The sequence below is a fragment of the Chiroxiphia lanceolata genome, chromosome 19, assembly GCF_009829145.1.
Source record: "Chiroxiphia lanceolata isolate bChiLan1 chromosome 19, bChiLan1.pri, whole genome shotgun sequence".
Classification (NCBI taxonomy): Eukaryota; Metazoa; Chordata; class Aves; order Passeriformes; family Pipridae; genus Chiroxiphia; species Chiroxiphia lanceolata.
Window position 1 is genome coordinate 784028 of NC_045655.1, and position 141296 is coordinate 925323.

At 49.7% G+C, this 141296-nt stretch overlaps 2 protein-coding genes and 1 long non-coding RNA gene across 4 annotated transcripts; 2 read left to right on the plus strand and 1 right to left on the minus strand.

Annotated features, from left to right (window-relative positions):
* The first annotated feature begins 13666 nt into the window (after positions 1 to 13666).
* Positions 13667 to 73947, plus strand: MAP2K4 (mitogen-activated protein kinase kinase 4). Of its 2 annotated transcripts, XM_032706345.1 has the most exons (11): positions 25742 to 25773; positions 26093 to 26188; positions 31763 to 31937; positions 40924 to 41043; positions 52388 to 52507; positions 53757 to 53808; positions 54197 to 54324; positions 67819 to 67896; positions 68892 to 69040; positions 72350 to 72395; positions 72998 to 73947. In XM_032706345.1, the coding sequence occupies exons 1-11, from the start codon at positions 25757 to 25759 to the stop codon at positions 73109 to 73111; spliced, it is 1095 nt and encodes a 364-aa protein (XP_032562236.1). In that variant the 5' UTR covers positions 25742 to 25756; the 3' UTR covers positions 73112 to 73947. The 2 variants fall into 2 exon arrangements, with proteins under 2 accessions (XP_032562237.1, XP_032562236.1); XM_032706346.1 differs by lacking the exons at positions 25742 to 25773; positions 26093 to 26188 and adding an exon at positions 13667 to 13769.
* Positions 42410 to 43275, plus strand: LOC116796083. Its single transcript, XR_004360255.1, has 2 exons — positions 42410 to 42463; positions 43106 to 43275. It is a non-coding gene; the product is annotated as an uncharacterized LOC116796083 (long non-coding RNA).
* An 11332-nt stretch (positions 73948 to 85279) lies between the features above and the next one.
* MYOCD (myocardin) lies at positions 85280 to 120331 on the minus strand. The gene is made up of 12 exons (XM_032706347.1): positions 119979 to 120331; positions 109610 to 109675; positions 105339 to 105394; positions 100879 to 100954; positions 98551 to 98712; positions 94446 to 94601; positions 93612 to 93760; positions 92864 to 93120; positions 92363 to 92516; positions 90315 to 91265; positions 86577 to 86634; positions 85280 to 85928 (listed from the first exon to the last, which is right to left on the minus strand). Exons 1-12 carry the CDS (start codon positions 120031 to 120033, stop codon positions 85366 to 85368), a joined length of 2703 nt encoding a protein of 900 aa, XP_032562238.1. The 5' UTR covers positions 120034 to 120331; the 3' UTR covers positions 85280 to 85365.
* Positions 120332 to 141296: the final 20965 nt, after the last annotated feature.

Consider the following 141296-nt stretch of genomic DNA (forward strand, 5'->3'; position numbering starts at 1 on the left):
TCTGGCGGGGTATGACAGAGTGAGGAGAGCACTCCACGCCCCATGGCATTCGGGGGAGGAAGGGACAGCCAGAGTTGGGTATGTGCCACCCACCCCTGGCATCGAGCCTAATGACAGGGCACACCCCAAATGTGTTCCCACCTTAAGGTGAGGAGTGTGATTAAATCCTGATGGGGATGAGTGTGTACCTGTCTAGCACCTGTGAGCTGGGGTGCTGTTGATGGATGGAGGTGAGTCCCTTAATGACTACTAGATCTTCTAGGCAGCTCCTAATGGCTGTGAAAGGATGGCACTGGAAACTGGGAATACTGTATGACATACTAAACTCTGCTTTCTGGTAGCAAACATAAACTTTTGCTCAGTTCTTAAATGATTTTAAAATTTTTAACCTAAACACAAAGTAATGAAGTCTGTGACTTCAGTTCAATAGGGAACTTCAGTGCAATTATTGTATTCCACACTGAGATTAAACTTACTCTTTATTGTCATTCATTTATGTATTGGGATCTTTTAGTTAAATAGCTTCTTTCTCTTAATCTTCGAAAGTGTCAACAGTAACTAGGACTATATTTTTTAGGAAAAATGGCATTTTTCAATATGACATGTCTTGTTTGTGGATGTGACAGGAGCTGAAGCTGACCAGCCTCCGCTGGATGTCTCAGGGCAAAGGGACCACCTGAAAGACAGAAACACTTCATTGCAGATGTGTCTCAGGGTTTCTCAAGCAGCATCAGAATAAAACTGATGTGATTCTTACCAGCTTTTGTTCACAAATTAGAAATTTGAATTATTTGCTGTGATTTATACCTCTTGTTCAGACTCTGTTTCCTTGTCCAAAAGCCTTGGAAGCAAACAGTTTCAGTAGAGGGAGGATGCCCAGAAGTGGCTGGGACTTGCACAGGTAAATGTTACTTCTGACAGGCACTGACTGCTTCTTGTGAGATGTTCAAAAGAAAGGAATAAAAATTAGAATGGATTGGCATTTCCAGATAGATTTTATGCTCCTCCTCCTCCCAGGCAGTTTGATTCTGCATGGAGTCATTCACACACGTGGGACTTGTAGGTAAATACAAATTCAGAAACAGCGTGTGGCCATGGCTTGCACCACCACTGGCCCACTGGAGATTCATAAAATTCCTAGCAAGTTTTGCTCTGCACAGCAGGATCTCCAGTCCCTTCACACCCAGGGTACCCCACAATCAGCAGCCCTGCCTTCCCACACAGATGCTCAACCCTACCCTTTTCCCCTGTTTAGTTTTAACCCAGACTGCTGCCCTGAGCACCCTCCTGCCAGCTGCTTTCACAAGAGCGAGCACAGGAGATCCTGCTGTGCTTGTCTCTGTGATGGCAGGGCTCCCTTCAGCGTGACATTACAGTGAGACTCCAGTCCTCAAGTCAGGGCCTGCAAATAGTGCTGCAGGATAAATATGTATTAAAAAGCACTTTTTTCAGTATAAAAAGTGTAGCAATAAAAAGGTAACGTGTTGTCATTGGAGTTCCTGTACTGGGGAGGGAATGAGTTTGTGTGTCCTTTGGGCGAGCAGAATGCTTTGAGCTGGGTGGTGGAAGGAGACCAGAGCTCTCCACAGAAGTTTCACCTCCTGACTGTGATCCATGTGCTGGAGCCAAGCTCTACAGAGGCTTGGGTTTGTCCTGGCTGGGAACACTGGGGTTTTACTTATCGGGAACCACAAAGAAAAGGAAAACCACAAAACCCTCAGCTTCCTGCTCTGCAGGTAACATGATTGCAGCTGCTTATTTCTCTATACTCTCACTTTTTGCACCGTGTTTGCTTGCATTAGGAATGGCTGTATTAGGATCTTTAGGTATAATTTTTTTATGTCATCTTAGATCTATTCTCCCTGCACTGACAGGATACAAATTTTTTGTTTAGAGTTGCAACAGCTGATGTACCAAAGCCACAATCTGTTGTTCATTGCTGCAGATCCCTTGTCTGTTGGTTTGGAGTCAGTGTGTCCATTTCTTTAAGGAAGAAATGTAGATGTTGTAACACTTCAATCTGTATTCTCTTTGCTAACAAGAACCTGAAGATTTCTGCCATGTGGGTAAATATCCACAGCAATGATGAGGTCAGTCAGCTGTTGGCTGTTGGAGGCAGTTTCAGCACTCTGACAAGCTCCTGACAGCAGCAGTGCTGTGCCCAAGTCCCTGGTTGACTCCACCCTTCAGCTGGCGTGGTACCTGCTGCCATCAGTCTTTCCAGCACAGCAGCAGAGCAGCGGCTCATTCCTGGCATTCCAGGTGTTTTGTCAGTTGAATGACAATGTTGGGCAAGAGTGCCATCACCATGTGTCTTTCTGAAGAGGGTTTGATGCTGCCAGGCTATTAAAACTGCAAATTCTGTTGAAAACACCAGTCATTACACAATGCCTGACATGTCTTGGTATTGGAATCGTGAGCTCCTTCTGATGCTCATCCCGCTACAGCATATTGCTAATTCATATTGAATGCTTCACAAGACACTGCAAAGTCAGAATTTTTATGAGTGCACAAGACTTTTTTTTTTTTTGTAAAAAAATCATCAGTCCAAAAGCTGGTGTTCACAGAGCTGTGGTGTGATGTTCAGCAAAGCCTCTGAGTGCTTATTAAATGTGTTATTTTGGTGCTGAGAAATAACTGAACTTAGAGATGCCTTTGGCTGTTTCTGCTGGATTTCAGCACAAGAGGAGGTTTGAACAAAGCAATGGAAATAAACGAATAGCTGTTACTTTTGGAATTAGAACATCTTTTTCTGAAATCCATATTGGAGAAGTACAAAAATACATCCTTGCCTTTCTAGAGATAACACTTTTTAAGCTTAGCATAAAATTGCTTTAGATTTAGTGTCTAGAAGTTCTCTGAAGGACTTAAAAAAGTACAGTACTTTCTTGCCTAGCAACTGTACACACCTCCGTTATAATTCAGCAGAACTAAGCAAAAATGCTTGTTGGGACCACACGTTTCTAGGTGTTCTTAAGATCCAAATCAAAATCTTTCCCAGTGTAACAGTGCAGAAAGAACCTAGCAGCTGAGACCAGATTTTTAGAAGGGCTTAGCTCCTCTCTAGGTCGGTGAAGGCAGTGATCAAATGTTTGGGAGAACAGCACACCTGGGTGCTCACAAGCAACAAACCAGCTTATGTGAAGCAGATCCTAACTTGAAAAATTGGTTTGGTGTATTTTTAACTACACACAGATGTCAGGTTGGTAGTATTTGGAAAAAAAAGCATATAGTGCAAAGTTTTGGGTCCAGCCATGAAGATCTGCTGTGCTTGCATTGTGCAGAGGATTATGTCTTGTGGGAAGAGTGGTTGGGTGAGAAGCAGCCCAGTGCTGGGGTCAGAGTGTCGCCCCTGCCCAGAGGAGTCTGGGGCCTGTTAAAAGCTTGCTCAAGTACAAGTCTCCTCACTGTAGCACAAGTTGATTCCAAAATTGGACATTGTGCAACTTGGACATTGTCACACATACTTTCTCTGCTTAATCTTTCTAGTTATTCCCCTCACTCTGAAGGGTTTCTGAGATGTTCCCCTCTGCCTTCCCCTGCCCACTTGGACTGGTTGTTGTTTTTAAATAATACGATCCCTTTCCCTAAATATGCATGTGTGCTGCATGTGGCTTAACAGTAAAATGAGGCGGCAACATTGGGGTGGTGGCACCTGTGTGTGCTCCATGCACTGCTCTCGTGGCTTCAAGGTGGAGCAAGGAGCACTGCAGTGGTGTCATCCTGACGTGATCCTGAGGCTGAGTCCTGGCTGGGCATGTGGTGCTGGTGTTGCCTTGTTGGCTTGTCCTGTGCAGGTGGATGTGGCACCTGGGGACGTGGGTTAGTGGTGCGCTAGGCAGTGCTGGGGGAAGGATTGGACTCCATGATCTTGGAGGTCCTTTTCAACCTAAACAATTCTGTAATTCTCTGATTTTGGGTTTCCGGGGCCTCCGCTCGTGAGCAAGGTTCTGTCCTGTCCTGCCTGCGGTGCTGTCCGAGCTCCATCCAAGCAGCTGACCTGTCTTTGCCCTCCGGGGGCACTTTGGTACCTGCACAGGTCACACGGAGGCTGCAAGCTCTTTCGGGACTGGTGTTACCTAACTGATCCTGTGCCCAAACCACTCACAGAAAAGCAACACTTTGTGGGCAGTGTCCTCCACGTAGGTGATAGCAGGCTCCAAAAATGCCCACTAGATTTAACAAACCTAATGGGGGGAGACAAAAACGAAACTTCCCATGTCATGGGGATGTGGAGCAAAATGTTCTGCAGTGATGGGAAGCAGCAGCAGGACAGGGAGGGTACTGGGAGGGGGAAGGCAGGGACAGAGAGATCGAAGTCCCTTTCACATCTTGTTTTTTCCTGAGGGGCAGCAAATGACAACCTGGTGAGCCAAGGGCTGGACACCTCCCCTGTGATGTGTGCAGGAGGAGGAGTCAGATGCTCCCCACATTTCTGTTGGCATTTTGAGGAACATTTTGCTTAAATGACTCCAGGTTTGCTCTGCTAATCCCATCTGAGATATCAGTGAGTCCCTGCCCTGTGGACCTCTTTTCTGTGCACTTGGGAAATCCCAAACTGCTGTGTCAGGAGATGCCTCCTGGCTTGGTGGCAAAGGGCTTTCCTTGACCTTCCCTATGGACATCTGGACAGCAATTCCTAACTCCCAGTGCTGTTTCTTGCTTTCAGGAGGGTTTACTTGTAGCCTCTTTTGTCTTCAGAATTAAAGAACTTGATATGCTACTGCTAAGGTGAAGAGAATTGGTTGCTTCCCCCAAAGTTATTGAATCTCAAAATGGAAAAAGCCACCCCCAGCTCCTCTAGTTCCTGTTCTTCCCAATCCATGAAGCTGTGAAAGGGGAGGGTCCGGTTGGATCTTAGAAAAAGGCTCTTCCCCCAGAGGCTGGTTGGGCACTGCCCAGGCTCCCCAGGGCAGTGGGCACAGCCCCAAGGCTGCCAGAGCTGCAGGAGGGTTTGGACAACGCTCTCGGGGACAGAGTGGGATTGTTGGGGTGTCTGTGCAGGGCCAGGAGTTGGATTTGATGGTCCTGATGGGTCCCTTCCAACTGAGGATATTCTGTGATTCTGTGACTGTAGGACTCCTGGTGGCTGGATAAAAGGTGTTTATGAGAGCTGGTGGGATACAGGCTGTGATTGATATTGCCACACATCTGGCCTAAGGTATCTAGAGGGATGATGGAAACATACTTGTTGCTTTATCCAAAGAAACTAAATCCTTTCCATTGACCTTAAGCAAAGACCTCACAGGCAGACTTTTTTTCTTGTTTTTAGACCAAGTACAGGCTCCTAAAAATTAAAAAGTAAAAAATAAAATCAACCAACCCCCTCCTCAGCCCTCCTCCCTACGTTGTATTTTATAATTGTTCCTGTGTTGTTTCATAATGAAAAAGTACCTGGCACGGCCCTTTGCATAATTTATTATTGTTGTCCATCAGGAGGGGCTCCAGGTGCCTTGCAATAAATTTCCCAGGGCAGTGTCACCCTTTCTTTCTGGCAGCTGCTCTATGACAGGCTCCACAGAGTTATGCCATGGCTGCCTCAAACACAGGTCTGAGGAATATTTTGTGAGTGAAGTGCTACTGTGAGAGCAGATACAGTCACCTCCTGCCTGGACAGTCAGACCCTCCAGGTTCTCTCCAGCAGTGTTTCACCGCTCTTGGCTTTGGGCTGCGGCTGGGAGTGATGTGTTAAATGCTGCTCTCCAGCTAGAAATGAGCTGAACCCCAGTTTGGAGTGGAAGCTGCTATCTGACCTGAGTGCTGTGCTCCCCTCTGGGCAGGGAACTGCCCCCACAGCCTGGCACAAGCGTGGCTCTGCCCTGTGTGCATGGGCTGGGACATTCCCAGGCAGCCCTTGCCCAGGCGTAGATTGAAGCTCTTTTACCACAGTTGATCTGCTCCCAAGACTTGAGTAGTTTTAACGCTATTCCTACAAATGGTGTTTCTGTGCAGGGTGGCATCAGGGATAATAAATATTAAAGGTAATTGTGGATTTTGGAGGGCATAGAGACTTCATTCTAGGTTTTGCTGCTGGGAGTTTCTGGTCTGAGGGAACTAATCTTAATCAGACCTGCAATTTCTTGCACTCTAAGCTAACCACTTTAGGCCAGCATCCTGGTGTTGGTATTTATAGATCTGCTGCAAGTGCGTTGGATGTAGCACTAATCCTGCATTCCAAGTTGCAGAGGTGTGTGTTTGCTAGTGCAGCTGTAAGCCACCTCCTGGCCTACATCACCCAGAGTCTGCTAAAATCTTGTCTAGTACAAATATTTTGCTGTGGAGTGGTTTCCTGAAAGGCAGGCCAGTAACCCTTCCAGAGTCCTGGCTGCTCTGGTGTTTGTACTCCAAGTGGAAGCACACTTGGGGCTGTAGGGGAATTATGGATAAATCCTCTTCCTAATGAGGTGATTCCTAAAAATGAGCTCATTCCTGCAGTGCAGAATTGTCATCTCAGATTTGAAGGCTGACTCTTGGATTATACTAGATTGAAGGATAATAAATTGAAGGACAATAAATATCAGTAACAGACATACACAATGAAAATACTGGAAAGGAAAGGAAATATAACTGCAGGATGGTAGGTGGGGAGGGTCCGTGGGCAGGCAGAGAGCTGTGCTAGCAGGAGTAGGGAGAACCAGCTGGGAATCCTGGGAGCGTTCAGGGCATCAGCAGCTGTGGGGCTGCAGCTCTGAACACCAAGTGAATGTTCTCTGCTGCTCTCTACATCAAAACAGGCATTTTGTTAGCAGACAAGGTACGACCAGTTTGATTATTTAAAGCTCTTGGAAGAGCAAGATCTGTGTCACTGGGGTTTTTTTTCTGTTGCAGGTGAGAGTTGGCACTCGCTTTCTTGGAGTTGCCCTGAAGAAATCAGACCCGATAGTTTTCTCATAAGAAAATACCTCAAGCATCCAGCTCTGTTTCCAAATGCAAGCAATCATCCCTTCCTCCCTGTTTTCTCTGTCTTTTGTGTTGATGCGTTTTAATTTACAAGGGAGAGATAAAAAGGTTTCACACTTAATTGCAAATCTACTGATTGTCCTTCCTCTGTTTGCTGTCACAACCGTGGTCCTGTGGCTGTATCTCTGTTTTTTCCTGGTTATACTAGAGTAAAGAAGTTAGAGTGCAGAGTTGATTCCTGAATATCACTTCAGAAAGGGAGAGTGACTTCAGCATCTGACCAGAGAGAATATTCCCTGTGCCCTGTGACAGGTGCACTCAGGCTGTGACAGCAAGAGGTTGATACATCAGAGTTGAACTAGGTGGAAGGTGTTTTGGCGGTATTGGTTTGTATCCTGCAAGACAGAAACCTTGGAAAAAAATCCATTAAACTACTACTGTTTGAAAATCTTGGAAAGGGAGCATTTTGCTCTGTGTAACGTGAACGTAGTCAGCAGTGCTATATTGAGGGTATGGCAGGCAGGAACAGGAGTGAGGAAATTCTAGGAGAAATTAAGATTGCTTTCTCCAGTAAGTATCCAGCAGGACAGGAGTGACCATCCCCTGTGCTGGGCACTGCTGAGGCACCTCCAGTCCTGGGGACAGTTCTGGGCCCCTCAGGCAAGAAAACATTTGAGGGGTTGGAGCGTGTCCAGAGAACAGAGCTGAGGAAAGGTCTGGAGCACCAGGAGCAGCTGGGAGGCTCAGCCTCGAGGAAAGGAAGCTCAGGAGGAACCTTCCGCTCTCTACAACCCCCCTGACAGGAGGGTGGAGCTGGGGGGGGAGGTTGGGCTCTGCTCCCAGGGAACAAGGGACAGGACAAGAGGAAATGGCCTCAAATTGTGCCAGGGGAGGTTTAGATTGGATATTAGGAAAAAATTCTTTATGAAGGGGTTATCAGGCATTGGAAGGGGCTGCCCAGGGAGGTGGTGGAGTCCTCATCCCTGAAGTGTTCAAGAAACGTGTGGATGTGGCACTTGAGGACATGGTTTAGTGGTGAATTCAGTGGTGGTGCTGCAGTGATCATTGGACTTGTGATCTTAGAGGCCTTTCTAACCTTGATGATTTTCTGATTCTGTAATCATAGGTGTCCTAGGTGAAGTAAAATAGTGGTACCCAATCTAATTCTGGAAGAATACTTTTGGCCTGCACGTGACCTGCTAGGCAGCTGTTCCTGGTTGTGTGAAGACTGGTTGGCTGTGGTGGTGGTGAAGGGGCCTCAGAAGAGGTGATGAAACTTAACTGCAGAGCCAAGTGCTTGGATTAGTTCTGGTGATGGGTAGCAGCACATAATAATTCTGTGCTTGGCATAGCACCCATTCACCAGTGCAGCAAGGACAAGTGCTGCTATGAGGCTGGAGTTCTTCTGAGGCTGTTGTGCAGGTGGGTTTCCAGTGCTCCCAGATGCTTTTCCTGGTGTCTGTTTGTCTGTGGTTAATGGAATGCCAAGGGATGTGCATTTGGGGAGTATCAGGACACAAGGCATCACTCCCTTACCATTGTTCCACACACAAACCTGGTACTAGAATGACAACATCCTTTTAAAAATGGTTTAGAGGACACCACCACTACCACCACCACTTTAAGGCTGTGATGATTTGAAATAAGCATTGTTGTCCTTATGGATAGAACATTTAACTTACTTGCAGTCAGAAAGCTATTCTTGTCTGTCTTTGTTCTTCTCAGAGAGCAGCATAATTTAGGATGCAAGCCTGGTTAGATTCACTCAAAGTCAGTGCTTCCCTTGCCACTTCAGCTCAGCCAAAGCCCAGACCATCGTGCTTTCATATCTGGACTTGGTATAACTGTTAGCACGCAGCTGACCAAACCCATGAGTCACAGCTGGGAAGACCATAAGTCAAGGAATTTCATGGTTTCACGTATGGTGTTGAGGATTAACCTTATTTGTGAAAAAGTGATCTATTCTAAAGTTATTTTTGGTTTCTTTCAAATCATTGCTTCTCACATAATCTTTACAGTAAAAGTTCTCAGAGAAGTAGGTGTGATAGTGGTTGATGGTTAGAATTATGTATAAAGTTAGCAGAACCTTTAAAAGACATTTAATCTATGTAAGGTGAATATTTCTGCTGCACATTTTCAGACAGTTTTGGTCACACAGCCTTGGTGGTGACGGGCATTAGTGAATTCCAGGAGCACCATTAGCCCCAGGCCTCTTTGTTGTAGTTGGACAGGGTGGGACTGTATTGAATTTGCGCATAGCAAAATCACAGCAAAACTCTTGTGTCTAAAGAGGCTCTTTTGCCTCCAGTTAGAATGAGTGTCTGCAAGGAATAAGGACATGGAGTTGTCAAAAGTCTTTTTTAGTGTGAAACTCAAGATTCCTGAGTCTATAGCTGAAGCACTCGGGTTTTGGAAGACTGCTGGGGAACACAGCTTCCTTGGCTCTCCTCAGACTTCTGGTCCATTTGAGTGTGTTGTTTCACTTCCAGTAAGTGTTTCCATGTGATCTGTGCTAGATGGAAATTCCTGGCATTTCTCAGGATGTTCATTTCTCCCTGGTCAAGTTCCATGTTCATCAGCTGAACAAAAGCAAATCATCCTGTTTGCTTCCCAGGGGCAGCATGTGCTTCTGTATTCTTTGGATTTGTAGAAAATCCAGCTCCAGATGGTGGATTGACATAACTGAAACTATCCTTAGAAACCTACTAAGATAGAAATCAATAGACCAGTGTTTAACTGTGATAAAAAACATTCTGTCCCAATGTGAAAACAGGAGGAAACTTGGTGTATAAAGTTTGCAAGTAGCAAGAATAGGAACAGGCTGTGGGAAGAGATTTTTCTGATCAGAATTTGTAGTTAATTGTGCCAATTTTGATGTTGGGCCACTTCAAGTCTAGCGTTCCTGAGCTGTATAAGCGTTGGTGTGAGAAAGGGAAAATCTTTTGACATGACATTGTTGCCCTTGACAGAGGCCTGGGGTTTGGGTGGGTGAATGAAACATACTGAAAGAATGATGCAAGAAATCCCTGGACCTGGTCTGAGAGCAGGTTTGTGGTGCCATAACAGGAGCAGCGAGCGAGGGGCTGTGTGGCCCTTCCCTGCAGGTCCCTGCCCAGCACCACCCCTATGCCTGCGCAGACGAGGGTGCAGGGATAAGCGTCAGCATCCTCCAGAGCCTTGGCACTCTGAACTCCATCTGGTTTTTCTGTGTGTGAGAAGGGAGGTGCCCTCAGGGAAGTAGTCAGAAGAGGTGCGGGAGGTCGGTCAGGCGATGGTGGGGTGTTGTGACAGGTCTTGCACTCTCAGTGGGTCCTGCCAGGAGCCCTCTGGTTCCTCGTCATTGCTGCAGACCTACCCTCAGCTGTGTACTTGGCTCGGGGGACAGCCATGAGGCACAGAGTGCGCTGCTGGCTGACAACGGACTGAGCGTCAGCTGGGAAGGGATCCTTACAATGACAGTGGTGAGACACTGGCACAGATTGCCCAGGGAAGGTGTGGATGCCCCGTCATTCAGAGTTAGCTTGGACAGGGCTTTGATCAACCTGAAATGGAAGGTGTCCCTGCCCATGGCAGAAGTTGGAATGAGTTGATCTTTAAGGTCCTTTTCAACCCAAACCACTCCATGATTCTGTGATTCTTTGAAGTGAGAGTGAAGTGTTACTGTCACCTGGCACTCTTGGAACCAGCATGTTGTTGCTCCATCAGTGCCTGCCTCTCACTGTCCTTGGCTTCCACATTGCACTGCCTACTCCAGGAGATTTTGGAGTGGCCAAGTCCAAGCAGGAGAGAAGACTTGCTTATCCTCCTGACAGTACTGTGTGTATAGATGCAGTCATCTGGTACAAAATGAGGACTTGCTTTGTGTGCATGTAAGTAACATAAATAAGATATTCCTCATGCTACATGGCTCAGTGGAGGCAGGGATGGAGGTCAGGCAGAACTTAGCGATACCAGGCCTTTTCTCTGAGCTGGGGAGAGGGACCCTGCGGCCCCAACTAGGTGTTTTTCAGAAGAATAAGTTATGTGTAATAAACATGTGGAAAGAATCATCTTTATTTGGAAAAGATTAAAGAAAGCTTTGAAAATGCATTGTTGAAAGGTGGAACCTCATGCTGGGAAGTCAGTTTGGCAAGCAAGATGGTTAATGGGTATTTTGGGCATTATTGCATTTGCTAAACTACATTATTTCTTTCATTATTTTTTTTCCCACACAACAAAGCAAAATAAGAGGGTGCTACTGGAGGGGAAGTACCCCAAAGTAGACCAGCTTGCAGCACCAGCAGGGGCCTTTTTCCTTATTCTGGCTGTTCACTTAAGAGTTGGACTTGATGATCCTTGTGGCTCCCTTCCAACTCAGAATATTCTGTGATTCTGAAACCGTGTCAAATCAGAGATCAGTACTTTTAACGGGAGCAAGCCAATCATGGTTACCTTGTTGCAGTGTGCTCAGGATTTTTAGCAACTAGTATTTTATCCTCTCCTTGTAGTGCTGCAGCCTAGTCCATGCTGTGCCATCTCTTTTTGGGTACCACGCTCAGGAAGGGCCCATCGCAGTGTTGAGCTCTGTGCTGAGCCCCCCTCACCCAGGTCAGGCATCCTTGCCTTTGCTCTTCCCCACCATCCTTAGTGATGAGAGGCTCAGAATCACTGATGGAACCTTATGGAAATCTGCTGGTAAATCATCACCAGAAAATGGGGATGTGTTTTTTAAGTGGTTCATGCAAAGCATTGGATAATTCATTTCCCGCTGTTGGATTTTTTGCAAGTTCCTTGTGTGGTGTTTATGTCTAACAGATTTGGTGATTTTTAGCAAATGCAACATGTGTGCAGGTATTTCTGGATTATTGTATTGCAGCAGGATTAAAACTGAAGTTATCTACCAGTGATTTAAAAGGTTGATAGAGGAAACAGGGGTCATCTCTCTGTGGAAATCAAAGGAGGAGTGACTGGAGCTGTACCATGGGCTTCATGTGCTGAGCTCGGGTAGTGCCAGCAGCACCTGGCTCCTGCAGTGACACCTCAGGGCAGAACTTCACCCCAATAAGCTGAGCTGTCACTCGGTCCCAGCTGAGCTGGTGTGGGGTGGCAAGTGTTGAGAAGCCTTGACTGGGTGTGAGTGGGTGCTGGCCACAAACTTTCCTGGCCTGCCAGGCTACAGGGTGGGTGTATTTCTTTTGAGGGAGTGCTTAATTTTGAGGTGTGTTGGGTTTATTAGGCTGGTTTTAGATGTATATTGCCATGGTGATCTTTAAGGTCCTTTCCATCCTCAAAGGTTCTGTGATTCTATTAGCAAGGTGGGTCTCTCCTTCCAAGTAACAAGCAATAGGAGAGGAGGAAACATCCTCAAGTTGTGCCAGGGGAGGTGTAGATTAAATATTAGGAAAGATTCCTTCACCCAAAGGGTTGTTGGGTCCTGGCACAGGCTGCCCAGGGCAATGGAGTCACCATCCCTGGAGTGATTTAAAAGATATGTGGATGTGGCACTTGGGGACACAGCTTAGTGGTGGGTTTGGCAGTGCTGGGGGAATGATTGGTCCTTTTCAACCTCAATGATTCTGTGGTTCTCTGATCCTTGTAATATCTCGTGCCCTGAAATTGCTCTAAGTGCTTTGACTTGTTTTTTTCTTCTTTTTTTTATGGTCTTGGAGTTACCCAAAACACCTCTTTGTGCAAGGTACAGGAATGCTGGAGAGCAGAATGGTGCCTTTTGTTTTTTCCCAGGAGGGTTGTGGGATGGTGAGGAATATGACACCTGCTCTAGGTGCAGGTGAAAGAACTTGTTGGAGAAGTCCAGGTGTTGTGCCAGCTTAGGGTGGCCAGTGCCTCCTGGGATGAGCAGCAGTGACTGGTTAAGGCATCACCCAGGCAGTGGGAAGCCAGGGGGGTTCAGTTCCAGGTCCTGGGAAGGTGGGCTGGAAGAGGCCCCGTCTTAGGTGTTTTGGTGGGGAGGAATGCAGGTTTCCTGTGGGCAAATGGGGACAACACGGGGTCTTCTGCTCCCCAGTGGGAGTGCTGGGAAAGGACAGCTGCCTTTGTAGCCCCTGATCCTGCTATTGCTTGAGCAGGTCATCTCAACTTCAATGGCAAGTACAGAACCAGTGGCTGGTCCAGTGATCAGGACCCCTCCCACAGTCCTGTTTGTTTATTTTGTTTCCCCACACTTCCTCAGTTGGCTGCAGAGCAAAGCTTTCCCTCACCTGGTTACCCTTCGGATGGGCTGAATTTTTCTCTCTGCTTGGCAGCCCACCTTGCAGAAGGAGCTCACAGGCCTCCCTCAAGCCTGGCTATCTCCAGGTCAGGACGCCCATCAGCCATCCTTGGTTGGGGTGTTACATAGAAGGTGTCCTTTCCCTCTGCAGTGCCATCCCCTGGGTCTGGTGGTGTGCCCAGGCCGTGCCGGGCAGGTCAGGCCCCTTTGCCCCCTTGGACGTGCGTGGAGGATGGTCAGGGCCATGGTGAGGAGGTGCCCTGTGGCTGCTGGAACCCTGGAAGGTGATGCAGGTGCTCCACCTGTCCCAGGAGGTGCTCTGGACACCTCTCTTTGGTGACTGCCTTGGAATGAGCCAGGGAAGACCTTGGAGTGTGAGCTGACTCACCTTGGGGTGTGTCTCCATCCCCATATCCCTGACATGAGCTGTGATTTGCTAATGTTGTTCTGAAATGCATTTTCCTTTTCTTACAATATGTCATTTTTTTCCTGTTTATTTCCAGATGCTCTCAATATTTTGTTGCTGACAAAAGTTTACTTATGTTCGTTGTCTCCCAGGTAAACGCAAAGCGCTGAAGTTAAATTTTGCAAATCCACCTTTCAAGTCCACAGCAAGATTTACTCTAAATACTTCTGGAGTTCCTTTCCAAAATCCACACATGTGAGTATAAAGCCAATGGCACAACTAGTGGAACAACTTTGAAATTATTTAGCCAACACCCAGTGTTAGTTAAATGCAGTTTGATTACTCCAGTTATTTGTAGGTTGTTTGAATCTCTCAGTTTGAGTCACTGTAGAAGATTTTTCTTTCCGGAATTAAAAAAAGAAATTAAATTGGGATTTAATTTAGCTCCTGTTTTACACTGGAGCTAATGCCTTCCAGAACTGAGATATTGTAGCTGATAATGCCTGTAATTAATTTCCAGACTGATTCACTGTCATTTTCCTATCTCTTTATTCAGCTTATTACTTTTGTTAGAAGTTCTTGTTTCTGTGTTACTTGTGAAAGCCATAACTGTGATAGAATTGTTTGCAGCACTAAAATAGACAAAAGTTGAGGATTATCATTTTACCAACAGGGATATGTTTGGGAGTTACACAGAGATCAGGTCTCGAGGACTTTTCTAGCCAGCTTAGCTCCAGGATATCCCTATCCGAAGTCAGAGTGCAAGAGTGGCACAGAGCTGTTCCTGGCAGTAGTACATACCAGTGTACACCAGCATGGAAAAGATCAGCTTTGTATCCTCAGATCCACCAACCCAGCTGGATGATGCCTCACCGCAGCCGCTCCGTGGGGCAGATGTAGCAGGCACAGAAAGATGCCCCACATTTTTCTTTTTTAAGGTCTCAGGAGTTCTGTCAGTGTCAAGGCTCAGAAACTGCACCTGCAGCCTCTCTGCTGCCTGGGCTCTCCAAGGTGTCCCTGTCACAGACTGCTCCTGCTTGGCTCTGCATGTTGCTGCCTCTCTCCTGAAGCTCATTGCCTTCTGCTTCCTCAGGACTTACCCACTGGGCTCTGTTCCTGGGAGCTTCTTTGTGCTGGGGATTTTCAAGCAAGCTATTATTGAGTTAAAAGTATGTTTCTGATGAGTTATTGATGGTAATTACAACATCAAGAAATTTTGTAGAGTACTTTAGATGATTCTTTTTAAAACCCTGAGTGACCTTTCCAGCAAGTCCTCCTCTTTCCTTCTCTTTTCCTCTCTGAACTAGAGTATTTTTGCTGGTTGTAGAGTTCACATTTAGATATTTACTTTTTGGGTCTCATCACATCGTCAAACCCTCGTAAGGATTTTCTGCAAAACCACATCTGGGGCTCTTTCCTCTCTCTGACATCCCTAGTCCATTAAATAAAGGACTTAGCTAGTGAGTTCCCACCATCAACCATCTATAGGGATTTGACTTTTCTGTGTTTATCTGTGTGGATTTCTGTCTTGGATTCACTGGAAGTCACAGTGGCTCCTGTCTAGCACGGAAGAGCTTTCAGTGTTAGTCGACGACATGTTAAGTTTCATGTTTGTGCAAGTGACTGTCAACACCGTCCAGGAAGAAGGTGATGCTTTCTCTCTGTGGGAGACGCAGTTGTTGGCAGGGGTTGGATTCTGGGCTGGTTAATGGTGCTATTGGTTCTGAGGGCTTGGAAGTGTTTGGGTTGGATATGATAGTTTTCGAGTGGCCAAAATTGATGGTGATGTGTCTGTGCCAAAGCTTTCTTGGGATGTTCTGAGCTGTAGTGGCCATTTCTGTTTGAAAGAGCTGGATGCTGTTTGTTGGATCGCTTTCTCGGTGGTGAGGCTGGCTGAGTTTGGATACAGCTAATTGTCCTCATGTCCTTTGTGTGTCTGTAGTGGATGCTGTTCCTCAAAAGCAGTGTTGACATCTTCTGGTTGCACTCTTCTGTCAAGTGTTTGTCTCGCAGCTGGTGCATCTCCATCTCCTTCCTTCTTCTCAGAGATGCTGGAATGTTTTTTTCCTCAGTTTCTAGACTTTGGATTTGAACTGGGTATTCCAGACCTCCTTGCCCAGATGTGTTCCCAGTGCAAAGTGTGTTTCTGTTTGCCAAGTCACTTCTCCTCAGGTGAAGTGGGGTGGCCTGGGCACCCTCCCGAAATGAGCGCTGGCTCCCCACTGCTGGCGTTTGCCCTGGGCAGACCCTCTCGGTCCAGATGGGTGGATCTGAAGATACAGAGAGGTCAGTTTCTCTCATGAAATTTGGGGTTCTGTGGGTTCTATGACTTGGATCCACTGATCCGGAGGTGTCCTGTTGCTCCTGCCTCCAGGAGGGCAGAGAGTCCTGTTGCCTATGCTGAGCTCTGGCTGGGGCATGAGAGGAGGCAGCCAGAGGTGACCTGCAGCTGCCAGGAGATGGGAATCGCCTATTAGCTGTATTTCATTTGATTAGCAGATTTTGGTTGGGAAACTGCTCAGGGTGGATTGGTGGATGTTCAGGTGAGAGTGTGGTTTCTTACTATATAGACAGTAAAGGGGCAAATGGGGCTCCTTGTGCCAGTGTGTAGATCAGGAGGGAGGAAACCTCTGTGGAAACTGGAGCAGAGACATGGCTGTGAAGGAGGGGAGGCACATCATGCCACAGGTGGCCTTCCAAATTTCAGGCTATAGGGTGTAGCTGTGCTCTTTCTCAGTGCCGAGGCTCCATACCTGGATAAAATGGGTATGGACCCCACATACCCTCCCAAGGTGTGAGTTCAGCTTTCTTTTGACCATTTGTTTGTGGATCTGGGAGATATTCAGGGGTTTTGGAAAAACAGTTTGGAAGTGTGATGGAAAAAATTTTGGGAATTGCTGTAAACCGGGGGTGGAGTTTAGCTCCAGTGAGCAGGGGGGAGGCACATACAGGCTGGAGGGGACTCGATGGGGTTTCCACAGGGAGGCTTCCCAGGTGATTTGTGTGGGATTTCTGACTCCGTTCATTCATACTAGTTCCTTGGTTTTCATGGCACGTTACCTGGAGGAATGATTTCAAGGCCATGGAATCTCAATTGCAAAACATGGCATTATTAGCACTCTGTTCAATGCTTCCCAAATGCCTTGTCTCCCATGGCACGGAGACCCTCTACTCCCACTGTGCTTCTGCCTGGAGACTGTTCTCAGAGCTTCATTGCTGTCATGGGTAGAGGCTTTCAGCTGATACATAGGCTGTGCCCTGGAATACTGTGTCCAGGAGGAGACAGTATAGGTTACACAACTGGATGTAGAAGGTTGAGACATGGGTTCCCAAATCTTTTGCCTGCCCCTCGTTGTCTTTTCCTTCCCACCTGTGGAGGTTTTGAGCCAGGTGTTATGGTTTGGGTCCAGGTTGGGGCTTTATCCCTCCAGGCTTGTATGAGTGTGCAGCTGTGGGAGAACAGGAGGTGGGAGCCAGGGCAGGATTCAGAGCAGCATGGAAAAATTGAGACCATATGCAGGAACAGGAGGAGCTGGGGAGCGATCAGGACCTCTGAGCTTTGCTGGACCATCTCCATGGGGGCTTTGGAGCTGAGAGCTGGTGAAGGCTGCAGTGGGTGGCTTGGCCTCACTGCTCCTGTCCCATCCCCATCCAGCCCATGTCACCCCGAGCCTCTGCCCAGGACACCTTCCTTCTTCATTGTTCCCAGGACATCCACCACCAGCTGTGTCAGGATGTCTTGAAGGAGGTCACCTTTGTCACAGATGACCAAGAAATCAAGGAAGGAGGAGATGAGCAAGGCTGCAGCTGCTCAGCCTGGAGCCAGGGACAGGAGCCCTCACATCTCCAGTGCTGCAAGGGGTTTGCCCTGAGTACTTTCTGAATTAGAATGTGTTATAATCGGGCTTTTTGAAGTGACCTTTAAATATGAGGCTGACTCTGTGTGACTTTGAGTGAGATTAGAAACTGGAAGTACCTTTCTAGTTCTAGAATTTGGGCTGTGGCTCGCTGAAATCTCCCTTCCTGGTGATGTTGAGGGCTGAGACATCCCTTATTCCAGCTAAAAGATGCTGTGAGTTGCTTTCCTGTACAGATCCTATGGGGTAGGTGAGCAAAGCCCCAGGAAGATGTGGGGAGCAGCAGGAATCGAGGAAGGGAAGTCCATTCCTGTTCTGTGACTGCATGTGATGAAGATTGTGTCTCATTTGATTCAGCTGGGACTGCTGCCACCAACTCCTCTCTAGAAGTGCAAAGAGGTTTTGTCTAGGTATGACATGGACCCTGCCAGTGCATACAGTGTCTGGTACAGTTTTAAACAGAATTTTACATGTACAGAGTAAGGCAGAGTAGAGCCTGAATTACAGAGAGTAGTTGAGGAATATAATTCCTACTTGAAAGTATGCAGTCTAGAGAAGATGTAAGTGTTCTACTGATGGCTGATGTCCCAGTGCCTGGTCAGAGTCAGCGAGTGATTGCCATGCTGGGCAGGCTGAGGAGCAGTCGAGGCTGTGGAGACCTGCCAGGTGAGCCCATGGCTCTCATGAGTTCAGGCTGAATTTCTGACTTAGACCAGATTAACAATTACTAACTTTGGTTTCCCTGCAGCAGAAGTTGCAGAGGCTGGAGGACACAAGCCATGGTTAGGGTGAGCTCTTCGAATTCAAATCCATTATACTGACTGGAAAGTATCACACCTTTTATCTCATCTGTGCTGTGTCCAAGTAGGATTTAGGTCACAAACAAAATTAGATTACTCTGTTATCTCTGTGGAAGCTTTACAGAGCTGCTTACAGCTGGTGGCCTTTGCTGAAAGAAGGTTCAGATCACACTGACAGAGGAGTGATGTGGGAAGTGTGACTGTGGCAGGCACAGCAGGGTGCCTGGCTGGGCTGTGCTGCCCATCACTCTGGAAGCAAGTTGTTCAGTTGGCTGTAGATGAGTTTTTTTGGTTTTCTAGGAAGTGTGTTTTTCTTTTGGTGCAGTGATGGCTGGATGTTGACTTAGAGGATTTAGACCCACCTGCTAAGAAATGACCACGCACAAAGAAGTTGTTTGGCATCTGGTTCACAGCATGTTGCTACTGGAGTGTCTGTGTGCTGCCTGGGAAGTCTCTTGACTGTCAGAGGTACCACCTCTCAAAATCTGATCACCAAAGTGTTGACCCTGGAAGGTGACAAAATGAAATAACCTCTCCTAATGTTCAGACTTGGTGTTTGAAGTGTCCGGTGTCCAGTTGAACTCCACAGCCTCCCTATACCATGTGAGTGTCTTCATGGATTCACTAGGACCAAAGCTTCCAGAGGTGCCCTGTGTGGACCTTCTCCTTGTGACACCTGGGAGAGTGACACACACTCTCCAGGGAGCTGCTTTAGGAATGTGTTGGACGTTTTAGTGAATCGTCAGGGCTGGGTTCCTCAAAAGCCAGTGGGGTCTAATTGCACATCAGACTCTGCTGCTTCCTTTTTTCTAGATAGTTCAAGGACTGTTGTTAATCCTGGAAAGGTTTTTTTTCTGGCTGTACCAAAGCCTCTCTGATGTGTTTATTGCTCTGCCTGCAGCTGGCAGAGTTCTTTAGAAAGTAACCTGAGAGAGTTTCTACCATTTTTGTAAATGAATGCTAAACCTCAAAGTGGAATATCCTAAATTGGCATGTTCACAATTACTAGTGTGAATTTTCCTGTAAATATTTCCTGTCTCTTCCCCATTTCTATCACTGTCATTTCACATCTTTGTTGTCACTGATTTCTGTTACCTCTCTACCACGTGCTGCCTTCCCATGGCAGAGGGTGCTGACTGGAAGCCTTGGAGGCAGGATTCAGGGTCAAAAGTACCAAGAATTTGATTTTTTTCTGTGACTGATCTGTCACATTTCCTGAAAGTTGCAGTCTCTGAATGTAATCAGCTGTATTTTCAAGTCAGCACAAGTAGAATGGAACCTCCAAGGGCTTAGCAAAGACATTTCAGTGTTTGAAGGAGCCTGTGGTAACCAGGCTTTCATTTTTCATACAAGCATCATGTTGGTTCAGTGCTGGAACAATGTTTCTTCTGCGTTTTTTTCAGGAGCATTTTTGACAATTTATGAACTTTTCCTTGTATTTACCTTTTTTTTTTTTTTCCCCCCAAAGTTTACAAATTTGTTTGGCCTTAATCTCTGAGGCCTAGAGGACAAAGAGGTGATGTGGCCTGTAAAATACCCAAATTCCATATCTCAGGCTTCCAGGAGATCACCTCATCAGAGAAGGTGCTGCCAGAGTCAGTGTGAGATTTCAATGTGCTGCATTAAGGTCTTTTTTTTTTTTTTTTTCTTTAAACTTTTGTAAGTTTCGGTGTTTCTTAGGTGCATATCCTCTCTGCAGAGGAGCTTTTTGCTGTCTGCTGCTTCCAAAATAAATTTCTCTATCAGTTTCCACATCCTTTAGAGCTTCACTGCCCTGGTAGGACTGTTCTTTTCTTTTGTGAGGGTTTGATATCTCGGTGCTCTGCTTCTGGCTTTAGGCCTTCCATATCTGGAACCAAAATTTGGACCTCATGTGTCTCCATTCAGCTAATTCACATGGATTTTTCAAGGGTGCTGAGCACCTACCTTCCTGCCACACTGCTGGGACCTGGGCTCCCCAGAACTTCTGGAATCTAATCACGTACCCTTGGGTGTCTAAATCAAATCCAGCCTGATGTTATGTATGACCTGACTCCCATGGGTTCCGAGTGCTTCACCCATGCTGAATGATTTAGCTTTGTAATCCTAAATGGTTGCACAAATCTCTGTTCCCCGTTCTGCAGCTGGGAAGCTGGGACATGCTGTCATTTGGAAGAGGTGAAGGTTAGGCCAGCAGTTTGTGACAGGGCAGGGAGTTAACAGGGATGCCTGGTGGTCTGTGTGACCTGTCCCACCGCTGGCACGTTGAGAGCTGCTGTCGTGGTTCTCACTGCACACACAGCCATGGGCAGAGCTGCTTGTTTGGGAGCTGCATTGGGACCTCTCAGCCTTGACCCTCCCTTCAGTCACCTTCCAGTCAGTCACCTTCCAAAGCGCTGAGACCTGACCTGTCCTGCCCAGGCAGGGACAGCAGCTGGGAGCTGTGGTGGCAGGGGGGTTATCCAGGGTGGGATAGGCTGGAGGCTTCTGCACCTGTCCAGAGCCACCTGGGGCCCCCCGTCCCTGTGGGCCAAGCTGTCCTTGGCCGCTGCACTGGCACATGGGTGTGTGACACACCAAGCACGGCCCTGCTGCACCTCCCTATTCAGGGGCTGGTGACTTGGTCTTGGTGCTGCTTCCTCGGGGCACGTTGTGGCAAGGGAATGTGGCTGGGGAGTGGCAGAGCTGTGTTACCTGTGAAGGTATATTTTTAGCAGTGTTGTCTCCAGTCTTCCAGAGACACTAAGGTGGTGTCTGGGGTGAGTCCCTGAAGAGCAGTGATTTTGAGTTGACTACTAGATTTTTCTACTGAGTTGAATGATGTGAAGGGAGGTGAAGCATTCTGGATTGGTGAAAATGGGAAGCGTAGAGCAATGAGGTGGAAATGTTAATTTTCAAACTGAAATTGACTTCATTCACCATGAAGTCTGCATCAGTGTGGCTACCTGATGGGACAGAGAGGCTGGACAGAAGAGCAAAGCTGGGGATGTCTCCCTTGGTTAGAAGTGTCCTATAAACTTTCCTTGCCATGCCTGGCTTTTGGTGAGCTGTGTTGCCTCCTCTTTATCTGGTAATGTGGCTCCATGGGTGACCCGTGGTTGGCCAGATCCTTCCCTGAGACACATAAGAGGAACCATCCTTGACTCCATCCATGCTCCTGGCAAAAGCCTGGTGTCTGCAGCCTGTGCAGGACTAAGTTGCTGCTTTGGGGATACCTGTCATGCTCCAGAACCTGGAGGAGAGCCAGGGGTTGACCATTTTTCTTGGTTAGTCAGTTTGGTTCCAAAAGCCCAGGTTTATAAACCTGAACGTGAGGTCAGTGCTTTGATAATACATTCTGTGCTCTGCTGAGGAAGATGATTTAGGAAAGTCTGTCATCCTGACCCTGGAGAGTTGGAACTTCCCCCAGTGGCCTTGCTGTGTCTGAGATGGGGGATGATGCTGCCTTTGTTTGAAAGCAGTTCAGGGGTTTGGGCTGCAGAGGGTTTGGTGTGGTTTAAGAATTTTGAGTTTATGTAATTCCATGGGTTGTGTCCTGACGGTTCCAGGGGAGCTCTGGATGTGGCAGGAGCAGAGCTGTCCTGGTCCTGTGAGCAGACCCCGGGCACTCCTGAGCTGCAGCTCCTCCTCACACACTGGAGGACGTGCCTGGGCCTGGTATAGCTGTATCACTCCCCCCATGGTGTAACTGCTGCAGTGCTTGTCTGGGACCAGGGAAAGTAGGTCGAATAGTTTCAGAGCTGGTATCAGCTCTTCCCTTCATACTGTTGTGTAACAGAAGCAAAATTTTCTCTCTTTCCTTTCTTTTCTTTTGAGGTGCTGCATCCTCTAGCAAGGACAGCTATGTACATGCTCAGATGCAAACTGGTTGTAAGTCTTGGTCTGGGGGGACTTTCAAGGCATTCAGGACACCAAAATACCCCAGGCTTCTCTGGAAGGTTGGTGAGAAAGTGGAAGACCACAGCTCCATTCATTTTGACTTTTCAATAACGTCTGAATCTGTTGATGTATTTTCAGAGTATTGTAAGACCCATTTATCTGTCCTTTACCATTTTATTTGGTAAATTCTGTAAGCTATTCTAAAACTTGCATTTCGTACTTCGTGGAGAAGGTGAGATATGTTGCCATCTCTGAGCCTTCAAATGGTCTGATTGTCTACATTCACCAGTAAGTTTTCATGATTAAGTACAGGTGAGAATCCAGAATTCCATTTGGCAACTGGAAGTTGCCAAAATTTCTCCCTTCCTCCCTCCTACCATGAGCTTTTGGGACTTGAGCTTTTTGATCAAAATGATCTCATGGCACCTCCTGTGTTTCCTCCTGCATCCCTGGGTGCCCCAGGGATCCTTTGAGCTGTCCTGCCTAAGAGGGAACACTGAGCATCCCTGTCTCTGAGCTTACCAGTTCGTAAGCCAAGCTCTGAAAACCCATCAGACAGAACTGATTGCCACTAAAATGTATCCAGGAAGCAGAGATGCTGTTGCTCATCTTTATAAGCCATCTGAGAGCATGGACTGCCCTCTTGCTGGTCTGTAGTTTTTCTTCTTCTACCCCATAAATCTGCTTTCTGAGCTTTTTTTTCAATCCAAGATCAATGGAGCAATAGATGTCCTACCCTCCCATCCTGTGTGTCTTAGGGACTGGTGTCCTGGGACATGGATGAAGCCCTGAGGCTGAAGAGAGCCCATATCCCAGTGTTTCCTCCTCCTCCTTGGGCAAATTCAGGAACTGCTGACTTCATACGCAAAACCTGCTGGTGTTTGGAGAAGAAAATGGGATGAAGCAGATAATTATATTTAACATCTCTGAATATATGTGTATAAATATATCTGTATGCACACAGAGGTTTGGTCTCTACCCTTTTTTTGGATAAATGTATTGTTCAGTAATTACTTATAAGTAGCAAAGTAGGACATGGCTTAAGCGTGGGGCTGAGCTTGGTGCCTGTGTGTCTCTGCTGTGTTGTGCAGGTGGTGGAGCTGGGTTCTGACCCTGAAGGGCTGTCACTGTGACTGTTGGACTCCAGTTAATCTGTGTCAGGCACAGACTTTTTTTTTTTGATTATGTGGCATACAGAATATCAGAAAGGATTTTATGTATGGACCACCACAATTCGTATCTGTGATTGGACTCGAACCCTCTGGGTCCAGATGTGAACCTTGCAAACCACATTCCTGCAGGAAACCTCAACAAACGGCTGCCATTGCCAGCTCTAGGAATAAACTGCCCATTGCTACTCTGTACTTGTATTTGGGACCTCACTGTGTTTCATCAGAGCAGAAGCACTTCCTTTATCTCTTTGGACTTTAATCACCAACTCATAGTAAAATATCTTGTGTTTTCCCTGGCTTTGGAGAAGTGAGCCACCTCTTCTGCTTTGTGGGTTCAAACTGAAGGAATCAGTCACTGCTTTTGTCTTCTGTACACAGTGAGGAATGGAAAATAAAGAGAGGATAGTCTACAGACTCAGAGACTGCTTTGACCCCACAGGTCATTGTTGACAACTTCTGTTCTCATCCTTTGCACAAATGAGCGACTTTCAGCGTGTGCTATGGAGGACATCTGGCCTGAGTGGACAGGATGCACCCAGGAAAATCAGCTGCTCTACAGAGGGCTCATGGAAAGGACATTGTGGTGACCTGGATGGAATGTGATGGACACAGGACTTGGCCTGCAAGGCTGAATTGTTTTTGCTATTCTGCTTGTTTGAGGAACAGACTTCTGAAAAGGACTTAAATTATCTGGGTTTGTGGTGTATTCTGTCTGTGAAAACCATAGACATCATCCTTGAGATTCTTGGAGAGGCCTTCATGATATGAGGCAAGAACATCCATTTTGGGAGACCTCAGTAAAGAAAGAGCTGAGAATCATAGAATATACAGAGTTGGAAGGGACCTATCAGGATCATCCAGTCCCACTCCTGGCTCTGCACAGGGCACCCCAACAATCCCACCATGTCCCTGATAGTGTTGTCCAAACACTCCTGGAGCTCTGTCAGCCTTGGTGCTGTGCCCACTGCCCTGGGGAGCCTGTTCAGTGCCCAAGAACCCTCTGGGGGAAGAGGGTAATTTTCCAATTATCTAACCTAAACCTAAATGGCCAAGCCGGTCTGCATTGGATTATGATGACCTTGAACAGTCTTCTTTGGTGAGCTTGTTTTAATTCCCTCCTTTCTAAGATAAGCTTGGAATAAATACAGAGGAGCAATTGGTCCTTCGTGCTCGGCACAACTGATGCCTTTGCAGAGACAAGTGTGGATCAGTTGGAATTGGTTGTTCCTGGTATCTCTTGCTCCAGCAGTGTAAAGATGGTTCTCCTCTCTGAGGAGCCACGGGGGCTTCGCTATAATGGAGCTTGGGTTGTTTTCTCTCTAATGTTCTTTCACACCAGTGAAAGATGAGAAAGAAGCTTCCGTGAGAACATTGGCCTAACTCCTCTCAGCACCCTTAGTTTTCTGTAAACATCCTCACAGAGCTTACAGCAAAGCACCTCTCGCTCTGGAGGGTCGATGGAGAGCACTGTGTCCCACCCAGCTATCTCAGAGGAGACCAACATGGAAAATCTCACCACGCTACTGGAGCCTGGGACCCTTCCCTAGATAACTGCTTTCTCTGGCCTGCATGAGTCTTATGTCTTAGAGAAGGGACACTTTAAAAATACAACTCAAATTTGGTCTACTTGGTCTTTTCATGAGCTCTCTTTCGGTCACCATGTTGAAGATGGCAGTGTCTCTGAAAAAGTGATCTCCGTCTTGCAGTCGGGTGGTTTCTGTGTCTCCCATCTGTCCTTGTCTGCCACAGAAAGAAATACGTGGCCAGGTCCATTCTTGGCTCTGAATTTCAGGTTATTTTGGGCTGTGATGCAACCCAAAGTTTGTGGGATTTTGTTGGGCTGTGTTTTTTTTTAAATTCCAAGTAGAAAATAAATCCCAAAGGAAATGTTGGATTTTCCCTGACTAGGATTGGAATTTTGTGACCTATGGAAGTTTATATTAGAAAAATCACTTGTTAAGAGGATTTGAAGCCAAACTATTTCTTGTAGTTGAATTAGCAGTGCTTGGAATCTGCCCCCCTCTCAGGTGGTTCCCACCAGGAACTGGGTGTAGCCCCTGGTTTCCTGTGACTGACTGTCCACAGCTGCAGTGGTCAGTGGTCATTGGTACAAATGCTCCAGGGCTTGCTCTGCACACAGGGCTTAGCAGAAACCCATCTCTCCTGAGCTCCTTGAAGTGCTCTGAGGTAACAGGTCCTCATGTTGGGAAAGATTTCCAGAACTTGAGGGACTAAGAGATCCAGAACCCAGTTATTGTTCCTAGAGAAGTCCCATAGTGCAGAATGGTGATTAACCTTGTCAGTTGTTGGGCTCCGGGGGGAATAAGTAAGGATGTAGTTGTTCAAGTCATCCAGACTTATTTGGGAGAGGGGATCTGATGAATGGCAAGCCCTCCTGGGAGAGACCACCAGTCCTAGATTGGTGGATTCAGGATGGAAGCTCGATTTCCCTCCCCCCCCTTTTTTTTTTAAGAAAAATAATTGTTAACAAGTTCTGCTTTAGAGAGTTCAAGAAATGCAGAGCAGAGGTGGTCAATGTGCCTCGAGGAAGCAGCATGTCACTAACATACAGGTATTTGGCTAATAAGCTAATGCATGTTTCTAATCACAGTAATAATACAATTGGAAACGATAATTGCCATTCCTGTAAAGAAACAAATTGCTTATGACTTAAAATGTTAAAATGAATTCAAATCATCAGGTGCTGCTTTGCTCCGTAGAAGGGGAGGTTGCTTAGGTGAGCATTGGAAGAAAAATGGTACAGCTCATTATTTTGTGATGCCAAGTGCTCAGAGGGCAGTGGCAAGCTGAGTATTGTGTTGTATGTTATTGTGTCGTGTGATAACAGCACCATGTTTTCCTGTCATTTCCACAACTTTTCCTGGCTGAAGTGACACACAAGCAACCCTGGGTAGTAATCACATTGTCCCGTTCAGTTTCAAAAGGAGAGAAGCGGACCTCATCCAGAAACTGTCCAGCAGGCTACAGTAAGCTTCCCTGTCTGTTAGCCATTGTCAAATCTTTCCATCCTGCAAAAATGGCATCTCCTAAAGTCATGGAATTGTCTCAGAAATAGTGTCATTCTGTTAGGTGATTGCTGTGTAATAATAATGATTTTGCATCTCAGTATCATTTTGCAAACTGTTTATAGTGTGTTCGAGTCCTTTTGTTGGTTCTTATGGCTGTGCTCATGCTTTTGTTTGTTGTTCTCTCTCAAGGAGCTGCCCATGGCCCAGGAGAGGGAATGGTTCAGAAAGAGAGTCAGCGTTTCAGAAGGGTTGTTTAATTAATTAGCTCAGGATTTTCCAGTATTATCCTGAAATTCTCGAATGCAGCGTAAGCCTTGAGCTCCCGGCCGTGGCACAGTGACTGTGCTGCCTCGCCCATGAGCCAGCACTGCAGAGTGAGTTTAAGATCAATGTGCCCAGTGAAATTCAGCGCAGGGTCCACCACGATGAGAGGAAAGGTCTCCTCCGTGTCAAGAGCAGAGTTATTCAAAATTCTTTGTAACTCAGTACTTTATTAGGGGAGCTTAATACAAAATGTTGACATTTTAAAAGCCTCAGCCAAGCTCTGTTGAAGTCAGGGAGATTCTTTGCAGCCTTGAACATGTGCTGGGCTGAGACATGGGGGCTGTGGAAGGGCTGTGCAACTCCACATCTTGTTATTATCTTATTTTAAAGTTTTGGAGAAGCATAAAAAGCAAGGGCAGTGCTAGGGAGAATTTCAACCTCTTGGTCACAAGGAAAGGGAGCAAGTTTGCTTTGCTTTAGTCTGAGTAAGTCAGAGGTGGAAAACTATTTTCTTCCTTTGCCACATTTTCTGTATCTCTTCTTTATGTCTAAGAATCTGCTGTTGAATATAGCAAAACCTCAGGATAGCTTACATGGATCAAAGCAAACCCAAATTGGTTCTATCCCTCTTGCAAGGATGCTCTTTGCTTATCAGAAGCAAAAATTTCTTTTCTTGAGAATCTAAGAGATTTGTGAGAGCACCAACATTTCCAGCCCTCAGAAAAAAAAAAGAAAAACATTTCTTCTGGAGACTTTCTCCAGTGAAAGTTAAACTAGGGTTGATACTGTGTTAGCAACAGCCTGCAGGATCTGAAAACTGTGTTAGAAGTGACACAGGCATTGAGATAGAAGCATCACAGTTCTCCAGGACTTCTCCAGGCTGTTGGAAAGTCTTGGTAGGGACTGTCAGCCCCAGTCCTAAGGCATGTTTGTAGTCTGAAGTTATGGACAGTGCGCAGTATCGTTCACACCCTGGGGTTTGCCTGGAAGCTTTTTTGTTAGGATTTACACTTCAGCTTTGGCTGATGGACCATAAGTCTGTTTTTAAATGCCATGTGTTGAGCAGCTTTTTTACCAAACTTGTAGAGAAGTAGAATATATTCTCATTAACTGTAGTGTAAGTAAGAGCTTTAAGAGAGACTTCTGAGCAGAATCCAGCAGCAGGCTGGCTTGGGAGGCACAACGGTTTGCTTGGATCTTTTTGCCTCTGCAGATTTTATTCATGTCAGCTGTAACATTGAATATGTCAACTTTTGGGCTGCTTTGAGTCCTGCAGAGCTCTCAACAAGCTGAAGAAAAGTGGATATATGTAGCTACGTACAGCAGCTTTCTGACCTTGCTTCATGTCTGATGACTTCCAGTTTAGTTTGAAACAACCCACCAACTTTTCTCTGCTTCTCCCAATGGTCCTTCTTTTTCATGCTCAAGGAAGTGCTTGTTTTTAAAAGTTTTGGCCTCCCTGCAGTTGGGTGTTAACAGCAGGGCTCAGGGTACTAACACAGCCTGTCTGGGAGCTTCTCAAGGTGTCTGTGGTGTCCCCAGGAGGTTGTGGGGGTCTCTAGCCCTGGTGGGTCTTCCTGTGCAGGTTCAGCTCTCAGCTCTCAGCCTGGTACCCCGTCCCAGCCCGGCAGCCGTGTCTGGTGCCAGAGCCTGTCTCCTGCCAGGCTGGGCCCACAGAGTCAGCTCTGACAAAGGGCAACTGTTTGGAGGAGTTGTTATCCTGCTTGGTGCTCCTAATCCCTGGAGTAACTGCTGTGACAAGCATAGTAACTATCTGCAGTGAGACTGACACATTGGTGCCTTTCAAGTGCAGGGAGCACAACCACCTCCTCAGCCCCTTTTTTTTCTTCTTGCCTTTTAAAAATTTTTAAAACCAAGACGAGGAGTCCTGGACAAGTCGTCAGGAGCTGTAGTCACTAAGATGCGTTTGGAAATGCTACTTTTAACTGTTTGAGGAGTATCTAGCCCACTTTAGCTATTTATATTATTTTTTAAAATCATATATGAAGCCCCACAAGTTCATCTTGCACGTCCTGAGCATTTAGAGAATGTATATCCAATTTTGCTCAGCATTCCCAGCCTTAGAGAAGAGAGAAGGTCGGATTGCACAGCTGAAAAATGAAATGGTAAGAGGAAGCACATGTCTGCTCCCATCTGTGCAAACTCTGATGTGCACTTAATCACAGACTGGCACTAACTACTTTTTGCCTTCACTAGACACTGTGTGGTTGCCCTGCTATTCTCTGAAGCAGGCTGCTGTAGTATCCAGAGCACCAGAATGTAGTGCAGGGCTTAGGCAGCTTTTCTGTGTTTGGAGGCATGTCCACTCTGTGGATTTATGTCCTCATCCATCTGCAGCAGTGCAAACTTAGGAATAGATGTTCTACACTGGTGATTTAGTTGTTTTTATTGCCTCAGATTTACATCATAAAACTCCCAATTTAGATCAATGCAGAGTCTGTGTTCTAGATTTGCATTTTTGAGCTGCTTTCTTGGCATGGAAATCCATTTGGATTTTGATTTACACTGAAAAATTCTTGATATCAAGTGTAGTTTTTTGACATTAAAGGCAATCATTGCATTCCATTTATGATTCCTGCTTACATGTGGTAAATGAGCAAAATCTCTATTCAAGTGTCTGTCACTGTCAAACTTGTCATTTGCTTATTTGACCATTTCCCTAGGTATTTGAGAAAAGCTTAGCAGGAGCTGTGGTTGCGAGACAGGGCAGATGGCATCATAAATACGTAATGGAAATGAAGCCAAACTCCGAGATGGGAGGGTTTGGGGGTGGATGGTGACGGTACAGCTGGATCCAAACCTCTGGAGAGCTGCAGAGCCCTTGGTGCAGCCCCAGCAGGGGGTTATTTCCAGCTCCCACCTTCTTCCCGGCAGCTTGAGCCACATCCCTCAGCTGCCCAACAATGACACAGCTTGGCTTTCACACACAGCTGGGGAAACACAGGCTGCTTGTGTGATGGAATTAATGAATTCCAAATTGCTTTCTCTTCTGATGGAGCATCAGAAAAACAAAGTTTCCTGGGCAGAAAAACAGAGGGAAGAATGGAGAAGGATTTAATTGCTTTATTTGAATAAACTACATCAATGTTTAAATTTCTTAACTCCGTGAGAGCTTTGGTATGAAGTGTTTTCAAAGAAGATCTGGAAAGGGTTTGCTCAGAAAATCAAAACTCAACTCTATTAAATGTCACCTCTCTGCTGTTTTTCCTCTTTTTGAAGAGGGCTTAGCTCTCGGTGGTTGTGCTCCTTCGTGCCCACCAGCTGGTTGGAGGTGAGGCAGGAAATGCCCGTTCGCCAGTGCCTCTTCGACTGGTGCTTCTCACCTCCCTTCCTCCCTCAAAACAAAAACTATTTTTATGGCACTGACAAAACAGGATGGTGGAGCAGTTAGACAGTAACCTGTTCAGAAGCTGCCTGTGAGACACTTGGCACGTGTGGAGGTCGTGTTTCTTTTCATTTTTTTTCTTTTCTTTTTTCCTCTGTTCTTTTTGACATTTTGCTGCCTTATTTTCATTCCTTGCTTTCTAGTAAGCAACTTCCATGGAGAACCCCATTCAGTGCAGTGTTTATTATGCACAGGAGCTCTGAGATAGGTGTGTTCATCCCCCCTGTGCTGTGTTGTAGCACTCTTAGGAGGTTTCCTGAATTTTTCCTAAGTACAGTGTAGGGACACTGTAGAGAGCAGCAGATTGAAAATCTCGAGCTGGGCAGGTTAGAGAGCAAGAAACAGCAGGGCAGACACAGCCCAGAAGTGGGGAGAGGAGCTGCTCCCCAAGGCTTGTCAATGTGTCAAGGGTTCTGGAAATGCAGCTGCTTCAGACCCGGGCAGCGCTAACCCAGAGCAGCACAGGAAAGGCTGGAGGGCAGCACATGAAGCCATTTGAACCAATCAGTTGGCCTTTTGCCCTTGCAAAGCCCAGCATCCAAACCAAACCCAGTGGAGGTCACTGGGGTTCCCCATGGCACCCAGCTGGGTGGTGTTTGCAGCTGCTGGTGGCCAACATGGGATTTGTGGAATCAGCCATGACCTGGTTATTCCTTGGCTGATAAACTCGATAAGCTCCATATGTTTGGTTGGATCCATCATGTGTATTCTGCTTGTGGGGCTGGACCCTGGCCAGGCAAGGGGCTGGATCAAATGCCCAAGAGAAGTGATCAGAGTCTGAGAGATGAGTTTGACAGATCTGCCCTGTACACAGGGCAGGCACAAGTACCCGTATGCTTTACAGTCCCTGTGAGATCCGTGTGCCCTGCAGTGGGAACTCTCTGCAATGCTCTTGATGCATCTTGAAAGTGGGAAACGTGGGGCTTTGGCTTACTTTATGACCCAAGAAATGTGACTCAGCTAATTAATTAATGAAAACCTGAAATTTTGCATAGCATTTTAAGATGAAAAGTGTTGCAAACGCTTGTGCATTTCCTCCTAATTCAGTGATAGCATTGATGCATTTAAACAAGCCACTAGGAGCACCTTCAAACGATCTCTGACCTCCTGTGTTCACACATTTTGCACATTGGTCTGCTCCTTACCTAGGCAAATTCTGGTGGCTTCAGTACGAGCAGGGTTTGCCTGAGAAAGTTAATTTAGGTGTTTGGTAAAGACACACTTGAACAGGTAGTTTTTGTTTTCATATGTCACAAAGAACTTGTCTTGCTTTTTATAAATTATTGGCTCTCTATTTGGTTTTGAATAAATTAAATGATTACCTGAATGTATTGGGTTTGGAGGTTTTTTGAGTTATCTTTTTTAATTGCCATTTTGCATTAAGGGCAAACTTTTTCTGAAGTCTCCCTGGGTCACCCAGAAGAACTTTGCCTGTGTTTGATAGAATCCCAGCTGGAAGGGAGGCAGGTGCCGGGATGTGGTGGTAGAGCAGCAGGAGCTTTGGGGAGATGGGGCTGAGATTGCTCTTCAGGCTCTTGGTGCTGCATGTTCCCAGATCCTGCTCTCAGCCTGATGCATTTTGTGTAAATGAGTGCTTAGAATGACTCTATGAGACACATTGAATTTTATGGCACAGCTGGAGAAACTTATCCTTAATTGAAGCTGTGGGCAAGTGTATGTCATTTTTGATTTAACATTTTCCCCTCACCCCCGTACCCCTCACCCCGACCAAAATCCTTTGTGGAGTCAGATTGTTGCTGTAGCTTTGTGAACCCCTCTTCTAATGTTTAAACAAGTGCTGAAAAGAGACATTTACGGAATATTTAAAATGTGGAAAAATTGCTTCCCAATATTTTTGACAGAGAGAGACTGAGAACACACAGCATTGAATCATCAGGAAAATTGAAGATTTCCCCTGAACAACATTGGGATTTTACAGCAGAGGACTTGAAAGACCTTGGAGAAATTGGACGAGGCGCTTATGGTTCTGTCAACAAAATGGTCCACAAACCAAGTGGGCAAATTATGGCAGTTAAAGTAGGTGATGCCCATCCTTACATTTGTACTTTAGTCCGTTGGGATGCTGTGTGATGGAGAATTAGGGTTCTTCCATCTAGCACCCGTCTACTGCTCTGTTCTATTTATTTCTGGTGTAAAGGCTACTGTTTGCTTAAAATACAGTGTATAATGGGCATGTTTTCAAGTGATTTGTGATGTTCTCATAATTGCTGTGCCCTTTTGAAAATGTCTATCAGGAACCTGCTGTTCTGAGGGGATCACATCTCTGGAGACTGATGATGGGGCACGGGCCTTTCACCTCTGGGTCACTGGTTCAGGTACAGCCTAGGCTGGTGGGAGACACACCTTGACATCTCACAGCTTCTTGGTGTCTTCTGTGAACTAAAGTAGAGACTTAAAATTAGCTCTTTAAGTCAGCATGTGCCATGGTGTGGCCTCACCAAGAGGAACTGGAATGGAGTGGATGTCTTCTAGGGAGTGTTGCGCTCTTGCTGATGTATGTCTGCTTTGTGCTTAACCAGTTCTGGAGATGGAAAGTGTAGCAGTTTTCTGGACTGTCTATTTTCTACTTTATGCTACCCAGAAACTCACCTTAAACCCAGAAACAATACTCAGCCTCCTCTCCCAGCTGGACAGTACAGAGTATTCTATCTTGCCACAGCGGGGCTGCTCAATGGGCATCTTTGAGGATCTGCTTGTCCATGGAGGAGGGCAGCGCCCGTTCTCTCTCTCTCCGGTCCTTTCCCTTGCTCACTGCAGGTGGCAGATGACATTCATCTTTAACTCTGTCAGTAAGATCAACTATAAGTGCACTCATGGCTCCCAGGAAAGAGCAGAAGTGAGCTATGTAGGAGTCTCTGTTGCTGTCTTTTCCAACTCTCTCTGTCTTCTTTGGAATACTGCCTGATCTGATCTGGAGACATTCGCCCCTGCTGGTCTCACAGAGCCAGGCAGATTTATCTCAGCCCCAGCTCCAGCTGCTGTGAATATCGAAACCTGTCTCTAGTGTGTCAGGTTACTGAAGTAACCCTCATCCTTTGATCTTCTCCAATAAATACTGACTTTGTCACAGCAGTGGGATCACTGGTTAGGTCTCTGAGTGTTTTGGATCACCATGCAGTGGTGTTTCAACCTGGATTTGAATCCCTAAAAGTCTCCAGTGGAGCTAGAGGTTACCTGTAGCTAAAGGCTCTTTTCTTTCAGTTGCCTTTGGTAGAGCTCATGGGTGTAGGTTGCAGATGATGGGTTGAAAACCATTTGTGTAATGAAGTAATGCCTGGGCACCTCCAGCTTCTTAAACCTAGGGTGTGTGAGCTGGGTACCTGTAGTTTTGCTACTTTACCCCTGGTAGCCATGGGTATGAGGAAGGCACATGTCCATAGCTGAGTGGCTGCTGTCTGGAGCCTGCAGTGGGTACAGCCATGCGGAGAAGGGCACTTTGATGGATTAGCTCGTGTCATGGAGGAGAAATGTCTGCTGGCACAGGGATTCTCTTGTTCCAGACTGTTTGCGTGAGGACTTGTCAGCATCGTAGGTGAATGTTGTCAGTGTCAAGGGCCTGTGCTGAGGTACAGCTCCCATCTGGGAGGCAGAAGGCACCAGGGCTGTGTCCCTGAGGCACAGGGCTGGAGATGACGTGGCACAGCATGTTGAGCTGCCTTCCCAGAGAAGGAGAGGTGTTCTGAGCCTCAGGAGGGTACTGGGCTTGGAGAATCACTTTAAAAGAAGTAAAACCCGATTGTTTTACAATGACTAAATTGTGAACTGTTCCAAGTTGTGGGCTGAGCTGGTGCCACCTTCTTTTCTCTGACCCCACTTCTCTTGGGCAAGGGTGGCTAGACCTGCTGGGGAAGGAAGGTAGGAGGGTCTGGGCAACAGTATAATTTCTAAAATGGTAGAGGTAAGAGACTGTTCTCTTCGTCCCAGTGGGGATAAGACATGAAACTGGGCAAAGGAACACCTGTGGGTGAAACAGTCAGTGAGGTCTCCAAGGCAGCAACAGCAATTCACCAGCGTGGATGGTGCAGGTCTTTGAGATGAGGTTTCAAGATGGGGCTGAGCTTGGTAGTGACTCATTCATCCCACACTCCTCAGACTTTTCTTTCTCAGATTGCTGCTTTTGGGGCAGCCAAGATTGTGCAATAATCTCCCTGCTCTGCTCTATCTCAGTCTGCCCTACAGGCCATCTGTGTTTGAGGCTGTTCCCCTCCTGCTCTCTCTGTTTCTCTCAAGCCTCTGGTCTCTTGACAGCAGAACTGTTGCCTTCAGCTGTGTGTTCTCCTTCAGCATAATGCTCTTCTATAAGAGAAAGCTGAGAAGGGAAATGATGTTTTGTAAAAACGTGTCAGTTTAGTGATTTGAGGTCTTGGCTGTGATCTCAGTGACACCTCTGTGGTGTGGCACTGTGCTGGGACAGGCATTGGGAATGCTGCCCTTCACAGCTGGATTGTGAAGCCAGTGTCTGATTATTTGGCTGGGCTGCTGTCCCTCCTGTGCTTCCCGAAGAGCAGCACAAGTGCAGCAGGCCAAGCATCCTTGGAAGGACATTCAGCAGGAGGAAACAGCTTTATGGAAGCTGCAAGTCAAAAGTTGGCTGTTCTGTACTGCTAATTAGATGCAGAGAAAATCAGTGCATGGACCTGTCCCAGTTGCTCCTCCATCCCTCCCCACCACTCCCCAGTTTTCCACTACCATTGCTGCAAATTCTCAGCTCAGTCAGGAAATTCCTGCCGCACTTCTGGAAGGGCCAAGTCCTGTTTGCACCTACATTGACCAGGCTTGTCACCCCCTCCTACCACACACAGATTCAAATCCTCTTTGTTCTACAGGTCTCAAACATTGCTCGTTCTCTCATGCTGGAGGCTTCCTCTGGCTGATGGCAGCTCAGGCTTAGCCAGGCCAACCAGGCACCTCTGGGCACTCATCCTGTTCCCCTCAGCCTTCGCAGGTGTGGCTGCCACTGTGTGCCTTCAAATCCTGTTCCCAGCTCCTTCCTCTGGCTTTTTGTAGCCTATCATGCCTTTGCACAAGGAACAATTCCTTGAAGCTTTCCTCCTGCTTGATGTGTGTGGCACCAGTGCTGGGCATGGCTTCCATGCCCCAGGACTCCCCCCAGCACGGCCTTTTTTGCTGCACTTCCTGGCAGTATTTCTTACCACTGCAGGAAAATCATTCCTGAGTGCTGAAATATCACCAAAATAACTTGAGATCTGCAGGCAGAGGCACCGTTTTCTTCCATTTTTCTTCTTTATGCATTTTGCTCTCATCAGCCCCTGGGTCCTGGCAGATGCAGTCCTGACACCTTCAATGTGAGTGTCTCGCTGCTGGCATGAGCAGGGCTGCCAGGCCCTGGATGAGTCAGGCAGCTTTCATCTGTGCTCCAGAGTCAGTGGCAAAGAAAATGAGCCTAAAATGAGCCTTGTTGTGTTGCTGGCTGAAACCACTACAGCAAAGCTTCAGCTGCTGGAGCATGGCTGGGCTGATGAGCTCTTGTCCCCAGTCCTGCTTGTCCCTCTCCTTCAGCCTTTGTCATTCTGTCCCTCTGTGAATACCTTTTTCAATGACAAAAAGACATTATGTACCTCTTTGGCAACAGGCTGGAGGCTGGAGTGGGCTGCAGGAGCAGGGATCTGGTGCTCCTGAGGCTGCCACCTGCAATTGCTTGTGCATCCCTTACCCTTTCAGCCATAGAGAGCCTCTTCCTAGGGTCATCAAGAAGAGAGGGAGAGAATGAGGAAAGAAGAATCCAGCTCAACAGGTTTTGTGTTCAAACCTTTCTCATTTTTGCCCCTGGAAAGTGCTTTACTATAATGTTTTTCAAATCTTCCAAATTTTTATTTCCAAATAAAAATCAATGCTCTCATTCATTAGGTCACTTCCTCTCAGATCTCCCTGGAGATGCACAGTCCCTGTTTCCTCTGGATCAGCTGCCATCTCAGAGGCACCAGCTCTCTGTGATGTTGCATGGTTACACTTCCAGTTTCACCCAGAATTCTTTAATTTTTCTTCTGGTTTCTTGTTTTCATGTTAGCTTTTCCCAGTCTGGGGCAGTTTGTAAGTGACTTGTCACTAATGTCCTGGACTTCTCCACTCTAGAGCCCTGGTCCATTCTCAGGACCTGCTCCAATGCTGTCACTCTGGTTTTGTCCCAGTGGCTTCATGGTCAGTGCAGTTCTTCAACCCCTTTTGCATTTGCCCTCCAGCAACACCACGTGGTGTGGTCCCAGCTGCTCCAGGGACTGTGCATCTTGTTCCACAAGGGTACCACAAATCTGAGGCACGTTGGAGGAACCATAGAGAAGCTGCATTTTATTTGAATGAAATGGTTTTCTTGGGAAGCTCACCCACCGCTGGGAGGTTTATTTCTGTCCTGAGGTTTCCTACTGGCCCTGGTGATAGTGCACACGAAAGAAGGTGCTTTAAAAGATCCTTGGAATATGGATATAAAAAAAAAAAGACAAAACCAGAATGAAAGCTGGGGAGCATTCTCCCAGTTGGAGCAGGATGCTCTGCTTTGCACTGAAATACTGCACATGGTGTGGGTTTTGTTAGCCAGGGTACTTCACAAGACCTCTAGAAGGTTGGGAAAACTGCTTGTTTGAAGAGTTCCTAAAATAAATCAACAAATATTTAGAATAGCCAGGCTTTGCTGTGTTGGATGGCTCCTGTGCAGGTCAGGAGCCCTAGCACAGCAGTGTCCTGAGCCTCAGGCTCAGGGAGGAGCTCTTCACCACCTGCTCTTCCCCCTCAGTCCTCTCAGCCCTTTCTGCCCTGCAGCAGGGAATGCCTGGGACATCTGGGGTTCACTACCAGCAGCTTCTGCCAGTTTCTTTTCAACCAGTTCAGCTATCTGAGAAATACATCACCAGGAGACGAGTAGCATGATGTGTGCTTTGGTTGACCTTCAAGTTTCTTATCACGACCCCATGGAAACATCTTGCCCCTTTCTCTAGTTGAATTATGTTTCTGTCAGACATGGTTACAACTGGGAAGAGGGCATTTTGTCCACAGTGTTCAGTTTTTCCCCACTCCAAAAGAAAGTGATTTTCAGCTCTATGCCAGAATTTTCATTATCTCCCAATATCTGTTTTATAAACCAACCCAGCTGATTTAGTCCCACTCTGCAGTATTGTCTAGTCCAGCCTGCAGTTCCAGTCGGTGTCCTTAGCCATTGTTGCTGGTTTAGTCTAGCAATAGTTTTTACCTGCTCTGCTTCTGCTCTAAACTTGCCCTAAGAAAATGAAAAGCATTTTCAAGATCAGTAGAGTAATCAGAGATGTCAGACCCATGGGTTGTCCCTGGTCTTCCTGGAGGAGCCAGGAAGCCACGGAGTCATTTCTTGTTAGGAGCACAGTGTCTTCGGGCTTTATTGCAAACCATCATTGTCATTCTTTGCAAAACTGGGTGCCCTCTCCCAAACTGACACCTTCAGAATTTTCTGTTTGTCATCTCTTTGGGTCTGCTGACTGAGAGTCAGGGAAACTAGTGCTCCCAGCCCTGCTGGTGAGGGAGGAGGTCAATGAGTAAGGGTTGAAAAGGAAATGGTAGAGAGAGTGAGAACCTCGTCACAGGAGATGGGAAACTAGTTGTGATCTACTTCAGTATGCACTAAATGTGTTTCAGATGGGTAGATAGATATTCTCATCCTAAGCAGTGGCTGGGCAAACTCCCTTTTTCCTGCTGGTTTAGTGTCCCCAATCCTTGCCATCCCCTGGGAGCACTACTTCTCCAGTGGCACTGCCAGGCACTGCTGTGCTGAGCTTTCTGCTGAGGACACAGATGAGCTCCATGCTCAGGACAGTACTGGGTTGTCTCACAGCTCGAGTTGGGTTTCAATCTGGTGTTTATAGCTTTTTTTCTTTTCTTTTTTTTTTTTAACTGGTCACTTTCCATTGCACCTGAAACTTTCTGTGTGAGAATTGGGCTGGATGGTGTCTCTTCTGTTTTGGGTTTGGTTTCTGGGATCTGGTTTTAGATTCCAGAGTGGCACAACCCACAGCACAGATTATCCTTTTGCTGCTGATGCTGCTCAGAGCTCTTGTTCTTGGTGTGAGAAGGCTTTGTCCTAACCTGTGTTTGTATTAAAAGCGCTGGAGAATTTTCTCCTGGAAGATTTGATCCAGTTTAAATTTGAGGTCAACAAGGAATCGTTAAAAAAGAGACTTTCCATAAGCCTCTACTACAAACCCCTCTTTTCCATCCGTGCCTTGTTTGGCCCTGAAGTCACTTGTCAGTGAGTTGTCAGTGAGTGCCCACAGGAGTGACCATGCTGAGCGGTGCAAGGCCTGAGTCAGACCCTGCCCATCCCTGTCTCAAATGCTGCCTTCGAGGAGCTGCCTCACCTTGTATCTTCCTTCCATGCTGTGTCCCACATTCCCGGGGGAGTCTGTCTGTGGGAGATGCTGCAGTGCCTTGCACTATTCCTTGGATTTTGGTAGCACGTTGATTCGTGGCTCATGTGGCTCATGTTTGGCCAGTGACTGCTGTTGACTTCACTCACCGTTGGCTGTTCCTTCCCTGTTCTGCTGGTGAATGCTGGTTCCTTATGGTGGACTGGGAGTGCTGGGCTGCAGCAGGCTCCCTGGCACACTCCAGCTAAACAAAGCCATTTTTCCAGCTTGGGCTGACCCCAGCTCAGCACTGTGCTGCTCCTCAGAGTCCTCCCCTTTGAGTTTGCCAGTCTCCAGCACTCTTGTATGAGACCTCCCAATCTTGTACATGTCATTCCCTTCACTCCCTGAAACAATGTTTGTTGGAGTGTTCATGTTGGCTTCTCAAGGTGTCCTTTGGCTCCTGTGTCTGCCTGGAGCTCTGCCATATAGCTGACCCACTGTCTGTGCTCTGGATCCTCTGCCTGCCATTCCTCCCTGGGGAGATTGTGTTCGGGAAGAGGCGTGTTTGGGTTCAGTGTTGTTCTGGAGTGCCATTAAAATTTCCTCCGCCATCCAGTATATATTTCACATGGTTTCCAGAGCTGGAAAAGTAACAACAGAGAAGGAATGTCAGAGGTGGGAGAAGATGCTGTCAGGGGAAGTTGTGGTGTTTGAGAAGGACACTGTGGGGGTGGCTGTGACAGGATTGTGCAGGTGCAGGGGGAATGCAGAGCAGGGCTGGAGATACTCCCAGATGACCAGGAAAGAGGCTTTTTGGAGATAGATATGGAGTGGGCACAGAATGGGGGGTGTGAGTTACAATATGGAGAAAAGCTCCTTTTGGTGTTGTTCCTCATCAAAAAGGTGACCTTTGCAGTGTGGGCCACATCTCGGTGAGAGACTGAACTATTCCTCATAGGTCTCACCACAGTAGCTTTGGCATCCATCGTCTTCTGTGGAGGTCAGAGCAGTGGCGTTTTCATTTCACACAGTGCTGATGGTTTGTCAGCTGGAGAGGGACGTTCAGTCTGTTCGGCCTCCCGAGCGTGGGGTGTCCCAGAGCTTTGTGTGCTGAGGGCACACGGCAAGGAAACAGTCAGATTGTTCTGGCTTTCCTCAGTGACGTCTGAACTCGTGTGAACCACACCTGAACCAGTGACCTAGAGGTGAAGCTTTTCAGTTCCATTCCTGGCCCGTTGCTCCTGTTCTTACTCTCTTGGTGACCACAGAGTCCCACCCACCCACGGCACTGTGGGGTGTGGATGTGATGGACTGTGTGTCCTGGGCAGGTATCCTGACAGCTTCCCCAAGAACTTTAGAATTAATGGGGTGGGAAAAGGGCAATCTGAACATAGCAATTACTGGTCTAGGCCAAACTAGAACTACTAGAATGTTAAGAACGAGTGCTAAAATACCAAAATATCACGAAACACCAAAGGTAAGGAAAATTAGTGTTAATACTGTCCTCATTTTGTGTGGGCCATCACGAAATAGTCCTAAAGTACATAATCATGCACTGTTTCATGAATGAATGGTTCTATATGATTGGTCAACCTTGAAAGTACCTTCATACACCTGGCCTTGTGCTGGCTGTGTGTGGTCCTGATGCCACCAGCGGTTGCCCATGGGGCCATAGTATCAGTGAAATGGGTGCTGGTGTCTTGCAGATTTTTTCCACGACCTTGCATAATTTTTCTTTCTTGGATATCCACGTAGTTTTTGTCCTCGAGAAGGGTCCAGGCTACTTCTCTTGCTTTGAACTTGTCGCCAAGTGTTTTTTTTTAATGGTCTTTCAACATGAGTCACAGCTTCAGGATCACGATTTCCTCACCTGTGATTCAGAGAATACATAAATTAGTGCAAGATGTTAAATATATCTTTAAAATCACATGAAAAACTGTGAATGGTCTTCTCCATTCTTCATTTAACCAGCTTCATGTTTGAACATGTACAGTTTTCTATTTTCAAATGTGCATTGTTCTTTCAAGCCCAAATGAGACTTCTCTTTATAGATAGTGTGTATATACACACACACACATATATATACACATATTAAGTATCTTTTATGTAGTGTTAATGTTCCCTAGGCCAGTACTAGGTAAAGAATTGTTAGTTTGATGAGAAGAGCTTCCAGGACTGCTGCCCCCCATTAGCATTACCAGAGCAGTGTGTTCCTTGGGTTACATGACAGTCCCTTCTCTCTGTGCCAGCCATGGTGGAGGCTGTGGAAGGAGCCTTTTTGGCTTCTGTACTTAGAAATTTTAAACATAGTGTTCCTTGGTTAAATTTCAAACCAGCCTTCAAGGCCCATCCAACGTAGCTAAGAACTGTGTGGGAATTCGTTTTGGAATGAAAACCTGGCTGTGGTGTTTTGCTGAAATCTCAGCTCTAATTTCCTTCTGACATTTCATCTGAAAATGTTGATGCTCATGCAAGGACTGAGGGGTTATAGTCTGATTAAACAGCATTATTCACCCGCTATTTGAGGACACAGCTTAATTCTCTGGAGTGTGTTTGAGCATGCCTGGGGAATTGCCTGCTCCGCTTGGGGCTGGAGTCCCTGGCACGTGTCTCCATCAGCAGAGCTGAGGACACATTAAGTGATAAAGTCTCTGCCACTCTTCCTCTTTCAGAGAATTCGGTCGACAGTGGATGAAAAAGAACAGAAGCAGCTACTGATGGACCTTGATGTAGTGATGCGAAGCAGTGACTGCCCGTATATTGTTCAGTTTTATGGCGCGCTCTTCAGAGAGGTGGGCACCCCTAAACTTGCTTTGTTTGTAGCACAGTTTGGGTTTTACCTTTTTCTTTTTTTTTTCCTTTGCAGTTTCCAACCTGTGCTAAGGAGGAGAAAGTTGATTTGTATTAGGTGTCTTGGCTGTCCACTTTTACTCAAGGGTATTTACCCAGGAGACCCAGATGTCTGGGTGCTGCAGAGCACCCAGTTCCCACATGTTGTTTTGTGTCTCTACGTATTCCAGTCTCTCCTTTCCTGCTTTTCTTCTCTCTGGATGACTCCAGGTCTGTGGCTCCCCTGTGCAGTGTGTGCTGCTGGGTTGGGCTCTGGGGCACAGCACTTGGACACAGCTGTGGTTTGTGTTGGTGGCTGTGAGATGTGACCATGGGGAGGCCCTGCACCCCTGTTGATGTTGTGGTTGCTGTGATGGTACTCACAGCCCCTGTTCCCTGACGGATGTTTGTACATGTCCAGGCTGTGTCAGACACTCCCAGTGGACACACAGCTGCCTGGAAGCCTTTTGTACCTACAGACTTGTAAGGAAACAAGGGCAGGTGTGCTGGGTCAAACCAAAATCCTGGTTGAGTGTTCTGTCTCTGGCAGTGGCCCACAGGACTTGCATGCAGAAGCTGGTATGATACTTCACCTCAGCCTCCAGTCATATGCAGCTGAGTGTCTCTTTGATCAACATGTGCCATCTGTGTGCTTAGTGACTCTTACTGGATTTCTTTTCTATGAAAGTGTTCAGTTTCCCCTTGAATACATGTACATTTTGGATCCGTGGTTCTGCCTCAGAGTCACTTCCCTTGTTTATCTACCCCTTATTTGACTGTCCATCACCTCAGTTAGAATTGTGAAATTGTTTAGGTTGGAATAAAACCTCTAATATCACAGAGTCCGATCAGTAAACCTAACACTGCCATGTCCTCAAGTGTTACATCTACATATCTTTTAAATGCCTCCAGGGATGGTGGCTCTACCACTGCCCTGGGCAGCCCATTGCAATGCTTGATAACGCTTTTGGTGAAGAAATTTTCCCTGATATTCAATCTGACCTGCTGTGGCACACCTTGAGGCTGTTTCCTCTCATCCTGTTACTTATTCCCTGGGAGCAGAGTCCGACCCCCACCTGGCTCCACCCTCCTGTCAGGGAGCTGGAGAGAGCAAGAAGGTCCCCCCTGAGCCTCCTTTTCTCCAGGCTGAGCCCCCTCAGCTCCTTCAGCTGCTCCTGGTGCTCCAGACCCTTCTCCAGCTCCGTTCCCTTCTCTGGACACCCTCTAGCCCCTCAATGTCTCTGACAAAGCTGCTCACAAAACAGCAGGTCCGGTGGGGCACTCCCTGGTTGGCTCCCTCACCAGGGAAGTTCTCTACCACACACTGCAGGAACTTCCTGGACTGTCTCCTCTCTGCTGTGTTGTTGTACCAGTGGACATCTGGTAAGTTGAAGTCCCCCAGTGAGAGCAAGGGCTTCTCCCAGCTGCTTATGGAATATTTTGTCTATCTCTTCATCCTGGTTGGGTGATCTATGACAGACTCCCACCAGGATAATCTGCCTTGTTGGCCTTCCCCCTGTTCCTTACTCACACACACTCAACCCTGTCGTGACCACCATTCTGCTCCAGGCTCCTCATATAAGGGGCCACCCCAGCACCTCTCCTTCCCTGCCTGTCCCTTGTGAAGAGTTTGCAGCCATTCATTGCAGCACTCCAACTGTGCCAGTCATCCCACCATGCCTCCATGAGGGCAATTATGTCATAGTTTTCTTGCTGTGCAATGGCTTCCAGCTCCTTCTCTTTGTTGAATGGTTTTGAATTTTCATCCTGCTGTTTTGAGTGCTCCCATTGCTATTGAGCTTTGAATGACCAGTAAAAGCAGTTGGAAAGCTGGTCTTTTCCATGCAGCCTGGCCAGTGTCATGCTGTGGTTGGAGGTCAGACATCAGGCTAAGCCGAGTCTGTTCAGTCCATTTAGGAGAAGAGCCATTGATCGCTGCTGAGCAGTTTGGTCCCTTTGCAAGAACAGGAGTTTTGGAGAAGATTAGTGTCCAAACCTGACTGCTGCCTCTCCTTCCTCCTGCAGCTCTCCTGCGGGCTTGGATTATCCCTATTCCTGTGATTGCTCCAGTGTTGAAGCTGTGACAGTATAGGAGGGTGGACATGGCACTCTTACCTGTTTTCCACCACTTCAGCACAAACCCAATACCTGTGCTCAAGGGAAGAAGGAAAATAAAGACATAATGGTTGCTGGTAGTCTTTGGGGGTTATCAGGCATAGCAGCCTGTGTGGAGTCTTGTGGGGCTTTACTGGGGAACTGTTAGAGAGAAGGTCAGTGTTGTAGCTAAAGCCCAAAACTGGGGCTGAATATTCAGTTCCCACTTCTAGAGAGTCTGCCTCTGTAATTGTGCCAGGTCACTCCTCTGGCTTTAAATCTCAGTCCCTAAAATAAGGATGATAATCCTTCCTTTTCCCATGCTCTGCTTTTTCTGATCTGTTTGAACACTGAGCCCAAGAGACAAAGGCATACACCTGCCTCCAAAGGTGTAACCAAACTGACTCTTGCATGCTGGAACATCAGAACCATGCTTAATTCTGCGAACAGTGGTCGCCCTGAGCGTCCGTCTGCCCTAATCGCTCACGAACTATCATGTCTCAACATCGACATTGCTGCTCTCAGCAAAGTTCGCCTTCACGAGGAAGGCAGCCTCAGAGAACATGGTGCCGGTTACACACTCTTTTGGTCAGGTAAGCCCAGAACCGAAAGGCATCTCTCAGGAGTTGGCTTCATGATCAAAAACTCTATTGTTCCTAAACTCGAAAATCTGCCAACAGGTCATTCTGACCAAATTATCTCCCTATGCCTTCCACTACACAACAAGCAACATGTTGTCCTCTTCAGTATATATGCCCCAACTCTCCAAGCTGACCCTGCTGAAAAAGATAAATTCTACACCAACCTGCGCCGCCTTACCGAGAAGGTTCCTGCAGATGATAAGATCATTATCCTTGGTGATTTCAACGCCAGAGTAGGTAAGAACCTTGAAGCCTGGAAAGGAGTATTAGGCAAGCATGGTGTTGGAAGCTGCAACGATAATGGTCGCCTTCTGCTAGAATTCTGTGCAGAGCAACAGCTCACCATCACTAACACTATCTTTCAGCAGAAAGATAGTCTGAAGACAACCTGGATGCATCCTAGATCTAAGCATTGGCATCTCACTGATTATGTCTTGGTGTGTTGGAGGGATGTCCACGATGTCCACCATACCCGTGTGATGCCCAGTGCAGAATGCCAAACAGACCATCGGCTGGTGTGCTGCAAACTTAACTTCAATCTTAAGTTCAAACCAAAAAGGAGCAGTATCCCAAGAGGAGACTCCAGTTAACAATCTCCAATCAGCACAGTGAGAGACAGATTCCGGGCAAATCTTCAAACTAGGCTTGAAAATCATTCTATAGATTCTTTAGATCCCTCTCCTGAAACACTCTGGCACCATATTAAAAACAGCATCCTACAATCCTCTGAAGAATTTTAGGGTTCTCCTTCAAGAAGAACAAGGACTGGTTTGATGAAAACAATCAAGAGATCCAAGATTTGTTGAGGAAGAATAGAACCGCCCACAAGCACACCTTGCACTGCCATCGTGGCACGTAAGAAAAGCAGCCTTTTGCCTTGCATGCAGCAGGCTCCAATAGAAACTCTGTGACATCCAGAACAAGTGGTGGATCAGTCTTGCTGAAAAAACACAATTATGCGCAGACACGGGTGATCACAGAGGATTCTATGAAGCCCTGAAAACAGCATACGGGCCTACATACCAGGTACAAAGCCCTCTACTCAGCGCTGATGGTCAAACACTTCTGACAGATAAAACCTCCATTCTGAATCGATGGTCTGAACACTTTCAGACTCTTTTCAGTACTAGCCATGTAGTGCAAGACTCAGCTATTCGGTCCATCACACAACAACCGGTGAAGTATGAATTGGATACTGCCCCCACTTTAGGAGAAACCCTCAAGGCCATACAGCAGGTGAAAATCAGCAAGGCAGCTGGGGTTGATGGAATTTCACATGAAGTCTGGAAACATGGGGCCTTGCACTCCATGCTAAATTCCACGAGTTTGTGGTGTGCTGTTGGGAACTAGACGAACTACCATCAGACCTTCGTGATGCAGTCATCATCACATTGTATAAGAAGAAAGGAGTTAAATCAGGCTGTTCAAATTACCATGGTATTACTCTGCTCTCCATTGCTGGCAAAATCCTGGCAAGAATACTCTTGAACAGACTAATACCCGCCATAGCAGAAAGAATTCTACCTGAAAGTCAGTGTGGTTTCAGAGCCAACAGGAGTACCACAGACATGGTGTTTGTTCTCAGACAACTGCAAGAGAAGTGTAGGGAACAGAACAAAGGTCTCTATGTAACCTTTGTTGATCTCACCAAGGCTTTCGATACTGTGAGCAGAAAAGGTCTGTGGCAGATTTTGGAACGCTTAGGTTGTCCCCCCAAGTTCCTTAAAATGATCATCTCACTCCATGAGGATCAGCACGGCCAAGTCAGATATGGCAACACACTTTCTGAGCCCTGTCTAATAACTAATGGTGTGAAACAAGGCTGCGTTCTCGCACCAACCCTATTCACAGTCCTTTTCAGCAGGATGCTCCAAAGGGCCACGGCAGACCTCGATGATCAGGGCATCGGGATCTACATTCGATACCGTACTGATGGAAGCCTTTTCACCCTAAGGTGACTGAAGGCCCACACCAAGACCCTAAACCATCTTGTCCAGGAGCTGCTTTATGCTGATGACGCCCTCGTCACTCACACAGAAGCAGCTCTGCAGCGTTTAACATCCTGCTTTGCAGATGCTGCTGAGCTCTTTGGGCTGGAAGTCAGCTTAAAGAAGACAGAAGTCCTCTATCAACCGGCACCTCAGGAATTCTTCCATCATCCCCATATCACCATTGGTAAATCAGAGCTCAAATCAGTCCAGCAGTTTAATTACCTAGGCAGCCTCATCTCCTTGGATGGTAAGATTGATGGGGAGATAGACAACAGGTTAGCTAAGGCATACAGTACCTTCAGAAAGCTTCATGAAAGAGTTTGGCGAAATAAACACTTGAAGAAAAGTACCAAGATCAGTGTTTACAAAACCATTGTGCTGTCTACTCTTTCATATGGATCTGAATCATGGGTCATCTGCCACCACCACCTGTGACTCCTAGAACGCTTCCATCAACACTGCCTCCGAACAATCCTAAACATCCACTGGTCAGATTATGTGACTAATACATCTGTTCTAGAACAAGCAGCAGTCACAAGCATTGAGGCCATGTTGCTGAGAACACAGCTGCACTGGGCAGGGCACGTCTCCAGGATGAAAGATCACCGCCTCCCTAAGATCTTGCTTTATGGTGAACTTGCCACTGGCTGCCGCATGAGAAGAACCCCGAAGAAAAGATACAAGGACTCCCTGAAACAACATCTCAGCCTTGGCCATATTGATCAACATAACTGGTCTACTCTGGCCTCTAACCGGGAGGTCTGGAGACACACCATCTATGACGCTGCTGTTTCCTTTGAGAACGCAGCAGGATCACCCTTGAGGAGAAAAGACAACGCAGAAAGAACCGTGCCTTGCAGAATACACCACCTAAGGAGTCCTTCTGCTGTGCCCTTTGCAGTCGGACATGTCTATCTCGCATTGGCCTTATTAGCCACCAGCGTGCTTGTAACAAATGTGAATAGAGCCTTCCTAAATCTTCGTTCACAAAGCCTAGCCATGAATGAATGAACACTGAGCCATTTGGGACCAGTGTGCATTGTCCATGTTCACACAGTAGAAACTCCTGCCAAGTGCAGAGCCTCAGCTTGGCTGGAAACTTCCAGCTTTGCTGAGATATCAATGACAAGGCTGTCAGCTGGTGTGAGGAAAGGTCTGCGGGCAAGACAGTGTCTTGCCAGATGCTGATGAGCAGCATGTTCAGAACTCTGCAAGCCTGTCACCTCCCTGCAGCTCTGGGCATATCCCAGAATGTAAATGTAAATACATAAATAATATAAAAACGTACCTCTATCAGCACCCAGATGTCAGCCTGGCTGCACTCTTTGTCTTGTCCAAAAATCCTGTCATCCTGTAGCCAACTCCTTGCATGCTCTGTCTGGGAGAGGTTTCATTGAGGTCACTCTTGGTGGAGTGGAATTCCCTTTTCCCCCCTTCAGCGTAAGTGGTGTTTGCTTTGGAGGAGAAAGCAGCCTTCCCCTCTCCTCAGTCCCTTACTGCCTGTGTGATGTTCCAAGTCATGTACCTCAGAGGTACACAGGTGAGCTGGTAAGCTTGGATAAGGTTTTTTATCTTGTCATGTTAATTAAATATTCCAGTATTAATTAGAGTCTTAATGTTTGGAAAGTAGGACAGCAGAGAAGCACAGAAAGGGAAAAAAGGAATTTCACCAGGATGTTTGGATCTGTCTCACCCCTCCCCCACTCTGCTTTATCAGATCTGTCTCAAATAACTGAATGATCCAGGTCACTGCTGCACCATCCCCTGGAGTGTAGGAGCTCAGGAGACATGGCAAAAGACTGACACTTTCTCAAGAAGTCCTCAGCAAACCATGTAAAACAATGTTCCAGCATTTCAAGGTGAAAAGTAAGGAAATAAGTTCCAAAAGGCACATCCCTTGTCCTTATTGAACTTTGTGAGGTTCACACTGGCCCCACAAGGTTTTTCCATGCTGGACTCCTGGCAGTGCACAGTGTCCCCATCAGTCAGCAGCAGTGCTCAGTGAAGAGGATCTGGCTGCTTGTGTCTGTGTGTTTCCTCTCAAGCCTGCACTTGCTTGGTGGGGGAAGAAGGCTCCGAATGTTGCTGTTTAGAGGGTTTTTAGGTCTGAGGGGAAAAAACAGTCTTCTTTTCTTGCATGTCTTTTGAAAGCTTTACAGCTAGTCTGGTTTGAGACAGTACCTGTAAGGCTGGCAATGTTTGAGTAGTTACTGTGACCACACTAGTGGCTCTTCAAAGTACCTGTTCCTGTTGCTTTTCTTTTCAAGAGGGGGAGAGAAAAGGAGCCTTGTCTGCCTTGGAATCTCAGGAATGACTCCTGCAGAGTGCGAGTGAAGCCAAGCCAAGTTTAAACCAACAAGTTCAATTCTTGATAAAATTATTTGATGAAAATTTCATTGCAAGTTGCAAAAGTACCTGAGAATCCATAAATTAACCTGTGAGGAACTTCTGCTGGCAGGAGAGAAGAGCTGGGATGGATGTGTTGGCAGCACAGTGCTGATGCTGCTGTGAATTGTAGACATACTCAGTTTGATCTCTTTGCTGTTGATGCACAACACCCCGTTTCTATGGACATCCTTGGCTCTGTTACCATTACTCAATGCATCTGTCCCTGTGACCAGTCCCTGGTCTGTAGGAAAAGTGTCCTTTGTGACACATAAGGATGTCTGGTGGTGGTGACATTCCTCTGTCTCTCTCCCTAGTGCAGGTGGAGCTTGCATAAAGAGTTGGCTGCTCCCTGCAGTGTGTGGATGCCATAAACCTTCAGTGTTTGTATCACAGAGTGGTGGGTGGGGCAGGTTGTGGCCTGGTCGAAGTGCTGGGCACCACTGAGCAGAGCCTGGCTCCATCCTCTGTGCAACTTCCCCTCAGGTCCTATAAGGACCTGAGACATGAATGAGATTTCCCTAAACCTTCTCCAGGCTGAACAGTCTTGGCTCTCCTCATGGGAGAAATTCTCCTTTCACTTAGTCATCTTAGTGGCCCTTTGTTGGAGACTCTTCAGTGGGGAGCCCAGCACTGGTCACAGCACACCAGGTGTTGCCTCACCAGTGCCGGATCAAGGGAAAGGATCATCCCCCTCAACCTGCTGGTGATGCTTCGCCTGATGCAGCCCAGGGTGCAGTGATCCTTCTGCACAGCAAGAACACATTGTTGGCTCATGTTCAACTCAGTGTCCACCTGGACCCCTAGATCCACTCCAATGACATCTCTGGAAACTTAAGGTTCTGCACTGAGATGCTGAAGCATCCCCACTGCTGGTGAAGCAGCTTTTGTGTCTGTTCTGGGCAGAAATATTTTGAATTAAATGCACAGGCTGTTTCCTGGACACTTTTTGGAATGCTACAAGTTGTGCATTAGCATCTGGTGATTTCGTACCCAATAAGGGCTAAAATACATTCTTTGGAAGAATAGCTCTAGCAGGAAGAGAAAATTAAAATGCTTCTTCTGTCATTTTATAAGTGGAAATCACCCTGACCTAAGAGCAAAAATTAAAGAGAAACGTTGATTAGGATGGGTTTGTTCTCACAGTTCACAATGGAGCAGGACTTGCCCACGGACATCAGCACTTCCTGGTATTTGGTCAGGAAGGGGGCTGGGTGCCCAGTGCCCTGCCATCTCTGCCAGCCTGCCTTTTTCTTCCCATAAAAATTCACCAGTTTGCCAACAGGTAAGACTTTCCAAGTCCCAGGAAGAGTTAACCTGTAGACTTTTGAATCTTGCCACCAGCCTTAATAGAGCTGCATGATGGAAAAGATCTGTTATCTTTTTCCATTGATCTTGCTGACATGAATTCATGTTGGTCAGGTAGGTTTTTATATTACCAGATCAATAAATGCCCACATCCAGGATTTCTGTATGGCACATGCCTTAGATCTTTCCTTTGGTGCCTTTGATCATATACAGGGTTTGTTATGCTTAAAAATCAACACTGCATAGCAATTTATTGTACGTATATGAGGTTTCAGTACCACACCCATCCCAGCCCCACAGATGCACAGAGTACACGTGGAGCTTTTGTTACAATACGGGCTCTGCTCAGGCTGCCTGCTGCTCCACTTGGTTTGTTTTGCTGTCCAAACACCAGCTGTTGTAACCTGGGCAACTGAAGCCACTCACAATATTGGTGCAGTTGGACACAAATACGAGGCTGCAGGTGGTCAGTGTTGTTCTGGCACTACAACCAATCCAGTCTCCACAGTCTCAGTACAATAACCTGGGAATACAACCCTATCCCATTTTTTATATAAAACTGGTCAAAACAGAAGCAGTGTAGAGCCTGTTCATGTCTGCTCTCCCTGCAGAGGGTTTGTAAGGCTCTGTTGGGCTTCCAGTCTTGCTTGACTTGTGCCCATCACTAGCGCTGGAGTTCTGGAGTTGCTTGCTCTGAGCCACTCTCCATCATATGGAAGTGCCTCAGCTGCACTTTGCTGTTGGTGCTGAAAAGAGAAATTTTCTACATGTTTGTTGCCCCATTTCCCTTCTGCAGTTTAACTTGAATGGTTCGTTAGCCGAATTCATTCCCAGCTGATCTTTTGGTGTCCAGCAGCCCGAGTTCACTTTTCTCCAGGTGTTCTGAAGTGCTGGTCCTGCCCTTTTCCTGCTGCACTGCTCTTGCCTCTTTCACTGTGATGTCTCTGCTTCCATGTCTGGCACAGCACCTATTCCATGAGTCCCTTTTGCTTTCTTTTGGGTGAAATGAGTGTTTTCTGGGCTCAGGCTTGTAGCAGCCATTTCCCTTGGGTGGGTGACATCAGCTCCTGCTCTGCCTTGTGCTAATTTGAAAGGCCTGGTGCCAAAAGAGCTGTGTAAAATGGAGCTGCCTAGGGCTCCATACCCACAGTCTTCTTCTCCTGCCAGCCCACCAGCGGCTCAGCCCTTCCTAGGAAAGCAGATACCCTCTTCTCAGAAGGGAGAGGCTGTCCTTTGGAGTCAGCATCCCTCCTTTGGCAGGAGACAGTGGGGGATTTACTGTCACTGGAGCAGCAGCACCTGTAATGTTGGTGGCACATGGACCCTTCCTGGCAGTTTGCTGTTTGTGTAGCTGAGAAGAGCCTTGCTCATGTGGGAGCAGCCCAAGGCCAAGCTGAGAGGCACCACTGCCTCTGCCCGTACCAGCATGTGGTGTTTGGCAGCACCTTTGCTGGCCTCTTCTGTTCCCTCAACCTAAATCTTTGGGCTGGAGGCAACTTGGTCATGCAGTTCCTTACTTGTGTTTCACAGGAGGTCATTCCAAGTGGCAGAAACGCCCTTTTTGGCCTTAAAACCTCTACAGCTCTACAAGCCTTTCCACCAGATAAATTTAATTGGAGAATTGCTCCTGACACTCCTGAGATGGAGAGATTGAGAAGTGGTTTGTAGGTGTGTAGGATGGAGCAGGGGCCCTTGCCATTCCTTCAGCATGCCCATACCCTAGGGGTTTTTCCTAATTTTATTTCCATGTTGAGTTGAGTTGGTTTGTGTTTGCTTTGGTCAGGAAAAATCTGCCTTCTGTAGGATAATAACTTGGAGAATTTGTCCTCTATTTGTTACTTCTTGTATCACAGGAGTGTGCAGCTTGTCCTAAGCAGAACATTATCCTGTGCCTGGGGCTGCCCCTCAGCCCTAGGCAGCACTGCCTGCACAAGCCTCCTCACAGAGGGCTTGGGGGTGGTGTTTAGCCAGGATGAGACACCCAGGCTGTTCTGCATGTAGCTTTTGACAGCTGATGCAGTTTGGGCACTCACTGTGGTACAGTCTGTAGGAGATAGGTGTGAGGATGTCATTTCTGGTGAGGGCAGGTCTGGGTCTAATGGTTTAGTATTTCTGCAATAAAGAGTTGCCTCAAGTGCATGAGAATCTACAGAAATAGCTCATGGAAAGCCTCCTGTCCTCCTCAATGGGGCTAAAATGTTCCAAAAAATGGAAATAACTCAGATCGGTGCATGGCTAAGCTCTCTCTCAGTCTACCATAGGGCAGACACACACTAAAGTATACTGTGGGGATCCATTTGTCATCCCCAGCAAATCCATTGTGAGCAGTTCAATTTACAGATCTCAGGAGAGTTTGATGAAAGAACACGTTATTCTCCTGTGGCAGTTCAGCTTGGTTTGGTTGAACACATATTCTGGTATATTTTACAATTTTCTGCACTTTAATTGTTTAGCTGTAAGATGCAAATCCACAATCTCCCCCCACGCTTAGGTTTATTTTCATTTTCTCTTTCTTAGACGGTATCTCTGAATGTTGAATGAAATGTCTTCTGTCCTCTGCAGGACAGCCATAAACTGAAGGGATTTTGTTTTAGTCTTACTGTGCCTGCTGGTGTTTCCCTGTGCCTGCAGCCTTCTGGAGAGCCAAACAGTGTGCAAGATTCATTCAGGTTTAGGCATCTAAACTGTAATGTCAGCTGTAAGGTGGGCCTCTGCTGTGGATGGAGCAAGTCTTTCTTTGCTAAAATGAATCAAGCTGAATTCCATCCTTCTTGTCAAATGCACAGATGCAGTGTGTTTCATTGGATTCAAGGGATCTCCGTATGCTGTCTGGATTTGTATTTCTCATTTTTGTCTCGGCAGTAACACAGATTCTTTTCTCTTTCCAGGGTGACTGTTGGATCTGTATGGAGCTCATGTCTACCTCGTTTGATAAGTTTTACAAATATGTATATAGTGTATTAGATGATGTTATTCCAGAAGAAATCCTAGGCAAAATCACTTTAGCTGTGAGTATTTTGTTAAACCTTTTTGTTGAAGCTAATGTGAAGAGTTCAGGTCTGTCACTCCATGTGAAGATCTGGTTGGTTTGTGCAGCAGAACTGCTGCTGCTTTTTGCACCGTGCTGTGAATGGTCCTTGAGGGTGCTTGTGACTTTTCCACAGCATACTGCATGGTGGAAAAGCAGGTTCTGGGGTCAGTAATGAGTTCATAAAGAGACCTCAGGACCAGCTTCCTGCTCTGTCTGCTTGAATGTCAGCACCAGCAGCACAGACACCACCCTCCCTGTGCAGGGATTGCTTCGTGTGCACAAGGGTAAGCATTGCTGGAAGCTGTCTCATCCCAAGGAAGGTACCTAAAAAAGATGAGCTGTCTCCCTTTTCCTCATTTGTACAGGGAACAAGGAGTTGGGCATTTTTACCCAGGACAGGTGAACCCCACTAGGCTCTGGTCTCAGTGTGTTTCCCACCTTCACACTCGAGGCACTGGAGAGAGGTTGGTGCCTCTGTGTGGGGGCTGAGGTGTGAAGGGAGAGGAATCCCATCCAGGGTATCCAGGCTTGCTACGCGGAGCCCCCTTTCTTCCTTTAAGAATCCCTATAAAATTCCCCTTGACTGTGCCAAAATGAACTCTTTGTTGGCTGAAAGGGCAACAAGGGCAAGGTCTGGCCCTGCAAAATAAATATGTGGTTTGGGTCTGTGGTTTTGAAGGGTATCCTGAAATCTCTGTCCTGCTGCTGCCTGTAAAAATCTGTCAGGTCCACCAGGTTTCTGCAGGGGATGCTGGGCCCCTCCAGTCCAGAGAAGACTCTGGCAGCCTTGTGCAAAGACTCCCAAAAGCACAGGAGACTCTTCAGCGAGTGGAGAACCTGGCTGATGTTTTCAAGTCCTGGCCCAGTAAAAAGTCAAGGAATGGGAACAGTTGTTACCTACTGAAAAAATACAGCATAGGGCTTGAAATAAGTTACTGCTCAGGATAATTAATATCAGAGATTGTTTTGATTTCACCCCTTGTTCCCCTCTCCCAGACTGGGATCTTTCCAGGTCACGGGGGATGTGTGTTCACTTAAGCACATCCCCTCTCTTATATCACTATCTCTTTGCAGGAGAAGTTCAGAGAAAAATGCTTTTATTACATGGCATATTACAGGAGTGATATCTCAACATACTGAATGTTTTTTTCCTCTGTTCTCGGAGCTCCAAAAATGTAATAATCCCAAGGACATCTGCTAATTTTTCATCTGTTTTTCTTTCCTAGACTGTGAAAGCACTAAACCACTTAAAAGAAAACTTGAAAATCATTCACAGAGGTGAGTTCACATCTTTTCTTCTTGTTTATGAAAATAATTGCAAGAATTGTAAACAGCTTTTGCTTCAGTCAAAGTGTGAATAGCACATGCAATGCCACAAGTCTGTGCAGCTTTTGCACAGGTGTCTCCAGTGCCTGTTCTGTTGCCCCTTCAGCCTTTGCTTTTTCCATGTAAGTGTGATTTCAGGGTGGTTGGGCATGGGTATCTGCCTCTACCCCCAGGCACGGGGCATCTCTGGGACTGCCTCCGTGTCCTCGTGCTCCCACTCAGGATCCCCAGCGAGCACATCCAGCGCCAAGGGGTGCGGGCCTCGACCCTCTGCAGCTGCTGCTCCTGAAATCGAAACCTCCAGCCATGACTTACTGCTTTAAATTTCTTTCCCCTGCAGACATCAAACCTTCCAATATTCTTCTGGACAGAAATGGGAATATTAAACTCTGTGACTTTGGCATTAGTGGACAGCTCGTGGACTCCATTGCCAAAACGCGGGATGCAGGGTGCCGGCCGTACATGGCGGTGAGTGGGATCAGCTGCTGTATCTGTGGGATCTGCAGGACCTCACCCCCCTCCTGAGGCCTGACTCAGCATGGCCCTGCCTGTCATCAGCCTGTTTCCCATGGGATTACCCCTTTCCCAGATGGAACCGAGCTCTGGATGGGGCGCTGCTTGCTGGCAGCGTCAGCAGAGGTGTCCAGGCTGTGGCAAAGTGACCGCATTCCCATTTTTTGCTGGGTTCCTCTGCTGCTGCCAGGGCTGTGGTGCTGGAGTGGAGAGGAGCTCTGTGCCTTCCAGCAGCTCCAAAAAAACCCAGCACTCAGGGGGAGCCTTGCCGTTAGAGTGCAGGTTTGTCTTGGTCTGCAAGAAATCCATTTACTCTGGTAAGATTATGTCACAGGAATTATTGCAGAGCAGAATTATAGTGATTATTGCAAACCTCTTTAATTCCAAAGTGTGCCAGAACTTAATTCCAGGGGAATGTGATTCTGGAGAGCGGCAGGAGTAGAGCAGCTGTGTGGAAATTGCTGGGGCTGAGTCCTGGCTCCTGAGAGTCTGTCCTGCTTGTTTGCTGCCCTCCCCTCCCAGGGAGAAAAGCTGTGGTGGTGAATTTGGAAGCTCTCTGAGGCTTTTAAACACTTCTTCTGTGCTTCAGGCTGCTTTGAAAATGCATCTCTGCTCTCATGTGAGCTGAGGGTACCTTGTGCAGAGAGCTGTGTGCCTGCTGCTGTCCATGTAACTTTGATTTCAGTGCCTGTATTTAACTTTTGTTACTTTTTTATGTATGCTTTATTCTGTATGCTGAAAAATACTGTCTTACAAACTCTCTTGATCTACCACTAAGGAGAAAAAAGGAAAATATCTCTCTTTTAAGGTACAGTGCCCATCTGGCCCAGGTCACAGCTCTCAGATGGGTTTTATCTGATTGTGATGTCCAAGGCAAACCTGTCTGCCCTGACTGATCTGTGTAAGTGCAGAGTCTGGATTGCAGAGCATTTGACCTTTTCCTCTCACTGCCCTTCTAGCAGAGGTAGAAATTCATTGAGCTGAACAGGATAGTACAGGTGTTCTTGGAGACTGACGCTATGGTGCAGCAAAGTCTGTGCAAGCACCAGACCCACAAAACATGGTGAAAGAGGGCAGTTTGTTAAATAAAGACCTTGTGAGGTTGGAGAGGGGCCAGAGCCATGTCTCTGCTCTCAACACTCTTGACGAGTGTGTGGAGCTCCTTGCAGGGAAGAGGCTGGGTCGGAGCTGCCCAGTTTGGTGTGTTGGTGAGGTGTGGGATGCTGAGGGCAGCAGCAAAGAGGGGTGGCCAGGAGGGGTGGGAGCCAGAGCAGTGTGAACTATCTGACCCGAGTCTGCTTTTGCATCCCAGACTGCAGGCACCTGGACAGCATGGCTTTATGGGGTTTGGGCTGTCACTGCCTTGCCCCTACACTCTGAGGTGTGTGTCATATCTGCAGATAGAGCTCTTGAAAAATTGCTGTCACCTTTTCCCTCCCGAGTTCAGTGAGTGATAATTTCAGGAATTAATGTTTCCCCCTTTTCTTAGAGCCACAGGTAGGTGGTTGGCTCTGCTCCGACCGTTGGTGTAGTTACACCATGACAGTTCCTGATGTGTCTGTCTGCTTCCTTTCCCTTGGGCTGTGGGTGGGTGAGTGCTTCTATAGCCCCTTGGTTTTCCTTTCTGCCATCTGTCTGTCCATATGCACTCTGCTCTTTGTGCAGCTCCATTACCAGCTCCAGACTTGAGTGGACTTTTAAATGAGCAAAAGTGTTCCAGTTCAGTTTGTGTTTTTCAGACCTTGGCATGGCACAGGGTTTGTGGGACAGCCAGCAGCTGGCAAGCAGTGTGGGAGGTGACTGGCCTCTTCCCTGCTGCTCTCTGGCCTCAGTGACTCCTTTCCAAGTACATGAGCATTTCCATGTACTGGGAAGCCTGGGAAACAGGGAGATGTCCCCAGTGTGCAGACACATTTGCCAGCTCTTTCTCCAAGCCAGGAGAGGCTGATGTCTGTAGGAATGCTGTGGTCAAAGCTGGATATACCTGGGAAGGAGTCAAGCCACCATACTTCTCTCAAAAGGAAAATAGTATTTTTTTTTAGTGTAAAATAGGCCAAGAGCAGTAGCTGTGTTCAGCCAGGGAGGCTCTGTTAAGGGCTGCTGGATGCTTCTTCCTGATGAGAGTGTCTTGTTTTGCAACCTTATAACACTTGCAGTAATTCCTGCAGCACGAGCACTTGCCCCCTGAAAGAACCTGTAACACCTTGTTCACTGGGGCTGGTCCCCAGAGAGTGTTGGTAACAGTAACACTGGATTTTGGCCAGTCTGGCTGTGAGCAGCCTGAGGAGGCAGCAGGAGCCATGTCCAGCTGCCAAATAAATGCCATGGGTTTGAACCAAAAGTGTTGGAGCTGTTCCCAGTGAGCAGCATCTTGGCCTTGGAGCTGCAGTGCTGGGGAGGTTGTTTTGTTTTTGGCTTTCAGTTCCTCTGCGATTGTTACAGTAAGGAAAGGCCTGTTGCTACCTTATGTTCTCTGACACAAAGGCAGGATTGAGTCCCCAGGCAGCCCCTGGCCCCTGGGGCAGCCCCTGGGCCATTCTGAGCCCTCTTCACCCAGATTTGCCCCATGCTGGTGCCAGCGCTGGGGTTTTGCTCCAGGTGAGGTTGGGGTGAGGTTGCTCCTGGCCAACCCCGTGTCCTCCCCATGTGCTGCTCCCCGTGATCCCTGCCTTGCCTCTGGCTGTGTGGGTGCTGCTGATGGGAGTGGGCTCTGTGTACCACACTGACACTGGTGGCCTTTGTGACATTACTGCTTTTTGCCTTCTGAACACTCCAGTGAACCCAGTGTCCGTGTCAGAGAGGAGAGGGGGGAGACTGGAAGTGCTTGGTTTAAGCAGGGGTGGACCCAGCCAGCATGAGGACCGATGTCCTGCCCTGCCCCACTCCTTTGGGACCTCCAGGGGCAGAGTTTGATGGTGTCACCAGTGTCCTTGGTCACTCAGGTCCTTTTCCCAGGTCACCTGGGTGCCATTGCCCTGTGCTTTCCCCCCTTCCCAGGGGCTGCCCACTGTGCTCTCCCTGAGGGTGTGGGCAAGAGGATGTGCAGTGCACAGATACAGAGCAGCCCTCTTGGTGCCAGGGCATTACCCATGTCCCAGTGAACACAGTCTGTGTGTCCCTACCTGTGCAGGAGCAGGGGCCTGTGCACAGCCCTGTCTGTGCTCAGGATGTTTTCCTGCTCCCCACTCTCCTCTGGAGAAGGTGGCCAGTCACTGCTGGCATTGGTGTCAAGGCCAGCTGGAGGCTGTGTCCCTGTGTTTGGATGGCTTGGGCAGGGATCAGGCTGTGCACAGAAAAAAAATTACCCAAGGAAGGTGACAGTGACAGCTCTGTCCCCTCTCATCCTGTGCTCATGGAGGGGAAGGCTGTAGGGATGCAGGAGTTCTCTGGATCCTTTTCTCAACTTGGAACCACAGCAAGAGCCTGTTTCAGCTTTGCGTTCCTGACCCAATGCCCAGGTTTCATCGGGCTCAATCAGTCATTTTTCTGCACAGGCAGGCTGTGGGTTTGATTTCATGCAACTAAAGTCCTCTTGGATGTTCCTAAATATTACTGTATGTTTGGACATTTTTTTCCTCTTTTCTCTGAAACTTGGAACCCAGCCATAATTTTTTATGACTGAGAAAACAGATCTGGGAGGAGACTGGGAGACATGTGGCCCTGCCCCTCTGCGAGCAGGACAGGCTGGATCCAGGCTTTCCTGCCTGTGGCGTAGGGAATGCTGGGGAGATGCCTGAGCTGTGCGCGCAGCTGTCCCCACTGCTGTCACCGTGTGCTGCCGCTGTCACCCGCGTGCCTTCAGCTCAGAACATGACGTCTGCTCACTCATCCACTGGCAGAAATCTGGTTTGCTCTCTGTGAGACTTCTCCTTTCCAGATGTGGCCCCTGCAATCACATGGTGCAGAGCCCATGCTGAGCAGCCCTGCTGCAGTGCTGAGCTTGGGTCTGTGCCTCGGCATTTCACCCTCATCCCGCCGGGTACACGGCAGGATGGGATTTCCCTCCTTGCCTGTTTGGATGCTCGGCTGCACAGCCAGTTTGTATCGACCTGGGGAAGCCTGACAGTAGCCACCTGTGTAAGCTGACTGCTTGCCCAGCAGTACTGTGGGCAGGACATGAGGTTTGTGGAGAAGAGTGCTAAAAGTGGGGGAAAAAAACATGTTTTGGCCACTAGGATTTAAGTGGGAAGTGCCTGAAAGTCAGGTCTGGGAGATAGTTGCCCTCGGGAGGCATGGGATGTTCAGCTGGAAGCAGCTCCTGGCTGCTGCAGGTTTGCTCTGCCTGGGTGGCTGTGCTGGGGTGGCCCAGGGTGGCCCCACAGCCCTGATCAGCTCCCAGAAGGCTGGTTGGAGGCCACAGGCAGCAGAACGGGACCGTCAGGGCAGCAGAGATACCAAGAGGAGTGGGCAAGGAACCTTAGGGCAGTGTCAGGTATGGGAAGAGGGAGTGAAGGGCTGTGCAGGTCCCAGGTGTGCAGGTGTGTGTGCAGGTCCTCCCACCCTCCTGGAGCCCGTTTGGCCCTCAGCAGTGGAGCAGGCAGAACACAGGGCCATGGCAGCACCTGCTTTGGGACTAGGGACTCCAGTGTCCATGGAATGCAAAAGCTCCTGTTTCCCATAATATGGGAAGGATTGGAGTCAGGATTGGATCTGGGGGTGAGGGTTGTGCTTTTCAGGATCAGCCTTTCACAGGTGATGAGGCCAGAAAGAGAGGCATTGGAATACAGCAGGGGAAGTCTCTTGATCCTGCACCCAGACTGGTTGAACAGAAGAGATATTTAAGAAACCAGATTATGAGGCTCACACTGTGATGACTGCGGCCTGGCCTTGCCACTCGATGACTCACCTTTGCTGATGGCCATCTGCATGTTACGTTTGATTTCTGGTTAGGATGCGTGTGACTTCATCTGTAGACACCTTCTTGGTTCCCTTTCTCTGCTGCATCACAGAATCCTCTAGGATGAGAAGTAGTTCCTTTGCTGTGCTTCCTTCTGGACTCCTTTCAGTGTGTGTTTGGAGCTGGCCTGTTGGTTAGGATTTATGGCTGTGGAAAAATAACTGGGCAGTTCAGTGTTTGGTTCAGTAACGACTTCAAGGACCTGCAGAGCATCCCTACCAAAACTCTGGGTCCTTGGTGAGGTTCTGTGAGAAAGTTCCTTGATGGGCCTGAAACACCTGACAGCCCTTTAACACAGCCCTTGGCAGCAGCAGTGGGGATGGCATTGATGTGTCAAGCCCTGGGGTGCTGCACGTTGGCCTTCCAAAATAATGCCAGACAGTGAAGATCTCCAAAGTCTTGCATTAAAGGTGCCTCTTCAGCTTCTGGAGATTTTGCCACCATGAGGTTGTCCTGGTCATGAATTTTGCTCCTAATACTATTTAGTACGAGTAAGTCCTGTATTAGTGGCTGGCTGTGGGCTCTGGTTTCTGCTCTGTTTGCAGAGTTAAGGAGCCCTGTCTTTGCCACACCCCTTTCCCCAGCAGGTACTTTCTGACTCTGATGCAGTCACCTCTTGAGCTTTTCTTTGAGGAGATTAGGGACTGAGCAGCTTAGACCAATCTGCCTTAAGAGAAATGTGTTTTATGGCTGGGCTATAACCCCCTAATATTTTCAACATCCTTTTACAAATGTAGACCCTGAAACTGTGCAAACTCCGTGTTTGTCTCACCTGTGGTGTCTGTAACAAGAGCAGCAGCTCCCAGAGCATCGCCCCAGCCACACACCCGAAGTCTTGATGCTCCTTCAGGATTTCCTGCACTCCTGTTCTGCCCTAGGGGCCTCTGTCACCCCAGAGTGCTGCCTTTTCTGCCTACTCCAGTGAGTCAGCAGCCAGCCAGAGCCCAGTTTACCGAACACTCCAGTCACACATAAGGGCTCTCTCTCCAGGAGCCCTTATGTACCATGCTAGCAATAGTTTTTGTAATAGGCAGAATTTAGCAGCACTAATTTTATATTTTCATGGATATTATTAGCAGTAGGCTAAGGAAGGCCACCTTTGAGGTCCCACTATAAATCTTTCCCACTCAACACATAACAGTTGCACTCTGAACTCTTATCAGTGAAGCATTTACTGATGCAAATTATTGATGCTTGAGTTAGTTGGGGTCCAGACCATGCCCTGCACTAGTCCAGCTTTATTACAGGCACATTTACCTTTTCTAACAAGACAAATAAGGTCATTGCACAGTTTCAGGGTCTACATTTGTAAAAACCCAACGGGGCCTGTTTACCTTCAATAATGTTCCAACCTTTCTGTGCCTAGTAAGTGTCCCCTGTCCACCAGTCCATCACTTTGCTGCTGTTGAGATCGACGAATTCAGGCAGGGTGAGGAAAGCCAGCTGGGAGGGGATGGTGATCCCATGCGAACTGGCATCTCCACCTGGAAAATGCTGCTGGAGAAGCTTTTCAATGAAACATTCTCTCACAGTAAATATGTAAAGGAAATAGGAGAGGAGGAAAGGCCATTCTCTAGAAATATGATCTCTGCTGATAATCTCTGGTCAGTCACAAGCTTTGTGGCTGGCCTGGGTGAGAGGGAGGGACAGGAACTCAGAGAACAGAGGGGATTTTGGAAGGAACATCTGAATTCAGCATCCAAGCAGAGACGAATGCTTTGGCTGAAGTATTTTTTGACAATACTACTCTGCTCTCCTGTAGGTGCAGAAGTGATGCACACAGAGCTCGGGTCACTGCTGCTGTCTTGGTGAGGGAGACTCAGGAGCTGGGGGCAGTGGCAGATCCAGCCAGCAGAAGCAGAAGAACTTGTGTTCTCCACTGCCCTGGCAGCTCTTCCCTCATCACACCATGTGTCCTGTGTCACTCCCTGACCAAGGAGCTGGGTCTCCTCCTGTGACCAGGGCAGGCTGTGGCACAGGATCCTGTGTGACCCCTGGAGCAACTGGCACTGCCATACAGAGAGAGAACACAGTGTCATAGCTTTGTCCTTGGTCACCTGGTGCTGGAGAGGAGAGTATGACCTTAGAAAAGATTTTTACCCAGCACAGTGACTGTGATGCCTCAGTTGCTCCTGTGAATGACTCACATCTCTGCTCTTAGGCACTGAGGTCACCTGTGAGGTCCTACATGCCCAGGAGGGGATCCCAAAGCTTATTAGGCTCCCCATGAAATTGCCTCACCTCTAGCAGCCAGCAGAAGATTTTGGTGTCACCAATTGGGGCTGTTCAGCTTGGAAAAAAAGAGGTTGTGTGGAGACCTCATGTTATGACCCACCCCAGAAGGGGAGGGTAACCCAGGTTCTTGTTAATAAATCCCTTGGTGTGGATAAGAGTGAATGATCAGTGTTTGTAAATGTAGGATTTATTTTAGAACAGTTTTGTTTCAAAGGAAAACAGATATGCAGCTGTTTTGGTTGTTATCGTCTATAGTAATACAGCAATATTAAATCATAAAAATAACACTTAAGGAAATGTGTAAGGAAAGGAAGAGAAAGGATAAACAGGGAAAGATATATATAGTAATCACCCGCTGGATCCAGCAATGAAACTTGGTAGTTGCAGCTTCCATGTCTGTTGGTTGAAGTGGTGGTTTTGCTCTGTTGGGGGTGGGGGAAGCATTCCCCTCCCCAAACTCTAAGATTTCATGAGTAATTATACACTTCAGGCTCAGGTGGGAATGCCTTGTACCTCCCCTGGGTTGGGGAGTTTTACAGTGGATGGTGTCATGGGACATGTCAGGAGTCTCTGACACCTTCTAAGACCTTACAGCTGTGTGTTACATTAGCATCAGTTATGGTCCATCATGGTCTAAAATCTGAGATGAATAGCCCAGGGTAGGTGTGAAATGTCTTCAATGCTCCCTGAGGGGTTTTCACAGTAGAGTCATCATATAAGGGAGGACATTGGCATGGTAAGAAGGATTATCCCACCCTGCACAATTTGCTTTTTATCAACCTCTTCCCTTATCTGGAAATCCAGTTTGTAGGTTCAGGTGTGCACACCCTTCTGCACTCAGGACGGTTGGGCAATGGCACCCACTTATCTCATCTGAAGGTCTTTTCACAGTAGGCATATTCAGAGAGGGGTGGGCTTTGCCCGATGAGCAGCTGTTTCTTTGCAGAAAAAAGTCTTTTGGTGATCTTAATGTTTAAGCCATTAACCATTTCAATCTCTGACACCTCAGAGCACCTTCCAGGATCTGAAAGGGCCTACAAGGAAGCTGGAGGGGGCCTGTTCACTGGAGTGACAGGGCAAGAGGGAGTGGCTTCAAACTGACAGAGAGCAGGTTTGGATTAGATATTAGGAAGAAATTCTTCCCTGTGAGGGTGGTGAGGCCCTGGCACAAGTTGCCCAGAGAAGCTGTGGCTACCCCATCCCTGGGAGTGTCCAAAGCCAGGTTGGACAGGACTTGGAGAACCTGGTCTAGTGGAAGGTGTCCCTGCCCATGGCAGAGGTTTGGAACAAGCTGGTCTTTAAGGTCCCTTCCAACCAAAACCGTTCTGTGATTTTCTGGGAGATGGAGGGCTGGTGTGAGCATCTCCTGGCCAGGTGAGCGCTCAGGCTCTTATTCAGCCTTACAGAGTCTGAACTGCCAGCCCAGCCCAGCAGGGCAGTCAGGGAGGGGGGCTCACAGGAGTAAAAACGTTTGGAGGTCTCAGTGAGCAGGTGAGGGGAGATGTGGGGGGACAGCCCTGAAGGAAGAACAACTTGCTCTTTGCTGTGTGAATATTCTCGAGAAATACAGCAATGTGAAAAGTGAGTGGCAATGTTTCCCTTACTGAACAGAAGAACTTCCCAAACCAGTTATTGATGGTCCAAAGGAGGGTTCCCATTGCTGCTGCAGCACCCTGGACTTCATTTTACACGTTTTTCAGTGTGAGAAGTTAGTCTTCGTGGCAGGCTGGCAGCTTCCATTTCACATCTCTCTGTTCCTGGGTTGGAGCAGAGGGAGAGTTTGTATCATGTAGAATTTTTCTGCTTTTTGTATTGCAAAAATACAGCACTTTCTGGTCATTCTTTGCTCCTGGTAACCTTTTACTTCCTTTTAGTTTAGGGATGCATTGACCTAAGTAGAAAAGAAGTTTGTTGTGTACTTTGTATTGCTGTGGAGGCAGTTTTGAATTTGTGGTGCATGTGAGATAAAATTCCCTGATTACATAACCAGTGAAAACCCAGATCTGAGCTTCAAGAATTGGGTTTTCTAAGAAATGCAACTTTACTCTTTAGCTACATGAAGCAGCTCAGGGATACAGGGAGTCCTGTGTGCATCTGTCCTTGTGTCTCAGCCCAAGCTGCAGGTGTTTGTGTAGCTGGGTCTTGGAGGAGAGGGAGGATAACCTGAACCATGCGTGTTTGCTTACCTGGGGTTTGGAGGGCAGTGAGGATCTGTGCTGCTCACTGCTCATTTTTCAGTCAAAATGCTGGTGCCCAGGTGAACACTGAACTAGAGAGAAGTCCCATGGCAGCCTGTGCCCTTCTCTGATGCATCCATACTCTGCCCCTTTACCCCATCAGCACAGTCCAGAGGTGGGTCTTCACCTCAGCCATTTCCTTTCCTGCAGGACACCTGGCCTGAGCCAGGCTTTGTGTGCAGCCCTCACTCCAGGTCCCCAGAGTTCACATGGTGACTCTTCCTTAGTTGGTGTTAGTTCCCATGTCATCTACTTCCTGCTTCCCATTTAGATGGGATTTACTTTGGTCTATCCTGCTTTCCCTCTAACTGTGCCACCGTGGTCTAGGGCCATGTCCCCAGTGCTCTTCTCAGTGGAAGTAGAAGGCTGCCCCTCATTGGTGCCTGAGACAACCAGCTCTGTCTCACCAGTGCCACCCATCCCACCAGTCCCTTTGAGCAGTTGGGCCCTGCCCAGAACAGTTGTTTTCTGTGCAGTCCCCTCCTTCACTGTGCTATGTGGAGAGTGAGTCCTTCGTCTGCAGCTTGGAACTGCTCTACTGTGGATCTGTGCCATGGATCTGTGGTGTGGGGGGTCACAGCACTGGCAGGGCCAGCATCCCCATAATGTGGTGTGGCCCTGTGCTGGCTGGTCCCTGGTGGCAGCCTCTAGACATGGTGATGTGTCCCCAGCAGCACTCAGGGCAGGGCCACCTGCCGCCATTCCCACACACCAGTGTCTGTCACATGGAGTATGGGACTAAAGAGACAGTCCTTGGTCACAAGGGAGGTCCTTGTTTTCCTGCAAGGTGACTCTGATTTGCTTGGTGGCACGGTACCTGCCAGCTGTGGAATCCATCTTCTATTGCCAAAATGCTTATGGGCAGTGGCCATGAGCCCAGAGAGGTGCCTCACATGGTGGGGACAGTGGTTCATAGTGTCCTGCAGCACAGGGAGCATTGACAGAACCACAGAACCCCTAGGTTTGGATTTCAAAGATTACCTGGTCCAACCCTGCTACTCACTAGACCAGACTGCTCCAAGCCTAATCTGACCTGGCCTTGAACAATTCCAGGGATGAGGCAGCCACAGCTTCTCTGGGCAACCTGTGCCAGAGTCTCAATACCTTCATTGTAAATAATTTCTTCCTTAAATCTAATCTGAATCTACTCTCCTTCAGTGTAAAACCGTCACCCTTGTCCTGTCACTCCAGGCCCTGGTAACAAGTCTTTTTGTCTTTCCTATAAGCCCCCTTTATATATTGAAAGGCCAGAGTAAGGTCTCCCCAGAGCCTTCTGTCCTCCAGGCTGAACACCCCCAGCTCTCTCAGCGTGTTCCATAGCACAGGGGCTCCAGCCCTTGGATCATTCCTTGCCCTTCTCTGGACTCGCTCCAGCAGCTCCATGTCCCTCCTGTGCTGGGGACTCCAGGGCTGGAGGCAGCTCTGCAGGTGGGGTCTCACCTGAGGGGGCAGAGCGAGAAGGAGTGGGACAATCCCCTGCCTTGGCCAGCTGGCCACGGTGTTGTGCCTGAGGAACAGGGAAGGGATAGCTCCGTGTGTCTCACACCCACTGTTGCTACTGGAGCCAGGAAGGCTGCTGGTGCCTGGCAGGAGGGGTTGGAGGTGAGAGCTCTGCTCCAACGGAAGCCAGGGCGTTACAGGGCTGCGGGCACAGCAGAGCAGTTCTGGGAGAGCCCTTGGGCTGGTGGAGCCTGGCTGTTCTGGGCCCTGAATTCCAGGAATGCTGGAGGGGCTGTGTGGGGTCATAGGCAAAGAAGGCTGCTGGGGGTTGCAGGTCCATCACGCTGCCTGTGGCATTGAAACAGAGCGTGGTGGACACAGCATCACTCATAATGACAGTCCCTGGAAGCTGCTTTTCAGCCTGTGACAGGGGACAGGGAAGTGTCTGCACGTCCAGTGCTGGTCAATTATTGATGCCATGTTCTTCTATCCAGCTCCCTACTGCTGGCATCTTCTGTTTGGTTTCTCTTTGACCTTTTGGGCTGTTCACAGAAACACATTGCTGAGAGCATTTTGACTTTTTTTGTACCCATGAGGTGATGTTATTCTGTGTGTTACCTCAGAGCACAGCTTTGATTTGTAAGTCTGAGCTCCTCTTGTCCTTCCTGAGCCAGAGTATGACCCAGTGCTCACCCATGCGCTACTCCCTGAGATATTTTGCTTCTTACTGAGATATCCAGTGACCTCCTGAAACATCTAAATATATCTGCATGCTGAGTGTTTGCTGCCTATCAAACCATCCTCCCCTCAAATAAGCAGGGACTGGGAATGCACATTTTCCATTCAGATCCTCCCACAGAGTTGTAGAGAAGTTGTCATTGCGTTTCTGTTCCCCGTATTTAAAGCAATGGATGCTCTGTTAGCTCTTGATCCCTTCCCAGCTGTCTGGCATTCTGTTGTACCCAGTATGAGAAGTCTGGACTCCTGAGGGAAGGCCAGAGTTGGCTGTGAGGAGGCAGCAGCACGGGGGTACCCGCAGTGCAGACATGGTAGGTTTTGACTGAGCTACAAGACGAGCATATGAAGGGCTGATGGTTGTTTTAAGGGAGTTAAATTTTAGTGATTTTGTTATTTTGCCCTCCCACCAGAAGTATTGGAACATCCATCCAAGTCACGAGAGGAATAACTAATATATGAGCTTAAGCTGAATGGAAACCACAACCAAAGGAAAAACCAGCAAAGGGCAGAGCTTGGAGGGTGGGATGGGCAGGATGTTCTGGGTATGGCCTTGGAAGCCAGCCTGGTTCAAAGCAGATACTGTAACTGAAAGTGAGTATGACAAAACATATCACTGGCCCTGGGAAGGTGATATCCCAGGTACTGAAGAGCAGTGGACACAGGGAGGCTGTAGGAGAAGCCACCTGCAGAACCACTGCAGCTTGGCAGAACCTTCTCTGGGGCTGTGGGCTTGCATGGCCTGGGCAAGTTTCCTTGGAGAAGGTGCTGGTAGCTGAGGGAAAGGGAGAGGTCTGGCAGCAGTCACAGCAGGGGCAGCCACATGTGGGTGGTGGGCTGCAAAGAGGATTGCTGGCAGCATGGCAGAGCAGTCAGGAATGCCATGAGGCATTCCCATGGGATCTGGGAGGTGTCTGCTCATGTGGTAAGTCGACAGTAAGTTGTCTGCTCACTGGAGTGTGGAGGTTGCACTGAAGGACTTGGTTCATTGTGTGGCACTCTTCAGCTGCATCTGCCATGACATTGTAGTAAAATGTAGTTTACAAAGCAGCCGGGGCTTTCAGAGTCCTGTACCTCATAATTTAGAATTTATTGCAACTTGGGTATCTTTATTATTGTTGTAGCTAAAACTGAATGAGACCCTGTTTCTTTTGATGTTTTAATTATTATATTTTTTACTAAAGAAGGCAGACTGATGTTTCTCATAAGTTGACATGCAAGGCATATAAAGATTTTTTTTGCTGTTATCCTCTCTGGATAACTTGCTTTTTAGGTGCAAAGCTCCCATGTCTGGCTAAATATTGTTTTCTATTGAAGATATTTTGGATATCTGAAGACCTTGTAATATCATAATTGCCTTCAAGGGATGACCAAACCTTGTAAAGAGAAGCTGTTCTTAAAATGCACTGTTTTTATTACCTGTTGAGATTCGGCAATCAGCAGCCAGCTAGGGAGAACAGTTCTGGTAGATGCTGCTAAGCCTCGGGATGGTGGATGAGGTGTTGATTCCAAGCCTTATGATCCCTTGGGAACAACTTGGCTGTGAAAACAGAGACTTCGTGTTAAAGAAATCCCAGAGTTGAACAAAACTAAATAAATAGACAGTCACCGTTATTCAAGGTGCTTGTGCAAAAGGAAAAGAAAACAACCAAAAGATTAGACCGTGATAAATGGCCATTTCCCATCGCCTCTTCCACTACTCCTCCATAAAGTCAGTGTTTTAAGTGATTCCTTAAGACATTTCTCTGCTGGGGTTGAAGGTCTGCCCTGGCCAAAAGTTTGCCTCTGGAGCTGTGCCAGGCTCTGCCTTGGTGGGACAGACTCAGAGTTTCTGATAAGTTTGCAGATGCTTCTCGTTGCTTCCTGCATGGCACAGTGCTTGACTGAACCTTCTTCCCGTTTCAGCCGGAAAGGATAGATCCCAGCGCCTCCAGGCAAGGCTACGACGTCCGCTCAGATGTCTGGAGCTTGGGGATTACATTGGTAAGTGGGGGGTTTGACCCCTTTCCTGCTGGGGAGCCTTGGTGCCCTTGGCAGTGGGATGGTATCACACATGGGAAGCCCAGCCCAGCTCCAAGCCCAGCCCAGCTCCAAGCCCAGCCCAGCATGTTTGCATGTTGTGATTGAAATGGGCACTTCCTGGCTCAGGAACAATCTAAATCCCATCCAGGCAAATGATTGTCCCAAACCCCTGCAGATACCTTTGGCTGCAGCTGTGTTTTGCAGAGAGCAAGATGTGAGCAGGAAGAGGTGTTGGATTGTAAATGAGTTTTGTGTTCAAAGTCTGAGCTGAGGAGGGGATGGTGAGTGTGGTGGTGCAGGGCAGAACACCCAGCCTGTGGGAATAAGCCTCTGACAGCCCTGGCAGCTGCTGTACTTCGGTTGCACAGGGACTTTGGTTAACCCTGGATTCTGGTATTCTGATTCCTAACTGGCTTAACCACAGCACCGCAAGATGCACACACTGATGCAGTGAGAAACTTTTACCTTCTCCAGGTGGTGAAGCGGAAGAGAAAGCAGAAGCAATAACTTATGAACTATAGCTTCTGTCTTCCCCACTGATATTTTAAAATGTTCATTTCCATTGTCCTGTGAGGAGCAGGAAGCTGGACTTGGTGATCCATGTGAGTCCTCTCTAGTTTAATATATCTTATGATTGTATGATTCTCATTATCCATTTTCTCTGGTAGCTGTTAGGATGCTTGGAAGATTTTACTCTCCTACACTGGTTTGTTGTACAGTCAGTGGCAGATGTGGAGGCATGGCCTGGCCAGGCTAAATCTGGCCGTGCTCCTCACACAGGCAGCATTTACTGCTGGGTGAAACCTTCCCTCCTCTTAGAACCACACAGGGAATAGGATGAAGAATCTCATCTCAGCCTTCCTTTTGAGGGGTTCAGTGTCCTTGCAGACATTCTGTTGCCCTGACTGAACTTACCTCACGTAAACCTGCCTGGTGCTGTTGCTGTCTCCCTGCAGTACGAGCTGGCCACAGGGCGGTTCCCTTACCCCAAGTGGAACAGCGTGTTTGACCAGTTGACACAAGTAGTGAAAGGAGACCCACCACAGCTGAGCAACTCAGAGGAAAGGGAGTTCTCCCCCAGTTTCATCAACTTCGTCAACTTGTGGTAAGTGTGTCCTGCTGAAAGCACTTGGGCTTGTTTTGTCACTGCTGGGTATTTGACAAGGGTCATGTGCCCAGCACCTCCTGGCTTTTTTTCATGTTCCTGCACCAGCATGAGGGTAAGGACCTCTCACATTTCAGTGGTTTGTAGGTGATGGGGGACTTGTCCAGATGGCAGCTGAAGGGCAGACATTGGAAACTGCTCTTTAGGGAAGGGGTGAGGAGAAAACCTCTGAGTGACTGTGCTAGGGAGAGGCATGGTAAGACCCATGGTAGGAGGTTTGTGTGAGCAGGTAGGGGCCTAGCATGTGCATTCTGTTCCTTGTTGTCACAGAGCCTTGGGACAGGCCTGCTGTTTGCCCTTTCTTCTGCAGTTTGAAGCCAGAGACACTGGGCAGCGTTGTCCCATGATCGGGCAAAGAGGATCTGTACTGTCCTGCCTTTGCCTGGCAAGGCTGGGAGCCTTCCTGCCCACTTCTTGGGCTGGGCTCAGCACAGTGACTGCCAGGACCTGTGGCTGTGGCTTGCTGGGTGGTTGGCTTCATGCCTTGTGTGAATTGAATGTTGAGATCAAGACTGGAGATGGTTTTCTGCAGGCAGGGCCTCTGCAGCCCTGTGTGGAGGATCTGTGGTGCTGCTAAGGGGAGCTTGGAGAGTCTCCCCACCTGCCAGAGCTGTGGGGTCCTGCTCAGGGTAAGGGCTGATTGGGAATTTTCTGGTGAAGCATTTTTCTATCTAAATGAGAAAGGTGGTCAATATAATTTTGTTAACCAAAGCACAGGTGAGATCCATCAGTGTGACCTGCATTTGTCTTCTGGGACCTTCTGCCTTGAGCAGACCAGGTGAGGGACATCCCCAGCACAGGGGTGGCCACCTCAAAGCTCTGTGACACAGGAAGGCTCAGCACTAGACAATTTCGACTTTCAAGAGGTTTTGTTTCAGAACTTTCCATCCTCTGGAGATGATTTTTGGGTTTGGATTGTAGTCTAGTTCAGAATTACAAATTTTTAAGGAGACCAGCCCCCTGTGAGGAAGGCCCGGTTATTGTTTTGGGGATGCAGAAAATCAAGCATCAAGATGGTTTGTTGCTCAGAAGTTTTTATTTTTCAGTCAAAACTGAAACTGCAACTGTAGCATTTGCTTAGAAAGGTCAGAATTGCTTTCCCTGTGTACAGAACAAGCACTGGTGTGTTTCCACATAGTTCTCCATGGAGATGTCATATCATCAGACTTTGCAAAGCCAGGAACTTGCTGTGGTGCCCCGTGAGTTTGGCTCCAAATCATCCAGCAGAGGAGCCTGTGCAGCATCTTGATTAAACAGCCACGTCTTTGGCCGCAGAACCATGGAATGATTTGGGTTGGAAGGGGCCTTAAAGGCCACCCCATTCCAAGTGCCTGCCATGGACAGGGACACCTTCCACCAGACCAGGCTGCTCCAAGCCCCGTCCAACCTGACCTTGAACACTTCCAGGGATGGGGCAGCCACAGCTTCTCTGGGCAACCTGTGCCAGGGCTCTACCAGCCTCACAGCCAAGAATTTCTTCTTAATAAACTAATAAAACTACCATCCCCCTTGTCCTGTCACTTCCTACCCTTGTAAAAAGTCCCTCTCCAGCCTTGCTGTAGGTCTCCTTTAGACCCTGGAGGGGGGCTCTATGGTCTCCTCAGAGCCTTCTGTTCTCCAGGCTTATCAGGTCAGTTTGTATTTCCACCCCCTTTCCCCTTCCTAGGGCCGCTACTCTGGATCAGACACAGCACACAGAGCCCGGGGCAGATTTCAGCCTGATTCTGGGTTTTGTTTAACCTGGTTTTGTAAATAATCTGACTTCTGCCTGGAGTATTTATGGGGTCTTCATAGCAACACTGCAATAAATATTTCTCGTAATAACCTTTAGTTCGGTGCGAACAGTGATCTGTGGGGTTACTAAGCTGGCAGGTCAGGTTCCCAAAGGCTGTATGGTGGGTGATGGCATAAACATGCCACAGATGTGCATCTAAGAGTCTTCTGGGTTTGTGCATTCAAGAGCCAGGAAAAATGTTGAAAGAGAGTCCTGCAGTATCACTGCAGGATCAGTGAGGAAAGGATATTGTCATAGAATCATGGGATCACAGAATGGATTCGGTTGGATCTTAAAGCTCACCCGGTTTCACCGCCTGCCACAGGCAGGGACACCTTCCACTGGACCAGGTTGCTCTAAGCCCCGTCCAACCTGAGCTTGAACACTCCCAGGGATGGGGCTTCTCTGGGCAAGAAACATTTATTGAACATTTCAGTGTTAAAGAGTTCCTGATATTTCTTTCAGCATTGTGAATGCCTAGGTGGAACATTTTTCCCTTTCAGCCCAACTTTTTGAATTAGAGGCTTATCTGGAGTCCCACTCCTAGAACTGCTTCCTGCAGCAGTTCAATTTTCTGCTCTGAAGTCTCCAGTCTGTGCTTGGCTTCAGCAGCTATGGAGCCCTGAGCTCCTGAGGATCAGGATCCTTGGAACCAGAGTTCCAAGTAGTGTGTGGCTCCTGGTGCTGCCAGTGGCCACCCCAGGCAAGCAGCTTCCCATTGAGCTGGGAAAGGAATGAGGGATTTCTCAGAGTGCTTTAGGAAAGGGTGTGTGGACATTTCAGAGCAAAGCTCGGTCTGTGAGCTCAAGTCTTGCTTTGTTGCCTTACAGGTGTTGCAGGAGCAGATTGGAGCCCCCAGAGAGCCTTGATGGGGTCAGGCAGGGAATTGCTCTGGGGTGGCAGAAGCCTGGAGAGGGCTGTGTGGGACCAGTCACTGGGTTTGTGCCCCCTCTGCCCCACAGGCTCTGTGGGCTGGGCAGTGCTGGTGAACCTCAGCTGCTCCATGGGGTGGAGGCCACACTGTGGTGGTGCTGGAGATGGAGAAAGGCCCAGCCAGAGCTCCTGGGGATGGAAATGCAGCTGTTGGGAATTAGAGTGACTCCCTTTGTTTGGGAAAGGTGCCATATCCACCCATTCTCTTCTCAGTGGTGCAGCTCTGGCTCCTGGGGCAGGGGCTGTGGTGTCAGTGTCGCCCAGTCCATCCCCTCTCTCCATCATGTCCCCTGGGACAGGACTTTGGTGGCCTTTGGTACCACTCACTGTCCCCTGCCCACACAGCTGGGATGGCTGTGAGGGAGCGAGGCAGCTCCTGTGGTCACTCACAGTGCAAGGATGGATTTTCCAGGAAACCACAGGCAGTGAGTCCCTCTGGACAGCAGTGGGCTCAGCATCATGTCCTGTAAAAATCTGTATTTGATGTCTGTAACATTTTCCCCCATCCCACCTTCTCCTAATTCTCTTTCTGCTTTCTTTAGCCTTACAAAGGACGAGTCCAAAAGGCCAAAGTACAAAGAGCTTCTGGTGAGTGCACAGTGTATCTGAGCTGGGGTGGCTCTGCAGTCACACAGCGGGGCTGGGACACACGTCCCCTCCTCGGGTCATCCTGGCAGGGTGTTCAGCTCCAGGGCTGGAGGAGGAGCACCACCTCCATGCCACTGCCATGGGTGTCTGTCCAGCAAGGCAAGAGATCAGCAGGGGAAGGTGCCCTGTGGCATCAGATCAGGGTCCCTGCAGGGCTGTGAAAGGGGTTTGCCTGGTGTCCCAGCCTAGGGCCACCCTGACATTACAAACCAGCTGCTCTGAGCTGGGTCTGGCCAGTGCGGCCTCCTGGGCAGAGCTGAGAGTCAGGGTTCAGGAGAGCAGGGCTTGGGTTTGACTTCCACAAGCCACTCCCTGTCTCTCCTATCAGCTCCTGACACTCTAGAGTCCTGTCCTACCTCCATTAACCTCCCACATTAAAGACAGATTCCCAGTGTGGAAAAGCCACAGACCAAGCTGTGTCCTGTGGCCACCACTAAGCCCTGTGTTCTTGCACCAGGCAAAATCACCTGCTCGGCTTTTATCTGGGGAGCCAGCATGTGGCAGGAGGGCGACTTGTAACCTTGTTTTTTATCTGATTTCAGAAACATCCCTTCATCCTGATGTATGAGGAACGCACAGTGGATGTTGCATGCTATGTTTGTAAAATCCTGGATCAAATGCCAGCAACTCCCAGCTCTCCAATGTACGTGGATTGATATTGCTGCTACATCAAACTCTAGAAAAAGGGCTGAGGGAAACAAGCTGTAAAGAATTTTCATCACATATTGCAGTGTTTTTAATGCTCGCCCAGACACCATGTGCAATAATATTGGTGTTATTTCCATCCTGTCTGTATACTGTTGTCACATATAAAGTGCATCCCTGTAATACCTGATCACACAGTGTTAGTGTTGGTCACAGAGAGACCTCATCTTGCTCTTTTGTGGACATATTCATGAAATGTGGAAATAAGTACATTTATTTGTTGACCGTGATTGGATAGCACCTAAAATTAATTTCTAGACTCAAAACTTGGAGAACTTCTCAGCAGCTACTGGAAAGATTTTTCTCTCAAACTCTTCCAATTGTTGTTTCAAGTAATAATAAAAAGCAAACAAACAAAGGTTAGGCGTTGTCTGTCTGAACATTAAGAGACTTTGCCTGGCGGGAGAAGAACTTGCTTAACCAACGAGATGCTTTGCCTTCTGGAGCTGGGAAGGCAAAGGAGAATTTTATTCTTCACAAAGTGCAATAGATTTACTGCTATGAAATTCTGTTGCTTTACAGTCGCAGTGTACTTTCTGGGGACAGTGTGCTCAGCTGAACTTCCTGTTAAAGAGAGATCATGTTAAATATAGTGAATATGTCTTTACCAAAAATATGTTGCATTGAAAGAGGCTAACATTAAACTATTGAGATGGGACATAATGTATTCTTCCTCCTTTTACCAAGCCAGCCACTCTTCACTCTTAACTAGGTGTCCTGTAAATTGTTACCTGGTAAGATAAGACCTTTGACCTGAAGAATTATTAAACTACTTGATTGAATTTAACCTGCTTGTGACCTGGTTTATAGTGCTCACCACCCTCTGGCTTTGCTTTGCCTTTGCCCAGTGCTGTCCACAAAGGCTGCAGCTGCTTTAGTGTGCTGTGAGTTCTGGCCAGTGTTTGTTGTGTTCCTTCTGTCCCCAGCCCTGGTGCTCTCCCAGCCCAGTGTCCCTCCTGAGTCCAAACCTCAGCTCTTCTGTCTCGCCACTGCTGGCAGGATGGACGGGTGTCCTGGGCTGCCAAGGGCTCTGTGCCCATCACACTCTGCTGACCTTGCTGGAGACTGTTCACCACCTTCTGGATACTGAACCTCTTTTGTGACCCTCCATAACTCCTGTTGCTGCACCCTGGAATGAACCTCCCTGAGACTGGTGGGTGCAGAAGGAGATGCGAGAGTGTCTAATGCCTTGAGGATTCTTAACTGGCCCAGCAAGGCCGGGCAAGCTGTCATCTTCTGGCCCATTCCTAAGTGAAGCAGCATATCAGGCTTTATTCTGTTGGTTTTAATTGACGTATTTTTCAAAGATTAATTTTTCCTGAAAACTTCTCCAAACATTGCAGTTTTCAGGTTGAGTAGCACACCAGGGATAAAATGGAAGCTACAAGTCTCTCTGCTTTCCATTTTGGGCTGTCTGGTTTAGGCACTTGGTAGGACTTCACCAGTGTTGGAGCAACCTCTTGTGAGAGCTCTGCAGCCAACCTGGACCCAGGCTGCCATGGGAGTGAAGGCACTGTGGTGCTGGCAGGACCCCAAGGAAGGGCTTCAAACTAAAGCTACTGAGTGCAAACCAGGCTGGTGTGGGAGCACTGAAGACCAGCCCATCCCAGCTGGGAAAGGAGAGCCAGGCCATACTCCTGGGACAGCTGGTGTTCCTGCACCACGGAGGTGACATCTCGCAGCACCGCACGTCTCCCACTGGCACCGAGGCCGGTGTGAGCCCTGGGGATCCCTTAGTCCTGCCCTTCCTGGACTCTGTTCCTCTGGGGCTGCTCCTCGGGCGAGGTAGTCACCAAAGTCTTCCCAAAACAGACGAAGCAGAGCTTTCTGGAGTAACTGGTCATTCCCGGCAGCTCTGGTACATCCCACGGAAGGATCAGTTGAACCCGTACATGGAGTGTGTGAAGTGATTCTGCCCTCAACCCAGAGCCTTTCTCAGGCAACTCCCTATGGAGCTGTGATTCCTCTTTTCAGCCTTCAGCACCCTCTAATGGGACCATGGACCCTCTGTGTCCCATGGGGCAAGGGCAGCCACACATGCACAGGCTCTGTCTGCCTCCACTGTGCATCTCCCCAGTGACAGGGAGCCCAGAAACCTTTCAGAAGGCCAGCACACCCAGAACACAAGCACCTGCCTTGCTCTGCCCTTTTGGGAGGGCTGGGCCCGTGCTCTGGTGCTGACCCGTCTCAAGCAGCAGGACCAGTTTGCTGGGAATGGAAAAGCTCTGATCTGCCAGTGACAGTCAGGGCTGAGGTGCTGTGGCCTGGGTGACCATACAGGACAGGTTTAGCCTATTCAACATAGATTAATACCAATTATTAAGGGTGCACAATTGATTGCAATGTATCTTTAATAAAAAAAAAAGAAAAAAGGTGTATAGTGTTCAGAAGCTGTGAAAATAGTGTAAGAACTGTACATTGTGAATTCTGGTTATTTTTTTCTTGTACCATAGAAGAAAATGTATAAAAAATATCAAAAAGCTGATGTGCAGGGACGTTGCCTTATTGTCTGTAAAATGAAGCTCAGGAACATAACTGCTTCAAAGAGCTTCCCAATATTTTATCTGGTATCCTGGTTTAACTTCCTCCTCTTTAAGCTATTATACATGGATCAGAGTGTTTATGTACTATTTCTATCCTTTTGCCTGCAGGTCGGTTGTAATAAAACTAAGATGCAACTGTGACCTTGTTATTTTCATTTTATGAGGTCAGACATGAATGGGAAGGTTCACTAAGAGTTGTGGAATACCTGCCTTCAGGGTCTGTCCTCCAGGTGGAGGAGGGAAGCAGCCTTCGAATCTGGTTGTGCTAAATAAAAGAAGTATAGAGAGCCCTGGATATATTCTCTCTCTCTGGAAGACTGCTGGGCCCTCTGTGTGATGTGGGTGCCTCTCAGGTGGGCACTCGGAGGTTCTGGAGTTTCTCAGGACCTGTGAGGAGGGCAGGTGGCTTTGCCCATGCCCCAGGAAAAGGGTAGCCAATACTCCCAGCCTTGCAGGCTGATTCAGTTTTGCAAGAGCAGCCAAGGTCTGCAGAGCTCAGATATCTCAGAACCCCAGGTAATTCCTACTGCCTGGTGCTGCGATAAGTGTGTCTCCTGCCTGAAAGCTATGGAGGGCTTGGAGTCTGCCCTGTCAAGTGGAGCCCAGGAGCCCCACTGGGAAAGAAGAGTGTCAGGGTAGAGGGCCCAGCCACGAGTGCCTGTCTGCTCCACCTGGATGGATGGGATGGTCCCAGGAGTGCCCAGGTCAGAGAGAGGAGAGCCAGAGCATCCTGCAGGGATCAGTGGTCATGCCACAGCTCAGGATCAGGAGTACTTGGGAATGGGTGGATCGCCTGGCATCAGCCCTTGCAGTGTCTCATCACTTGGAGGGTGACAGTTGTGTCAAGAGAAAGGAAGGCAGGTCATGGTGCTGAAGAAAGTCTTACTGTATAGAGATACACAGTGGGAAAGGTTCACGTGGCTGCAGTCCGTCAGTTTGCCTAAATTCCGTGTTTGCACCACACCAAGCCCTTTTCTGGAACTTCTTGTTGCCAGCACAATACTTTGGAGAATTTTGGATCACCTGCTATCCTCACTCTTCCGTCAGAATCCAAGATCGCTCATTTGGTGAAGGCAGAAGACAAAGTCTGAGCACACACCAGGGAGGGTCCTTCCCTGCTGGGTAGCCACTGGAGAACCCAGATCCTCATCTTACAGTTCCATGGATTGGGGCTACTCTGGGACTTTGTTCCTTTGGCACTACCACCTGCCTTTGCATCCTGGGATTTGCCCTGAGGAAGCTGTCACAGCTGAAGGAGCTGACAGAAGCTGGTGGCTGCATGTGAGTCCACCTGCCCATCCCTGCACAGGCTGTTCCTGTGCTCTGCAGGAGGGAGAGGATCCTTCTCAGCTCTGTTCCCCTGTGACTGACAAACAGGAGGGAACATATTTGCAGACATTTCAGTTCCTCTCCGCTGCTTCTTGTTGAACTCATGTTCCATTTTTCCTCTGGACTCTTCTCTTGCCCATCTGTCCTTCACTCCATTGCTGAGGGTCCCATCGTCACAGTGTCACTGCTGAGGTGGTACAGAAAACCTCCCACCACGTCCCAGATGCCCCTGTTGTCTGCAACGGGATCCACATCTGCACAGTGCCACTGTTACTGCTCCTGAGAGCCCTTGGACAGTTCCAACCTTCCTTGCTTGAGTGACATATGATGGGATTCTTCCTGTGGCCACCACAGTCCACACAGCCTCTCCTTCTGTTTTCCATACTCGGTGCCAAGGCTGAGGAGCCAGTGTTTGGACCAGCCTTCCAGAAGACTTGGAGCCACTGGCCACTGTCTTTGCTCAGTGGCCCAGACTGGCACCTCACACCAGTTCCTCACACCTTTGTGCCCACTGGCCTGGCTGAGGTGCTTCTCAGACCTTCACCAAGCATCAGATAACATTCAAAAGAGCACACTGTGCTCTGTTATGGTTATTGTGTGTATGGGAGCTCCAAGACCAGCTTTGAGGTTTGGATGAGCTCAAACCTGCCTGGACCCAAGCAGGGTGAATGCAGATGTGCTGGTGTCCTGTCAGGAGCACTTTGAATTGAATAGGCTGTATTCCCACTAATATTCTGGCATGGCTTCCCCTGATCTTCATCCCAGCCCTGCGTCTCCTTTGGTGGCCAGGTGAGTATAAATGAAGGGTTCAGGCCTGTATTACAGAGGGCTCCCCTGTGCTGGCACTGCTGGGGCACCTCCAGTGCTGTGTCCAGTTCTGGGCTCCTCGTGATGAAAAGGACATTGAGGGGCTGGAGCGTGGCCAGAGAAGGGAACGAAGCTGGGGAAGGGTCTGGAGCACAATTCTGATGAGGAGCTGCTGGGAGGGCTCAGCCTGGAGAAAAGGAGGCTCAGGGGGGACCCTCTCACTCTCTGCAAGTCCCTGACAGGAGGGAGGAGCCGGGGGGGGGGGGCGGGGAGGGTCGGGTCGGGCTCTGCTCCCAGGGAACGAGGAAAATGGCCTCAAGCTGTGCCAGGGGAGGGTCAGGTTGGACATCAGGAGGAATTTCTTCCTGGAAAGAGTGGTCAGGCATTGGAAGGGGCTGTCCAGCGAGGTTTGGAGTCCCCACCCCTGGAGGTGTCCAAGAAAGGACTGGCCATGGCACTCAGTGCTCTGGGCTGGGGGACAAGGTGGGCACAGGGTGAACTCGATGGGCTGGGAGGGCTTTTCCAACCTCAAGTGTTGTGGGATTCTGTTAATACCATAGGTTCTGCTTTTCAACACAACTCCATTTTCTCTTTGACTCCTGATAGAATTCACACGCGTGGCCATTGCTTTGAGCATAGTAAGGGTTTAGGGAAAGGAAGGGCTGCTCTGAGGAATAAGAAAACAGCTACTGAAATTTTTTCTTTAATGTTTAAAACTGTGCAAAGCGCTTGAAGGAGAGGATGAAGCACAAACTCCCTCTCCTGGAGAAACAGAGCACCGTTGTACTGGAAACAGAACAGCAGGGCTGCTCTGTGGGGCACCTGCCATACAGCCTTTGTCTTTGCAAAAATCCCAGATGGAAAGGCTGGACAGGCCTTACCATCAGGAGAATGTGGCATGTCCAGACAGCAAATCCCTGCTCATCTGCAGCAGCAGAGCTGAGTGCAGGGCTGTCACTCCACAGGTGTAGCTGTGTCAACAGTCCCAAAAGCACAGGTAGGCAGGCTCTGGAGGGCTGGAAGGGGTTGGTATGTGCAGGAAGGAGCTGCTCACACCTGAGGAGTGCTGGCTGGCAAGGCTGTGTGTGGTAAAGTCTGTGATATCTGTGGGGCTGTCTGTGCCTGTGCCTGTGGTTGCAGACACCAGAGCTACACTGAAAACCATCAGAGACAGTGCTTTGTGTGAGCCCAGCACCTCGTTGGACACCAGACACCTGCTCTGGCTCCCTGGCAGTCACACCCTGTTGTCCTGACCAAAGCACTTCTGCTCTGTACCTCCTTTTCCTAGACTTGGCCTGTACTCAACATAAGTCGGTTCTCACAGATAGAAAGTCAAGAGGAAAATGAGGGCCAGCAAAATTCAGATGCCTCAATTCCCTCTGTGCCTCCAGGAAAAAATTTGCTTTGCTATCTGACCATGCAGGCAGTTCTGTGGCTTGGCCAGACAGGAGAGAGCAGCTTGTTGGGTGGAGGTGGAAGCAGCCAATGTGGCAGTGCAGGTCATGTTCAATCAGATTATTTGAGAAGAGGGGGAGATCCTGCCTGAGCTTCCAAGGAAAACAGGTTTCTCACCAGGTTCAGAATGGACTAGCAACCCCCCTACTACAGCACCCTGACAGCTCCGTGATGGACTGATTCCAGGTGATCCATCTTGAGAGGCTGTTGCAGCTTTCTGAGAAGAAAGAGCTTCATCATGAGGCCCTGCAGACATTGTCAGAACCAGTTGATGAGCCCTCCAGTTTGTGAGCATCCCCTCGGGAGGAAGCTGCAGACCCTGGTGAGGTCTCCCCTCAGTCTCCTCCAGGCTGAACAAGCCCAGCTCCCTCAGCCAATCCTTGTATGGCTTCCCCTCAAGACCCTTCATGCTGATGAATGGTGGGATGTTGTGGCTCAACCCTGTGCATAATGTAGCTCACAGCTGATCTCCTGGTTCCCTGCACCAGCATCCTGTGTTTCTTTCTTTTTCCCTCTGCACCCAGGCTTGAGCTGGAAAAGCAGGAGGGAACTAAGTAAGAAAGGAGGACAGAAGGATTCAGATCCTGAAACTGCACATCAGAGTGACTTCCTGAAGACATTTGAACCTCATCCCAATTTCAAGGGGTTGGTGGAAACCACCTTGAAATCCAGCCAATTCCTGCTTCCTGAAGAAATGTCAGTGCGACTGAACCCACCTTTTTGGTGAGATCACAGCACCAACGTGTGACCTGGATGTCAGAACATTTCCAGAGAGGGGGCAGAGCCACCTGGCAGGTGCTGACTGAAGGTGGCACCGGGGAGGGGTTATTTGGGTAGGAGAGATTTGGGTGTCCCTGGAGAACATGTTATCCCCAGGTGAGCAGTGCAGAAGATGCTCCTGGGCCTCCTCTGGGGTCCTCTGCTGCTGCTGCCTTGGAGCCCAGTAAATGCATTGCTGCTGCTGCTGCTACTGCTTTGGTATAAATTTTTCAACTAATAACTGGTAGTACTGAGTAGTTCTGCTGTGTATAAATATCCTCTATGCAGCTGGAGTGGAATGGGCTTTGGAGGACAGGACATGACAGCAGAGGCTGCAGGAACAGGCACAAGGTTCTTGAGGCTACAAACACCTCAGCAGTGGTCACTGGTCATCAAAGGGATGGGATTTGGGGGTAGGGTAAAACCAGCCTTAAACAAAGAGAACAAAAACAAGTCTCTGGCAGAAGGAAATCACAGATACAGCAATTCAGGTGTAATGTGGGGTTGGTTACAAACCAAGGAAGGGTGAACATGTTTGTAAAGGCGCTCCTCCTGGCAAAGGCTGAGGCTGCTGCCTTGTGCTATGACACCCCACACCCTCCTCCACTCTGAAAGCCCCAGAAAGGCAGTGGAAGGTGAGCAGGGCCTCCAGGAAAAGGGGAGCACAAATATGTCTGTGAGCACTGATTTTTACTGTATGTAACACTTCTGGTGTATGTTAACTTCTAGTGGTCATTTGAACTAAGTAAACCTAATTCTTTAGTTCCATGCTTAATATGTTAATGAAACTACCAATAAATTCATGGATTTGTATAAAAACATGTTTCCTTTCATCTGCAACAAAGTGTTAAGTGTAAGGAATTGGTAGGAATACAAGGAACTTAGTTCCTAACTTGCATGCAACGAGTTGGTAGAAATTTGAGGGTGGGAGTGCTGTGATATAAAAAAACAAAACTCTGTGAAGGACACATCATCCTCCTGTGTGTGAGCCAAGGTGTGCAGGTAGCTCTTAGGGCCTAAAAACCCCGGCCATACAGCTGGGTCCCTGCCAGTGCTCCAGAGTGAACAAGTGTCTGGGCTTTAAAACCAGAACTTGCCTTTGCTGAAGCTCCCTGAGACCCTCCTGCACAGCCTCAGGTGGCCTCAGGTGCTGCAGACAGGGGGGTGACAGCAGGTTGGGGGTGCAGAGGTCCATGCATGGGTGAGGAGTGGCCCTGGTGTGTCCCCAGTTCCCCTCCCCAATGAGTCTGGGGTGGGCAGAAGCTCTGTGGGAGGTGGCCAGGGATGAACAGAGGGATCTGGATGGGTGGAGGGTGGCAGTGTGCTTGGGGAGGGGGATGCTGAGCAGGTGTGAGGGGCTGCACCCGCTGGCAGTGGTGGCTCTGGGTGGGTGCACAAGAGGAGCCTGAGGGGCCCTGAGGACTGGGCTGGGGGTGCTGGTGGTGTGGAGGTGGCACTAGGGTGCAGCAAGGGGTCCTGGGGGTGCTGCTGTGGATGTCACAGGGTGAGGGGGTGTCACAGGGTGATGGGGTGGTGGAATGCACTCCAGCTGTGGCACCGGGCTCTGGGGCTTTTGGTCCCCTCCATGTGCAGGGTTCTGTGATGGGCACATGTAAGTTCCTACTTATGCTGCCACCTCATCCCACCCCACCAGGGCAGAAGGGCTGAGAAACAGGTATTGTTTCCCCGTGTCACTGGGGAGAGAAACCGTGCTTTAACCATGGTCTATCTTGACCTGAGAGCTGGTGGAGAGATGCTGTGGATGTGTCAGTGCCTGTTGTGGAGGAAATGTTGGATGGAAACACTGAGCTCACATTTTAAAAACCTCATACAGGCATGAAAAATGTTAATTTGACAATTGTAACTTTTTTGGTTTTGCTTTGCATTTCCTCTATTTTTCAGGAAGGAAGGCTCAGAGAGAGTGGGACATCACTGGGATCATTCAGCTTGGTATTGAGAGGAAGGAAAATCCCAGAACCCTAAATTCCTTGGGACAACCTGTGTGGGAAAATCACCTACACATGGAAGGCTGAGTGTGAACTGATCCAAGGCAACACAAGGAGAGAGCTTGTCCCATCCCAGTGTCACAGACTGTGTTTTCCCAGGAGGCTGCTCTGGTGGGGCTAGAGGGCCACTGGCTGGGGCAGAGCTGGGCTGAGCTCTTCTCCATGCAGGATTTGCTGCTGGGATTGTTTGGAGATTGGAAGGAGACCTCAGGAGACCCTCTGATCCCTCCCTCTGCTCGCAGCAGGTCCCTGGTCTGGACTTAGCTGCCCCAGAAGCGCTGCTCCAAACTTTGGCACCTGACAGGCATCTTTCCTGCAGTTCAGAGCTGTGACTCCCTGGACCACTCACTCTGCTTTTTGCCTTTTACAAGGGGGCACTGGCAGCACAGGCTCCCAGCTGCTCTGCTGCAGGTGCAGCAGCACAGGCAGGCTCTCCTCAGCAGGGCAGGGGAGTGCTCCAGTGCATCACTATTCCTGGAACAATCCTAGGCTGAGTCTTGTCTCATTCTCTGAGCAACCGTGACCTGGCCCAGCCCAGGCAGTTTATCACAGCACAGCTGGCTGCAGGATGTGGGTTAAAGCTTAAAAGATGTTCATAGGAACATAGGTTATTTGTTCATCTACATCTTTTCATATTCACTTGAGCCATATCTCAGGACCATTCCAGCTTCAGCCTACCTGTGCCCTACCTGGGTAGTCCCTCCTGGCACACAGGTGGGCAAATACCTGGAGAATCTTTTCTAATCAAAGGAAAATGTGATGGATCTGGAATAGGCACAGGGGTAGCAGAGGGAAGGAGCCAAGGTCCTCCTGGGGAGAAGGAGCCAAGGTCCCAGCCTGCTCTGCCTGAGGGCAGCAGGAGGTTTGGCTGCGGGCCCAGTGCTGGCAGAAATGCCAAGGGGCTTGGGCAGGGTGCCAGCCACTGCCTTTGAAGGGGACCCTCACCAGAGAAGTGGGGTCTGCAGGAGAACAAAGCAAAACCAGAGCCAAGAGAAGAAAGCCAGCAGAAACAAGAGATTCTGGCTGGTGTGTTCAGGAATCTTCCAGGAGAAACCAGAGCTGTGAAAGAAATACTTCTGCCCTTGAAGGACTGTAGCTGTCCCAGGGCATGGAGCTGGCACCAGATGGTGGCAGCTGGGATGGTTGCGGCTGTCCCAGTGGTGAAATCAAACAGCAAACTGCGAGTAGACAGAGTGGCAAGACAAGGGTTTTAATAATGAAAGTGTTGCTGGTAACATAGGTAAGGAAATGTGCTTGCTTACAGGTTTGAAGCTAACAGCATCCCTTTAAATAAGGAAATACATTTGCTGAGAGGAGAAAGTTACCTGGAGAGCCCTGTACAAGGCTGCAGTGGAGCAGCTAACACTACTCTGGGTCAAGTGCTCTGAATATTCTCCACAGACTGGCTTCTAAAAATCTCTCTTAGAAAAAGAAATTCTTTTTAAAAAAAGGCAACCTGTGATTGTCTATCCTAGCAGTGCCCTGTGACATTTGTACAGTAGAAAAGTGGTGCTTTAAATAGTGACTTGAAAGCTATTGCCACGTGCTTTATACAGCATGCAACAACACCATGGACTGGGGACCCCACCGGGGCTGCAGAGCCACCTCCGACAGCTCCAGCATCCCTGGGGAAGTGCCACGGGAGCCATGGCCAGGCTGGACCTCCTCCCAGTGGCTGCATCTCCGTGTGCTGTCCTTCCAGTAACACAAATATTAAATACACTCAGTCTGTAAATAGTTTAACAATCTTTGTCAGCAACAATATTTACTTAGGCAAAACCAGAATTGCAAAGAACAGACGTGTCTGTCACACAGTCTGCAGCAAGTTCTTTGGTGGAAGCGAAGAAGTGAAGCAAAGGCTCCTTCTTGCTAGAGCCTGAGGAAGAATATTGCACAGAGACTCATAGGAGACATGCTGGTGATTCCAAATGGGAGCATCACTGCGGGAGAGCTTCCTTCTCTGCCGGCTTCGGGAGAACGGGCTCCTCCAGGCTCGGTGATTCACAGCTGTTCTCCGGCAGCCTTGCTCCGGGCTGGGGGAGCAGTGACACTCGAGTAAACTCGGGAAGAAGGGGATGACTGCTGAGGACTGAGTAATGGGCAGAAGGATGGAGGGTAGATGGCAGAGGAGGGGAGGCAGCACAAGCAGAGGCTCACACAGACTTGCAGCCCTGCTCCATGTGCCGGTCACTGAGTGTCCCTGTCTGGTTCCCCTTGCTCCTGGATCAGGCAGAGAATGAAGATCACCCTGACCTGGCTGGGCACAGAACAGCCCATCCAAAGCCCATCTGGTTCTTTCATACCATTTGCTCCAACCTTGGACCAAAATACATCACATATGTCTGTGTGTCCCATGGATGCGGCACACAGCCGCTCCACCGGGATGGCACATCCCTGTGATACCTGCACCCGCCTCCTGAACACCTGCCTCCAACCTCCACAGCTCTCTGCTCCAAGGTCACAGCCTGATCCAGTTCAGACTGCAGCCACAATGGCTCCTGGGCTTTTTGCCCCTCAGGACATGCCAAGGTGCCACCATGAACATGGTGGTCTCCATCTCTCATCCCCCTGGAGCAGAGCTGGGCAGGGACTGGGCACTGAGGCTTCGGGGTAGGAGGAGGGAAGCAGGAGCAGAGGCAAGAGACAAGGCTGGGCAGAGTCTCCTGCTCCACACCCATGGCCTGGGCACAGCCAAGGTGAGGCCAGCAGGGTTGTCTGAAGAGCTGGGAGAGGGAGAGGGAGAGGGAGAGGGAGAGGGAGAGGGAGAGGGAGAGGGAGAGGGAGAGGGAGAGGGAGAGGGAGAGGGAGAGGGAGAGGGGAGGAGAGGAGAGAGAGAGGGAGAGGGTCGGAGAGAAGAGGAGAGGAGAGGAGAGGGTTGGAGAGGAGAGGGTCGGAGAGGAGAGGAGAGGGCAACATTGGGCTCTTTGCTCCATGATTTCCTGTTACCACCCAGGTGAGGTCATCTCACCACGCAGTCTTGTCATAAGCTGCTCCAGTTCTCATGAGAGTGACTACTAAAACTGGGGGGGAAAGACTAAAGAAAGAAAACTGAAGTTCTTGTCAATCAAAGGAAGTGTTTTTTCAATCACTGGTGTCCTCTCTTGGGATGTGTCAATGGAGGAAAACCAAAGTACCAGAGTTGTGCTGTCAATTTGCAGTGACAGGAAATTCAAAGAAGTTTATATGCTGGGAAAATGACTCCAGTTTCTCCTGGATGAGGCATGTCAGCCCTGCATGTTCTCCGGCACGACAGAAACACTGCACTGCCTGCTGCAGGTTCACAGCATCCACCCCCAGCACCTCCCTTCACCACTGCTGCAGGTGTAGGTCCATGCTGGTGTTCAGGTTGAGGTCGGTAACATCCAGGAAATCGATGTTGAAGATGCTGGGACCCGCGGGGGTGAGTGACCCGAAGCCGGTGGCAGAGCTGGGGGGGGTGAGGTCCAGCCACTCCATCGTTTCCCATGGAGACTCAGTGAAACTCATTTGTAAACTGGAGCCTTCGGCAGGGGAAGGGGAGAGCTGGGTTTCCATGGGCGAGAGGGGAGTCTGTAAAATCTCCTGGGAGTTGAGCAGTTCATCTGCGGCTTTGCCAGAGAACCCCTCCATCATCCCCTCAAAGTGGGGCTCCTCTGTCCCCATCTTCAGCAGGGCCATGTCGCTGACCCTGCCCAGGGGGCTGTTCAGCAGCACCTCGAGGTGGGCGTCGCTGCTGCCTGGGCAGTGCTCGAAGGGCAGCGGCGCGGGGGGGACCTGCTCGAAGGGGGCTGGGGGCTTGGGGAGAGAGGTACCAGTGCTCCCTGGAGACACCGTTATCTGAGGTACTTTCTGGAGGCAGGATCGATCTTCCTTGGCAGTGGCTGGCATTTCTGTCAACAGATGAGAGGGATTTGAGGTGCCCTGGCAGTGCCCACCACTGCTGAGCACAGGGGCACCACCACAGTCCTCCACCTGGACTCTTGGGCTTCCTCCTGGAGACCTGCTCCCCACTCGATCCCCTTGGCACTGCTCACCCACCCCCTGCCACGGGAAACCTCGCACATTCCTGCTTTCTGACCTTGATCCCCTGGGTTTGGACACAGTCCCTAGGGCATGAGCACTGCCAGCTGTCCCCAAAGGGCTGGGATAGGGCACAGGAGAGGGCACCAGCAGTACTGTACATGGGAGATGGCACTGGCAGCACTGGGAATGGTGGGGGACACTGGGGGCTCAGTGTGGGGAGGGGGCTGGCAGCGCTGAGCACAGCCTGTTGCCCTGCTGCCCCTTCTCTCTGCGCAGTCTGCACAGGTGACAGCCAAGCCCAGACCACCCCACCGGGATGGCACACACAGGAACAGGCTCTGGGAGGGCTAATATGCCTTTGGATTCAATCTCAGTGGCTGCTGGCACAGGAGGGCTGATGAAAGCTGTGTTCAACTCAGGCAGCTCTGCTGAGGTGCACAGAACGCACTGAGGCTCAGGGACCAATGCTGGCTGGGAGGGGAAGCCCTGGAGGGGAACAGAGAAGCAGTGCATACCTCCACTCTCAATCAGCACGTCCAGGAGCTCATCCATCTGCTGACTTCGTGTCATCTGCTGCAGCAAACGACAAAGAGGAGAGTAGAGGGCATTAGGAGGAGAGTCCCTCCAGCCACAAGCTAGGTAGATGGCTCTAGATCCCCAAAAAGTTGTGTCTGGTCCCCACAAATGGCTTCCTCCCATGCAGGAGAGAGGCCACATCAACATGAGGCTGTCAGTGGTGTTCAGGTGGGCACTGCAGGGACCTGGGACATCACGGTGGATCCAGGGACCAAGGTGCCCTGCTCTGCCACCAACCCTCTGCTCAGCGGACACCACAGCCTTCCCTGTCCCAGGGCCACCAAGACACACTGACATTTTGGCCCTGGCACCTCGCACTGCCACAGCCTGCACTCCCTGCATTGCCCAGGCATCTTCCTCTCCCTGCCTGGAAACTGGCAGGACTTCCTGCACTCCAGCATGAGCCAATTCTCATCACTGCAACAGCATCACTCTGCATTCCTAAAGCCACCATCATTCCTGGCACTGAGGCTGCTGCTAGATTCTCACGGAAGGGATTCATGGGCGATGGACAGTCTTCCCATGGGAACAGCACTCCGGGATTAGGCTCAGGGGGCAGATGGCACAGAGCATTAACAACCCCTGTTGTTAATGGGCTAAGGAGTGAAGGTGAGCTTCCTGGTGACTGGGGAATGCTCAAGGGTCTATTCCTCACACAGCACCGAGCACCCCAAAGAGCATCCTGGATGTTTGAGGGGTGTCAGGGTGTGCACAGCAGACACTGTCCTGCCCAGTGTGGTCTCTGACTGCTTCATGGCAGCCAGTCAGCAGCTAACCCTTAAAAAAAGCCCATGCCTCTGAAAACAGGCCTGTTCTACCCAGAGACCCCAGAAGAGGTTGGAACTTCTGTAGCTGAGTCCCACTATCTGCAGAAGGACACCCTGGGCAGCCCCAGCCCTGTAGAAAACAAAAACCATGCAGTTACCTGCTTCACTGCATCCTCATAGGGTGGAGGCTGCTTTACCTCTGACAGGGTTGGGCTTGACTTACAAAAACTTGGGGATGGAATAGAAAACTTTTGACCTGCCTGCGCAGCCATCTGCTGGGGAAATACAGGGAAAGGGAGTCAGTGCTCAGGGAGGCACAGAGGGAGGCCCAGCTCTCTCATCCCTGTTAAGGTCGGGCTGGGGCCAGGGAAAATAAGTATTTTGTGGGTCAAACAAACAAAATGCCTGGCCTTCCAGCAGGGTAGAGGCAGGTAAACTAACTCCCTCAGCCTGGTTCTGAGCCCCAGGGCCAGGCTGGCCTCTGGTTACTGCTGGAGCACGGGAATGGTGTCCCAGAGCATCCTGGTGCTTGGCCCAGCCAGGGATGTGCAGGGCAAGGCAAGACAGAGAGGGGCTGTTGGTGGTTGGCTGCACTTGGCCACTGATGTGGCACCTCCCAAGCTGTGTCCCAGCCCCTCTCCATCACTGCCTGTCTGGGGGCATCTCACAGAGCCCAGGCCAGGGAAGACCACACAACAGAGGGAAACCTTGGCCTGTGCCAAACACCTGCATATGATTGTCAGCTTTTTGCCAGGCTCCCATTTCAGGAGAGACCTCTTCTGAAGGTCCAGTGCCTGCCAGCTGCTGTCCCCATCACTTCTAGGCCCTTGTGTGTCCTTCCCCACTGCTTTGTCCCATGAGAGCCAATACCAGGGGAAGCAGCATCACCCCTGCAGGTGGGTTAGATCCAGGGGTGGATCCAGGGCAGCAGTGAGGTCACTCGGCTTGGCCACGCACATCCTGGTCACCCTTCTGTGGAGAGCAGTTGGAAGGAAACTGTCCCTGGCTCTTGAGGAACAGCACTCCAGTGCTGGGCACAGAGTGGTTCTTGCTGAAGGAGGACCCTCACCCTTGGGAGTGTCTTGCAGGCAGCAGAGGAATGCTCAGGATGACGGTGTCACAGCTGAGATGAGCTGCAGGACACAACGGGACCATCCCCTCCATATGCCCCTTCCTCTCAGGCTGGGAGGGAGAAGCTGGAGATGACCCCACAGTATCACTGCTCCCTCCTCACACTCACTGACCACTGCCCAGCTTTCCAGAGCAGCCTCACTGCCTCTCTGGAATATCATCTCATAGTACTGTGTCCCACTGCCTACTGCTCCCACAGCTCTGCCCCAGTGCTCAGTTCACCTCTACAGCCCCGCTGCTGGGGTCACCCCCTGCATTCCCTGTTCTTTGCCCCCTGCCCAGCTCATCCTCCTCATGGCCCAGCTCACCCAAACCTGTGTTCACCCCTGAAGCAGCCCCACCACCTGCCTCACTCCAACCCCACTGCCCTCCATGCCCATCCCACTGGCAGCCCCGTCTCTGCCCCTCCTTGCCCTAAATTGCTGCCCATTCCCACCTCGCTGGCTGTGCTGGTGCCAACTGCCCATGGCACTGCTGGAGGGGTTGGACACGGTGCCGTGCCCACGCTGTGCTGCCGTGCAGGGCTGCCCACAGTGCCTGCACCCCGGGGCACACGGCTGGGATGGCCCTGCTCTAGGCTGAGCTGTTCCTCTGCGGCTGTGTGCGCTCAGCCTGGCCCTGCCGTGCCCCTCCCTGAGCCCTGTGTGCTCACCTGGCACCCTGGAGTGGGACAGGCCATGGGAAAGGTAGAGCTGCTCCCTGGGGAGTCCCAGGAGGGAGCTGGGATGAATTGGGCTGTGATCAGAAGAACTTTCTGGTGCTTTTTGTGTTGGCAGCGTGTGCCCCTCCCCAGGCATTCGTACCTGTCCAGAGGGCTGAGTGAGGAGTGGTGGTTGCTGCAGACCCTGCTGGGCTGGTGGCCTGGTGGGGAGACACGAGCTCTATCTGCATACCCCAACTGCAGGCCCTGCTTTAGCTTTCTGACAAAAGGCTTCCCGGGATAACTGCTCTCCTCCAAGTCAGTGGTGAAAATCCCTCACACACTGCTGGGAGCCACAATGGCTTGGCAAGATGCTGGAAAGCCCTGCAACCCTGCAGAGGGGTCTCCCAGGGGTGTAGGAACTGTGCCAGGGCTCTCCCAGGAGCTGAGGGATCCATGCTGGTGCTTCCCTGCTGTGTACAGAGCTGTGCCAGGGCTCCATGGGGCACGAGCAGCTGTGCCAGGACTCCCCCTGAGGGGAGAGGCAGCTGGGTTTGGGCTCCTTTAGGGCAGAAGCAGCTCTGCCAATGCTTCCCCAGGGACGAGGGAGCTTTGCCAGGACCCCTCCAGGGGCAGAGGGAGCTGTGTCAGTGCTCAACCAGGGGCAGAGAGAGCGGTGCCAGGGCTCCCCAGGGCAGAAGGAGTTGTGCCAGGGCTCCACAGGGCAGAGGATGATCTGCCAGGAGTCTCCCAGGACACAGGGAGCTCTGCCAGTGCTCACCTATCGGCAGAGAGAGCTGTGCTGGGGTCCCCTGGGGAAGAGTGGAGCTGTGCCAGGGCTTCCCTAGGGCAACAGGAGCTGTGCTAGGGTTCCATGGGGCATGGGAGCTGTGCTGTGCCCCCCCCAGGGCAACTGGGTGCTGAGGCAAGGCTCCCCAAGACATACCCTGCAAAGAACCCTGCAGTGCCATCACCTTCCAACCCATCCATCTGGGAAACTCTCTTCCTTTCCAGGCAGTGCCACGTGCCGCGACGGCCCCTGGGTGCCCAGCCCAAGTTCCAGCAGTCCCGGGCTGACAGGCCAGGCCTGCAGTGGGCTGTGTGTGCCCGAGGGGGGCTGGGTTCACTCTCACACTCACCGGTGCTGTGCGGAGGCAGGAGCTGCCGGTCGGGGACCCGCTACGCCCGTCCGCGGGCACGGGGGACACCGGGAGCAGGTAGTGGCTGTTGGGGGACGGCGGGAGGCTGATGTGCTGGGGGCTCTTGGCAGCCCCGAGGGGAGAGTGCTGGGGGGAGCACTGCGGGCTCAGGAATGTCGAGGAGGTGATGGTGCTTTGCCCCGCAGGCTCCAAGCAGTGGCTGTTTACAATGTGGGGCACCTGCGGCACCGCACGGTTACTGAGCTTGTCCGAGCTGCCTGCCTGGCCTTTCGAGGCCTTTTGTTTGGATGCAAATGGACAGCTGGACACAGCATTTTCTTGCTTGATGGGGACACCAAAGAAATGCTGAGCAGTCTGCTGCTTCTCCTCAAGGCCATTGCTTCTCTTTCGCTTCTGGAGCTGCATCCGCAGCTCTTCCACCTGCCTCTGCTCTTGCTGCAGCTTCCACGTCAGTTCATTTATGACCTTCTGCTTCTCCACCAGCATCTTGTCTTTCTCTGTGTCAATTCCTTCCAGTTCTAGCTGGATGTTCCCTCCATTCATGCTGCTCATGAGGCTTTCTTCAGCGCTGCCATGAACTGGAGATGGCTGGAGACCAAACTGCGGGGAAGACATGGGCCCATCATTGAAAGTGTCCGGCAAAGAGCCGCTCACAGAGAGATCAGAGGAGGCGGGTGAGATGGGTGGGGTGGAGCTGGTGCTGCCAAAGTGGTAGAAGCCATTTGATAACATGCTGGTGGAGGACTGCGACTGGTAACTCGACAGCGTGCTTGTTGGAGTGACTGGGAAGGTGACGGTGGTGATCTCACTGAAGTTTGGCACAGCGTTGCTGCCGCACTCCTGGAAGGGCCGCAGACGCTCCATCAGCGCTGTCTTGGTACCTGACACAGGCAGACCTCGCATTCGGAGCTGTTGCCTCAGCTCTGACACCTAGAAGGAAAGTCACTCCTGATCAGTCTCAGTGGCAGATGAGCCCTTTAGAAACCCAACACTTCTAACAAGAAGGCTCAAATCACAGGCTTGCAGCTCCCAGTGTTAAAGCTCTGCCCTCCCGGGTGCTTCACTGTCTCACCAGTCACCCTGTGTAGGCCTGACCACTGTACATCCTGCAGAATCTCCACCTTTCCTAACAGGAAAACCTTCCTTCTTCCTCCAGGAACTGTGACTACTCTCCAGGAACCAGCAGTGGCCCTTGGGCCACGGAGGCAACTCAAGATTCCCTTCCTAGCAGGAGGTTTCTCCATGAGCAGGGGACTTTCACACATACCAGAAGCCAGCTGACAGCTCAGAGAATCTGATCATACAGCTTGGAGCCACATGCTCCATGCTCAGGCATCTGCACAGGATACAGTCACCTGAGCTGTGGCATTGCTGGGGCCAAACTCATGTTATTTCTACCTCTAACAATGAATGTTGCCCCCAGGTCTCTGCTCCTAGAAGGATTTGGTCTTCCCCATGGCTGAGGGTCCATTAGCAAAGTATACAAGAACTGCAGATGTGTTTCTCCCTTATGCCCTGTCTTGCCTACATGAGAGATGTTCAAAGCAGTGCATGTAGCCGGAGATACCTGCTCTGCAGAGAGCTGAGCTGGCCTGGCTGCAGGGACCACTGAGTCACTAAGGGGAGGCCATGCTGACCTTCCAGCTGGTCTGTTAGAGTACCCTGATGTTCACCATAAAACCACAGAAGGTATGGAGACAGGAGCTGCAGGAGCAGCAGCACAGATCATCCTTTAGTCCTTGCCCTTGGCCTGGCCTGCAGCCTCCCAAAGGCAGACCTAAGCTTTGCTGATACACACACTGGAGCAGTGCACCCCTTCATGACCTGCAGAGCAGAAAGCCCTCATGTTGAGGTACCACCACGGTGCCCAAGCCCTGCCCCAGTGTGGTGTGCTGTACTCCTGGGCTGCTGAGAGCACAGTGGGTGGGGTGTGCTGACCTGTAACTCGCTCTCTCCCAGCCTGTGGCACTCCACTGCACGCTCAGGCTGTGAGATTCTGCTCCTGCTGTGACAAAGTTTGCACTCACTTTGAGATCATCCAGGTTGGATGGCAGAGGGCCTGGCTTGATAGATGAGACACAAGTCTGGCCTGAAAAGGTGGTTTTCACTGGAGAAAGAGGGGTGTTGTTGACAGAAGTTGATGAAGAATTTGAACTTTTGACCATTTGTTCATTCGATTGCCTGAAATAACAAAGGAGATTTGGGGTAACTTGTTGGCCCCCTCAGGGTCTCTGTGACCAGCATCCCATCCCTCTGCTCCCTTAGGAGCTGTCTCCTGTATGAGGTCTATGGATGGCCACCCCAAGGAAAAGCAGGCTGGGCTGTAGGAGGTTGCTTGTCTCCCACCAGCAGGTTGCAGATGCCCCGGCCAGTCCACAAAGCCAGAATGGACAGTCCGTGCTGTTCCCAAGCTTTTATGTTTCACTGGCATGCCTCTACCCCCTTGCACTGGCACAAATGGGTACTAGGGAGGGGAAAGTTTGGAGAGAGATAGGACTAAACCCTGCTGCTGTCACAGTGCCACTCACTTTAGCTGTCCTTGGTGCATCCCGGAGTAGCTGAAGTGCTGTTGCTGCTGTTGCTGCTGCTGCTGGCTGAGGATCTGGAGCTGCAGGAAGAGCTGCTGTTGTTGGAGCAGTCTGGCATATGCAGAATCCATGGGTGGAGGGGATTTCTCTGCCTTCTGGTCTGGAGGGATGTACTGGTGGTACTTGAGCTTCTTCACTTTGGGCTTTGTGTCCTTGGGCTTTTTGTGACGGTTCTTGCTATCAGTGGATGATTTGGACTGTTGGTCCAAAAAGGAAAAGAATGAGCTGTGAAAAGAGCTCCTGCCACCCTCCATGGGACCGCAGAGGCCTGAGACAAAACAAGGGCAGCTCCTGCTGGTACTCTGACATTCCAGCTCCAAGAGCTGCTGAACCTGGATGTAGGGGATTCCCTCGGGACTTTGTCCCTTCTCATTTGTGCTGGACAGCACATGAGACGGAGAATGACCCTCCCTGCCTGGAATGTATTCCAGTGCTCCTCACATTTCCTCCTGCTCTCAGCCCAGGGGATGTTTCCAGTGCAGGACTCAAGCAATTGCCTCTGGCAAAAGGCGTATTGCTGTACCTTGTACCACTACACAGTGAATCAAATTATAGTTTTGGCATAAGGTTTGTCTGCCTGCATTGTTCAAAGCCTTTAAGGCCAGACCCCCAGACCTCTCACACAGGTGGAGTGCAGCACGCGGACACTCCAGGCTGGGATGCAGCCAGAGGCACAGGCATTGATTACCTTCACTGCAGAGGGCACGGGGAGCGTGGGGCTGTCCTGCCCCCCCGTCTGCTTGGGGCTGTCACACTGGCTGCCCTGCCCTGGGGCTGTGTCCGGAGCGTGGCCATCGGCACTGGGGGGATGATCCTGCGAGGGACAGGTGAGAGGGGCTGTAGGGCTGGTGCCAGGGTCTGCTCAGCCTTGACAGGGGCACCTGCTACCCCGTTTCTTCACCCCATGTTGTCCCCAGTCCCCACAGATGCCTCAGTCCATCCCAGTCCCCTCAGGTCTATCTCAGCCAACTATCCCCACACCCCCAGGCTATCCCAGTCCTTTCCTAGTCCTCTGTCCCCCCAGTTCTTCTTGGTTTCCAAGCCCCCTCCATTTCACCTGAGCCTGCCCAATGCTGGCCCCTCAGTGGCCTCCAGACTAGGCCAGTCCTCCCAGTTGACCTGGATGGCCACAGTCCCTCTGGTTCCCCCCACCCCAGTCTGCCCCGGTTCTTCCCAGCCCCCACAGTCCATCCCAGTCCCACAGTCTGCACTTGTCCACCCCGACTCCCCCATTCCCCCAGTTCTCTCCATTCCTTCCAGTCCTCCCCATTCCCCCAGTTCCCCCCCCGGCCCCTCGCATTCCCTCGATACCACCCCAGTCCCCCCATTCCCGCCAGTCCCTCGCCCCACCTCGGCTCCGGTGCCTGCAGTGCCCGCTCCGGCCGGCGGAGGGCGCGCCGGCCCCGCGCAGCCCGTGAGGCCCCGGGCGAGCGTCCGGACGGGACCCGGCCCGTCCCTCCCGTGCCCCGCGTTGTGCCCCCGGTCCGGGACCGCCCCCCTACCTGCGGTGTCCCGGCAGCGCCGGGGGGCGGCTCTGGGTCCCTGGAGGCAGCGGGCGGCTCTGCGGGCCCCGGAGAGCCGCGGCTGTGGGGCCGCTCCGGGGACAGCCCGTCCGTGCTGCTGTCCTCCTCCTCGAAGGCGAAGGCGTCGGCCGGGCAGGGGAAGCTGCCCTGGGTGCCTGGGGGGCGGAGGGGCGGCGGTCAGAGCCCGCGGGGACTGGGGGCACTGGGGAGGGGTGAGGGGCCTGGGTGAGCCTCGCGGTGCCCCCAGCCCCTGCCGTGGTGCCCGGGGGCTCGGCCGCGGCTGGGGGAGAGCGGGGGGACACAGCACCTGGCCTGAGCCATGGACCGGTCACTTGGGGGTGGGAGGGCAGGGGTCTGAGGAGCTGGGCCCATGGACCATTTTCCTTGAGAGAGGAGGGGTCTGAGGAGCTGGAACCACGAACTGTGTCCCTTGGAAGAGGGAGAGAGAAGGGGTCAAAAGAGCTGGGATCATAGACCCTGTTCTGTGGGAGAAAGAGAGAGGAAGGCTCGAGGAGTCAGGCCCACCAGCACAGGAGGGTTGGTACAGACAGGTGGGACTGGTGCAGGAGGGGCTCTGCCATCCTGCCCCACTGCTGGGCTAAGGCGGGAGATGGGTGTTAGGGTCCCCAGAGCACCCCCGCTGCACACCCACACACGCGTGGGACCCCATCCTCATCAGAAGAACTGAAGCTGAAATCAACCCGGAGCATGACCCATCCCCTCACGGCACACGAGCCAACATGGGTGGACCTGGCTGCAGATGCACAGAGGCTCCCAGATCCTACCTCTGTCCACAGGCTTCACCCACAGGACATGGTTCAAACCACTGCCTTTGCCTCTCTGACAGCCCCAGGCACTGCTGCTCCTGCTGCACAGCTGCTGCATGCTGTCTGCTTGTCAGATGGGCAATGGCTCTTGACCCCTAGGTTTTGCTGATAAATAAAGTGCTGGGAAAAAAGTGGTCTCATGTGAGTCTCTGGAGGGCTGCAGGCGGGGGTAGAGGAAGGAGCAGCATGGCCATGCTCGTAATCTCCTCGTGCTCATGTCTGGCATTTGTCAGGCAGTTTGGCACGCTGATAGCGAGGTGACAAATGGGGAAATAGGAAGGGCCTGGGGACAAGCTTCCACCTGTCCCTGCTGCCAGTCTAGCAATGTGCACCTTCTCACCCACACGGGCCTCCTGCTCTGACCCCTGCCCCTATCTGAGAGATAAGGGTTATCTCAGCTCCCTCTGGCTGCTGGTGCCAGGGTGGGCGAGAATGGAGCCTTGGCTCCCTGCCTGAGCTGCTGCCCAGACACCATATGGGCTAGGGGTATGAGATCAGCCATGTCCAACCTGCTCTCTTCATATGTCCCTGAAAATAGGGCCTGTGCCCTCTCCATCAGAGGCAGCACTCAAACTGGGTATTTCCTGAGGAACTGCAGCACTGCACGGTCCACCCAGGCTGGGTGGGAGCTGCTTCCCATCCCTGCAGACAGCACAGGTATCCCTGTCGGGAAAAATTACTCCAAGCAAGGAGTAGTGGACTTGTGGATCTGCAAGGCTCCTGCTGGGCTGGCATTTAATAAGTGTGTGTTGAGAAGTGGTGCCAAAGCTGGGACCCCAAGGGACCTTCAGGACACAGCAACAGCCCAGAGCATGACAAGAATGCGCTGCATCCTGCTGCCTGATACCACGGGCCTGTGCCGATGGGGAATGCTTCCCTTATCTGTCCTGCTCTCACCCAGCCCGCCCTGGAGTGTATTGTTTCTCCATCCCGTGTCCCTGCTGTAATCTCAGGCAGGATGGTGTTTGCTCCGGGCTGTTTCTAATGCACTGGGTATTGTCCTCTCCAGCACGTTGGACAAAGTGATGACAAGGACCTGGTAAAAAAGGGTTCTTGTATCACCGCTCAGCTATGCAGGGCACTGGCGGCCTCCTGTCACTGGGACGGTTGGGCTTTCAGTTGGGGTCTGGCACTTTCTGCTCACCCTGCCGGAGGTGATTAGAGGAACACGTCAGCTGAACTTTCCACTGTGTAAACAGTCGAGATTCCAAGGTTAAAGTAAAATGATTTTAAACCCTGTCATCTTTCTGGTATTGCAAAAACAAAAGGCTTAACGTTCAGAAGTGCCAGTGCTCATCTCCCTGCTCTGTGTTCAGCCCTTCGCCCCAAACTGTGAGCACCACAAGGCGCCCCTGACTCTGAAAACCAGCTTGAGGATCCTTCAGCCTGGGGCTTTCTTCTGCAGAAACCTGAGGGCTGGGATGGTGCTCCTGGTGCAGCTGCATCACCTTCTTCACGTGGCACCCAATGGTACCAAGTACCTTCTTGTTTGACCCTAATGTGCTGCAGATTTCACCGTAAATGGGATGTAACTGGCTTGCAGGACACATTTTTCCCCAGCAATGTGATTGAAGGGCATTGCGAAAGGGAGAAATTTAAAACTGAACAAATCATTTTTAAGTCAAACTTTTTGGTTTTAACAGTTTGGTCCCGTAAATCTCTGTTTACCACGAGCTCCTGACAAGGCAGCTGGGTAGAAGCTCTGTTCAAGCTTCAAGCTCACTTGCCCAGCCTCCAGACCTCTGCTCCAGGGAATAAAGTCATGCTCAAACTGCCTCAAATGTTTATAGAGGGGGGGATTTTTTGAAACTTTTTTTTTTTCCACTGTTCTCTCCTTCGATAAGTGGCTGGGGAGATTTTACTTCAACTCTCCTTAAAAATTCCTCTTTAGGCAGAGTCCTGGACCATTTCAGCGTCAAAGAGGAGAGTTGTGACATGCTGGAAGGAGAGCAGCTCCAGGGCCAGGCTGGAGGAGCCACTGTAGGGACAGAGCCTGCACTTCACAGCCCCAAAACCAAGAGTAGGAACAGTTGTGGGGCAGGACAGAGTAATATCTGGGCCTGGAATATTTAATGTCATTTATGATGGTTTCTGAGATAAAATGAAAGTCAAAGTGTTTCCTGTTTCAACTCTCGTTTTTGGCATCACTCCTGTCACTCAAAGACTCCTCCTGTTCCAGAGTCCTGCCACTGTCCCCAGCTTGCTCTCAGCTCTCAGCTCCAGAACAGACACTTCACATGGGATTATGCCAATGAAAATGATCCCATGAATTGAGGAACCGGGAGCAACAGAACAAGCAGTTTCCAGGGGCAGAGCACGTCTCAGTGCCTCACTGGAGACCTGAGCACCAATTTGGACATGTAGAGATGGCCCCAGGCTTCAAAAATACAGGCTGGTGTCCTGTCACTGCAGGACCCTGCTGGTTTTCCTGCTCCTTTCCTCACCTTTCAGACTTCCCTGTCCTGGCACTGGGCCCTGTGAAATTTGAGTCACCTTTTTGCTCTGTTTCTCCTCCCGCACCAGCTTCCCTGTGGGGAAGTAATTGTGGAGGATTCTGCCTCCCTCCTGGGGGGGAGGTGATGGAGGAAAACCAGGCTTGGGCATAAGGCGAGTGCTGGGTACTGGTTGATAGGAGTGTCCCCTGCTTTGGGGTGTAGGCTGCTTCTCATATTCCCCAGAAGCCTAGTATCCCAGGGATGTTTCCACAATCCCCAGCAGCCAAACTCCCCAGGGATGCTTTCACACCCCCAAGATGCAGCATCCTGCTCTGTGAGGCCCTTCATACCACTAGCATCAGTGGTAAAAAAAAGAACCATGGCCTCACTGAGCTGGGGCCACTTCACCCCCATTAACTGGGATGTAAGAGCTTGGCAGGGCACAAGTGGGAGAATCCAGACTGGCCTCACAGCCACACCTCTGCACCCAACCACGGCGGAGAAAGGAATATTCTGTCTCCAACAGTAGCATTTCCACGCTCAAAGCCTTGTGGAAGAGGTGTAAGAAGGAAGGCTCTTTTGTGGGGACGTGGCTGAACAATTGTGCACGTTTGAGTGTCACTGCTCTAACGTGAGAGCTCTCTGCTCACAGGCAGGATAAGACAGAGCAGGCTGTGCTGGACTGGGCTGCTTACTGTGAAAATAACGAAATTTAAGCAATAAATGTGGCTCCTAAGTCCAGGTCAGTCACTTCCTGCAGTCGTTGTGGTACCTCCTCGTGCCCTCGCCAGCCCCTGCCCTGCTCCACGCGCACACACAACACACACCTTTCCTTTCACTACCTTTTATGGCCTCTTTCACTGCAGAGTCAACGGAAATAATATTCTTCTCCACCAGCTCCAAAGGACCCGGCCTGAGAGCGATCTTTTCATTGAGGTCATCTGCCAGTCGGGCTCTTTTCAGCTTCATTTGAGTCGACTGAATGGACCCCTCTGCAGCCGAGTCTAAAAGGCCAAAGAAGGCATCAGGACCAGGGGAAACCTCAGCGAGTGCTTCCCTTCATCATAGCCCTGGGGGCTGTGGGCAAAATGTGAGTGTGGCTCAGGGCACAGCAGGAGCTGCTCTGCTGGACTGGATGGGACTGGTGGGATCTGTGACATGGGTCCTCCTCTGAGCCTTAGGCCCAGTTTCTCCCTAACCAAACAAGAGCCTCTGTCTACTGCCTAGATTTGCAAACCCAGCCTACAGCTGGAGCATCCTTTGCAAGGACCAGGAGTGACCTGTGATTAACAAGCTGAGACTAATGAGGGCCAAAGGGGTCTCCAGCTCCTGCCTGCCAGGAGCACCTTGGCCCTTGTGGGCTAGTGCAGATGGATCCCTACTTCTGGGGAACAGCTGGAGAAAAGAACCATTAGCAGTGCTGGACAAATGGAGTAAATGGCTTACATTAGAATTAAAAATAGTGCATGCTGGGCTGTGGACTTTCAGAGGTGACATGACTACAGCGCTCCAGGCCTTCAGGGAAGAAGGAGCTGGAGAGGAGCACAGCAGGTAGATCTGGAAGCTACAGCCCTACCAAAGCCAGCTGAGAAGACCCCAGTTACAGAGTGGTGACAGAAGAGCAGCAACTTCAACAGAAAATTTCCTGAACAAAGCTGATCTGGCTCCTATGGTGGCACAGGCATGAGTAGGGAGGGAGTGGGTTTCTAAACTAGACCATTTCTATACCCTTGGGGGTCTAAAGTAGGAATGGCTGAATCTAGGTTGTGCTATCTTCAAAGACTGGGCACTACTCTGGAGGGGATACTGTCAGCAACACAAGCTAAAGGGCTTCATGCCATGGAAAATTCTCTGCAAGAGGCCAGGAGAGCTGGTCTAGGGCCACTTCTGGCCTCAGATTATATAGACCAGTGAACACAAATGAGCTCCTCGAGGTGAACAGTAACAGAAGATGTGTCTGTAAGGCACTTCAACGATGCACAAAGTGTCTCATCTGGCCAATTGCAATCCCCTCTAAGTCCTGTTGTGAACAAAATGTACATGTAGGTTCATGATACGCCAAGGCACCTCCATGGAACGCAGAGCACAATGGACAGAGGTGTGAGCAGAGCCTCCAGGTCAGGGGGTGTGGGGTAGCATGTGCAGCTTGCTGTGTACACAGCCAGGCTCTGCTCCCCTGTGCCCTGCCTGGCCCTGTCCATGCCCAGGGCTGCAGCTGCCTCCACATCTGGTTGACAGCCCTTGGCCGCAACTTCTGTTATTTAAACCAAGGGAAAGACACTTTCACCTCTTGAGCAATGGTGCCAGCCCATTTTAGGGATGGAAACCTAAGGGGAAAGCAAGGCAGTGACACTGATCCAGCATGGGACCCTGGCTCAGTCTTCCTGCCTGCCAGAGGAAGAAAGATTGCACCCATGCTGAGAGCAGAGGGCAGCATTTACAGCTGCCAGAGAGCGATCTGCTTCTTCCAGCCAACTGACAGGGCTCTAGGAGGGAGAGAGGGAGGCTGCACATCCTCTCTGTCTCTAAGTATCTTGTTATCTCTGGAGATAAGGAGGGACACCGTGGAGTTCTGCTGTCTGTGATGGGATGCAGCCTTGCCAGGTCTCTGGCTGGGAGGGAACACCATGATGGGAGAGAGGAGAGCTGCTGTGGCTCACAGACTGATAGCAGGGCTTTTCATACAGCTGTGCTTGGGTCACTGTCCCACAGAATATCTGGAATTATGGCAGCACAAAAGATTCGCTTTGGGAGGGTGTTACAACAACCTGCTATAGGAGTTTCAGTGCCCTGGACAACAAATGCTCTGGGTTTGCTTTTCATGATCAGACATCAGCTCCTGTGGCTAACAGAGTTCTCTCTCACAGCTGTTCTATACCCACTGTTCTCTAGAGCATCTCATGCTGGCCCCTGGCAGAGATGGAAGAAAGACTAGATGGCCTTGGGACTGCGTTTGCCAGGGAATAAAAAAAAAGTGTGTCCTGCTTCCTGAAGACCAGGTCTGGAGAGAATTCCATACAAATTGTGTCCTATTTAAGTCTGTCTCTTATGAGCAACTGGGACAAAGTTAATCATGATGAGAGCCCTGAAGGAACAGAAGTGGAGCAGGAAGGACACAAATCCCAGGGCAGGAGACATGAGAAGTGTGTGGGAAGCTGGGGCAGTCTTACCTTGCAGAATGTGCATGTTGACCAGGTCTGAGCGCTCAGGCCTGCTTCTGATCTTGTGCTTGAGATAATCTTCAGTCTGCAGAACACAAATGCAGAGGGTTACCTGGCTGGAGCAGCAATAAGGTACTGAGAGCACCTGCCCCTGTGTCATCCTATGGCTCTTTTGGATTTATTACAAGCTGGGTTGAGTGAGGTCCTAAATGGCATTTTTTGTCACTCAGACACCGGCTTGTTCTTGGGCAGGAGTTCTTCAGAAAGGGAACACTGTGCATGGAGCTGCTGACTGATCACTGTACCTACTCCTGTGTCCTTTACAATCACCATTGAGCTTTAGATGCCTGAAGTATTGTGAGAGCTCATAGGAAGGATGGGACCTATTCCCTGGGAATGGTGCAGGTCCAGCACCTTTGAGAGCTGCCCCAAGGCAGCTCTGGGGTGTCCTGTTAGCAGTGCCTTCTGTGGGAAGCCTGGCACTCTGGGGTGGAATATCAGGAGCAAGTAATGAAGATACTCAGACTTTCCACCCAGGTCAGCCATGAGGTTTAACCTTCCTGCAGTTCCTACGCTCTGTGGTTCCTCACCCCAGCTGTGATATGAGGCTGGGAAAATCCATTTTGCAGATCACTGCAGCTGAGCTTGTAATGAACATGGTCCTGGGACCTTGTGCCACCTCCCTCATGGCTTTAGGAACACAGAGGCACACAGAGGTACAGTAACCATCCATTAGGGCCAAGGAAGTCAGCCTTGAGGGCACCTGACCTCAAAAATACAAATATAAGCTTATCCCCTGGTGAAGAAAAGCTAGAGCACAACTTAGACAAGATTAGCTCTTTGCTAAGCTGAGCTGCAAGAAGAAATAGTCCAAAATATGTTAATGGTTCAAAGAGGTTAAAATCTTAAGAATAAATATTAAAGAATAGTACAAGGAGCTGGAGCACAATTGGAAACCCACAGTATAAAATGTACATGTTCACGAGAAAAAGATCTTACAAGCACTTCTGCAGCCAGGATCAGGCAATGGAAAGTGCTGTCTGTGTTCCATAAACAGGAGAAATAATTGTGCATGCTGCTGAGATGACCACAGGATTTAATGCCTTTTAAAACAACCCTCACTAAACAGATAAATGGCTATTTATCAATCAGGTGGCTAAGCCAAGAGCCTTCAGCAACAGAGATTAGGTCGGAGAACAGATCAGAGAGTACTCAGAGGAGTTAAATGTCCCCAAGCAGTTTGGGATACACAAGGCTAGAGTAATAGCAACTATCTGTGGTTCTCCAGGAAACTGAGCAAAGGAGAGCATAACGTCTTGCTTTAGAAGAGATGGAGAGAAGAAACGAGGAAATTATAAAGCAGACAGCAAGATATTGGACCAAGTAAGCAAACAATCTATATAAGTGGATTTTGAAGATAGCAAGGAGGTGAACAACAGCCAGGATGGATTTATGAAGAACAAACCACATCACATCAACCTAAATTCCTTCTATGGAGAGATGACAGTTTTCTGTTACAGGAATAAAAAATTAATGTCATGTAGCTTGACTTTAAACATGTTTTGACATTATCTTACATGGCTTTCTCATACGCAAGCCAGAGAAATTTGGTCTGGATAAGACCTAACATAAAAAAGGAGCATAGCCGTGGATCACCAGAGGAATTGGGAATGGCTCACAGGCTAAACAGAAGAATATATCAAAACCTGTTATGCAGCAATTTTTCCTGCTAGTCAATATATTAATTAGTGCCTTGGATGACAGAAGACGTATTTCTTAACTCTGAATCATTCAAGGCTAACAGATTACAGTGCACCATGATTTAGAGCAATAGATGATCTGAAATATATGTGATACAATTTCAGGGGCACTGAAAGGAAGGACTCTGTTCAGGTCACAGCCACAGCTAAGCCAGTTGATTAAGCACTATGGGGGATGAAGACAATGCACCAGAGATACTTCTGAGGTGGTCACTACCCTGGCAGAAATTAGTCACTCAATGCATAGAAAAACTATAAAAGGCTCTGGAGAATCTAGTGATCAGCAGCTGACCCACAACCCCAAACCAGCAGGGGAGACACAGCACAGGATGTCACCTGCCCAGTGCAGACACAGCAGCAGCAAGGCCCCGTTCTGTGCCCTAGATCTGAAAGGGTTCATGGACAAGGACTGGACAACAGCTACAGACATCATTGAGTCAGAGATGGGATCAGTGAGGAGGGGCTGAAGGGAGGGGAGGCTGGTCAGGCCAGAGGTGAGATTGCTGTAGGGACACAGGATGCAAAATAGCTTTTTAAAGTGCTACAAGAAAAAAGAGACACAGTTCTACATGTGCATGCATTTAGGAGAACCAGCAGCGTGCTCAAACTTCAGCTGAACAGCTTGAGCTGGGAATGAGAGGACATATCTCACAGCACAGGTCAGAGAACACCAGAGCAGCTGCTGGGGAGTGGGATGTCTGTGGGTGCTCACACATCAGTCAGGACTGACTGAGGTGGGGCTGTTCTGCTCTGGGGCAGAGGCACAAGAGACCCTGCAGTCCCTCTCTGCCACCCTTGCTGGAGTGCTGGGTAAGTGCTCAAGCACTACTGAGGCCAGGGCTCAGGAAAGCCAGCCTGCCTCAGCAAAGGCAGCATGCTCTCAGTCCTCCAACCCAGCAATCTATTCTAGGACACCAACTTCAAAGTATGCTGTGCTGGCCTGATGCCAGCCTCTAACATAGCCAGTGACGTGTTTAAACAAATAATAGATATTTTATTTACTGAAGTCTTTCTAACGCCTTACCCTCCCCCCTGTATTTTTTCCCAGCTTACTTCCACCAATACAATCCCTTGCTTGGACCATGGGCAGGTTTGCCTGGTTCCTGTGCCAGGTCAGAGCGAGCTGGTGTCTGCACACGAGTGCAATTAAAATCACCTAATGCATTTCCAGCTAATCCTCGGATCAGGTCCTGACTTCAGCTCAGCTCCAGTTGCTGGCCTACAGCTGTGGCTTTGCTCGTGTTTCTGCTATGACTTCAATTCCTTTGGACCTTATCTGTTTATAAGCTCTCCTTGTGTCTCTGGGGCACACATGGTGGAGAAAGGCTTCAAATGTGGGCTTTTTAGCATCAGCTGAAGCAGAAGAGCTTTCAGAACACAGGAACAGTTCTTGTTATCTGCTTTCTGTTCACACAACATCAGCTGGGAGGAATATCAGCTAAACCACAAATGCCTTTGAGTAATTATCTGGAAGCAGCCATGGGTCTTCCCTGTCCCAGGTCTAAGCAGGGCAACCCTGCAAGAGAACAATGTTTGTTATAGGCTGTGCTCAGTGACTTCCTTAGGACGCTCTAGAAATGCCTGAGGTTTGGGATAGACTGGACCATCCTTTCCCATTCCCCAGGCAACTAGCCAGTGAAAGCTTTTGAAGAGAAAAGACAAAGAGACACAAATGTATACTTAAACTATAAAATATATGACTCTTCAAGGATACTTTGGATTGCTTGAAATTTTGTAAGCATACTAATTTTTCAGAGTCATATTGTGTTTCTTATGCTTGCCATTTATTACCATGGGAGACTCAGGGCAAGTGATTTGGAGTGTGTTTAAGTTCAGAAGAGCACTACTCTGTATTTCACAATCATTCTTCCTTGCGAAGGCCCTTTCCCATGTGACTGCACACACGTTTTGTGGATTAATGGAACAAACTCTTGTGTTCAAGCAAAACCTGCATGACTGTGTGATTTCTGTGGTCATCCCTCCAGCTTGGTCACAGCACTTGGAAACCAGGGTGATTTCCCAAAAGGTGATCGACAGAGTTTCAATGCGTTATGGAAATGGCTACTTATCTCTGCCTTTAGCAGTATTTAGGGAAGCCAGATAATGGGGTGGACGGGAGCCTGGCCATCTTCCCCCTTGGATGTTGTGTCCCAGTGGCCAAGCTGCCCTGTGGAGCTCAGAGCCAGGCTCCTGCCTGGGGACAAGTGTCAGCTCCCTGTGGATTTGCTCCAGGAGGCAGCTGCATTCCCTCTGCACAGAACTAGTTAGGATCCTTCAGGCCTGTTTGCTGCTGGCCCTGCTCTAACCTGGCTGACACAGGAGTGCAGAACAGCCAGCACAGGCTGTGGAGGGACAGCAGCAGTTCCACTGGTTGGACACTCACTGCAAGGCCTGCCAATACCATGCTGAACTGTGCCCTGCCCACGGCCCCTTGCAAAACTCTGAGGCTGCTGTAAAACCCCACAGCTCAGGGCACAGATGCCCCCTCTGCCCTCTTAACCCTTCCTCGCTCAGAGAAAGGCGCTCCAGAACATTTGTGAGCACACCCCATGTCTGGAAGCAGGGAAGATGCTCTGCCCCTCATCCTTGGCCACAGGGCCCACATGGAGGATGCCAGAGGAGGGGATGGTGCTGGAAGGTGCTTTCAAACCCTATGACTCATGCAAAGCAAGCCCACGTGTTCTCTCACAGGATGGCTGCAGGAATTACCTTGGCTCGCTCCAGACTTTTTCGCTGTTCATGGAATGCAGATGGGCTTTTCAGTGCTGCAACAGGAAAGAAAGAGGAGCAGTCAGCACAGGAGCGGAAGCAAGCAGCTACCAGGATATTCAGCAACAGCGTTTTAATGAGTGCTATAAAAATAGCAACACAAACTAGCTGTTGTCTTTATTGCACTGCCTAAAAATAACTTAGGAAAGCTCTGGGAAATCCCATGCTCTCAGCCAGTCCACGGCAGGAGAGCAGGGGAGATGGAGAGCAGGGGGAGAGCAGAAGGCACATGGGCAGGGAGGGGGGGCAGGCATTGAAACACAGTGCTCTGTGGGACACGTCAGAGAGCAGATATGACTTTTCTCTGGAATGTTCCCTGCAGGGCATGGAAGGCACCACAGCTCCAGAAGACAGATCTGGGAAAAGGAAAACACCTGTGAGGGACCTCATTTGAAAGTAAAACCTGCAGGTGACTCAGGTTTGAGGTCAGCAGGAAAACTTAAGACTGCCTCAGCTCTTGGGGTCCGTGGGCGCAGCCTCCAGCAATGGTACTGCAGGGGAAGGCCCTGGAACTGTGGTCCTTTGTCCCTCTTCCATCACTGACTGTCCCTCCCCTTCTCACTGGACATTTGTCCTGTTCCCTGCCCAGAGGCAGCTGTGTGACATGGGACCTCCCTGGCCCAGCCACGGTACCAGGCAGCAGACCATCTCCTGACACCAAGGGGGATTAACTCAGAGGGGCTCCCAAAAAAAGGCCAATCATCCCTGGCTCTTGGACCAGTGAACACCAGTCCCACCAGTCTGTGCTGGAGTCATGGAGAATCTTGCACATTTCCTTGTTTACTGGGGTTTAGTAGAAATAGAGGCAAAATTTGCATGGTGAGGGGGTTAATACTTCTCACATCCTACAAAAATTCTTTTCTGGCTGTGTAAGCAGGCAAAACTCACTGTTCCCACTGGGACAAGGAAGGGGAAGGTGTCCTGACCCACAAAAACAGTCTGCTGCAACTCTTTGTTTGGCAACAGAAATTCTCTTTCCATCTTCTGAATGGGATGCAATAAAGACAGAAACAATTTTCACACAGGACATGTGATCCTCTGTCAATCTAGGGGAGAAGGAAGAGAAAACTGAGGAGAGATAGGAAAGGTTTGGGGGCCTCTGAACTGGCTTTTGGTAGGCAACACCCAGGCAACCCCTGGAACCTCCAGTGAATCACAGGAAAACACAGAAGGCACATTCCTACTCCTGACATTTGGAAAGCAGATGGACAGACAAGCGTTGCTGTGTCATGCTCTGGTGAGCAGCCACAAGCACTGGGGACAGCTGGTTTGATCAGAAGCAAGATCAAATAGTGCACAGGAGGAATGAAGTTAGCAAGAGAGATGACTTTCCCAACCCTGCTCACTGTGCAGTACTGATGCTGGCAGCGTGCTACGGGCACTGACCAAACACCGTGCTATTCCAGAAGAAAATGTTGCAGAGCTCAGTAATTTATCAAGATTTTTGGAGGAATTATCTGGATGCTGCAGCTTGTATTAGTCTGCAAAACAAATAAAGACATGGTACTGGTTGTTCAGGGGATGACATCTCAGTACGAAATGGCTGAGGGTCTGGAGGCACCAGGGCAGAGCTGCTGCATGAGGGGTCCATAACCCTGGGACTGTGGTTCTGAGGTTTCAGTGAGAGGATGAGGTGGTGGCTGTGTACAGCAGGAGGGTCTTCAAGAGCACCTATTTTTGCATTCCATCACAGTCAGGGGAACCTTGTCTTGAGGAATCCTTGGTCCTGCAATCTGCCTCCTCCTCCTTCTAGGCAGGTGAGCAGGATCTGGCCCAGGGCAGGTGTCTGGGCAGGTCTAGGGAGAGGGTTTATCCATGCTCAACCCTATAGCTGCCTTTCTGCAAGTGACCCTGCATGCTCTTGATTTAAAATGCTTTTGCTGGCTCTGCAGTAGTTTCACTGGGGCAATAAATCTGCATGTGCTGGTGCGAGAACTGGAAACTTCCTACTCAGTGAGGCTGAGGAATGGGACGGGCTCTGCTCTCGTCTGCACTGGTACGCATCAGGAGCATCTTGTGCAGAATCTGCTGTGCCATGTGCATGCTCCAAGTGTGGGCCCAAACCTGCCTCTCACCACGGAGACCAGCCATGCCCATCTTTACTTTTTCCAGAAGAGATTCTCTTTTCTCTTTACAGAAGATTTTCAACCCCTTTGTGTTACAGCCATATGAGCTCATGTCTTGACCTCCTGTAATAGCTGTGAACTGAGATCCTGTCCTAGTGCACCTCCTGGAGCCAATCTCACCTGATGGTCCTCAGAGCCAACAGGGTGTGGGAAGATAAGGTTAACAAAGACTTGTTTTTCATGAAGAATGACTGCACATGCCTAAGCCATGGGGAAGCTGGCTGAGGCTCCCATGTATTAAATGCTAACATCTGACACTTCCTCCTGAGGTCAAATGCAGCAGTAAAATTCTGCATGTTTGTTTTTATAATGGCAAAAGTGCCTTTTCTTCTATTACTTTCAGTGAGTGAACTGTGCTCAAGTTTCCCAAAATGGTCTTCTTGGACAGAAACCAGACTGCAAAATCTCAGCCTAGAAGTTGGGAGTGCAAAGAAGCTGTAAGTAACAGGAAAATACACTTCAGTTGCCATCAGACAAATTTGGCTTAATAAGTGGTCTGCAATGTGTAAAGTTTGAGCTGTTGGGTGCCACGTGTGCCAGCTCAGCCCTGCAGAGCAGTGCCAGGTGTGCAAACCTCTCAGTAGGCACTGCTGCTCTGTGAGTGTGCAATGAGCTGTCCTGCACCTTGTCCATGTGTCTGCACCTTTACAGAGTGGACTTTGCAATTTCGGAGATGTTAGACATATTTTTGGCCATGGACTGTATTCCTGGTTCTTGCAGTCCTCTAACAAATGTCACAGTATTTTGTTTAAATTTCAGCTCCTGGAGTCTTGGGATTAAAGTGCTTGCCCTTTTGTGGCAGGTAGCATAAAATCTGAATGTTTAAACAAATAAACAGGTGAAAACATGCATTTATCAGTCTTAAAGCCATTTATCATTTTGGCAGTCATGATTTTGTCATCTTGGTCAAGTTTTCTTAGTGCTTGATGCCGACAATAATGTCCTGAGCAGGTGACTGTTGCTGGCTACCTTGGCACAATCATTCAGGAGGGCAGAGGGGTGGGCAGGGTGCAGCAAGCAGTGCCAGAGCCATGCTCTTAGTGAGGTGTTGTTCTGCTGTTGAGGCAAGAGCTGCATCACAGTCTTCAAGGTCAACCAGAAGAGACAGAAGTGACACAGTGTTTGGAAAATTGTGATCTTAGCAGTGAACCCAAGGGGTCCTTGCTGAGACAGAAAGGATCCTCCACCTGGGTCCCAGGTAACCACAGATATGCACGTGGAGCCTGAGCTAGGTCAGGATAGAGTACTCCATCGAGCAGGGCTGAGCTCCCAACATCCTTTCTCCAGTGGTGCTACAGGTTTCATGATGCACCTGCAGGTGCAGAAGGGATTGTTTTCATTCACTGACTTTTTGGGCCCCAGCGACTGACTTTCTGATGCTGCCTGACTGCAGGATAATGCCGTCCTGGAGCCTGTCCCTCAGGCTCGAGTGCCAGGTGAGCAGGGGTGAGTGAGGTCAGAGAGGGAACACGTTTGTCACTGTGCCACGAGCAGCCCAGGTGGGGTTTCACTGGCCTCAGGTGTACCCTGATATCCCTGCCCTGTGGGGTCCTGGCTGGGCACAGACACGGATCTGGATATATCTCAATCCTCCAGGGATTGCCTTTCCGCTCCGGGGCCAAGGCAGTTGCCTGTGGCTGCCTCCCTCCACAGCCTCTGGAATGGGCCCTCTCTACCTCTTACTTGTCCTGCCACAGAGGTTCCTGGCTTTTACAGGGGGACAGGAGATTCCCTGCCCTTGCCTACGTGAAGAGCTTTGTGAGTCTTCTGCTTGTCCTGCTGCAGTGACCCCTGGGACAGGGAACTCTGCAGCTGAACTTTTGGATGGTGGAAGGTAAACATCTCTCCTGACTTCAGTTTGAGCAGGGGCATTATAGTCTGTGTGGTAAATGCTCAGCACCTCTGTACAGCACCAGGGACCATCATATTTTTGCAGGGCAGGGAGCAAAGTTCCCCTGGGAGTATTTTGCTCTGAGCTCTGTGGGTCTGAGCAGGCAGCTGGTGCCACACAGTGTCCCAGCAGTGCCCAGGATGAGCAGAGCCTCTCTGAGCCAGGAGTGGGTGGAAAAGGCAGAAGATACTCACGTGGCATGATGCCTTGGTCTGCCAGCTGCTCACGGGTCCTTCTCTGCTGGAGCCGTAGCTGTAAAACTGTGAGAGAGAGAGCATCAGGGAAAGGTGCAGGACTGTGCTGAGATGCCAATACAGAGCGTGCGGGGGGTGTGTCTGTGTGTGGCACTGAGGTCTGGCCCTGATCCCTGCTGCTGCTGGACCAGCCTTGTGAACAGAGTGCTCCAAGCCAAGGGGGCTGCCAGGGAGGAGCTGAGAGCCCGCACCCACCCAAGTCCTCCCTTCTGCACCAGTGGGCAGGGCCGGGCTGCTCTGGCACAGGCACTACTTGGTGCCTGGGACAGGCTGAGCCCTGCCTGGCACCTGGAATAGTGGCCTCAGGTGACCCTGGTTTCAGCTCAAATAGTTGCTGAGCTCTGCACTCTGCAGCTGGGAGGTTCTCCCTCGTCCCATCACTGTGGGTTGAGTAGAGCTTTCCAACTCCACCACCCTTCTGAGGGCCTGGCAGCACACTTCCAACCCTGCAAGGGGGATGCAGATATGCTTACTGTACCAAGGGGATGCACATAATGTGGTGAGGAGCAAATAGTGCCATCTCTGTGAACCCACTGCTCCAAGGACCTCAAATCTCCCATATAATTCCTGTTTAGGAGCAATGCGCTGACAGATGGGAATGACCCAGTGAGTGCCATGGCCTGAGCTACAGAGCATCAATTAGGCATCCAACAAAGAAGCACCTCTCAATATCTGCATTGTGTAATCACAGTCCACCACACACCTGCTGCCTGCCTCATGCAAGGCTGCAAACCTCTGCATGGCCCAGGGCTGCACAGGTTAGTTCATCCCATCTCTCAGGTAGCCATGCCTGGACTTTGACTTTGACTTCTACACCTTTGGTTTTGCAAATTTGTCTTCAAGAAGACACCTGTATCACAAGGTAGAACATAAAACTTACTTCCATTCTTTCCTGCTGGAAGCTCAGTACAGCTTGCCATGAGGACATACGCCTTCCAGCAGTCACAAAACAACTGCACACACATCCCCTGCCCACCAGCACAGCCCCAGACTGCCTCCCCTCAGCTGCCCGGAATGACCCAACATTGGAAGGAGAAGAAAGGCAAGAATAGCTTTTTTGTCCTTGGGAGCAACCTGCTGAGCTCTGCCAACAGCTCATGTCAGCAACACAGCTTCCCTGGGACATGGGATGGAGCTCAATAATAATCCCTTCCAGAGCAGTGCCCAGAGCATGAGGCTCCCTGAGATGCCATTTCTTGTGACTTTTCCACGTCTTCTGTACAAACCATATCTCGCATTCAAAGCAAATGTTTAGTGAACGCCTCGTGTGGGACAACAATCTCCTGTCAAATTCCAGCACTTCTTAGGACACCAAAGATAGATTCTTGTTGTGAGGGAAAAATGTAGCCTTCAGTATTTTGTAAAGTCTGTGTGTGTGCTGCTCTGCTTAGGCCAGGGTGAAGCTGGTGGCTCTAAGTCACTGGCAAACCTTGCTGCCAGGAGAGTCTGCAGCCCTCCATTGCCCCATGGAACCACCCCCAGTCGGTGCTGGTTCTGCCCATGGACACAGATCTAGACCCTCACACTCTGGTACCTACATTGGACCCCGTTATCTGCACCCCCTCTGCAGAAGTCAAACACCTCAAGGGCCTTCAAAACCAAACAACACAGTCCATGCCTTGGGAATGCCCATCTTTCCTCCTGGACTGTAGAGGCAGTTAAAAGGTAACCAGCTTGTGGCAGGTATCTTACACGGAGTGAGCTGTACCTCAGTTTCTGTGTGCAGAACCTTCTCTGTGACTGCTTACAATGCTGAAGAGCTGTACAAGAACTTGGTCCTTTCCCAGAGGAAGAGATGGATCTTTATGGAATAGGTGAGCTAAGGGAGGTCAGAGACTGTCCAAGAATAAAAACAGATTTGTTGCTCACCCAAGAATGGTTCTCTGCTCTCCTAGTCCTGGTCCAGTGTCCTGCGCATTAGAGCCCCTTGCCTTCAACTGAGGCAATTTACACACAACATCACATCACCAACTGGGATCAGAGACAGCAAAGCCTTCTGGAGTCACATACACCACCCTGCCAAGGACACAGGAGCCTCCCCATCTAGCTGTAAAATATCCCGAGTGAGGATGCTCCATCACTTCCCTTCACGGCTCCCACGTGTGCCAAATTATTTGCACTGTTTCACTGCGACTTCCGACACAGCCAGACCAAGGGTTGTTCCACATCCACATTGGCAGGGGGATTCTAACAGTCAGATAACTCGGTATTCAAGGTCCACATTCCCTGCTGCTTCTGATTATTTCATAGCCCTTCCTAGCAAACAAATAATTTGCCAGTCTCAGGGAGCAGTCAGCTGTCAGCCAGGCCAGTGAGGATAAAAAGGAGGTGGTACAAATTCCCTTGGAGCATATCTTGGAAGGTGACGATGATTTACAGTGTAGTGGGTATAAGATTCATCATCTGCCGTGATGCAAGAAGTTTTGAAAACGTGCATGTTTCACTGCCATAGCTCTCCCTCTACTTGTCTGCAGGAGCAGCACTTGGGAACACAGATTTCCTAGATCCCATGGCCTTCCAGAGAGCTGGGCACAGTCCAGGGGATCCCAGCCTGCTGCAGATGGCCCATGCTCCAGCTGACAGCCTCTCCTTTGGCTCCTGCACTGAGCACTGCAGATAGACCATCACAGAGGGGATCAGGGATTATTTAATGATAATTTTGTGCAAGGAGAAAAAGTCTCCAATTTGGTTTTCATGCTGACAGGCAAAAAGGCTGTGACCCAGCAATGCCACTCACTGCTCCGAGTGTGGGAGCTGAGCTCTTCCCTGGAAGGTCATGCAACCTCCCTGAGGCACAGACTTCATTGTGGACCATGCTGAGCTTACAAACTTCCTTAAGTTTGGCCCATTCTTAAGCCACAGAGCAAGGAGGAAAAGTTTATCCTGCCTTGTTTGTTCAGGGCATGCTGTCAAAAAATGTGAAGACAGGCGAGTGCAAGTGCTGGCCATTTCCAGGAGCAGCACAAGCTCGACTGTTGAAACAGTTATTTCAGCCACCAAATATTCACCCAAATCTGTATTTCCTTATGCGTGCATACATAACTTGACTCCCATAAATATCTCTGTGAACTTCCAAAGCCTGTTGCAAACCATCTGAAGAAATGTAGTGGACAGTGTCAGACAATAATGCTGAACATCCCTGCAGCAAGAGGGAAAGCAGCCTCTGAGGCAGTGTTGCAGCTTGGCAGATGCCAGCTCAGGGTTTGCACCTTTCCCTTACAACCAACAGTGCTTAAAAACAGGGTTAGAGGAGCCCCTGGCACCATACAAACCACCACCACTTAGCCGATCCTTTCCTTGGAATCTGTTGAGGCTGTGTCTCACCAGCTGCATTTCTGTCCTCTTCCTTTGCTGGAGTCCTGAGCTCTGAGTGCCACCACTCTCGATGTACGGGAATTAATTTTTCATGAATATTATTACTTTTCAAGAGAATTGCTTTTGCTAACACTTTAGAAGAACATTTATGATACAAAGAGTGGTGGCTGGAGCACTGAAGAGACAATCTTGGCCCCACACCCCCAGGATCCTTGTTGCCTGACTGCACCAGCTTGAATGGCTGTACCAGCCAGGGGGCAGCCAAACACACAAGCTGTGCTGACACCACCAGCTGCCACCAGCTGAGAGAAAGCCTTTCTTTCAGCAACCCTGCTCCCTCCTGTGGTACCCCATGATGAGAAATCCTCCCTGGATGATGTGAGACATGTCGGACATATTCCAGTGATTTCGCTTGTGAACTTCTTCTGTTAGAAAACACTGCTCCTCCCTTCTATGCCAGCACCAAGTCCCTTAACTGAAAACAGTTTTCAGAAATGTCCTCTGCAGTGGGGCTGTGTCATTGGTGCACACAAGACCTCCTGCTGTCAGTCACAGCTGCCTCTGGTGACCCAAGCTCTGAGCACTGCCCATGACTTGCAGTCGCTAGTCATCTTCCTCTCTAGGACCTGAACTCAGAGGTTTAGGAAGCTAAGAGGACAGCTTCAGCCTTGCCTGGCCTAGTGATGCACAGAAAAGACATGTTCAAATCTTCTCTCCACCCCAGGAGTAGGCAGGTCTGGCCATCTGCTTCAGTCTCTGAGGGCGCTTTGAGACCAGTGCTCAGCAGACAGTCAGGGTGGGCTGGGACTTTTATCACCTGCACCAGAGCATCTCCCACACTGGGGTATTGCCAGAGCACTCCTACCACCATCCTCTGCTTGGAGAATTGGCTTTAGCAGCACAGGGGGCTGAGCAGCACGAGGAGAGAGGGGAGTGCCCTCCTGGCAGGGTTCAGGAATAGGACAGGCAAGCAAAGCCATGGCTGACTTGACCTAGTGTTGGGGACAGTCTGTTTCCAAGAAGGAGGATGGATCAGAGCCTGTCCCTTCCCACCAACACTTATGCAGTGGCCAGAGCAGGTTCTCTGGAAACTCTGAGGATGCACAAGGCCGTCTCAGCATTCAGCTTGTTCTTGCAGCTGAGTCGAGCTGCCCACGTGGGCAGATGCAGATCTATTGCTGCTTCTTGACTTCTGACCCAGAATCTGCCCCTTTCTCTGATGGACCCTCTGGCAGTGGGGCTGACTGAGGCACAGTCCCTACTGCTTCAGCTTTTTCCAGTTTTCTTACGTAGTTTCAAGTGAAATTCCAATAATTCACAGAATCACAGAATTGTTTAGTTGGAAAAGACTTTTAAGATCATCCAGTCCAACCTTTAACCCAGCACTGTCAAGCCCACCACTAAACTATGCCCCCAAGTACCACATCTATTTTTATTGCTGGTTTCCTCCCTGCCCAGGCTGCACCAGCACCTTTGCTCTGATTGGGAACCACGTTCACAAACAATGCAATTGCTGTTCTCTCATCCAAAATGAGTCACCGCTGCTGCCAGAACTCGTAGTGGGGCAGTTACCTTCTGCTCCCTCCACTTTGTGCTGCACCAGCCAATGCCTCTGGGGACTGGCAGAGGCACCACCTTATGCCAGCTGGACCCAAGTGCACGACCGTGATGGGAATCAGCAGTTTGACAAACAGCTGAAGCTGACACTGCCACTAAAAAAGCAGCAGCAAGTCACTGCCCCCTCTGCCAGCCACCTCAGCAGCTCATTCCTGCCCTCTGTGGCTCAGAGCTGGGGTTTGGGGAGGGCGAGTGCAGATCAGTGGTGCACTTGATGGGGACATCTCTGCTGGGGCCAGGGGAGAGTTGGCAACAAACTGGGAACGGGGAGGAGGGACTCCTGTTTGCAACAGCAGCAGTTTTGTTGCCTGTCAAACAGCAGCTGAGCAAATGTGAAACACAGGTTTGTCCACGGCCACGGTGTGTTCCCAGAGGAACCTGGTGACCTGCCCCTGCTCACACACACTGGATGGCAGAAAACAGCCCTGGAATCATAGAATATCTGGAGTTGGAAGGAACTCACAGGGATCATCGAGTCCAGCTCCTGGCCCTGTTTTGGACCCAGCCTCCTTCCAAAGGCAGGACTGCTGCAGGCTTTGAGACTGGTTTTACATATAATGTCTGAGGCATTGTGTGAGCATGGTGGGGGACAGCAGCTGCCCCATGGGGTCCCTTGACTGTCCCAAGGTTCCAGCAGGGCTGGAGCAGAGCTGGAACGCTGGCAGGGTGCAGTCACGTTGCTTGTGGCCTTCTCAGGGCTGTGTCTGTCTCTCTCTGCAGCTGTGTCAGAAGCAGGAGCAGTATCCACAGCAGGGTGCCCCACAGGCAGGGCTGGGAGCAGGGGGCTCTGTTCCAGCTGGGCAGCAGACTGGCATCAAATCCCTGATGTGGGGGCTGGACGTGGGTGAACGTGGAGTCAGTCCGAGCTGGGTGACAAGCCAGCCAACCTCCTGGGTGCTGACACCAGCAGAGCACCACAGGACTTGTTTGTCAGGAGCTGCTGTTTTGCAAAACACCACGGCCAGGCTCTGTCCTGAGCCCCTCCATGGCTCTGTGCTCTGGTGACAACCATCAGCCACAACGGGATTTCTCTGTAGCATCACGTCTCCAGGCCCATGTTACCCTCTGACAACACAGCCCCTGTGGGAACCATGTGAGCAGAGATGAACCTCAGGAAGCTGGACATGGCACTGCTCAGCCAGGACAGCCATGGAAAGCCCCGGTCCGTCCTTTCCCAGGTGGGTGCTGCTTTATCTCTTCCTGTGCTGTCACTTCAGAGGTGGGAGCATTTTACCTTCTCCCAGGCAGATGTGCTACAAATATGTGTGTTATCTGGGGGATTGCCCTGAAAATCTTGTCTACATTGGTCAGAACTACATTTCTAACCCCAAGTTTGGGTCTTCAGGAGCCTTGGAAGAGACACAGGACCACAGCTAGCTAGCAAGGAGCCCAGACCACCACATGAGCACTACCAGCCGTGAAATCCCTCTGAGGGCTTTCTCCATCATGATGTGCAACCCTGATCTCACCATGGTCCTGAGAACAGGCTCTCACCTTGGAGTCTTCCCTCCAGCACCCCCTGAGCAGCCCAGACAGATGTCCCCTGAAGCACAGTGAGGTAGTTTCAATCTCTGCTACAACATACACCCTGAGAAACATGTGACTGTCTACTGAAACACTGAGGTATAAGATGCCAGAAAAACAAAACCAAGCACAAATCCATCTACATAAAGTCAGTGTTCTACAAAAACTTCACAAAACAGTCTCATCAGTTACAACGAGGTCATGGTTTGAACACACACACTGACAGTGACCTGTACGAGTTCACAATTTGAGAGGAAACACAGGCTCATGTTTTATCTTTGGACACCAGGAAAATAAAAATAAAGGTTTGGCCAAAATGCCTGGCCTAACACCCTACCAAGACCTACTCTCTTCTGCCTCTGTTGACCTGCTGATTTTGTTCCAAATCACTCTAGCCACCAGAGGCAGACAGAATGAATTCCTCTCCCCTCTCAGTTTCATTCAAGCCCTATGAGCAAGAATGAATCCTTTCCCTCATGGAGCCAAGCAAGGCTTTTCTGCAAACCCACCCCTATGTGTCCATAATTAGGCCTTGGTAGCCCATGCCAAGCCATACAGAGCCTTATTTATAGTGTCAAACTTTCACTTCTCACCAATTATCTAAACTACCACTGAGGTTAGGCAGATATTGGCCTTGCAAGCTCTTTCCATACCACTGTAAAAAAAGGTAAGGGTTAAGGTTAGATTCGCATTTGTCGGTTTTGTCTGTTGTGTCTGATGCTGCTGCTGGAGAATAACTGGTTTGTATTTAAAGAAAATCACATAAATTATTGTCTCTGGAAAGAGTTAAATGTGCTTCTGGAACATCATTTGGACATCCTAGTTGATTTAGTGCAATCCCATTGATAGTTGGAGCACATGGGATAGCATGGCAGACTTGAAGAATCATCATTCCTGCAAAATTTGTCAGGATGACCTCAGATCAGAATATTTATCTTTGACAAAACAGACAAAACAAACAGGCACACAAATCCTCGAGGAAGGGGAAGGGGACCCTGCAGGACAGCAGCATGGAGGTGTTTTTCCCTCTCTCCTCTGAGGTGGTTCCTGGTGCCCAGCACTGGGGTAGCTGCTGTTTCTCCACATGGCAGAGCTTTGCTGGTCCTTCACTTGGACCACTGGCGAGACCAGAAGAGGAGAAACCACCATGGGACTCCAGGGAGGATTGCTGGGCATGCTGTGAAAAGCCACTGCTCTTCCACCACCACACCAGCCTTTCCTGGACAAGCTTTCTTTTCCTTGCTACTGATGCTGCCAGATGGAAGAGAGAGACCAGAGAGATGACACTCGAGCCGCACCTACGTCCCACCACCTTCTAGTTGCCACCTCCTTGCTCCATGTTCTCCCTGAAGCATGACACAGAGATTAAAGGGATTCTGGGATGAGGAAACAAGTAATGTATCTCTGCAACTATTTAACACACTCACATAGCTCTTTCAGCTGCTCAACATGTGCAGGCCATGGAGAGAGAGCAAAAGTTTAGTTACTAAGATTTATTTCAGCCCTCATTAATATTGTCCTGGAATCCTTCAAAAGGGATTCAGACTCATCATGAGTCATGGAGCACAGTTAATCCTTCCCAAACCAGCCTCACACCTGCCTGCACGAGACCACTTCCAAAGCGATGGTGCATTGTCAAGCCTGGCTCCTTGGGGCTTGGAATTTTGGGAGCTGATCCCTCCCAGCTCTTTGCAAGCTGAAACTTGCACAGCTCCCTGAAACTGCTGCTGCCCTGTGTGACAGCCCTTGAGCCATGCAGGATGCTGTGGGGCAGGGTGACGGGTTGTTTGAGACTTTCATCCCTCTTCCGAGGAAATGGAGGATGGTAAATCAGAGCTCTGCACCTCCTGCCATCCTTGGGGCTTTACAGCTGACAAAGCCTGCACACAGAGCAGGGACACCAGAGAAAACTCTGTCCCATAGAGATTTTGAACATAAAAGACATTTCATTAAATGTTAGCTTTTTCATCTCTATTCCCCATGTTATTAAAAATCCAACACAAACCGAAAGCAGCATTATTAACTTGTTTGTGTTCCTCAGCATCCTGCTCTCCTCCCCTGTCTCACACACTGCAACAGCCAGAGTTGTGCTGTGGCCATGTCCCATGTCACCTGTAGTGGTCCTGGACGTGGGGACAGCGAGGTGCAGACGTGCATTTGGGATTCTGGCAAGCCCAACTTCAACAAAATAAATAGGCAGTTGTGGGAATAAGTCATGAATAAGAATGCCCCACAAATTGACTGTCCTAGAAATGCTGAAAGGCATGAGAATTTATGGACGCAAAGACCCACAAAGTTTACTTTTCCTGGAGAATCATTTGAAAAATATGTTTAGAGAGCCCACTGTTGGTTCCATAATAAAGCCAGCTTACAAATAAACCAGAAATGAGCCTTAAAAACAACCCTGGTTCATTTGAAAAGAATGCAGGGACAATGCACAGCCCATCCTCCGCTGCTCAGGGAGGTGGCAGTGTTGCTTTGTACATGCTGGAGGAATTGTTACAGAGATTTTTTTTCAAATGAACAGCAGTGTACCATAATATACCAACAAAATTTAAGGAATTACTTAATCTAATGAAATGTAAGATCAGAGGGATATGGAAACCACACCAAAGACCTGGACCCAAGCTTTGTATAATTGAGCCAGACTAGGACAGTTGTGTTTGCACACACACTCTGGGGTTTTCAACCAACTGCCAACTCTGTATTTGCTGAGAAAACAAAGTTTAAGTTGACCACCCAGCTATCTAAGAGATCCTGATAACACCACTCATATCTCCTGTCAGTATCATAAATCTCCAATTTCATTATCAACAATGCAGAAAGAGGCAAAAACACACACGGCGTGGGTGACATGCCAGAGCGGGTGCATGTTCCAACGTGACTGCCCTGTCTGGTTTTAAAGCATCCCATACATGCAGCTGATTTGTCTGAACATCCTCATAGATAATATTCCCAGGGAGATCTTCACCTCTGGGAAGGTCAGAGAAAGCACCTCGAGAACGTTTTTTGACATTTCTGTTAAAACTGCAGTTACGTTATTAAAAAAACTACAAGTCAAGATACCCACTCCCAAACAGAGCATACTTACTATAGACACAGCCAGTGACTAAAGGAATGAACGTCCAGCAGAGGGGCTGATCAAGAAGCGACCGTCCCATAGTTCACCTTCACTCACCTTCACTCACGCGGAGCGTCCTCGGAGAAGCCCCTGAGCGGAGCTTCCCCGGACTTATGAGCCGGAGGCATGTTTTACTGTAAACCCTCCGCGAGTGGCACTCAATTGTGTGGCTCTGGTTTTATTTCTCTGATGATGTCACTTTAAATACTTTTCATGTTCCATTTGTTATTTTTACTTCTAAAAATGACGCATTTCTTCAAATTCATTTTTCTCCAATTAGTCACAACCTAATGGAACCAGCTCGGCTGCCTGCCTGTCAGAAACGGTGTCGGGCCCGTCCACACCGCGACTGTCACAGACAGACCCGCCAGAGCACCTGGAATACACGGACAGCGGCAGGCACGTTGTTTATCCCAGATGCCCTTTTGGCTTCCTGCCCAATCTTTTGCAGCAGGGCCAGAGCAGGAGAACTGGGAACTGCAATTTTACCAGAAAAAAACACAGACATAAATCAAAGACAATGAAAAACCAGGAGGAAAAAAGCAACAGAGAGGAAGGAAGATGTGTCTCTTCACTTGTGGAACAGTCTCTGTAAGAGCAAAGCCGCGACAGCTCTACAACCCCTCGAATCTTTGCTCGCATGCTGCTTCCGAACATTTAATGCAAAACAGTCTGTGGCTACGGCTTTCCCAGAGAGAGAAGGTTTAAGAGAAATCTCAAGGTTTTCCCTACCTGATCTGAATTTGCTCCGAATCAGCAAAGAGTGCTCAGACCCCAGGAGTGTCATGGTGACTCAGGGACCAGATCCAGACGCCCCTCACTTAAACCATTAACTTCCTCCACAGGGAAAAGCCGACCAGACCGTGGCTGGTGCTCAGGATTCATCCAGCTCTCCTGGACTCTTTGGGTCCTTTTACAGCAGGCTGGCAAGAAGCAGCAAGTGGCTTTGTAAGATTTGGTCTCATCCAGCACTGACCCTCCACAGACACCAACTGCTCCCCTTGTGCTGTGTTGAACTAATTAACGTGGAGCCAGCGGGAGCCTCCTCCCGCTCGGAGTTTACTACCAGCAGCTGGGTGTCCTGGCTGATGTCATCGTCTAGCAGGGAGCAGCGACTATCGGAAAGGGTCTTAGCAAAGACAGAAGTTTGATATCTGATACTAATTACTACCGGCCGTACGCAGCCAATCCGGGCGCTCCCCGTCTCAGCCGACTTTGGGAGCCACTGGAAATATCAACAGAGCCGGGCTTAACTCTTTGCAGCGTGGTGTGAGACGGGCCCTGCCCCCTCCGCTCCCCCCGCGGCGGCCAGTGCGGCTCGAGGGCTGTGTGTCCCAGAGGGAAGGGCTGGGCTCAGCCCGAGTGTCCTGGGCGAGGGGACGGCTGGATGAAGGTCCTTCCCCGTGAGTGCCACCTTGGACACCCTTCCCGTCAGAGAGGACTAGGCTGCTCGGCAAACGGAGCTCTGGCTCCGGCTGCTGCCGCCCCTCGCCCGCACAGAGCTGTGTCCCGGCTCACACATCCCGCACAGGGAGTGCGCACAGCTGGGCTCAGTGTTCAACGTGTTTCACGTGTTTCACAGAATCCCAGGATATGCTGAATTGGAGGGGACCCACAAGGATCATCGAGTCCAACTCCTGGCCCCGCACAGGCCCATCCCCAAGAGTCACCCCCTGTGCCCCAGAGGATCAGCCAAACCCTCCTGCAGCTCTGGCAGCCTTGGGGCTGTGCCCACTGCCCTGGGGAGCCTGGGCAGTGCCCAACCAGCCTCTGGGGGAAGAACCTTTTCCTGAGATCCAACCAAAACCCTCCTGCAGCACAGGTGTGCCCAGAGCTGTGCTGCTCAGTGCACATCTTTCGCAGTGTGTGGTTCTGTCCATGGGATTATCCACCTGAGAAGCTCACGTGCTGTGGCTCAGGTGGCAGATGCTGCAGGCATCCATAACATGTCCTCCTGTGCTGTGGCACACAGACACTCAGGATAGATGAGGCAGGGCTGAACCTTGGCTCAAAGTTTCCTGTGCTACAGCTGAGTGCAGCAATCCTGAGGAGGGTGGGAGCAGCGGTGTGATGAACACAGCTGCAGTAGAGGATCCTTCCCCACCTACCAAACATGCTCTCAGAGAAGAAAAGCTTCTTGCAAACATACAAAATAAAGAGAAACAGATCCTTTGGGGCTTCCCTTCCCCAAGCCCATGTCTGGTTCACTTTAGGTAGTAGAAGAAGATGAACTGGAGTCACCTTTTAGTGTGTAGCACAAGTGGTACAAGCCAAGCTAAGTCAAGGACAAGTCTCAGCTTCCCTGACACACAGGTCTCACCTGGGAAGCTGCCTAAATTCTCTCTAGATCATAAATACCCACCTGAAAACTCCCTCAGAACTGGTTTGAGGTTTTATTGTATGTGGGATTTTTTTTTTTTTTTAACTTTAATTTATTTTAATCCCATGGTTTCTGTAAAGTACTCTTACACAGTTTGGGGGAGTGATCGGCATTTCAGGGCTTCTACATGTGTGACCCCAGAAGCTCTGATTCCATCAGTGCTCCCCACACAGTGGAGAACTCCTGGAGTCCCTCACGCTCATGTAGCCCACGTGATACAACCGTAAAAGCACAGAATCATTTAGGTCGGAAAAGCCCTCTAAGATCATCAAGTCCAACCCTCAACCCAGCACTGTCAAGCCCACCACTAACCATGTCTCTAAGCACCAAATCTACACATTTTTTAAACATTTCCAGGAATGGTGATTCCACCACTCACTCCCCTGGGTGGCTTGTTCTCGTGCCTGACTACTCTTTCAGTGAAGAAATTTTTCCTAAACCCCGGTACAATTTCAGACCATTTCATCTTGTCCTATTGCTTGTTACCTGACAGCTGAGGTCAATGAGGCTGTCCTGAGCTGAGGCCCCTCCCTGCCATGGGCTGGACAGGTGATTTCCTGGTCATGCTACATCCAATGAAGTGGATATTCCTTCCCGACTGATGGGGGAGAGGTGATTTAAATAAATTTATCTCCAAGCATTAAGCTGAGCCTGTAACAGCAAGGTGGCAGGAGTCTCGTTCCTTACTAATTTTTCTTAATGTTTAGTTCGCTGAATTTGAAATGTCCTGTCTAATGGACTTATCCTCCTAATCAGTGCTGTCCTGAAACAAAAACCGTCATTTAGCAGAACCGCACCATGAGCAGCTCAAGGACAAGACAGAACTCACTGACACCCCCAGTCTCAAACTGCAGTTTCTTTTACTTTTTTGCTTTGCGAACTCCTGTTTGATCTACTGCTCCTGCTGGCCAAAGCCCCACGGAGGTACCCTGCTCCCTTTGGAGCCTGATGGTTCCTAATGTCTTTCTATTGTGCGTGAGCTGGAGCTGCCTGAGGGGTCTCTGGCCATGCAGCCCCTCTCCCCCTGGGCCTGTCCCTCTGCCCCATCAGGACTCTGCAGATGTGATGGATGGGTCTTTTGTTCCACATCTGCCATGACAATGCCCACATCACCCTGTGGCCCAGAGAAAGTGTCTCCAGGAGTTTTTCACTCCAGTGCTGTGTCTTCCTGTGAGGATGAGCTCTTCTTCTTCAGACCCCTCTTGCTGTTACTCCAGTCGTTCCTGTTCTTGACCTTTTCTGCCTGCACATCACCATCTCCACGTTCTGAGTTCAGTGGAAGAGGAATAGAGTGCAGGGGGACATTCCATGGTGTGACGCTGCTTGTGGTGCATCTCCCTGTGGCAGCAAAAGGCCATCAGCACGGATGGCTTAGGACCAGCAAGGACAGATGAGCGGCCCAAGGTGCGCAGCATCTCACGTGGTACTCTCACCCTGGATGTGACCCTCTGCCCCTTCAGGACTATCTGCAGACATGAGGGATGGGTACAGGAGCTCTAGGCCTGATGCCAAGCACTTGGAGGAGCCTGACAGGGCAGCCTGATCTCCTCTGCCAGACCCTTTGCTGAAGGGGTTTCTCTCATCATCTCCACCGTGGGCACCTTGTCTGTCCTGAGGCTCATGCACAGAAGAGGGTTTGTCCAAAGACCTGACATCGAGGGCACAGACAGTGCAGGTGCCCTCTGGGCCCCTAAAGACCTTCAGTATCAAAGTTTTGCCCTTTCATGGACATGCATTGCCTGCCTAAAAATGATTAATGAAGACAAAGGATTTTTTTTTTTGTAGCATGGACTACTAGCATGAGTAGTAGGTGAGGTGGATACAGGCTGCGGTCTCCTAATTTTTAGAGCAGTCTGGAGGTGCCTCTAAAGCAGTAAATAAAACAGAAAAAAATTAAAAAATCAGGTTTTGACATTCAGAATTTTTTTCACTTGGTCCCACACAAGTGCATTTGTTCCAAGGCAGGAAGCAAAGTATTGTAATGAGCCAAAATCAGGACTACACAAGAAAAGGAAGTAGAAAGGTTGGGCAATGATCACTGGGGGAAAATGGCAAAAATTATATTTTTTTTTTTGGTGGGATAGGGGCTGCAGAACCTGCAGCTGAAAAAGTAAGCAGGTTAGTAAAATCCCAGAATTATTAAGGAAGTGGTTTGTGGCCTGCCTCAACTGGGTGGATGGCAGATGGAGATGATTTGATGTGGATAAGTGCTGACTGTTGCGGCAGAAGGGAGGATGGACCCTGGACTCCCCAAGCAGAGCAGCCTGGGAAATGGAGCCTTGTGGAGATCACTGACTCCTTGGGCTCAAGTCACTGTGAGCATGTAGAGATGAAGAGTAAGCAGAAGCTTTCTGCTCTACTGGTTTGGTAACTCTTCACCCAGGCCAATGGAAGCTGGGGTGTGATTTAGCAGGCACATCCTGGTTGATGATTTTCTAGGGATGTGTGTGGGATGGGATCATCCCATCTGTCTGACCTGGCCTCCGCTTTGATGGGAAACCTTCGTTCCTCCATACTCTTTTCTCAGGGCTTTTTATGAACCTGCAGGCAATTCCTGAGCAGTTCCCTTGGAGGGCACAGATCAGACCAGTGCATATGGGAGGTTGTACTGGCCCTGTCCCAGGGTAGTTCTCTGCCAGCTCAAAGAGTAAGTCTGCTTATCTCTGAGCACTTTTACATCAGACATTAAGATGTGCGAGGCACCCAAGCAATCCCGTCACACAGTGTGAGTTTCTCAATGCCAGGGTTTGCTCGGAGCCTGTCCTGGACACCAGTGCCTGATGGTGTTGTGACTTCGCTCCCTCTTCCCTGGCATTACAAGTCCATGAGGGGATGGATGAGACTGTTGCAGCTTTCTTTATTTCCTTTATTTTTTCAGCTACAGCCTGTTGGCCACTGATAATCCTTCCCCTGAACACCCAGATCCCAACAGTCAGCCTTGGCACTCTGCTGAATGACACCAAAAATGAATGGAAAGAGTAAGAAAGTTGAGGTGTCAACCAGAGGGCTCAAGCTGCTGTGAGTGATCTCATCTGAAAACTTAAACCAGAGCTTTCTTTGAGTGGCTGAGGAGAAACTCAAAATGCTCTTGCTTACATGCTTCTCTCCATGCAGGTCCCTGGCCAGGTGATGTTGGAGCCACCACTCTCAGAGCACTGACTGCTCTTCTGAGGGGGCTGTAGAAACTGCACTGATTACTTTGGCAGCCACAAGACATGGGGCTGTGGCTTCTCAAATCTGAAGTGGCCCCAGTCTCTTGTCCTTGAGTGGTCATTGCTAATGTTGGGCTCTTGACTGTGGAGATGCATAGCCTCATTGTCTCTATTCCCTGCTTCGTGCATTATTTACATCTATTGATGTTGACTTTCATCTAATGTTTCACCTCTCAGGCATTCAGCAAGGAGAGAGCATTCTGCAACTGGTTGCAGGAAGGTTTACTTCTAACTGCTTTAGTCATTTTGAATCATCATCCTTTTGCCCTAATATTTCTGCTGAGAAGCCCTCTCCCAGCACATGTTCCTTTGGCACTCCACAAAACACTTCACTCATGTGAAAAATGGTCATTGATTTCTGTCTTTAAGAAGGCATTAGTCCCTGGAAGGCTCTTCCTCTTCTCACCTACAGGCTTGGAGCTAGAGATATCTGAGGAGAAATCTCATTGAAAGATTGGTGGAAACCCAAAGCCGCTGTAGTCTTTGGCCCACTCTTACCCAGACTGTCAGTGAATACTTCAGAGCAATTGGTGGGCACGATAACCCTCATACATAGAATTTCTTCTCATTTCTGCTAAATCTATTCAAAAATTTGCAAACTGGAGTGAAGATTTACTTGTTGATAGTTCCTTGGGTCCTGTCTGGAGCCTTTTGTGAAAATGATCATCAGATTTACCCCTCTCCTCACCCATAGTAGATGAGGATGTTGGGTCTCATGCTGAGATTAATAGCACAGACATGTTCCTTTGAATATTTCGGAGTTCTGCGGTCCTCCAGGACCACCAGGTCCCAGAGATCTGCTGCTACTCATTTGACAAATTTTTTTTGTAAAATCACTTCTGATGATGCTTCAACAGCTCCTTAATCACATTTATAGGAAAGACAGACCCCAGTGTACTACAGGCCCTGGAGCTGTTGTTACCTGGCCACCATCCTTTCCACCTCTTGCTCTGCTGATGCTTGCATGATGGTTCCTCTCTCCTTGGGATGCTTTACATACCATGCTAATTGTTCATCCCAAATGAGAGCACTGCCCTGCCCTTCCCAAGCCAGGTAAGTAAGGTGAGGTAGGTTGCACAGGTGCTTAGGGGAGAAGCAAAGCAGTCCATGAGCTCCACTAGGCTCCCTACGGCCTCATCCCAGGCAGCCTCTCAGAGAACTAAAACCCGTTGTGCTCTTTACCACTCCTTTGAATTTAGAGACAAGCCTGTGATGGAATGAAGTTATAATGAAGAAAGCCGGGTCGTCAGATTGTTAAACACTGCCTGAGCCTGACTGAGCCCCAGATACTGCTCTTGGTGAGCACTGAGCACAGGCTGTAGCCCAGAGGTACCTCGGGGGGAGCAATGCCTTCCCAGCTGCTGCCTCCCCCTGCTATGGGAAGTGATCATGCACAGATGGGCTGTGGTAGGAGGATGTGTTTTTAGTTGACCACAGACTTCTGAGATGGTGGAGATTCAAAGTCCCATGATGCTGATTACAGAACCTGCTCTTAGAAATCATTTCTCCCCTCTCCAAAACTTAACAGCCACAAGCTATACCCTGCCAGTAAAACCATGCCAGTGACACAGGATGAGAGGTCAGAAGAGCTGAAAGACATTTTATTCTTCTCCTCTACCTTCCTTCTCTCCTCTTTCCCTTTCTCCTCCTCTCTCTTTTGTCCTCCAGGGAATACCAGTGTCATCTTAGGAGGTGACACAGTCTCTAACAACCTCTAAGGTGTTGACTCATCTCAACAAATTGCTGAACTGCTAAATTCACAGTCCAGAGCTGGTGTTCCCCTGTGATGGTCATTACGTGAGAGTCAGCCCTGACCACGCATATTCTTGATGTCCTCAGGAAACAGAGATAAGTTGTCTCCCATGAACCTCAGACTTAAGGCAAGGAGGACAGACTCTGAGATCCCACCACAGATACCAAGTCATTTTCCTGGCTGCTGCCTGCCTTGGATAGACCAGAAACCCCACAACAAGGTCCTCGTGTGTTTCCAGAGTTCTCACTGCCCAGCCCTCACATGTCTTGGCCGTGTCTGCACCACAGTCACTGTTCAGCCCTTAAGAAGGCATCACCACAGCTGCAGCACTACCTTTCTCTGGAAAGTGAAACAGGCATGTAGGTACCAAAGACTGCAAAGACCAGGATTGCTTCCCATTCCTGTTTCCAGTCCTGCTGTAAGCACCTCTGTAGTAAACAGGGTCATATTGACTGCAGTGAGTGAAGGAGTGAGCCTTAAATACCAGAAAAAATTAGTAATGGTAGAGAATTCTTTTGAACTGAGAAGTCACACCCCAGAGCCACAAGGATATCAGCCCTGTGTTGCTCACCAGATCCCAGGAAGCAGTCCCTTCTAATCTCCCAATACACCCTATTGTTTATGGGACTGATTTATTTTAAAGCAGATTGTTTGTTTCTATGTAGATTTTCAACTGTGGGAAAAAGACCCAAATGAGCTGTAGTTGCAGTGAAACCCCTCTGGGGACTTGGAGGGGTCAGTGTGTGACACAGTGTCTGTGCCCAGAAGGCCAGGCTGCAGCAGGTTTCAGGGCTGTGGATCTGCAGCCCGAGGGAAGGACATCTCCCACAGCCCCCAGGGCCGTTCTGCCAGGCTGGGCTCTGCCTCCTGCCCTCTCAGCCTTGGGCCCACGGCTCTGCCAGTGGTTTTCTTTTTGCACAGGAAATCCAGCTCTGCTCCAGAGAGGACCTGCCATGGTACCCATCCACTCCATGTGATCCAACCACTGCTGGTGTTGATGCCAGCACAGAACGTATTTACTGGCATTGTCAACAGCAAACCCTGAACTGAGCAAACTGAATTCCCTGCAAGACTTAAGGCTGGCTGTAATGCCAAGTAAAATGTCTCATAGACAGTTTGCCACCCTCCAAGATAACAGTTTTTCCCCAGTCCTGGTATCCTGCCAGTCATGTCTGCTCGGATTGTCCTCTCCTGTGTAGGAATGAGACTGTTTGCCTTTTGGCTTCTTTTCTCTAGCACCTGGCAGCTCTATTTGGAGAAGACCCCTCCTGCCCTGGCCTTTTTTCTTGAATCTTCACAGCACGCTCTGGAAAGACAGATCTACTGGTATGAACTCACAACCCTGACGCCCCCATCACTGTGTAGACCAGTGATAATTTGCTGAGTGCTTGTGCAGCTGTGGTGTCCAAGGTCCCATGGGGAGGGACAGCTGTACTGGCACAGAGCTCTGTGTTCCGTGTCCCCAGGCTGGCATAACTCTGAATCCTGAAGGAGCAGAAAGGCTGGAAAAAGAGTTGCCTTAACAAATATGTTGCTCAGGAGGAGTGCGTTCTTGCATTCATACTCAATACAGCTGGGATAAACTGAGTGTAGGGCAGTAGCCAAGGGCAGGTATCACAGGGAAACCAGTAGCCAAGGCTACCAAGAAGCTCTGGACATTCTTTGAAGATGCCTACTGCCAGGATGTCATCATTGTGATAGAGAGTGGAAGAAGAAATCTTTCCCTAGGGAAGACTTTTCCAATGGACCAAGGGAACTTCCCATTATTGGGTCCCAGTAATGGAGGCAGGGATCACTGCAGTTGTCTGAATTCAGAGCAGAAATGAACCTCCTGCTCTGACACTGCCCCAGCAGAGCTCCAGTTATGCTGCTGATCATGGCCTTTAGGAACCCGCTAAGAAATGAGCTCCTCTTTGCATGCCTGAGACTTAGCCCCAGGTGAATTGCACAGAAAAGAGCTCCTGTGGCTCTCACCTGGCAAACAGGATATTTCTCTCCATGACCTGGGACAGAAAGAGCCTTTCTGAGCTGGAGCTAGTAAGGCAGCCATGTCTCTGTCTCTGTGAGGCAGAGATGGTCTCTAGGGATTAGCTCAGAGTGATCCTTGCTTGGTCCTGTCTCAGGGCATGTGCAGAGCATGGTCTTTGCTTTGGTCAGGAAGCTGCGAACAGGGATGGTCCAAGACAATCCAGTCTTTTACTTCTGATCGCATCTGGTAAGCACCATCACAGCAGTGTTTTGCTACCTTGAGTTTGCCACTGTCTACCAGGCTTTTAAGTGGTCTGCCCCCTCCCTATCTCCTCACAGAGCTTGAAGGCATCAATCTATGGTGGAGGTGTCATGAGCTCTTCCCATTCTGACAGCAGTCAGCCTTGCTTGAATTGGAGCTGTGAACTATTTATCACAGGGCTGCAAGCATCCAAGCAAGGTCCCTTAATTTATGAAGGTCCAGAAGATATTATGCAATTGACAAAATGAACACAAAAATACTTCTGCACTTTGCTAGAGCTACTATTAAGCTTCCTGATGTTTTCATCATAATATTTACTTCTTTGTAAATACGCTGAATTTTCCAATCCCAGTTCAAAACAGAGAGATCAGAGAATGAAAATAGGGAGATGACATAGCTGTTTAAAGATTATGTAAAATGTTTTTTACTAGCATAAATATTTGATTGTAAAACTCTGGCTGTTGTGTTTGCGGAGCAGGGATGCACCATGAGTGTGGGGAGCTGCCACAGCCGGGCACTGGAGGCTGCCCCATGTCCCTGCCTGTCCCTTCCCGTGTGCTCCAGGCTGCAGGGACGTGGATGCCCTGACGCTCATCCCTGACTCCCTGGCTCCAGGCAGGGGCAGAGTGGGGGCCTCACTCCTGACACACGGACTGGTCCTTCAGCAGCCGCGGCTGCAGCCGCTCCATCAACTCCAGGAGCCTCAGGATGGAGGGTAGGGAGGAATCAAGGGGGTGAAGGAAGAGTTAAAGACTCAAAGTCTGAGCCTGGTTTGAGGCTGGGGAGGTCAGTGGGAGGGGTGATGCTCTCAATAAGGTTGCTGGCTGGAGCACAGCTCTCAGGTCAAGTGGGCTGTGCTGGCAGGAGCTCAAGGCACTCGGGGACCTCTTCTATCCATGCAGAGCAGGGGGAAGGGCCGGGCCAGACGTGGCACATGCTGTCCAGAGGCACGGGATGTGGGATGGGAGACACCAGGAGCTGCCTCCTGACTCATGATCGTGGTAGGACACCAAGGTCAGAGCACTGCCCTCGGTGGGAGGTCCAGCACTGCGGCACCGTGTGCCCTGAGCATGGCCCTGGTATACACCACTCATAGACAGCAGGAGGGCCTTGTCCCTCTGTCCCTGTGGGGAGGTGCTGGGAAGGAGGACAGGGGACAGGCTCTGTGGATTCCCTGCAGGCACAGCTGAGGGAGGCAGACGAGTGAGGGGGACTGTGAATTTCTGTGTTTCACAGCTGGGGCAGGCAATTTCAATTTCAGTACACTGGAGATGACATTTTGAGGATGGTTTCCCAATGGAGCTGATTATTTGCTCCCTCAAGGGACTCCTCTAGCACCCATGGCTGCTCTTATGCCTCAGACCACGAGCAGGATGCTCGCAGGTGCTAAGCTGCCCTTGCAATGGTGCCTGGGGTAAGCCTCAAATGCTGCAGCCCAGGAAAGCAGCTTTCCCTCCATCCCTCCAGTACCTTGTGCATGGTGCAAACCAAACCTTGAGCTGGCTGTCTATGTCCTTCCTCCCATAGCCACCCACGCAGGTCACCCCAGGCAAGGGGCCAAGGACACCTTCACATCCCCAGGCTGTGCTGCCAGATACACTCTGCGTGTGTCCAGGCTGCAGGTTGACTGTGGGCATGTCATGGTGAACAGGAAGGTTGTTGCAAAGCAGGAACTTGGCTCTGCTATCTTTACCACCAGCAAAACGAGCACCCCCTCCAAGCAGCCTCAGGGCACAAGGAGGGTGAGGCTGGGGCTGAGGTGACACCCCTACGAGCAGGGCAGGACTCCCCAGCCAGCTGGACTTGTGCAAGCAGCTGTGGGACCAGTACTGAGGGCAATGAGGAGCATGTGAGGCTCTCGCTGAGCTGGTGTGTCTTGGAGTGGTGACAAGTCCTTGGCTGCTCTCTGGGTGGCCAGTGCAGGCAGGAAGGATTTTGTGCCTGGTCTGGCTGCTCCAAGCACTGGTGACTCGGTGGCTGGCTGGAAATGAGGGAGAGAAGCAATGGCAGTGCTTCCAGCATCACCCCCAGACCCCTGCTTTGCTGACCTGTGTCCCCCCTCACCCTTCACTTGATGGGTGTTTGCAGAGAGACTCAGCAGGTGCCAGAGGGGAAGCACAAGTCCCTTTGCTCCATGAAGCTGCTGGGGATCAGGCAGTGCTGACACTGCCAGGCTGTGGAGCAGAGAAGGATGTACCAGAGCCTGCAGTGAGCTCCAAAAGCTGTGGAGGCCCCACAGGGTCTGGCTGGTGAGGTGACCTGGCTTCTGTTCCTTCTGCAGCAGGACTCCGGGCAAGTCAGGTCTCCTTTTGGTTTCCTTATCTCTAACTGGCTGTAATGAGGCAAACCCTCAGTCAAGCCCCTGGAAATCTCCCACTGAGCAGGGCCAGATAAGAGCTATGTTGCTCTAAGCCCTGCAGCAGCTCCAGAGCTACAGAGCAGCCTGCACAGCCCTACCTCTGCTCCACCACTCAGGACACATGTTTCCATCTGTATTCGTCCCGCCTGCCCACAGAACCACCTCGGCACAACCACTTGTTTGGTGGCTCAGCCCTAAAAAAGGAGCATGTTTTGGGAGGGGTGTGACGAGCAATAGCAAGGGATATGGAACAAAGCTGGGCCCGGGTTAGTGGCGAGCAGAGCTAAAGCCCCAGATATACATCGGATGGGCTGGGAGCATTATGTATTCCTGGAATGCCTTCTGGTCTTTATTAAAATGAAACCACAGCCAGTCCAAGAGAGCTCATCGCCCAGGCACAGGGCCAAGTATAAGTTACTTCTACAAATATTTGTTTAACCATATCAATGACAAACTCTTTTGTATAAATGTTTTTATTTAATCATAATTTACCAATTATTTTAAATCAATTGTTTGCCTGATTTCTAAACAGTAATCAAGAGGCTTGCATTAGCATTACTCAGGCGGATTAGATGCATTATTTCACTGAAGCTTGTGCCATCACTTGCCTGCCTTGGCCATGGAAGAGGGTGCAGATGGATCCCAAATTTCACTCAAACTGTCACATTCCTGGAGGACAGTGCACATGCATTGCCAGCCCTCCCCACGCCAGTGACCTCTGGACTCAGCTGAGTTCCCCAGGCACAGGGATGAACAGACACTGATCCCACCTGGTGCTCTTAGGACAGCACTTTCCTCTGGTCTCCCTGGGCTAATGGTCCTGCTCTCGTGAAGATATTGGCCACATGACAGATGCTTTTAGTGCCCTGCCCCTGTTTAGCCCTTATATCTTTCACTGATGTTCCTCAGTGTCCCCTCAGCCCAACTCTGGCAGGAATACAAGAGCATGGCCGTGGTGCTTTGGGGCAGAACAGGAGCCCGTGGATGACAGCATTTGTCTCCGATGCCCAGCACCCTGCTCTCAGTCCTCTGAGCTCCCTCACTTCCTCGGGAACATCCTGGAAAACCCCAGCTCAGAGGCATCATTTTTGCCAGCTCCCTCACACATTGACCTTCTCCAGCCTAAGCTCACTTCTATTCTTGAGCTTAGAAAATGCTTAAAATCAGAGAATCTGCTCTTCCTCAGGGTTCTGCCTCATCCAGAGGCCTGGGAAGTGTGGTGAGGGCACCCAGCAGAGCTGCTGGGGCGATGTATGCTGTTGGACCCCTCAGTGACCCCCGGGGACCCCGCGCACTGCAGCTTCTCGCTCACACACAGCAGCCTTGGGGAGCAGCTCCTCCTGCCCAGCCACACAGACCCGGGAGGAGCAGGAGTCTGCTTGTTGCCATCTGCAGGCATTGTTTATTTATAGGATTTCAGTCTGCTACTGTGCTGCACCTTGGCTCACTGCTCTGAGCACCGGCACAGCTCTGCTCACTCCGGGTCTGTTCATCATCCATCTCCCAGCCTGGGAGCTGCCAGCTTCCCCACAGTCTGATTCCCCCCACAGCCGTCCACAGGACAGCTGTCCTGCTGCTGCCAAAATACCCTCACAAGCCTTTCTCCTGGGGTATCCAATTGTCTTCCTCCACCAGGCACTGTTTGATCAGAAATGGGAGCTGTGCTGCTGTGAAGCCAGGAGAGCTAGTTCTTCATCCCACTTCCAGCAGCCTCCCCGAGCCTCCCTCTTCCATCATCTTATGGTACTAAAGCAGGAGAGAAAGAAGAGATTTTGAAATTCTCCCAGATGAGGAGGGCTACAGAGGTACCAAGCTTTGTAAAACACAGACTTGGAGATGACTAACTCAAGCAGAGACTTTGTCACAATCCTGCAGCAGAGACCCAAAATCATCAGCAAATTTCTTCTGAGATAATTAAAACCCAAACAAACAAAAAGAGGAATTGGGGCAAGTTGCATATAACCGTGGGACTTACCTACTATTTTAAAGATTACAAAAATAGAAATCAATGCTCAATATAACCTTGTAATGTTTAAGTATATGTTTTTCCTGACTGATGAGAAGTAGAGGTGCTGCTGGAGCCCGGGCAGCGCTGCAGCGCGAACACAGGCTGTGTGTGCCTGTGGTCAGAGCTCTGCAGCCAGAAAAGATCACAGCACTGGGAACAGAGAAGTTCTCTGGACGGGTCTCTGAAATGCTATGTAAACACTGACCTATCATTGAAATGTAGATGAATAGGAAACTCCTGGAAATAAAAACATTTCACACACTGCTCTATAAAGCCTTTTCCTGTCCGTATTGAGGAAAAATGAACCAAATGTCCCAGTTTTATGGTATTTTATTTCTTACAAACCTGTTTTTAGAAATTAACTCATTTTTTCCCCCTTTTCTTTTTCCTTGAAGTCCACACCTACCCAAGCTGGTCGTGGGACCCAGTTCCTCCCTGTGCAGGTGGGAGGTGACAGTCCTGGGACAAGCAGGGACTCTCTGTAGCCCCTGCTCTGCTGTAAGCAGCAAGGCTGTTGCTCTGTGAGAGCTGCATTCATCCTTCCCAACTGGACTGTCTAAGTTCAGCTTTTGGGTCTCCTGGATAGGCAAAGGACAGAAGCAGGTGCTGGCAGAGGGCCACCTGCGCTGCTCATCTCCCATGCTGAGCTCAGACTGGGAGGAGCTGCTCCCTGGAGCAAACGCTCCCTTTCCATCAAGCAGAGAGGAAGCCTAGATGACAGCTAAGGCTAGATTCTAGCTTTCAGATAACTGTTGTGAGAGGATATGAATCCCATCAGACATGGCCAAGATCAAGGAACAGAGGACAGTTGGTCACTGGACACGGAGAGGCAAGAGTAGAGGAATGAACTTGTGGGGGCCAAAGAGATTCCTGATGGCATGAGAGCTGTGCAGTGGTAGGGAAGGAGCAGATCTGGATTTGTGGAAGACGGAGACACAGGGAATAGTGAACACTGACATTAGAAAGCATCCAAATGGGCCAGGAAAATCTGGTGGGACAAAGCAGGTCTGAACACTGAAGCAAACCCTGTGCTGCCTGTCCCCCACCTTCTCTCCATTCCTCCTCTAAACCCCTCCCCAGCTGGCCAGCCAGAGCTCTGTAGATTTATGATAAAGGCATGGAATCTGTCAGTCTTAGGATGTGAGGACCTTCAGTCTGAATCTGTTCAGTGCTGAAGACCACAGGAGCAGGTGGTCCAAAGGGACAAAAGAGTTTGAAGCCACAGTAAGAAAAAGAAACTGCCTGACAATGATCTGCAGGACAGACAAAATCCAGCAGAAGCTGCACTTTTCATGAAATGGCAAATACTTGTTCAGGACAGGGACAACTGTAGAAAAGTGGATGTGCAGCAGGACATTTATTCCAACTTATTCTCTCTGAAGAGTGGGCCTCAGGCCATGCAGCTTCAGACCCCTAATCTCAAACTGGTCATCCAGGCACATCTGGAAATGTTAAATATACTGGAGAGCAAGGAAGGATTCCTGGATTCTGAATTCATTTTAGGCTGAGTATTTACGTAAGTTACTTTTCTTATCTTCCTGAACTATTTATAGTTTTGTTTGTATGTTTGGGACTCAGACGTATCCCACTATGCTTCAATAAATCTGAAATATCTTTGCTGTCAAAAGAAATGTCGTCTGCTGTTAATGAAAAGAGGGAATTCATTGTATTCAGCTACTTGCATAGTTAATATTTTAGCAAATCTTCTCTGGGCAGATGTTGACTCAATAAATTCTTAATCTTTATTTCTCTTAATAAGAAAAAAAGAAGTTAAGAATTAAATAATGAAGTTGAAGGGTATCCATACTATGAAAACTAGGAATAAACTAGACAAATAAATCTTCTTTCCAAAAGATCTAATATTGTCTCTATCACTCCCCACCACACAGATTAAGACAATATAAAATGACTTTCAAATACCTGCCATCACCAGGATGGTGCTGGTGATGGGGTATAACAACAAGGCTGATTGCCACCCAGAATTTCAAGTGTTAAACCGCAAACAAGCCACCTGCCACCGAGCTGGGGACCAGCACCCCAGCCCTGACACTGGGTAAGGTGGGCAAAGGGATGAGATAGGGGCACTGCTGCATGAGGGGCTGGTAATGAAAAAATCCATGTTTTTTTTGGTCAAGTGAGGAAAGTCTTAAATTTTTATTTAAGAGAGGGGATTCTGCAAGGGACATGGTGTTTGGGCTAAGCACAGGTAATTTTGTCAGGTTGCCAAGCAGGGTGATTTAAATAACTCCTTCCAAGCCTCTTTTAATAAAACCATCTTTAAACATGTCCAGTTTCTCCAGACAAAAGCTGCAGAGGGAGCTTAGCAGAGTCCTTGGATTAGTGTAAAATGAGATTTCCTCAAAGTGGCAGCCAGGCTGCCTTGATATTGCAGTGGGGGTGGCAGGGACAGCCCCAACACTTCTCTCCTGGAGTGTTTTCAGGACTATTGGTGCAGAGCACGGTGGTGTGGGATGAGAGAAAGCAAAGGTGTGCTCAGCCCTGTCCCGTGGGCTCAGTGGGGTGAGCTCCTGAGCTCCGCTAGCTGGCCCTGCTGGAAACGAAGATACACAGACTCTGCTCCTTTAATATGCCTTAAATATTCTGGAAATGAAAGGAGGCAGGTTAGTTTGATTCCGTTTACTCTGAGATTTTGTTTTAATGTAGGTTTGATAACTAAATGAAAAACAAATGTGGGATATTAAAGGAGACAGCCCGGCCCAGCAGCGGGAACGGGACCGGTGCAGGAACATTTTTCTAAAGATCCCTTCTGGAATGTTATTTTGAACTCCTTGAAACTGCAAAGGTTTTTAGACATTGTGTGTTTTGTTAAATGTCCCTTGGGAATGCTGGGTTTAAAATTAGTCAAACTCTTTCACTTTTTTAAACCCTTCCCTAAAATAGTTGATATAAAATTTGGTGGGAATTCTGCTGAGAGCTTAAATTGGCTGAAACAGACGACCTAATGGAAATGACATTTGGGGAAAAAATGTGAAAAACCTGGTTTTCTTTCTGGCTTCCAATGACATAATCAGGACATGGCAGGACTACCTGCTCCTCTGAGTGTGGCCCTGACCCTGAGGCTCTGGTCACCAGTTTCCCTCGTATGGAGAAGGAGGGAAGCAGCTGGGAGAGAGCTAAAAGAAGAAGATGACTGCTCTGGTAAGGTACTGCCCATCCTCTGCAGTTGGATTCCTCCTTCACCACTCTCAGAGTGCAGAGCCTGGTGAGCAGGGCAGCAACATCCACATCTCTGTCCAGAGGTTGTGGTAGAGCCATTAGCCTGGATAGTTTTTATGCTCAGGACAGGAGGGGCAGACAGGTTGTGACCAAAAAGGAAATATATAAGAGTTCTCTTGGTGACACCCAGGGCAGGGAGGTCTCCAGCCCAGGGGGATGTGACTCATCTTCCTGGTGATCACATTACTGCGGGTGACCAACATCTTTGTGACAACTTCTGGATGAGACTCTGTCACCTTCACCCTCCAACGGGTTACTCTGGGCTCTGTGCCCTGGTCCTGTTGTGCTCCATGGGGTGTGAGGAAGGTTTGCACTGGCAGTACACAGCACTCCTCCATGAGCTCCTCCCTGTTCAGTGCTGAGCTGTGATGGTTCAACACATGTCCCAGAAACACATCTGGGACCTTCCCCAACCCAGTAGCTTATTTACTCAAGTCATTTTGTCACCTGGGGAGATAAAACTGCCTTCACACACCTCAGGTTCCTCTCAGCACAGCTGGGAGATAAGGACTAAGGGGCGCTGGCTCCTATTTACCGTAGCTCAGAGGAATTGGAGCAGAGGGCCTCTTTTGGGAGGCCACCTCTGCTATCACTGACAGGTGTCAGCTGTGTTTTGAGCAGCCAGCTCAACCGGAGATTAGCCAAATGTGTCTCCTGCCCAGAGTGCTCAGGCTCCCAGACATGTCTTTAAAACCCAGAATGGGAAAGGATTTTGAGTTGAGATAGGGGGCTTTATTCAGAAATGGTCCTGACCTAAGGCCCAGCTATCAGCAGCCCCAGCGCCATCAAAATGGGTCCTTCCCAGAGATGATAAGAGGGAGGGGAGGCTGTTCTGCCATCACAGACCTCAGTGTAGTGTCTGGTGTGTAGGGGGTGAAAGTGTCCTTTGCAGTCTGCTTTCTGACCCCTGAGGTGTACCAGAGACACACTGGCATGCGAGCAGATCCCTTGGGGTGTGGTGATCCCTTTGGAGAAGTAAGGGTGGGTGAACTCTTGCTGTGTTACTGAGAAGGCACTTGATTTGTGGGGTATCCCCATGCCTGTGGAAGTTATATCAGCCACTCAAACAGGCACTTCCACTACACAAACACAGCCACAAAAGTCAGCGGTGCCCTGAAGCCTCCAACCTGCTCCTATGCACATGCAGAGTGTGGGAGCACAGCCAGCAGGCAATGGAGTTCTGGGGATGTGGGATATGGTTGCGGGAAGAGATGAATCAGTGTGTGGAGAGCAGGTTCTTCCAGCAATGCTGCAAGGTCTTGTGGAGAAAGCAAGGACTGCTGAAGGGGAGATCAAAAAGCAGCCAAGAACACCACGTGCTCATCACAGCTGTGCAGAGCCAGCGGTTCCTGACGGGGGATGGGTGCACATCACGTTGGAGAAACTGCTTTAGGAGAAAGAGCAGTGGCTGGCACAGATGCTCAGGGAACCTGCCTTTGTCACCCGCCAGCTCAGGGAAGTCCCTCTCCAGCAAGTCACTTCTTGGCCTGCTTCCTCTCCCACACGGGGTTTACTGAGATGTTAAATTCCACTGCATGGGGGTGTCCCTCGTCATGGTCTGACTCCTATTCTTGTTGCCTCATTGTAGAAGGCATTTTCCTGGTATTTGTGCACTGATGCCCATCCAGTCAGATTGCCTGGAGCACCCTGCAGCTTTCTGCAGGATTTTGCTTCCCAAGCATGTCCAATCCATAGATTGCAGTGCACAGCCAGGCACAGGAAAGGCACGTATTCTGGGCAGGACATGTGTCTCCATGGCATGCAGCTGTTGTGGGGCCTGTTCTAGTAGCACTGAAAAATGGCATTCCTCATGGTACCCACATTTTCATGCCAAGCTAAACTTTCTTGTCCTTTTCAGAGGTATTTATAGATGGGAATCTTTACAAGAATGAGTTTCTGTTTTGGAAGGAATAGTTTTGTTTATTACTAACTCTGATTTGAGTGTATGTGCTCAAAGATGCAAGCAAGTGACAAAAATGCCACCTAAGAATGTGATAAGTGAACCCTGGGGATATTGTAGAGGAAAAATGAGAGAGTCTTTAAACTGGGTGCTGAAAAATTTGACACAAGGAAATATGCTCCTCCTGTTCTGGATGGTGTGTGGGGCCAAGGAGCAGTGGCAGGCAGTGGGACTGCAGGGTCTTGGTGCTGTGAGTTCACAGGGAGCCTTTGCTTCCACACTGCAGACTGCTCACACCTCACTGGAGCACCATGGGCTTGGTTCCAGTGCCTTGCAGAAAGAAAATTGTTTTTTGCCCAGAGGAAAAACATTGGCTAAGAGGACTGTGTAAAGTTGCCCTCAATTAGACTCATAAATGTCTCTGAGCTGACATCTGAGCTGTGGTGGGAGGACGGGCTGGCTTGGGGGCAGGACATTCCACTTGGAAAGAGTGGTGTCTGTCAGCAGATGTACTGGAGGATGTTCACCATTGCCATAGTGACCAAGGGGACAACCGGTAGACACAACGGGGATGGCTGCGTGTGCATTCCTGGCAGCAGGAATCTCTGGGAACACAAGATGGCAGGCATGTCCCACGACCCCTCCCCTCACTGGCTGCCTGCCCCAGTCCCACCTCCATGTCCTCGATGGCCAATCCCTTTGACTTTCCTTTCTCCAAATCTTGGGCACATCCACACAATTCTACCTCCTGGTACCTACAGCCTCCCATCCTGCATGCCAGGGCTGGAATATACTCCTGAGTCTATGTGGGCAGACCTTGTCCAGCAGCAGGCACTTCCATGGCATTGGAGATCTGATGAAAAGCAGTGCAGAACTCTTGAAACCAACTGAACAACACCCAGAGCTCTGCTTGATTCTCAGGTTGCTGGTGAATACAATCCCTGCCTTCAGCAAGAAGAGAATTGCATTACCACTCTGGGTTGCTGTGGTGGACAGTTCCCGTCCCTTCTTGGCTGCACACCAAATGACCAAGAAAATAGTCTGTGCAATAGCCTGGGAGAAAAGAAAGAGTTTTGGTTTTGTCTGACTGTGACAGTGTCTGTATCTTGACACGAGCTGGGGTGGATAGGAATTCAAGGAACTTGCCCCTCCCAAACCAATAGATTCAAAGTATTTTGACTACAGATTGTACATGGAGCAATTAAATAGAGAATAATGTAATGCAAATAGTGCAGAAATGAGAGGAACAATGTTTAGAAGCCCAACAGAAGGAAAGGAGGCTTCAAACACCCATGTTTTACCTCTTAGGTTTCGAGTACACTCTGGCAGTCTACAGAGGTCAAAGCCTTCTCATGAGGTGCAATGCAGGGCTGCACCTCATGAAACAGAGCTTGGGTAAGAGACTGCTTTTGGAGAATCTTGCCCAGAAACGGGCACTTCTCATATCCCTCAGGAATTAGTGAGAAGCTGCTGTAGTAAAGCATGGCAAGCGAGATTTTCTCACCTTCCTTCAGGTAGATGAGTCAAATAGTCTTGCCACTGCCTGATTAACTCTGAGAAGATAATACAGCTTCTCACCTTCAACCACTTCCATTCATTCTTCTTTCCTTGATATTTGTCTCTGGCCTAACATAAAGCTTGTGACTTCATTAAATACCAAAGTACCAGGAAAGGTCTGTTAGAACCATTAACACTATTCCTGGTTGAGCGAAAATTCCTCGGCTAGGTTTTGCTTAGCATCTGCAGCTTTTAGAACAAGAGGACCATGGTTCCAGCAGGTGCCACCTCATATTATTGGGGGTGCAGCAGTGGCTTCTCCAAGGCTGCTGACACAGTCTGGATCAGTCAGCTTCTGGCAGCAGGGACTACACCTGCTCAGACCCCCCCCAAGACCTGACTTGTGCTCCTTAGTGACAGGGTCACATTTGGCCCAAGATGACCTTTGCCCTGCAGTCACAAACAGTTGTCACCTCCTACGCGGCTGCTGCTGCTGGTGACAGGTCTGTCCAGCTATTGCACTACTTGCTTTTGCCCCAGCATTAACCAGATATGCAGAAAACAGGAACCACCTGTTTGGGAATGCCAGTGTTTTGGGAAACCTCCCCAAGAGAAGGAGTGGACTGGGCTGGACAGCAAGGCAGGACAGCAAGCGGCTATCAGTGAAATCTGGGCAGGCCTATCAGAGATATGTGGTGTTGTGTCCATGCCACACTAACAGCCATGCACTCTGCCAGCTGTGTGTGCTGCTGTGAAAAGGTTGGTGATGTGTTTTCAGAGCATCTGGACACTGCAGATCAACTTCCCACAAGTGCCATTAACAACTGCCAATGGGACACAGTGACAGTTCATCAGAACTCTGGAGCACAAAGTTCCCAGGCCACATAAACAGGCACATGATGGTAGCCTGAGGTGATGAATTTTATTGAACCATGGAATGGTTTTGAGGTTAGGAGGGACCTTAGAGATCATCTAGCTCCAACCAATGTCAGGGGCAGGGACACCTTCCACCAGCCCAGGTGCTCCAAGCCCCATCCAACCTGGCCTTGGACACTTCCAGGGATGGGGCAAGCCACAGCTTCTCTGGGCAACCTGGTGCCAGGGCCTCCCCGCCCTCACAGCCAAGAATTTCTTCTAATATCTACTCCAAACCCACTTTCAGTTTGAAGCCATCCCTCTTGTTCTGTCACTCCACGCCCTCATAAAAAGTCTCTCTCCATCTCTCTGCAGGTTCCCTTCAGGTCCTGCAAGGCCACAATTAAGTCGCCCCAAAGCTTCTCTTCTCCGGACTGAACAATCCCAGCTCTGCCAAGCCTTTCCTCCCAGCAGAGCTGCTCCATCCCTCTGATCCCTTGGTGCCTCCTCTGGACTCTCTCCAGCAGCTCCATGTCCTCCCTGTGCTGTTCCCCAGGGCTGGAGCAGCTCTGCAGGGGGGTCTCAGCTGAGGGAGCAGAGGGACAGAATCCCTCCTCCC

What these genes read in the sequence shown, in the direction of transcription:
- MAP2K4 (XM_032706345.1), top strand. An exon ending in GGCAAATTATGGCAGTTAAA is followed by an intron (nt 31,938 to 40,923) that starts GTAGGTGATGCC and finishes TTCCTCTTTCAG; the next exon opens with AGAATTCGGTCGACAGTGGA. An exon ending in GGTGCCGGCCGTACATGGCG is followed by an intron (nt 54,325 to 67,818) that starts GTGAGTGGGATC and finishes TTCCCGTTTCAG; the next exon opens with CCGGAAAGGATAGATCCCAG.
- MYOCD (XM_032706347.1), bottom strand. Translation starts at nt 120,033, where the DNA reads ATGACACTCCTGGGGTCTGAGCACTCTTTGCTGATTCGGAGCAAATTC. An exon ending in TCGGAGCAAATTCAGATCAG is followed by an intron (nt 109,676 to 119,978) that starts GTAGGGAAAACC and finishes TCTCTCTCACAG; the next exon opens with TTTTACAGCTACGGCTCCAG. An exon ending in AAAGTCTGGAGCGAGCCAAG is followed by an intron (nt 100,955 to 105,338) that starts GTAATTCCTGCA and finishes TGTGTTCTGCAG; the next exon opens with ACTGAAGATTATCTCAAGCA.